Source organism: Drosophila subpulchrella, chromosome 3R (genome assembly GCF_014743375.2).
Source record: "Drosophila subpulchrella strain 33 F10 #4 breed RU33 chromosome 3R, RU_Dsub_v1.1 Primary Assembly, whole genome shotgun sequence".
NCBI classification, from domain to species: domain Eukaryota; kingdom Metazoa; phylum Arthropoda; class Insecta; order Diptera; family Drosophilidae; genus Drosophila; species Drosophila subpulchrella.
The window spans coordinates 13,135,328-13,273,790 of NC_050609.1; the positions used below are offsets into that span (position 1 = coordinate 13,135,328).

At 40.6% G+C, this 138,463-nt stretch overlaps 22 protein-coding genes and 1 long non-coding RNA gene across 23 annotated transcripts; 16 read left to right on the forward strand and 7 right to left on the reverse strand.

The window, feature by feature from the left end:
• Positions 1-5,833: 5,833 nt before the first annotated feature.
• LOC119563057 (dopamine receptor 2) lies at positions 5,834-37,972 on the reverse strand. The gene is given in 5 exon segments (XM_037876271.1): positions 5,834-8,537; positions 17,201-17,282; positions 17,694-19,321; positions 36,784-36,959; positions 37,706-37,972. Coding segments are annotated over 3 exon segments (2,394 nt in total). The 5' UTR covers positions 19,121-19,321; positions 36,784-36,959; positions 37,706-37,972; the 3' UTR covers positions 5,834-7,652.
• Positions 37,973-44,701: 6,729 nt separating this feature from the next.
• Positions 44,702-46,897, forward strand: LOC119553396 (pickpocket protein 19). The gene is made up of 7 exons (XM_037863765.1): positions 44,702-44,939; positions 45,095-45,629; positions 45,688-46,093; positions 46,177-46,230; positions 46,307-46,442; positions 46,521-46,633; positions 46,695-46,897. The coding sequence occupies exons 1-7, from the start codon at positions 44,722-44,724 to the stop codon at positions 46,895-46,897; spliced, it is 1,665 nt and encodes a 554-aa protein (XP_037719693.1). The 5' UTR covers positions 44,702-44,721.
• Positions 46,898-46,918: 21 nt separating this feature from the next.
• On the reverse strand, positions 46,919-49,134 carry LOC119562438 (pickpocket protein 19). The gene is made up of 7 exons (XM_037875626.1): positions 48,977-49,134; positions 48,148-48,802; positions 47,790-48,090; positions 47,603-47,650; positions 47,406-47,550; positions 47,240-47,346; positions 46,919-47,190 (listed from the first exon to the last, which is right to left on the reverse strand). The coding sequence occupies exons 1-7, from the start codon at positions 49,132-49,134 to the stop codon at positions 46,919-46,921; spliced, it is 1,686 nt and encodes a 561-aa protein (XP_037731554.1).
• Positions 49,135-49,398: 264 nt separating this feature from the next.
• Positions 49,399-51,306, forward strand: LOC119562766 (pickpocket protein 28). Its single transcript, XM_037875959.1, has 6 exons — positions 49,399-49,524; positions 49,703-50,279; positions 50,347-50,496; positions 50,560-50,761; positions 50,831-51,067; positions 51,122-51,306. Exons 1-6 carry the CDS (start codon positions 49,412-49,414, stop codon positions 51,226-51,228), a joined length of 1,386 nt encoding a protein of 461 aa, XP_037731887.1. The 5' UTR covers positions 49,399-49,411; the 3' UTR covers positions 51,229-51,306.
• A 651-nt stretch (positions 51,307-51,957) lies between these two features.
• Positions 51,958-52,660, forward strand: LOC119551340 (general odorant-binding protein 99a). The gene is made up of 2 exons (XM_037860649.1): positions 51,958-52,116; positions 52,199-52,660. The coding sequence occupies exons 1-2, from the start codon at positions 52,078-52,080 to the stop codon at positions 52,586-52,588; spliced, it is 429 nt and encodes a 142-aa protein (XP_037716577.1). The 5' UTR covers positions 51,958-52,077; the 3' UTR covers positions 52,589-52,660.
• Positions 52,661-52,912: 252 nt separating this feature from the next.
• LOC119563227 (pickpocket protein 19) lies at positions 52,913-54,746 on the forward strand. Its single transcript, XM_037876532.1, has 5 exons — positions 52,913-53,788; positions 53,843-53,995; positions 54,052-54,181; positions 54,243-54,432; positions 54,490-54,746. Exons 1-5 carry the CDS (start codon positions 52,973-52,975, stop codon positions 54,725-54,727), a joined length of 1,527 nt encoding a protein of 508 aa, XP_037732460.1. The 5' UTR covers positions 52,913-52,972; the 3' UTR covers positions 54,728-54,746.
• Positions 54,508-55,885, reverse strand: LOC119563228 (mitotic checkpoint protein BUB3). The gene is made up of 2 exons (XM_037876533.1): positions 55,602-55,885; positions 54,508-55,546 (listed from the first exon to the last, which is right to left on the reverse strand). Exons 1-2 carry the CDS (start codon positions 55,791-55,793, stop codon positions 54,758-54,760), a joined length of 981 nt encoding a protein of 326 aa, XP_037732461.1. The 5' UTR covers positions 55,794-55,885; the 3' UTR covers positions 54,508-54,757.
• Positions 55,886-56,212: 327 nt separating this feature from the next.
• LOC119562382 (condensin complex subunit 1) lies at positions 56,213-60,817 on the forward strand. The gene is made up of 6 exons (XM_037875555.1): positions 56,213-56,422; positions 56,501-56,972; positions 57,029-57,924; positions 57,986-58,127; positions 58,183-58,270; positions 58,327-60,817. Exons 1-6 carry the CDS (start codon positions 56,296-56,298, stop codon positions 60,733-60,735), a joined length of 4,134 nt encoding a protein of 1,377 aa, XP_037731483.1. The 5' UTR covers positions 56,213-56,295; the 3' UTR covers positions 60,736-60,817.
• Positions 60,818-60,864: 47 nt separating this feature from the next.
• Positions 60,865-63,218, reverse strand: LOC119554382 (lysoplasmalogenase-like protein TMEM86A). Its single transcript, XM_037865265.1, has 4 exons — positions 63,019-63,218; positions 61,744-61,913; positions 61,495-61,685; positions 60,865-61,432 (listed from the first exon to the last, which is right to left on the reverse strand). The coding sequence occupies exons 1-4, from the start codon at positions 63,037-63,039 to the stop codon at positions 61,107-61,109; spliced, it is 708 nt and encodes a 235-aa protein (XP_037721193.1). The 5' UTR covers positions 63,040-63,218; the 3' UTR covers positions 60,865-61,106.
• Positions 63,219-63,669: 451 nt separating this feature from the next.
• On the forward strand, positions 63,670-67,304 carry LOC119556806 (head-specific guanylate cyclase). The gene is made up of 5 exons (XM_037869261.1): positions 63,670-63,804; positions 64,719-64,982; positions 65,216-65,456; positions 65,519-66,864; positions 66,929-67,304. Exons 2-5 carry the CDS (start codon positions 64,747-64,749, stop codon positions 67,131-67,133), a joined length of 2,028 nt encoding a protein of 675 aa, XP_037725189.1. The 5' UTR covers positions 63,670-63,804; positions 64,719-64,746; the 3' UTR covers positions 67,134-67,304.
• Positions 67,289-68,566, reverse strand: LOC119556817 (general odorant-binding protein 99a). The gene is made up of 2 exons (XM_037869271.1): positions 68,411-68,566; positions 67,289-67,762 (listed from the first exon to the last, which is right to left on the reverse strand). Exons 1-2 carry the CDS (start codon positions 68,450-68,452, stop codon positions 67,346-67,348), a joined length of 459 nt encoding a protein of 152 aa, XP_037725199.1. The 5' UTR covers positions 68,453-68,566; the 3' UTR covers positions 67,289-67,345.
• Positions 68,567-75,036: 6,470 nt separating this feature from the next.
• LOC119558160 (doublesex- and mab-3-related transcription factor A2) lies at positions 75,037-79,983 on the forward strand. The gene is made up of 4 exons (XM_037871416.1): positions 75,037-75,379; positions 75,460-75,561; positions 75,957-76,365; positions 78,525-79,983. Exons 1-4 carry the CDS (start codon positions 75,233-75,235, stop codon positions 79,397-79,399), a joined length of 1,533 nt encoding a protein of 510 aa, XP_037727344.1. The 5' UTR covers positions 75,037-75,232; the 3' UTR covers positions 79,400-79,983.
• A 20,545-nt stretch (positions 79,984-100,528) lies between these two features.
• On the forward strand, positions 100,529-100,946 carry LOC119553411. The gene has a single exon (XM_037863791.1). It carries the CDS (start codon positions 100,533-100,535, stop codon positions 100,944-100,946), a length of 414 nt encoding a protein of 137 aa, XP_037719719.1. The 5' UTR covers positions 100,529-100,532.
• A 740-nt stretch (positions 100,947-101,686) lies between these two features.
• LOC119553111 (general odorant-binding protein 99b) lies at positions 101,687-102,282 on the forward strand. Its single transcript, XM_037863291.1, has one exon. It carries the CDS (start codon positions 101,733-101,735, stop codon positions 102,195-102,197), a length of 465 nt encoding a protein of 154 aa, XP_037719219.1. The 5' UTR covers positions 101,687-101,732; the 3' UTR covers positions 102,198-102,282.
• A 1,744-nt stretch (positions 102,283-104,026) lies between these two features.
• LOC119553357 (leucine-rich repeat extensin-like protein 5) lies at positions 104,027-108,009 on the forward strand. Its single transcript, XM_037863703.1, has 3 exons — positions 104,027-104,392; positions 106,744-107,016; positions 107,270-108,009. The coding sequence occupies exons 1-3, from the start codon at positions 104,378-104,380 to the stop codon at positions 107,858-107,860; spliced, it is 879 nt and encodes a 292-aa protein (XP_037719631.1). The 5' UTR covers positions 104,027-104,377; the 3' UTR covers positions 107,861-108,009.
• On the forward strand, positions 107,968-108,597 carry LOC119553365. The gene is made up of 2 exons (XM_037863714.1): positions 107,968-108,231; positions 108,297-108,597. The coding sequence occupies exons 1-2, from the start codon at positions 108,069-108,071 to the stop codon at positions 108,512-108,514; spliced, it is 381 nt and encodes a 126-aa protein (XP_037719642.1). The 5' UTR covers positions 107,968-108,068; the 3' UTR covers positions 108,515-108,597.
• Positions 108,598-109,220: 623 nt separating this feature from the next.
• On the forward strand, positions 109,221-110,571 carry LOC119552751 (pterin-4-alpha-carbinolamine dehydratase). Its single transcript, XM_037862542.1, has 3 exons — positions 109,221-109,392; positions 109,465-109,615; positions 110,202-110,571. Exons 1-3 carry the CDS (start codon positions 109,265-109,267, stop codon positions 110,499-110,501), a joined length of 579 nt encoding a protein of 192 aa, XP_037718470.1. The 5' UTR covers positions 109,221-109,264; the 3' UTR covers positions 110,502-110,571.
• Positions 110,513-111,278, reverse strand: LOC119552758 (N-alpha-acetyltransferase 40). The gene is made up of 2 exons (XM_037862555.1): positions 110,851-111,278; positions 110,513-110,794 (listed from the first exon to the last, which is right to left on the reverse strand). Exons 1-2 carry the CDS (start codon positions 111,219-111,221, stop codon positions 110,557-110,559), a joined length of 609 nt encoding a protein of 202 aa, XP_037718483.1. The 5' UTR covers positions 111,222-111,278; the 3' UTR covers positions 110,513-110,556.
• A 238-nt stretch (positions 111,279-111,516) lies between these two features.
• Positions 111,517-112,366, forward strand: LOC119557098. The gene is made up of 2 exons (XM_037869675.1): positions 111,517-111,748; positions 111,821-112,366. Exons 1-2 carry the CDS (start codon positions 111,590-111,592, stop codon positions 112,079-112,081), a joined length of 420 nt encoding a protein of 139 aa, XP_037725603.1. The 5' UTR covers positions 111,517-111,589; the 3' UTR covers positions 112,082-112,366.
• Positions 112,367-120,714: 8,348 nt separating this feature from the next.
• On the reverse strand, positions 120,715-122,359 carry LOC119559190 (lactosylceramide 4-alpha-galactosyltransferase). The gene has a single exon (XM_037872254.1). It carries the CDS (start codon positions 122,349-122,351, stop codon positions 121,125-121,127), a length of 1,227 nt encoding a protein of 408 aa, XP_037728182.1. The 5' UTR covers positions 122,352-122,359; the 3' UTR covers positions 120,715-121,124.
• Positions 122,360-122,822: 463 nt separating this feature from the next.
• On the forward strand, positions 122,823-123,131 carry LOC119560925 (accessory gland-specific peptide 57Da). Its single transcript, XM_037874659.1, has one exon. It carries the CDS (start codon positions 122,860-122,862, stop codon positions 123,058-123,060), a length of 201 nt encoding a protein of 66 aa, XP_037730587.1. The 5' UTR covers positions 122,823-122,859; the 3' UTR covers positions 123,061-123,131.
• A 2,511-nt stretch (positions 123,132-125,642) lies between these two features.
• Positions 125,643-125,807, forward strand: LOC119562976 (accessory gland-specific peptide 57Db). The gene has a single exon (XM_037876152.1). It carries the CDS (start codon positions 125,651-125,653, stop codon positions 125,753-125,755), a length of 105 nt encoding a protein of 34 aa, XP_037732080.1. The 5' UTR covers positions 125,643-125,650; the 3' UTR covers positions 125,756-125,807.
• A 3,053-nt stretch (positions 125,808-128,860) lies between these two features.
• LOC119563125 lies at positions 128,861-129,326 on the forward strand. Its single transcript, XR_005222104.1, has 2 exons — positions 128,861-128,965; positions 129,026-129,326. It is a non-coding gene; the product is annotated as an uncharacterized LOC119563125 (long non-coding RNA).
• Positions 129,327-138,463: the final 9,137 nt, after the last annotated feature.

A 138,463-nucleotide genomic window follows, 5' to 3' on the forward strand; every position in this document is an offset into this window, starting at 1 on the left:
TTTGTAGCTCGCGGATTTATTGAAGCATAAAATGTAAGACTTGTAATTTAGTGTGAAAGCGGAGAGTTTTACGACCCAGCGGGAAACGGAGGCGTGGCGGCGGGAAAAATCGACAACTACCAGTGTCAATGTCGATGTTAAGCTTGCGGCCCATCATCCCGGCCGTCCTTGTTGTCCTCGCTGTGTTTGCTGGCACAGGACATGCTCGGTACGTGTGAATGCCGCTGAAGGCCAACTGCACCAGCGGGGGGTTTCCACGGAGGCAGCGGCTGTGGATGAGCGGCCCAACGGTCCGCAAAGGCAAAAGCGCGCAACTCATGTTTTCCCGCTGCCAGGACACGCCCCCCCCCCCCCCCTATTCCCCCTCCGCTCTCCGATGTGCCAGCCTCCGCCTTTTGGCCAACTGAATGAGCCTGTAATTTGTACTTGCATTCATGAACAGCAGTCAGCTCTTCATCTCGCCTTTTTGTACACTTAAAAATAATATGTGGAGGCATTTCATATATATACATATATGTTGAATAAGAAATTATTTACTTTTCTTTAAAATAACCATTTATTAGGACTGGAAAGAGGGCAATAAGAAAAATAAAAAAGAAATTGTCTTTAGAGGGAATGTCACTTAATAATTTTAATTAAAACTCTTATTTAGAATATTATCACTTCTTTATTTGTATTTCAATATTACCCAGTGGTCTTTAATCTTTAAGAACTAATCCATATATAATCCTATTAACTAAAGAATATAAAGATCCTTCTTCATCTATATGCTAAACTTAAAAAAGATTTTAAGCCTTGAACAAGTTTAACATTGGCATGAGAAAACGGTTCTGGGGAACTACTATCTTAAAATTTGTCGTTCATTTTTATCTGACAGTTTTCAAAAGACTAGTTAGAAAAGATAAGGATAAATATAGGAAATTAAGAACAAAATGTAACCTCAAGGACAAACAAAATACACTCAAATATACATTGACAATTTTTGTATGAATATTTGTTCGAATAACTACAAATAAACTTAAGTTGTTTTCACGAAAGCGACATCTTGTAGCTTATAAGAAATGATGATAGATAATTAATTTTTTTTTTTAAATTTTAGTTATGTGAATTTAGTTATTTTTGCCAGTGCATGTCTGCGTGAGTGCGTGAAGTTATTTAACATATACTCTCGGAAAGAGCGGCGAAAGAATGTGCGAGGCCTTTGGAGGCAATGCGAAGGCCAAAGCACTGGAAGTCGCCATCGCCATCGCCGTCGCCTGTCAAGGTCACTCCAAGGATAACGCAAATTTACGTGCTGCCCTAAAACTTCGACACTTTAGAGGGGCGCCTGTTGTGATGTGTTGTGTTATTTTTTTTGTTTTCTGGCTCCTGCGATATTTCATCCTTTTGTTTCGCTCCACTCACACATGCACACACGAGTCCCGATGAGTCCTCGGTGTGTTTTATTCAATTTTTTATTCCGCACAAAGGGAAAAGGATATGAGGGGGACGGACTGGAGCAGGAAATTGCTTGGTTTATGCTGCTCCCGATGTCGGCGATAATCCACTGATGTCATTTGGCCTGCTTCAATGCATATCCTTCGTATCCTTGGGCTCCTTCTGCCAACTAAACTTCATATCTCTATCGACAGCTTGGAGTTTGAAGATATCATTTTTTTCGGGGCTCTGTTTGTTTGCCTTGGCTGGGGAAATTGCTCACGCATCCGGAATTGGGCAGGGCATATTCACGCTTCAATTGCAAATTCCCCTGTTTGGGCGCCATTAGATATTTAGAACAATGTGTTGCCATCACAGCCGTCAGGACACTGGGGCCAGCAAACTCACATGGCAATAACCCCAACGATTCAAAAAGGATCTTCCACGCCTTCCGAAAAGTGTGAACCTTTGGCATTGACACGTCGTCAGGGGTTATTACAGTTTTTTTTTGAAACGGTAGGAAGTCGTTATAAAGGATATTTTCAAGACACTGAAAAATATTTTGATTATCTTTGTAGTAATAATATTAGCTTTTATTTGATTTTACAACATTATATAATAAATATTTATGTTTAGTTATGGCTTAATTAATTTAGAAAATTCTTTAAATTTTAAACTATTTTACTGGCTTACAATGAAATCCAAATTAATATATTCCATTAAGTTTTATTATCTATAAATAATTATAATTTTAAGTATGCTTAAATCAAGTATGTTAATTTGTTCATAAAAACATTTCCAAGTAATATCTTCCCCTTATCGAATTCCGCCTGTAAATATATTTTTTCCCGTGGGATGCTCATTTTTTGGCTCACAAATAGCAACGACTTATGTCGAAGGACATTGTCATTGCTGCTCACACACATTTTTAAATGTTTAAATATAAACGCACAATGGCAAATTGGAAGAGGACGTGCCACTCCCACTCGCGGATCCTACGAAAATAGCTGGGGCATTGTGTAGAGATATGGAAAATCGAACCGAGAACATGGAGCACAATGAAGCTGCGCTTGAATTGCCACATCAGGTGGGCCTCTTTATATCCAGGGGAAGGAGAAAGTCCTCTGCTCAGTTCATTGGGTTTGACTTGCTGTTTGTTTTATTTCCAGACGCGCTTTAATGTCGCTTATATTTATACAATTTGGAGCCCCAGCCACGCCCCCCACTCGTAGACCTTGGCCAAGGCAAGTGCATGTGCCTATCGGTAGCCCAAAAAACCCGATGCCATATAAAACCTGCCCGAAAGTCGCCGGTTTCTGAATCGCAACACAATGAAAGGGTCGTCCGGTCGCCTTTTTACAACAGGAAGGGAATGGCGCCTTTTACGACAAAAGGCAGTCAGCCAGGCAGCCATCCATCTCGTCATCCTCGAGCCGTTTTTCCTTGAGTTTCCCATTCCCGACCCATCAATTTCCCTTCGCTTTTCCGGACTGCGCCTTGCCGCAGTTCATCAATTTATTTAGCATTTTTATGACGCTCTGCTCCAGCAGAAATGTTTAGAGGGGCTATATTGATTTCATTAGCGGCTTTTAAGGGCCAATAAAGACAAAGGCAGAACACTAATTTCAGCCTGCATATTCAAGAAGCCTTCTCCGATTCTCGCTTACCAAAGGATTCGCATTAATAATTCATGTTTTAAATGCACGGCGTACGACATATTTTTTATTAAAGCAACGATTTTTCCAGCCCAAAAAAAAATGGTAAAACACACATTCCAAAAAAATTGGAAAAAGCAAAAGTAATCACGGGGTCGGAGGCAACTTTTTACTGCTCTTGGCAAATTTGAACACAACATTGTGACTTTTTAGCCTTTGCGGTTTTCCGATGTGGTAGTAAGTGAGTTTTGATTTCATTATGGCGTTCATTTGTCGCCATGTTTTACATCGATTTTTATGATGGTATTTCGGCTTGTTTAATGAGGGTTTTTAGTTTCATTATGGAGTGTGCATAGGAGGAAATATATTTTCATAGCTAGCCCGGAAATTAAAACTAATTTAATTATAGAATTATTTGATTGAGTGGGTAGTGATATGGAGGTACTATGCGATACTAGAGTATGGATTATAAAACTAAAAGCTTTAATAAATCTGGACTTTTCCTGACCATAGTTTGGATTTAATTACCCACAGATTGATATCTATAGAAATCTATACCAGGCCAACATAATAATTAAAGAAGTAATTTTTATCTAAACAATAGAATTAAAGTTGCTGGCCAAAAGACTAGACAATATTATTCTTGTGTAATTAAAGGCATTATAGGTCGGCGAAGCGGAAATGCCAGACAGCGATTTTGTAATTGCGTGTGTGTGTGTGGGAGGCAGCCACATACAAAAGACACAACCATAAATAGAATCCGATTCCAGAACATAAGCTGCCAGCAATAATCCAAACAACCGAATAAAATTCCCCCTTTCCTTGCCGTTTCTCCGGAGACGCGAATTTGACTTTGCCCAGCAACAAAGTCATCAAAACAATGATTGCAATACATATTTGGGGCAACACAATTTCGCCACCCAACTGGCTAAAGGATGTGGCGGAAGGACGAAGTGGCAGGACCTGAATAGAGCAGCGAACTCCAGTCGAAATGCCACGAAATACAAACCCAAATCGTGGGAGACAAACACGCATTTCGGTTCATTAACCAAACCCAACAAAAGGAAGAAAAAGGACGAGATAGTCGAGGAATGGGTATGGGAAAAATACTAGTAGCTAACGGAAACCAAATTACCAGCGAGCAAATAAAATGTCGTCGAGGGTTTGACGCAGCCTTCAACTCCAGTGATAAGCTTAAAGGGGGTAGAAAGGGCGGTGCAAAGGGCGCTTTGGGGGGCAAGGACCTCCCCGAAGGATGATCTCCGTTCGGAGCTTATTGTGTGCAGCTTGCAACGTTTCCTCTTTTTATTAGTTCCGCGCTTATCCAGCATTTTGGCAGTCGTTACTCGGCTGATTACGGGCGAGGACATGCTGCATCCACAACTGCGGATGTGCTATATATTTACTACATAAAACATCTGGAGAATGGAGCAGTAGCTGTATCTGTAGCGTTGATGTCCTGTAACCATCTTTCTACATTTTTACAACGCTCGCACAACAAAGTTCTGCGGGCAATCGAAGGTGTGGAAGTCGCAGATTGCCAACTGAAAGTAAAATTTAGCACTGAAAAAAAAATGAGATGATACATTAATAATCACTTTATTATTTAAAACAAACAGAATTTCATGCTAAATAGTGATTAAAAATGAAAAAGAAAGGTGGTGTACAGATATATATTGCGGTTAAATTTAAAATTTTTTTAGGGTCTTACAAACTTTAAAAAAGTATGATATAAACATGATTTAATATAAATGCATTTCACTAGGTGCCCATGACTTTTTCAAATATTCATTAAATCAAAAACCAAGCCAGAGAAGGTTAGACCATAGAAGGTCAAATGGAATTTAGTTGTGTTATCTATCTTCGATATTTTTTATCCTTTAATAGATTTTTAAAACATGTTTCATAACTTGAAATACATATTTTATTTAATCTGTTCTGTGAGCTACCTAATTTTGTACTCATTCGTATTTTTAACTTTCAGGATACATTTTTTTCAGTGAGCTTAATGGTGTTGCATAGTGCTTTGCAGCTGTATCTCCATCTGTTAGTCCCTATCTCCATTTGTATCTCTGGGTTCAACTGTGGGTCATTAGTGCGTTGGAGCTGCGTAGTTTTGCTCCGGTTTGCTCCGCTAGTTTCTTGTTCATTTTCTCATTAGTGAGTCAATACACGCAGCACGTTTTGTCCCCACATTGTTACTTCGGACACTTTCGCCAGGGGATGATGAGGTTGCTATCCTTTTGGTGGCACGACCTAAGGATACAAGGTTCCAAGGAAAGATAGAAAAAAAGGAGAAAATCAGACACACATGCAGCTGCCCCTGGAGTGTTGTTTAAGATGCGTTGCATCGCACTTTCGCACTTTGCTGACTGCAACTCTTGCAGCTGTCTATCCATCTTGGCCATATCCTTTTTTTCCCACTGACTGACTGACTGACATACTTACCCTCCCGAACCTCCTGAAGGGGCAAAGGGGTGGATGGGTTGCAGGGTGGCAGGGCCATGATCCGAAAATGTAAAGTGTAAACTTTTTGCCAGTTGTTTGCTGAACTGCCACTGCACTTTGTCTTCTTGCTTGGCTGGCCATCAGCCATCAAGTGTGGCAACTCATGGCATTTTCAGTCCCTGAAAACCATCCCTAAAAACCCATTCCCCCCCCCCAACCTGAAAGACCGCAAATCCGCAAAGATTCCCTTACTGCCCGAGCTGAAATTTAAATAAGACCAAGTCATCGTCGAGAGTTCTTTCTTAGTTGTCGCTTTTTAATCTCCTTGCGTAGTTGTATATGGTAGTTACAGTTACAGTATAGTACACTCAATATATAAATCTAAGTTTTGCCGTTTGCAGCTTAGCCTAAGATGCGTGGCAATCAATTGAGTTTGTCTTTCGGTTCTTGTTCTTTTGCTTATTTTTGCTTTCTTGCCAATCCTGCTCGGGAGCTTAAATATAATGCTTAAGGATAATGCATTTACATGTACACTTAGGACTAGACATGCATGCACACCGATACACAGACACAACGAGGACTCTATGAGCTATGTATGTCACTTATGCGCTACCATATTCAATATTAATAATTGCCATTTGTTTGCTTTTCCCGCTGCCTTTGTTTTCCATCTCGACTTGCCTTTCCATCATTTTCCATTTCGCTTTGTTTGTTTTGAAAACAATGAGCAACATTTTTCCGTTCTCCCCACAGGACGCCCCATGATTTGTTCCTACTCATCCACTAAACTGACGTCTCGCCATTGTTATTAGTTTTTCTCAACAGTTTTTGCTCCACCCAAAATCTCATTCGTGTCCTCAATTTATTTCCTGCTTTTCAGGACCTTGTGGGCGGGGAAAATCAATTCTAATTGCACACATTAATTATTGCAAAATCGGAATCGGATGAGCTTAGCCATCGTAAGCATACATGTAATATTACAGAATGGGTCGAAACCCTTTGAAGGATTAATTCATTAAGCTGCCACAATCAATTCTGCAAGTTTTGGCTGTGTGTGAAGCACATTTAACATTCACTCTATGTGTATTGCTATAAAGTTCAAAGAACGCAATGAAGAATGGGCCAAGGGTAATTATCTAAACAATTTGCCAGTGCTCCTTCAGTGATTTTGTACTTGAATCTACTACGAACTGGTTTTGAAGCCTGTTTGCCTGATTGTTCGAGTCCTTACTGAGGCTATGTTTAGTTGGTATAAATTCATATTGCACCCGTAGAGTTAATTTCAGTTAATAACAAACAAGTATCGAGTAACAGAAAGCTAGTTTGAGCGAGATAGGAGTAGTCAAAGATAAGCTATATACAGTTTCGCAAATTTATTGGGTTCGAGAGAGATAGTCAGGTACTTGGACAGGTTGAAGACGTAGCTTTCAATTCAATTGCTAGACGTTTGAGACATTTACAGAGCGGAATACATCTACATAATGGAAGATCTAAGATATGACAGCTAACAGTAACACTAATTCCCACTATGCAACCACCGCCTCCGGCTGAAACTGAAACCCAGTACTAATTAGGGGGCGATAAAGAAGGGGTTCCTTGTTGCATAGTGTTCTATCACCGATCAATAAGCTAATGAGTGACTAGGCGAGACTAGATTGCTATGTACACACTTCGGATGGGTCGATTTACAGGGAGGCAAAATAATGGACACTCCTAAGCCATTTCGAGTGAAACTTAATATTGGTAAAGCGATAATATTAGATTTTATAATTTAACAAAATAATTAATAGTTAATTGTATAGGTAGGTCCAAAAAAATATTATTTTTACATTTTTAACAGCTTATTTTAACAATCTAGCAATAAAGATAAAGTATATAATTTAATAACAAGTAGTATTATGAGTATTTTAAATGATATTTTTCTTAGTATAGTACAAAAATGATCTTAGCTTGGTTCTGGATCCTTAATGAAACCTTAAGAAATGATTGAATATACAGCAAAAATGGCTTAGAAGGGTCCAAAACTTTTTCCTTTCCCAGTATTTTCTATCGACTTTTCCTGATAAACACACCTATATGTTTGAATCTTAACACTAATGTCTGGGATTTGTATCTGCGTTTCTGGGGCTGAGTTTACTTGACCGAGGAGCTGGAGGAACTGGACACCTCCACCGGCTGGCTCTCCAGCTGGGGCGTGGTCTCCACCAGGGCGAGTCCGATGCTCTCGCTCTCGCTGTCGCTCACCTCCTCGTCGTCCTCCACGTCGCCCAAGGTGGTTATCTGGCTCTGGACACTGTGGCACTGCTCCAGGATCCTGTGGTGATTCGTCCTCATCTGCACCTGATCCTCGCCGGCATCGATGAGCGATGGGGCCGAGGTGGTGTCCGCTCCGCCAACGGTGCTAATGATGCCATTTGGCGAGCCCAGGGAGGCATTGGAGCTGCGCAAACGTTTCATGCCCGTCATGGGCATGAAGGACACATGGTGACCCGATGAGTTCGAGGGTCCCGGGGTCAAGGCCTTCAGGCTGGGGGCCAGGGGAGAAGTAGCCCCACTCACCGACCCACCTGCCCCACTCAATGTGGGTGGCACCGAGGCGATTGTCAGGGTGGACACCGATGTGGGTCGTCCTCCGGCTCCCAAATGCAGCGAACTGGCCGAGGCAGCCGCCACCGGAGGAGCACTGATCGTCACTATTGTCTTGGCCAGCGCACTATTGACCGCCGTGGTGGAGTTGTAGTCGCCGCGCAACTGCATCCCCGAGCTGCGGCGCCGGGAGCGATGGTGGTGGCGATGGAAGCTCTGGCATCTGGTGCAGGATCGCTGCGAGGACGAGGGCGTGGCGGTGCCGGAGGAGTGGTGCTGGTGGTGGGCGGACCGGGATCCGCCGCAGTTGCTGCCACCGCTGCAGGTGCTGCAACTGCTCAGCTGTCGTCACATGAGAGTCCTGTCGATCTGGTTCACCGAGTGGTAGCCGAAGGAGGTGGAGGCGGCCACCATTGCAGCGGCCACGTGGCACTGTTAGAGGAAGAGATTGAAAAACAGAAGGAAAATTAAAAAAAAAAAACGAAGAAATGAAAAGTATTTATTTTTAAATGAATAACAATAAATAAAATATTATAAAAGAGAGATATAAAATATTTATAATGAAATATTATTCAGGAAAATGGTAAAAAAAAAAAGAAATAGTAGTAAGAAAAAGGGTATACAAATGTATACCAAATTTATTAAGGAAATATGAGTAAGGAATTAAATATTTTAAGATATAATAAAACACCAAATAAGAATGCAATGTGAAAACAATAATACAATATTTTTAAAATTATAAAAAAGAAGCAGAACAAAAGTAAAATAATTTTCGCATTCAGTAAAGAAATAAAAAAGTTATAAACATCAAATAAAGTAAGTTACCAAGTATTCGTTAAGAATAGAGTAAAGTACAAAATAAGGTTTTAAATTCATAGCAATTACAAAAGAAATAGTACAGGAAAAAGTAGCGAAAACAAGAGAAAGCAACAATTAAAATCACAAAACAAGTCAAAAGAAAGCAAGAGCAGAAAAGGGTTGAAAAGTAGAGAGGCGAGAGAAAAGCGTTTAATTAACATTTTGTTGTCTTATTTCGTTTCGAGTGTTTGCATACAATTTGCAGGCAGTGTTTCCGGATAAATTTGGGTGTTTTTATTTTCTTTTCTTTCATTTTTTTTTTTTTTTTGTGAGTGAGTGTGGCTGTAAACAAAATTGCCGTTTCAACGCAGCAGCCGCAGCAACAACAAAGTGAAACGACAACAACAACAATGAACAGCCAGAGCAACAATAACAACAACACCAGGTGTGGGCGGGAAAAACTGAGGGGGCGGTAGAGCAACAACAACAACAGCAATAACAAGAGAGACGGAAAGTGTTGCGGCTTTCGCTGGCAGATTTCCCCTTGATTTTCTTCCATTTCACCCAGTCTTATTTCTTTTTTTCCTGGGGTGCAGTAAAAGTCAAAGCAAAATGCATGATTGAAAACAACAAAACAATGAACGTGGGGAAAAACTAGGAAAAGAGCAACAACAATCAGCCATAACAACAACAAAAGAGCGTGAAAATAGGAAAAGAAAAGCGGTAGCTGAAATTCCAATTTCTGGTTTTCAGAGAATTTTCAGTTACCATTTTTTTTTATTTTTTTGAGTAGGGCAAAGAATAATAACAGTAGCAACAACATTAACCAAATTTTTGTGAGTGTGCGTATGTGTGTGTTATTTTGGGGGTGAAAATTCCAAGGGCTCATATGGACTTTTCCTTGTTTGTTGCAAGAGGCTTCTTCTAACCTGATTTTCATTTTCCAGCCCCTTGCACTCCCTAAAAAATCCCATCATCTTTGGTTTGGCCAATTCAATTACGGGCTTACAGACGCCTCCTTCAGGTCGTATAAAATTCTAAAATCCCTCACCCATTTGCGTACATTTTGCATTGCGTATACGCCGAGTGGTCTGCTGTCCTTCGGAGGGCGGCCGCAATTAGCTTAAATAATTGAAGAGCCAGACCGAATGGCCCGCTTAGCAGACACCCCGGGCGTTCTGGGAAATTTGCAATTTTTATAGCCCCCCGGCGATCCCAAAAAAATAACAGCAGGGTTGGGGAAAGTCGAGAGCTGGCCAAATAATCACTTCTGCCAATTTGGTTTTAGCCATTTTGATGGGCATGCCAATGTTTTAAATTAAGATAAAGCCGATTATAAATGAAGTGTCATTGAACCAGTGTTTCTATTTTCTACCAATTTCTTTACCGTGTCCCCTGTTATCTAGAGTGTTATCTAGAGTTATTAAATCTTAAAGTACTTTTTTCATAACGTTTTAGTGACTCATAAGTCTGCCCAGGGGCTTGTCACCCAAAAAGTAATGGGACTTTCGTGTGATTCCGCCGAGAGGTCAATGACACCGGGAATTTCCAAGTGGGCTGTTTCGCGCACGAACTTGTCGCGACCACGCCTCTTTTGGTAATTTATTGCCTGGCACTCAATAACCCTCTTTGAGGTCCTGCGACCCCGACTTGGGTGGACCTCAAAGTTTCGCCAAAGGCTAAGCTTCCAAGGGCACCCTATCTTGGCGGCTTAACCGGTGACCTTGCGGGATGACAGCCACCAAATGCCCGATTTGGAATCCTACAAAAGGACATTACAAGTTACATGGCTGCCTACAAGAATTCCCACGGACTGGAACTCGGACTTCCGCTCCAGCGGCTCTGTCACATAATTATAAACGTTAATTTCACGTTCACAGTCAATTAGGGATAATTGATGTTTGCGCAACATTTGTGGTAAATTACATTTTGATGTTGGTCCTGCCCGGGAAATTAGCCATTATCGACTCTATATATTAGCTAGGTATATATATATATAAGGGTCCCTGATTAGTGTTTCGTTTAGTTCGCTCCAGTTCGTTTCAGTGGAATGAAATCAGTTTGATTAATCGGTTAAACAATTTCGTTTTCGAATTCAATTTAGCTTTGCCTGGCATAAATAGCACAAGGACTCGTCCAATAATTGATGCAATTAGCAGCGATTATAGCAGCAGCATTTTAGCATTAGCAGCCACAAGGAGCGAAATAGTGTATATATAAAGGATTGATTAAAGTACATGCTATTTTCCTTGCAGTTTTCGCCTGCTTTCGAGCTACTCGAAGGCCCCGAATCGAAGCAGTTCCGATGTGTTTGTGGGAGTTGGCCTCCGGCTGGCCAGTGGTTTCCTCTGCAAACAGTCAAAATCACAAATTCCTGGTTTACAAGCTTACAAATTTATGCTAAGCAGTCTCAGCTGCGAGTGTGTGCGGTTGCAGGATTTGTGGGTGAGTGGGTGAGTGGGCTTGGTCCTGGCTAGCTGGCATTTTCAATCAAAACATCTTGTTGCATTCAGGTGCACAGGGGAAAATTGGGAAACTCTCCGTTCTCTTTTTATATTAATGACTTTATTATTATCTTTGAAAAAAAATTATTTATTCTGGCTTATAAAAAGTATTTGTCAGTTAAGTTTAGATACCTGGAACTCTTAAAAGATATTAAAAGAAGTATTTTAATAAAAACATTAAAATGTGATATCTCTATATATAAAGGAAAGCAGTAAACATGAAGGGTATCACAACCCGTAAGAACTAGAGCTAAGGAGAGGTACAATTTTAAACTTATTTTCATGTTCGGTTTTTCCATATTTCCAATAACTTACAGAATCGGAACCTAAAATAGCACTTCTACATTCCATAACTTGAGTTATTGGATCCCGATTTAGACGTGGGATACCTCTTTGAGTTTGTGGTGAAATTCTCTAGAGATCTACATTCAAATTGTTCTTTTAATCAAGGGTCAAAATTTTAACCCATTTTCATGTTCGGTTTTTCCGTATTCCCAATGGATTGCAGTATCAGAACCCAAAAACTGCACTTCTAGAGTCCATAACTTGAGTTATTGGATCCCGACTTAGACGTGGGGTACCTCTTTTTGAGTTTGTGGTGAAATTCTCTAATGATCTAAATCAAATTTGTTCTTTTAATCGAGGGTCAACATTTTAGCTCATTTTCATGTTCGGTTTTTCCGAATTTCCAATGGATTTTAGTATCAGACCCCTAAAACTGCATTTCAAGATTCCATAACTTGAGTCACTGTATCCCACTGTATCCCGATTAAGACGTGGGATACCACTATGAGTTTGTAAATAAATTTTCTAATAATCTGTATTAAAATACTTATTTAAGTCGAAGGTTAAAATTTTAACCCAATTTTATGATCGGTTTTTAGTTGGAATATTATTTATTATATTTGAGTTGTAATATTAACTAAAGAGAGGTGGTTGAAACGTGACTACTTATACGGTGGGTATACACAATATATCATGACATTTTTAAATGTCATAATGAAATGCCATAAATAGCATCATTTTCGATATGTAAAGTACTGAGTGATTGACCTTTTTCCCGATTTTTCCGCATGTGCACGCTCACTGAAGATGCCAGTCGAAATGGTATGCAAATTGGCCCTGACAGGCAGAATGCGTGTGTATGTTTGGGTGGCTTGGGGTGGGGATGGAATCCTTTACGGCTCATTAGGACACCGAGTGGGCGGTCACAGTGGGCCTAAATGTCAGGCGGGCCACAGACGACAGTGGGCGATTAATCAGCGTGTTGAGTGTGCATGTAAAAGTGTGTGTGTGTGTGTTTGAGGGCGAGTGTTTGATGGCATTAAAATTGAACGAAACTCCTGTGAAGTTAATTTTTAAGTGTCGAAAAGGGCAGTCGACGTCCCACTGGCACACAGACAGCTGCAACTTGCGGCTGACCGCAATGTGCTTGAGGTGGCACAAAGATGGCCAACAGAGGGCCAGACTTTCGAGGGCGGAAATCGAGTGCTTTGGGGCTGGGAGTTAACCACACGTCTGCAATATCCTCATTTGACCCAAGTCCATTTCCATTTGCGACCAGGCAAATTGCGGCTGCCGGAAGTCGCCTCATTTGTCGGCCAAAGGGCAGAGTAAGGGTCCTTCCTGAGCGAAGGATTTGCAATAAATTAGACAAATCGCAAACAGTGCGACTTCTAAGGCTGAGTTTCGAAAAGGTTAACTGTTATTACCATTAAAAAGTAATCTTAGGATAAATCTTAGGTCAAATTTAATTGAATGTATACCACTGAGTTTAATTATGTACATTTTATAAATTTACTTTGCTTCTTAATTGTATCTGTCCAACGAGTCGTATACGTTATTTGCATTTGTTTAACTTGATTTTCCTTTTTTATTCCGTCTGACCATTTTTCATAGCTCCCTTGTGAATCATAAAGTTATTTCTATTCTCTTTTATTTAAATTAGAGATTTTTGAATAAACTTTCTATTAAATTAAGTGCTTTCATGTTGATTTATATTGGCTAGAAAGTTGGCTGGCAAAATGCTTTGCGACTGACAATAAAACTTACAAAGTGCATAAACTTTATCCTTTGATAATCCATTTACCCTTGTAGTTGTTCTCAAAACCCCTGAGCTTTAAATCCTGTAATGTTTTATTAAAGAACTGAACAGGGCATTTTATTCAAGTCACCTTTTGAGTATTGAACCTGAATTAAGGAATACCCGAGTTTGAATGCTTCGAGTGTGGACTCAGTCGTGCTCGAAACTTCACATCCGCGTTCTGCGAATGCCGCTTTCAATTGGCTGTGGAAACACTTGGCAAATAAATTGGCATGCTCTTGGGTGTAATTGATATGATGACAGACACATATCGCAAAAGAAAACCCCAAAATCCTAAAGGAGCGGATACGGAAAAGGCACGAGAATACACTCACACTCGCATCCGCATCCGCATCCTTATACCCACACACACATACGCACAAGACCACCAAGGCCAGGCACATATTGACTGTTGATTGCTGTAAATAACATTTTCATCAATACAATTACATATGGTATGTGCGAATGTGCGGGCTGTGTACGCTTATCGGCGTGGCGAAAATTGAGTTGGAAATTTTTAAGTGCAGAAAATGTTTATGGTTCACTTGATAACATTTCTCAAGTATCGAATGTGCGTGACTTCTTTGTGGGGAGTTTTTCGGGCTGGCTTCGGTTGAGAACTAGGGGTCTCCGGAAAAAAACTGCCTCAGATGGCGCCAAGAAAGGGTCAAAAGGCCGGCAACGTATAATTTTAAAAATAATAAACACCGAACTAAAAAGAGGAAACCCTTTCCTTTTGATCATAAAACACACAAAGATAAGCCACTTAAACTTTACACACATTTTATGCCCAACTAAAAAAATATAAAAGGAATATTTCTAGTACGGACTTCAAGGTACGTATTTTTGAAAAATATATAAAATAGTTCCAAGAAATGTTATATATTTAATAATAGTTTTCACTGGTTTAACCAATCGGAAAAACTTCAAAGTTTTTTTTGGATGATTTTAAAAATAATAGTAGAATCATAAAAAATAATCTAAAATAATAGTTGTTTAGTAAAAAGTAATAACCTTTTGATATATTTTTGATAAATTGGTGTACTTTTAATTCTAAATAAGGGTGCCAAAATGGTTTAGAATTCCTGTCTTTAAGCATCCTTAACAATAACTTTCCAGCTTTGACACCCAAGTTTCCGTATCTATTAAAGCCAATGCAGCCTATATTTAGGCCCTTTCATCTGCTTTCCTGAATCATATATACCGTTTTTCCTCTGCCGAAAGCGAGTATAAAAAGATCAACAAACACTTTGTGAGAGAGCGGGGCTTGTGTTTCGGTTTTTCCTTGTTTCGTCATTGTGTACACTGGGAAAATCTTTTGTGAGAGGCGACGACAACAGTAACAACAACATCGACAACAGGAGCAAGAACATGGAGAGCAAAAACAGCAACGGAAACGGTGACAAAAACGATGAAAGGACATTGTGTCCTGCAAGTGTGCAAGTGTGTGTGTGTGAGTGTGTGAGCTCGGAGACTTTGTGGAAACTTTCGATTTTCTTTTTTCTTTGTTTGTGCTCTTTTTTCAATTTTTTATTCAGCTTGTCTGTCACAACATACAAAAAACAACATCATCAAACGGAGAAGGGCTCAGGTGTTGGTGCCCAGGGATTTTTTTTGCGTGGGTGGACATCTTAGTTAGTGTCCCAGTGTGTGTGTGTGTGTGTGCTCTTGGGGGTGTGTGTGTGTGTGTACAGGTGCAACACATTCAACAGGTGCTTGAATCAGAGTCTGTTTTCGCATCGTGTTCTTTTGCGGCAAAGTAAGCAAGCCAAGAAAACATACACAAGGGGATGTTCCGGAAATTTCTAGAGGGCTTAAAAGTTAAGATCTTGTTAGTCCTAGAAAAATGTGTTAATATGATATTTTTAAGAATCCTTTTTCCTTAATTCTTTTTATTTTTTATTTTTATTTTTTTTAAATCAATATTTAATACTAAAGCCAGAAAGTCTTTTCAATCATAGTGATCTTTTTAATTTAAATTAAGTAAGTGAATACCTACAAATTTAAGAAACACATTTTTCATTGCATACTTTTCAGCACCCAAAAGTAGTTTTAAACTCTCCGAAGATTTCCAGAACACCCCGGAAAGAAACGGAAATAAGGACACAAACAACAATGCCATGGCCGAGTCAACAAACAGGAGTGAGTGAGAGGATGCTGAATCCGAAGAACGGAGACGGGATGCTCGTGTTTTTTTTCCCCCAGTTCTTTATGTGGGTGCCTTTGAAAGGACAACAGGACACACATTACAGACAGAGAGTGAGAGAAAGTCAGAGGACACAGACACCGACACAGAGTCACAAGTCGCTTACCTTGCCATTGACTTGCGGACAAATGGAGGGCTCTGGGGGGGCGGGGCGGCGCCTTAATCATTGTCAACTAAATCTACGCTAAACTATATGTAAGTCTGCTCGCAGGAGTTGTGTCGCACGTGCTGAATGCCGTGCAGCGAGCAGGTCGAGTAGCAGCGCCGTGTCGCGAATCTCTGCAAAATCAAGAACGCCGCCGGAATCACAATCAGCCTCAGGTTCGCCAGACAAGGCGATACTATACTATATATAGGGAATATGGGGTGTGTGATGGAGGGCCAGGGGGTTAAAGGTGTACCATAATGACTTTCCGTGATGACAGGAGCTATTTTGGGACAGGCCTCTTTTCCCAATACTGACACTTTAAGTGTTTTTGATAGGTTGAAAAATTACATGCCCTACAGTCAACTTGGAAAACTTTCTAAACAAACCAGTTTACAGAGCTCAAAATACAAATTTAGTATATATGAAACTATGTATTATATAAAAAATAACCTTTTCTTGTAATAAAAATGAATTTATTTATGGCTTATAGGTTGAACTTTTATCTTACTGCTTATGGAATAACTTATCCCTTATATATGCACATACAAATTATAACTCATACGCCCTGTTACCTAAAAATAATGTACTCTAATATGTTAATTAACTGCTAAAAGATTTAATTTTTTTAAGTGAAAATGCTATATTACCCTAATTAAATTGTATCTTCTATCTCTTAGTTTCTACACAAATTCGACTGTAGTCGCGAAACCAAACACGTGACTTCGGGGTAATTACTTAGAGACCCCATTGACAGTAATTCCCCGGGGCGGACGACAATGGATCTCTCCATCAGCAAACTTCAGGTGCAATGCTCTTATTCCACCCAACCCCCTGCCAAAACCACTCAGGTGCAGTCAGAGTTGCCAAACATTAGAAAATGATTCATTAAAATCACACAGAGGGTCGAGGGTCGAGGGCGGACAGGTTGAGTGATGCGCCACCCAGATGATTTATGCAGGGATTCGTAAATGCGAGGATGTCAGTGGGTGAGGATGAATCCGCAGCGGATGTCAGGAAGTTTTCATGGTTGTGTGCCATGTGTGAAAGGGGAAGTTGGGGGCAAATGTCAGTTTTTTTGCATATTCATTAAATTTCTAAATTAATTTTGCCGTTCGTTGAGTTTCATTTTGGGAGCATACAAAAAGGGAAAACGGCCGGCAGCACGTAATTCATGAAGGCGATTTCCATCAACTGGTTTTTGTTTTGCCCGCCAGAAAAGAGTGGATGCAACAACAACTCAGGCGAGTGGAAAATGCGGAAAATTGCCCAGTTTTCCAGTCCGTAAAAACGAGAAAGAGAATCAAATCGAATCGCCTGGCGGAGATGTGTAATCCTTCGGGGAATGGGGACACTCACCTGCGACTTTGAACGCATCGTGGGCTGGTACTTGCGGCGAATCTTCCGAGGACAGCACATGCACAGCAGTCGCACAAAGGCCCTGGAAAAAAGAAGAAAAATGGGAAAAGAAGCCAGTTAAAGTCGAGGAAGGGGGCAGTAAGGGGTTAAGCTCGGCATTCAAAAGCCACAAATACGCAGAAGCAAACAAGTATACCACATAAAATGGGTACTTTTAGTGGTATTAAGGGTTTCTTCAAGAGTAAACGGAAAATAAATATACTCGGTAAACCTTAAAAATAAATCTCAAAGCAAAGTACAAAGATGAAAATAATGGGTTTAAAGCGCTTCGATAAAAATGTTTTCATATACCCAAGATTATATATAGTTCCTTGAGAATCATAAATCAAGGAAAAATATATAGGTACATACGTATTAAAGGACATAGCTAAATCAATTTTTTGTGGCCATAATTTCTTTGCCTTACAGGATCCCCCATCAAAACTCGACTCACCTGCGGAAGTCCCTGCTCCAGCAGGCGTAGATCACAGGATTCATGCAGGAGTTGATCCAACCGAGCCAGGTGACGATTGCCGAGACGATCTCCTCGTGCTCGATGCACTCGACGCAGAACCCGGACAGCAGGTTGACCACGAAGAAGGGCAGCCAGCAGATGATGAACACGCCCATCACGATGCCCAGCGTCTTGGCCGCCTTCTTCTCCTTGGCGAACTTGGCCAGTTTCCTGGACAGCGAGAAGTTCTTGCCCATGTGTCGATGGCGGGCCAATCCATTGTTGTGCAGAGCGGATAGGGGCTCATCATCGGGTTCCTCGGGCGTGGAGGTCGTGGTTCCACCTCCATGATTGTGATGATGGTGGTGCGAATGGGAGTGCGAGTGGCTCATGGATCCTCCACCACCACCGCTTCCACCACCACCACCTCCTCCTCCTCCAGAAACCTGATTCGCTTGATCCCTGGTGGTGCCACCACGATGTATACGCAATGTGAGCTGCAGTTCCCCAGAGGCCATCAGCACCTGTTTGGTCCCAATCTTCAAGGACCTCGTTTGTATGACAGCCGCCCTGTAAATCCTACAATAGGTAAAGACCATCACCAGCAGCGGCAGGTAGAAGGATATCGTTGAGGAGAAGACCAGGTAACCCAAGTGCTCGGTGAAGGTGCACTTATAGGCCGGCATTTCGCCATCCCTCGCCGCCCGCCACCAAACGATGGCCGGAAAACTGATGGCACTGGAGCAGATCCACACGGCGGCTATCAGACCGGCGGCCCTCTTAACCGTCATCCTCATGGGATAGCTAAAGGGATCCGTTATGGCCCAGTAACGATCCAGCGAGATCACGCAGAGATTCAGTATGGAGGCGGTGCTGAAAAGCACATCCAGGGATCGCCAGATATCGCACCAATCCGTGCCAAAGAACCAGGTGTTCTCCAGGACCTCATAGAGCGCTGAGAAGGGCATCACCACGAGACCCACCAGGCAGTCGGCCACTGCCAAGCTGGTGATGAAATAGTTGGTGGCCGTGTGCAAGTATCGCTCCCGGATGACGGCCAAGATGACCAGGGAGTTGCCAAAGACGGTGGCGAAGGAGAACAGGAAGAGGAAGGCCAGCAGACCCACACGATCGTTGGGCAGGGCCTCCAGGAACTCGGAGAGATCGGGTTCCGGCGTGGTGGTGCCACCACTTGTCCCCACACTCGACGGTGTGCTCAAGGTGGTGGCATTCAGGACGACCTCCGTGCTCGTGGGCAGGCCATTGAAGTAGAGGTAGACGTCCTCGGAGATGTTGTAGCTGCCAAAGAGCTGAGGCGACGTGGGTGAGCGGATCTGGGTCTGATTGAGCCCCTCCATCCGGAGGAGGGCCAAAAGGGGGGCGACTGCGCCTCCTTCCGCTTCCGACGACCCATTGTCCTCCACCATTGCAACTCAGTGCTCAGTGCTCAGTGCTGTGTCGCTGCAGCTGACTGTTCCTGTTCCTGTTCCAATTTCCCCGGCAGTTCCTGGTCCTGTTCCTCCAGCTGCAGCTTCGGCTGATTTCCCTCAGACAGTCCGCGGCTGCCAGCCAAATTAATGAAGCGCATTTTCATGTCCTTGGCCAGGACTCGCCGCCGGGCTGCCAAGCTGTCGACAAAAGAGACGGAGAGGCTGGTGAACACAATGTAATCAGGACAAACTTAAGATAAAGTTAGGTTGTAACTCGTTTTATAGGGATTCAACATGAAATACAGATTAAATAAATGGTTAAGTAAGTCCATTTAAATTTTCATTTAACCCAATTTGTAAGTATTTTAAGCAATTTGAAACCTTTTTTAGAAAATGTTTTAAGTCTGAAAGATTGCTGGCCTATCTTTTAACTTTTACCATTTATATAAAGTTCATAAAACCAAAGCAATTTTTTAAGACTTACTTAACTTAATTATGTGTGTCTAATAGTCATCTGCACCGTATATAATATTCATATTTTCCAGTTGGTATCTTTGCATCAAAATATAGCCAGAACAATTTTTAATTAACAACTTGATGATGATCTCAGAAAATTACCTTTAGCACAGCTTAATATTAAGGTATTATTTCCCAAGATATACTTTCGATATTAATACCTAATAAAGTTCAGACCAAGTATAAAGAGCTTCATTTCCTTTGACTAAAACTTTTCGCCAGTCTAATGAAGCTATTGTAATTGAATCGCTCTCAGCGCGGGCTATAAATTTCATTCAATTAAAATGTTGACTCTCGCATCCACAGGTAACCGAGTTAAGCAAATTTCCCGCGCACAAAAGCTAAACAAACACATTAATTAGAGGATTTTTTGGGCTGCCTCGCCTGAAATCGGGAGGAACTCCACCTGCTGCTTGTGGCACCCAAAAGGTGCGCAATTAATTGGCAAGCAGACACGCCAGATGGAGGATTCTGCCAGGAGATGGAGGAAGTGGAGGTCCTGGAGGAGGCGAGTGCCACACAAATAAACAAATTAAATTACATTTCGAGTGCCAGGGTTGGCAGGAAGTCAAGCGTGCGACCACTGCGAACTTGAACTCCGGTCGCAGGACGAAGGACGAGGGACGACGGATGACTAAGTGGATGCTGCCTTTGTCAACGGAATTTGACAGAGGAAGTCAACAACTGTGGAGCGCATTATTCAAGAGTCCTGGCTGCGAGGAGTTCTGTCGGCGCGAGTTGATTGCTAAGCTCCGTACTTAATGTAAACAGTCGGCGACTGTGTCTCCAGCTTGGATTGCACTGGCTACTTATTGCCAGATCCTGGCTGCATTAAGGTCCTTGGAGCCTTGCAGCACATCTGTCATTGGCACTCCTCGCCCCAAAAGGTCCCGTTCAGCAGAACGAATTTCGGGTCGGTTTAATCGAAGCGATGAAGATGGAAGCCGAACAACCATGGTCAGTGGATTGGGAATTAGGTACTGGTACCTGTTTCACTCTGAATGTGCACCAATCAGTGAAAGTTCAGGAAGGCATGGCTTCCAGATTGCATTTTGTTCTTCCAATTTGCAGCTACTCAGTTAGAAATTCGTAACGAAAATGCTTCAAAAGGGTTATTTAAGGCGAGGGCACTGAGAATTATTTTCAATAACTGCCCCTAACATCCTAGCAATTAGCTCATCTTAATTTTAATGCAAAAACATGACTTCGGAAAGCTGTTTAATTCGAGCATTATATCAAATATGTTTTCTCTTTTGATTGACAAGGAGTATAAGTAAAACTCCTTTCGATGATTTTGCGTATAATGTCTCATGAGTGTCCAATTAACTTACGTTGAAGTCTTTGAATCCCCAAAACTTCCTTCACCTGGTGACGATGCACAATTATGTGGCAATTTGTTTTCATATTTTTTGGCCTCCCCATCACGGTCTTAATTTGGTCTTTAAAAACAGGGCTTAATTTACAAATTAGTCCGCCTTTCATCCGGTCCATATCATTTGTAACTTAGTTAGGTTTGGGCTGTTGTTCTCGATTATCACCTGTCATCGTCAGGCGGGGAATAAGAACTGGATATGGTCTGTAGCCAATCGAGCGGAGGAGGACGAAGGACTCAGGACTCAGGACTCAGGACTCAGGACTCAGGACTCGTGCCTCCTGCCTGCTGCCTCCACATCCTGGTTGCTCATTTCCGGGTCGCGTATGCCATAAATTTAGCTGCCTGCTGTTGCTGGCTTATCTCGACCCCCAACTCCTGCCCCTCTATAAACTGGGTCCAGAACAGAACCGAACCGAGCTGAACACAGAACTTGAGCCCAACCTGACACGTTTATGGTTTATGTTTTCCTTAGCCACATTGCAGAAACGGCTGAAACAGCAGAAGCAGCGTCTTGCCTGCGTTTTTTGTTCAGCTGCTTAGCACAATTTCCTGGCACATTTCTCACTGGCCTCGGCTAAAAAAGCAAACATTTTTTTCACTTACTCGACCGCCTGATGAGGCTGTTGATGTGCAGTAAGTCAAAATGCGAGCACGGGGCTAGGGAGTTGGCATAAAAACAAGGCAACCAAATGAGAAACACGAAAAACATGTGTGCACTGGGAAAAAAAATACAACAAAATTATTTCGGATTAAAAAAATTACTTATGAAAAGATGAATTTCGTTTATTTTTAATCTTTAAAAACAGAAACTGACACCTAGTTTTTCTCATATGACCAATATTTTTCCTTAAGTCCTATAAATTTATGGAATGATTTCTCATCCTCATGTTAAACTCAAACGATAAATTCAATTCAATCTCTTTGTTTCAAATCTAGCTTTTGGGTAACATGGAGATCCGAAAACGGACATAGAGCTTAAACTAAAAGTATATATTAAGCTAAAATGTTCAATTCGATTTATAGCTTTAAGCCCGACTGTTGGTTTAACTTGAGGACGAGAAAAAGGAATTTGGTATAATAATATATGTTTGAAAAATAGTTAATAGTTAACATAAGAACAAACAAGGGCATGTATAATAACAAAACAAATATTAAGTTTAAATCAAAGCATTTAAAACAGTTTAATTTTCTCCGTGTAGAAGAAATTCATATGAACAAGTGGGCGGTGCCCTGCAGCTTTCAGGGGTTTTCTCTTTATTTTTTGTGTCTGGGCCGAGAAATTTAATTGAGGCAACCTTTAAGGTTGCTGCTAAAAGCTGGCCAAAGCTGGCCGAAAGCCAAGTCTGGGCTCTATGCAAAATGCTTTCGACCAGGCCAGCAATTTGTATATGTGTGAAAAACCTTTTGACCCTTTTCAGTTTTCAACCGGCTAACTGGTGTGCGTGCGTGGCTGCAAAAGGGCAGCGGGATGGAAATGGTTAAGTCATTGAATGGCCTCATGAAAGTTAAGCAAACGCCTGGCCCGCATTTATATGCGGGTATAGCCGGCGATAGATTTCCAGGAAAAGCGGTCGGGAAAATCGTGCCCAGCATGATTGCGAAAATTCAGTTAGTTGTTAATTTCCAACATGAATTTCATAAGCTCCCACAGTACAGAGTATTTCAATTGCGAGGACCCTAGGGTCCTCTGTCGCTGGCCCCAAAAATTAATTCCCTGCAATGGCGTATTGTCTACGCCACACAATTGAAATTGATTCGGAATGCAGCATAGAATCACACCAAAACACAACATAACATTTTAGATTCAGCCACAGAAAATTGTAGCTGGCTCTCATGGCCAAATGGCCTAATGTTTGGCATGTATCTCGGTTTCTGTTTCTATTGCTGTTTCTGTGACAGCTGCAATAACAGTCTTTGAATTTAAATTGAAGTCAAGAAAACCGAATAGGCAATTCCCCCGTTCGGCAGACATTCAATAAAGCCGCCGGCCATTTGTTGAATTTTTATGCGAACCGTAATTATATGAAGCGATTTTCAATGTCGCATTGTTGCCTATTGAATTATTAAAACTTGCGAGACGAGTCGATGTGTTTATTGAAATTGCCAGCCAACTGGCACCCAAAAAGCTTAGGGATATGGGAAAGTTCGGGGGCCAGCAACAACTACAGTCCAACTTCTCGACCTTGAACTTCTTCAAATTGAATTTTTTACGGAGCTCAGCAACTTTTTTGTTTCGCACCTACATATAATTCAATTTACTGGAAGAAGTTTCAGGATTTCTATATTTTTATAATGGTTTTGATATTATGTTCTTAACTTGCAATAAACTTTAACAAACTATACCAATTTAATTAAAATAAAAAATATAGGTATTACATTTCTTGGAACTGGAAAACACTTAAATATTCTTCATATCAATATATAAACCTGAAATTAATAAAAAAAATGTAGGTATTAAATTTTGCCGAACTGGAATACATTATTATTAAGTATTTAAATATTCCCTATCAAAATAATACTTTTTTTTTAACTCTTGGCTTATTAAACAGCTTATTTTCAAATTGGAATATACCTGATAGCAGACCACACAAAAGAAGTTTGCCTGTATTTCCGGTAGGTTCCTGTTGTTGCTAGAGCTGCCCCTCTAAGTAGGCAACACCATTTTTACGGCCCCATGAAGCACTCCCCTGATGTCAAGTGATATGCCCGACTTTGAGTGCCACGCCCCCCTCGGAAAAGAGGCCTAATGCCAGAATTTATTTGTGCCGCTGTCATTGTTGTATCATGTCGATAAGAGGAGGCCGTCGAGCAGTGACATGTGCATATAATGTAGGTGGCACTGAGACTGGTATTGGGATCCCAACATCCATTAATTCCCTGCACTATCGCTGAATTGGAATCGCATGGCGGATAGACGAGCAAAGCCCCGGTGACATTGAACAACCTTTTCTTTTTGCGGAGCCCTCGTATTCAAATTAACTCGATGGTGAGCTGGATAGACTGCTATCTCGGGTCCCAAAGTATCGGTGGCACCCACTCAGGAGCTGAGCGATAAATCGCCGCCTAAAATCTTCCAAATTGCTCCCCGAGCGTTTTTTGGCGTTTTCGGGGATTTTCGGTTTTTGTTTTCTTTTTCTTTTTTTGTCAGGTGGGTAAACCAAGCGAAACAAAGTGAACCGTTCGAGTGGCTCCCCACTGGCGTCCAAATCTTTGACAATCTTAATGCGAATCCAAGTCAAACACACGCACGGGGAAAATCGGTGGGGGAAAGCGCCGCTTTTCCGACTAACCCGAGCGAGGCGAGGCACTAAAACGACGGTAAATACGGCGAGTTAAGGACTAAGGATTCATTGAGTCAGTTGGGTTCCGTTTTGGTTGGGTCCACAAATGAAATTTAATCACGCGCGTGGCGAAAGCGCTCTGCCATTCAAAGCGCCGATGTTTGCTTTATTTTCGGCTTTGCAACTTGTGGGCCCCCGATTTGATAATGCCTTCTATATCTGGAGAGCCCTGAACCCAGAACCCAGAACCCAGAACCCGGTTCCCCTCGGTGCCTGGGCTGCTTAATTATGTCACAAATATTTACACCGGTGGCAGAGTGTCATGGCACGCAAGGAATCTAGTCGGGGCAAACAGAAATCAAACGAAAGACCGGGCTGGGGAGTCCATTGTTTCTCGGATACATAGAGTATACTATATATATACAGAGTTTTTTGTTCGCTATTCGAGGCAATCAAGGACGAATAAGGATGGCGGGTTGGTGGGCATGAAAGTGGATTCCGTGATAATGGCTGGCATTAATTTGCGGCTCGCACAGACAGCTCGTGAGACGGAATCGACAGCCCAAACTTTGGCCCTCAGGATTGGCACCCCGAGCTAAAAGCGCCGGCAGGGAAAACACGAAAATTATCCTTTTCATTCTGCACTGGAAAAATATAAATGACTTAAAAACCAATAAAAACGGGGCCATTTCATGAGAATTATACCCAACTACAGGATAACTATTATCCATCTGACTAAAGTTTAAAATATTATTGAGCTTTAATATTGAAATATCCCTGTAGCCATTTTTATTTACTTTAATTTTATTGTGTTAAATTCAAAATGTAGTTAGTAGTACCACTAGACGTATACGTATTACACAAAATACGGCTAATTAATCAGAATGCTTATAAGAATTTAACTCATCAATTTATTAGTACCACTTGATGTATTTGTAATTTACAAAAGAATGAAAATTAGGCAGGACTTTAATAAATTCACTAAACATTTTAGTGCTCAACGACCACGAAAAATGCCTACCAAACGAATTTCGATCGACTTTATTTTATCGCCCAGGCCCTGGAGATTCTTCGAGTGTGGGATCCTCTTCCTTTCTCGGCTGTTATTGTTGCGGAAATACCTTTGGCATGTTAAAAGTTATTGCCAACTCCGGCGCACTCACACATGCTCCGGGCCAGAGACACATTTAACGCGCTTGTCACGCAATGAATAATGATTGGACAGGACGACAAGCGGCAAGGACAAATACGACAACTACAGCGAACTCTTCGCCAAACAACAAGGTGAATGACAACGGCAACATTCAGGACATTCAGGATACATCGGCTGGAGGCAGCAATGTTACTTATGCCAACGTCTGCCTGCTGTCAGTGAGCCAATCGAGCATCGGGCATTACTTTAAGTGGCATATTGCTCATGCGACATGTGGTCCCCTCCGGTTCAGAGCCATCAGCATCCTGCCACCCTTTGCTCCCCAGTGTGTCGTGATTAATAATTAAATATTGTCACAAATTGGAAGTGGGTCAGGACCTGGGATCTGTGTGTGCACAGGGAAAAATCAGACGGCAAGTGTATTATTTATGCTACATTTTTTATTAAGAATTTAGAGATGTTTGCAATTCTCATTAAATATTTAGTAGAATACCCATGTAAAAAGGTAGCTTCAAAATGATATATCATTTATGTATATATCATATCTCCCTTTAAGTTCAAATGTCATGCTGAAATGCCAGTTATTTCGATTTGCGAAACAAGCCCCCCTGATGACCAATTTCGCTTGAAGTTTTCCCCCTGCGATTTCCGACTTCCGCCCTCGTCCTTCGTCCTTTTTTTCCAGACAAATCAAGTTACCCAGCGGACATGCGGCGAACACACGGAGTGTCCTGGCAGTCCTGACAACCATGTCAGCCGCGGAATGTAAAGCGAAATGTGAAGAATTCAGCTAAAAACCAACATGACGTCATCCGAGCAAAAAAAAAACGCCAACTAATCCAAATCTCGTGAGCTGAGCACACATGAGCGAATCATTTGACCAAATATTTGCATAATTCGAAATCAATACCTCGCCCATAAGGCCCACCCCGAACGACCTGAGTTTTCGGGTTCATCGCATACGGATTATGATTAATTTGTTGCAGTCGGCAGATGAAACGTTTACGGGCTTTCAGTGAGTTTTCCGCCGCTCTCGTATTCTGTTTGCCTTTCCGGTTTTTTTCCCCGGAAAAGCGGAAAACTAACGAACTCCAACTGGAAATAGGAACCCTCTCAACTTCTGCTCCAGTGACTGCCAGGATATAGGTTCACTTTCATTTCATCGTCTCAGGACGCACGCACGAACTCGTTTCATTGGGACCCAGAGGACATATTTAAAGTTAGTTTTTGATGAGTTGGCATGAGTTTTATTAGCGGCGCCCAAAGTTTCCCTTTGACGCAGCTCTTCACATGCCGAATGAGGCGGCTCGATAAGCATCGCTCTCCTAAAGGCCATGGGGCCATAAATTAAAAATGTATCACATCACATGAATGAATGGTGAACTGAGGGGAAATGGGGATGGGAATCCGGCGTTGGGATTATCCCTTCCGATTACCAAAACTTAATGGGTTTTGCATAATTTTCGGGGGCGATTCGCGCCGGCAATGAATTCCAGTCACATGACCGCAAGAGATATGTATGTGCCAGCGCTGCCTAATATGATAATAACATAAAGAACTCTGTCAGCGGATCCTCGAGCAAACATGAGCAAATTACAAATCGTCCGCACACGCCGACCGCATCCCCAATTTCCAGTTCCAATAATGAAACCGAATCCGCATCGGGGTTCCTAACAGTGTTGGTTGATAAGGCCCAAGTTAGACCCAAGTTCTTTAATGAAATGGGGAAAAAGCTAACAATACTTTAAAAGAGCCAACTAATAAAAGTATTTTCATATAATTCTTTTTATTATAATATCATATAATAATGACAATATTTTACCTATCATATCAATAAACATTAACCATATTAACCATCTATAATTCTAAAGTATTTCTGTAATGTTTTTAATTTTATTTTAAATCAAGAAAATATATCTTACGAAAGTCATACTTAAGATTTCTTAAAGAAGACTTTATAATAATATAATATCATTTTAACATTTAAGTACAATATTTCAGATTATTAAAAATCTATTGCTTAAATAGCTAATAAATTCCCAGAATTTTTTATATTCAATTTCTCCATTTATTATTGGCCGGAAAATATCCAAATTGGCTCCACAGCTCCCCACTGTCCCTCGAAAAACTCCCAAATGGCCTCGGCACGTGTGACTGTGAAACAATTTCAGTTGCAGCCCGGATAATTTCGATATAATAACAAGATGCCAAAAGTCACGTCGTTAGGGGGCGTGGCCAACGCCTCCAAGGATGAGTGAAAGGGAATTCATCAGCGGTCCTGTCAAAGACGAGCTGAAATATTGACTGCTGGAAAGCAGATAAGGACGAAGGCGAAAGCGACAAAGACAAAGGACACAAGGAGTTGCCTGGGGCAGATGAATATAGAAAGACAATGACTGCGACTACATTACTTTTCTTTCACTTTCTCTTTTCTTTTGCCCCTCCAATATCACCATTTATCGACTGCTCCTAATGGCCACGCAAAACGGCCACTTATAGTTTTATTAGGGGGCTCGTATCAATTTTGATTTGCTGGCTGTCGGGAAAAAACAATTTTCTACGAATAATTTGCCAGCCATATCAGCGAGGGCGAGTGCGTTGGTATATCAATTTACTATTTCAGGGTACTGAGAAAAAATATGGTCTGTAACTACAAATATTGTAACTCAAACTGCTGGATAAGATGAAAAAAATAATACCAAATACAAAAGTAAAAAATGAAAAACAAATACATTTCTTAAACCTTATTTCTTATACTTTTTTTCACATTTATAATCTAACAATGTTTACTTTTCTTCTTATTATTTAGCAATATTCAATAATAGTTATACAAACGAATTTAATGATGTTTAATACATGTTAATTAATTTTATAATAAATATTTTATGACCTAGAATTTTTATAGTACTTGCATTTACTATTTTCTTGTAAATAATTTAAAACACTATATTTATATTGTATTTTTAGTGTACTTTAACCAACATGATTTACACAATAAATGTCATGCTGGGGTTCTAGCTGCGGCCACTGAGCACGCAAGTCCTGTCGGCACATAATGCACTTGGTCGGATTTACCATATTTTACTATTTCACCAGACAGCCGGAGGCCTTGGCCATTTTGCTGGAAATCTCTTGGCCTGGTGGCTTATCGTGTTTGTGCCAGTTTCCAGTTTAATCGGGGCATCTTGGCCGAACAGCAGTGCATGTGGGCAACTCTGGAGTGACATTCTAATCAACTGCACATTAGCATGCTGGAATAGTACTTCAAAGTGGGTTAAGATCCGCTTGGCAGTCATGCAACACACATTTTCCTGCAGCTGATTAAGTTTCACCCGCTTCGTGAGGGCAGGGCACCGATTTTATGGCTAATTAAGTCGCAAAATTAACATTAAATGGCAATCTTGGCGGCACGGAAGTCGAGGAAGTTGGCGGATGGCACACACTATATATATACTGTATGGTGGATCTTGAGACTGCGCTTCGAAAAACTAATTTCGAGATAATTAGTTAGGGGAAGCGTCGAAGTCACCTGACCCCCGAAAAAACCCACCCTCCACGCTTTTCAGCATTTCTCATTTCGTTCGGCGGCGAAATAAAATGAAAATTGCTCATAGTCACCGGCAATATTCCTTAGCCATCTCTTTTTCTGCCAACTCAGGCAGTTTATTAAGGCGAAAATAATAAAAAAAAAAGGTAGAGCTGGCCCACAAAAAGTCTGGGCATTAAAATCCAACTGAGCTAACGCTGCACAAAAAACACAACACGATGAGAGAGCCGAAAACCAAACAAAAAGGTGAAAATTAGAAATATAAATAAGTATATATATTTATGGCGGTGCGGCCAAGAAAAACAAAACAAAAACCGGGATGGGGGGAATAAAATCTGCTTGGCTGAGCTATTTGCAATCATGAGAAATATTATTTTAATTTTGGTGTAATAATTTGCAAGAGAACATCATTTTCATAAGCCCCCTTGCGCGATTCCCCGCGTTTTCCCCGCTCTTCCACTTGGCCCCTTTTCGCGTAAAGAGGCCAAATGCGAGATGTCTATCCTTGGCATGAAATGAAAATGAATTTAAATACCTGAGCGTGGCTCGCGCCCACGAGGCCCAACTTTGCCAAGCTACCACCCAATCCCCCTGGTTTTCCACCTCGTAATGCTCCCAGGAAAACATGCGTCTACATTCATCCACACTCATCAGGCGCCGAGGAAAGGCCCAAGCCCGGGCCCAACTGGGGGACTGGATCTCATCCTATCATCCTACGGCTGCCACCGGCGAATTGTCATTCAAATCTGTCGCATCGCCCACGGCGCCTAATGGGCGGGGGAGGGGCGTGGCAGGGGGAGGGAGGCGTGTCAAGCACGCAGTTTACTGCAAATTTTATTTGTTGCTGTAATTTTGAGCGTTTTGCGCTTAGCGGCCGCCTGAATCTGAGTTTACACAGCGAGAAAAATATAAAATATATGTTAAAAATAAAAAGCCAATTTTGGTATGAACTATCCTAAGATACATTAGTAAGCCAAATCTTTACAGACTTATAGTATCTCAAATTTAACCTTTTAATATTGTAATATAAGAATATTTTGTTGTGAACTTCAATTTCGAAAATACGTCTTAAAAAGCCCTAAAAAATTTAAACAATAGAGTGATTTGAAAATATTATTATATTACTTTGAATTATTAAAAATATGATTATATTATAGGAATATTTTATTTTAATATTTAATTTTTAAAATACTTCCAAAGAACAATTGTTTGGTTTATCGTAAAGAAAACATATTTGGTACCATTAAAAAATTTGAGTTCAAATATTTTGGCTATTTACATTTTCTTCCAGTGTTTTTGCCACCCTGCCTCTGATCCTTTGTGTGTGTGCGTGCTGAATCTGTATATTTGGGACTGTGTATGTGTGCGTGCCATTCATTATTTTCAATTTTTCAATTCAGAAAGTTTCCATTGCCCGTCGCTGGCTGTTGTAAAGTGTTTCGTCCCTAGCGGAGCCAATTTTCGTAAATTTTTTGCAATTTATTACGATTTTCGTTTAATTTCGTTGTCGCCGAGCATCCCACCCTCGGGCAAAATCCACTGAATCACCCAAAAACCACCCAACCACCAGGAGCCTTTTTCCATGTGGCATTTCAAATTTGTGGCATAATTTCCAGGGCAAAGAAAAAAAAACCGCCGAATAGAGAGTGGGTGGATTGGATTGGCAAGAAACAGGCCACTCCATCGATTATTGCCCGTTAATTCTTCTGCTGTTGGGTGGGCGTCGAAAAGTTTCTGCGAGAGACGGCAAAAAGAAAAAGTCAATTAGACCAATTGAACTGACGCGCCTGAAAATTGCAGGGCTCCAGCAATTCGTGGAAAACCAAAAGTTTTTTGGGGGGCCACCGAAAATTGGAGAGAACGGCCAATTCTAAGTGACAGCACGTGTTGGGAATTAGTTAAGTAAATGACGGGGACTTGTAGATCTTCTCGTCGGCTGTACGGAATGAAAATGAACAGCAGAGTCCTTGGGGAGTTTGCCAATGAGGCGGCAAAATAATGGAAACCCATTTGATGGCTGAAAGAGCTCCGGTATTCCATTGAACTCAGGCTTGAAAGAAAACACACCAGCTAGCCTTCGTTCTTCATTAGCACACTGATATACGATTATTTGCCGGATCACATTCCCTTGTATCTCTTCGGAAAATGCCTGATTTTTGCCTGGCTTACTTTGAAGCCTCTACGGCCGACGTCCCATCAATTTCCCAGGCCTCAATCCTTTTTGGCCAAGTGCCCAAGTCGTCCAGCTGCTACATTAATCATCCCCCGGTTGGTCAGGCGACCACAACAACAACACCTCACACACACTCTTTTGGCCAGGTGAGCCTCGCCTCGGACCCCAACTGGTAGCCTGTCATAAGTTATTAACAAAACGACCCTTTAGCCCACATACGCCAAAGCAATTCGTAAAGTGCCATCACAGGCTTACTCACGTCCCCACACAGATACTCACATCGATACACACCATCCTAGGAGACGCACACACACACTCGTGTACCGACTGCAATCCAAGACAATACTTTAAGCACACACTCGAACAAAAGAGAAAATTACACTTTAAACTCATTCTGCCATGAAGATATTTCAAGATATTTACAAACATTCATTTTATCAATATATTTAGAAGAACGAATATAAATTAAGTGAAAAGTTATCATTCTTGGGACTCAAATATTTTATAGGTAATCTTAAATGTTTTCATAGAAAACATGTTTTTAATAGGGGAGTGATATTAAAAATTTAAAAATAATATATATAGAATTTTATGAACCTGGTTGCGTACTTTACATAAAAGTATTGATTTGAAAGACTGTTTTAAATTGACTTCGTATAATATAACAAGAGTACATACTTTAAATATAATATTTATAAAAAATTGAGAAATAACATACTCTGTTTCGAATTTAATATCCTATGTACATAATGCACCCAAAAATATTAACATTCACGACCTTTTTAATTTTTTTAAGAAAACATTGAAAGGACACACCCTTTCTCCCACTGTACTGATTGAACAAACAGGCGTCAGTAGCATTTTGTAGATTTTGTGTGGAATTTCAAGTTCGTTGCATTCTGTTACATTTTCTCCGGCCCAAAAAGGGGGCGGTCGTTTACGGGGCGTGGTGCATCTGAAATTATGACCACTCGGACCCAATTTACTGGCAGTGTGCCAAGGACATTGACGCTGACGTCGCTGTGCGGCGGCTGACAGCTCATTGGAATTTGGAATTTTCATTAGTGTTACAAGTGCGCCGCCATTGAGACGGGCGGCCAAGTCGCCAAGCCAACAAAGCGTACAAAAAAAGCGGTGACCTTTGCGAATCCAAATACTCACGCACGGGGCGGGGTCACCACCGGATGTGTGTGTATGCGCGTGTGTGCAAGTGAAATATCCAAACAAGCTCAAGATTAATGTGCTGCGGGCAGTGCAAAACTTTTCGAATGTTTGGCATTGCATGGTTTCAGGGGCGTTGCTAACAGCATTCATACATATGTGAGCCATGTAAGGGATTCCACATTCGGTTCAGAGGGACCTTAAAGCCACGCCTAATTGGGCCATTCACTTTAATAAAGTCCTTATGGGGAATTATCTATGATCAATGTTTGCATAAATAATTAACATACTTCATTGGTTAATATGACAGTTGATATATTCCAAATTTCAACACCTTTTAAGCCATCATCCCATTTTAGCTAACTTCATTTTCCATATTTAACCAATTCAACTAACTGATATCCGTTGAACATGAATGAAAGAAATTTCGATAGATACCAAACCAAATATAATTAAAGAAATTCCCATTTCAATGCAATTATTTGATTTCATTTATATATTTTAACGAGTTTCATTTTTAAAAGTTTAACGATCATTCAATGATTGTACAGAATCATCTTTAAATAAAATTCTAGCCGAACTTGTTGAGACTTGTTTGCTGGAATAGTGTTAGCAAATGGTTTAAACTAAAGAAATCGAGAACAATCGTAAAAGATATACAAAAATTTAGGCGAATTTAATTTTAAAAATCCTTTAAAAGTAAACCACGGCCTTGAAAATGGTTGCGTTGCCTCTATTTTGGTGGCCAGTCTACTTTGGAGTGCCGCTAATGTGTTAAACTATTTAAGTGCCCCCACCCCCAAACCACCCCCCTTAAAAACAATGTTGCAAATTGCCGCTTGCCGCTTGCGTTGTTGCTCTTGTGGTAATTGCACTTGCTGGTTTATTACCCACACAGCCATAAAATGTAATGCACATGATGTAAGTACTTAAATATGGCAAAGGATCCGCCGATGCGTAGCCCCAAAAATGTTGACTGCTGTCAATGTCAGTAAAGCGTAAATCTACATAAATGTAACACCCATTCCCCCATCCATATTTCCACCTTCCTCCGCAAATGCCAAATTATACCACCTGACATTCCGTCGACGTTTATCGGGGATTTTTGGTTTCGCCGACACTAAGCAAACAAAACTGAAAGCGGATTTGTCTGTGTTTGTGCCGTGTTTGTGTTGCTGAGTGTTGCGTTGTGTTGTGCTGTGCATACAATGTTGTCCTTTGTCCTTTGTCCTGTGTCATTGTTTGCATGTGTGGTGGTGGCCAAGTAAAAGCGAAACAATCAAGGAATGCGGCACAAATAAATCGCAATGCTTTTTGCATTTGACGCACCAAAAGTATCCACAGTGATTGAGGGGTATCACTTCAGGTGTTTCTTAATGCTACAGTGTAAATTCTATAACACGAATTTCCCTACAACTTAAGATAGAACTTCTAAAGGAAAGCACTTTTAAAAAATTGTATTTCCCTGAAATATATTGACAGTCTTAACTTTTTCAGCAAACCACTTTCTTCAAGTACGTTTATCGAAAAGTAAATAAGTAACCAAAGAAGTTTGCTCTTGAACACTCATTTTATTGTCTTAAATCAGCTTAAATTTGAGCTGCCCCTTTTTTGTAATAAATAAGACCACTAAGATAATTATTTAAGCTTTAAGCGCCAACCGAATTTCGGCCCCACACTGACCAAGTTAAAATTCAGCAAAATACTTTGTAAAACTTAAGGGCTTAACTCTATTTTCACTACATTTTAATTGCGTTACGGAGAATTCAATTAAGTTGCAGCTGGAGAAGTTCATCCATGTGCTCGTAAGGATATCAGAATTTACCAGACTTGGTAAGTTCAATACCGAGTGCTTGTGAGTGTGGGTAAACATTTCCGCTGTGGCAAATGGATTTCCCTTTGTGTTATCGAAAGCATTTTTAGCCTACAACACACATGCTCTCGCATAAATATCCAATTCACAAACTATTTCAATTACAAAGAGGAGAAAAGTCGACTGGAACTAGCGGAGGTACAAGTACCTGGGTGAGTGTTCTTGGGGAAAATGGGGAAAGAGGATTTTCCATTTCCCTCTGCCAACACACAAGTGCCCTTACATGCACGAAGGTTTCCACTGTAGCGGTACAGATTATAGAACTGCTTAAAAGTAAATGCTGAGATAAAAGATTACTTTTATTTTAAAATGTTAGCATTTTTTAATTTCACTAAGAATATAATTTTTAATTGGCTAAAATAAGTTCCTACCATTTCTTATCCACATCATAATGTTTATGAGTAAATATTTGTCAAATATAACTAAAATCATCTATAAAACCACCATAAATTTTCATGTATTTTAATTTTAAAGAATTATTAATTTGAAATATACAATTTTTTTTATAAATTTTATTAATACATTGACTTTTTAAGCTGGCGAGTACAAAATATCTGCGATTATTTCTCAAATAAGCCAATTTCAAATCCCCCTCCAATTGTGTGTTAGCAAATATTTGCCAAAAATAAAAATATCTACAAATCCATAGTGTTATTAATTTGAATATACCAAAATCTGAATTCATTTCACAAATATATTGGCTTTTTAAGCTGGCAAATACAATACATCTGTGATTTCAGCTCAAATAAAGAACAGTTTATTCAGTTGCTTATCCACCTCAAAATGTTAATGAGCAAATATTTGCGAAATAAATATATTGATCCATAAAACCATTATCAAATTGTCTTGCAGAATGCAATATGCCAACATTTAGCTGCAGATTGCTATTAATTTGACCGCAGCTGTGCACAAACAACTGTGTTTGGATCTGGTCTCCTGTGCTCCTCGCTGAAATATTTATATGCAAATAAATAGTTTAGCGAGCTATCAACTTCAACATGGCTAAATGCGTGTGTGTGTGTGTAGTGGGGGTGGCTGGGCGTTATTGTCATTATGCGTAATGTAGATACAGATATACCAGGGGGCGGTACTCGGCAGGGGGCGTGTCATAAACAACAGCACACACACAGTATAATGCCTCACAGATTGCCTGAGAAAGCGAATCCTTCGAGCTCGGCGTATTATTACCCGTTAATGGCGTGTGGCATTTAATTGCTAATCTATTAGTGTGAAGACAGGACCTTCAGGTGCTACGGCTAAGACCCCGGCTATGAGACAGGTCATGGGATATTGGGCTAGGTCGTCGTGGGACGGGAAAATTGTTTTAATTGCCTGGAATTCGTCTTAATTATAAAATCAATAGTAAAACAAAGGCCTGTGGAATTTGCACAAGAATGAGCCGCTTAATTAACCAGGATGTCTGCTTTAGTTCAGTGGAATTCACTTTTATGTCAGGATGTGCTCGACTTTTTGTGATGTGGCATTTGCGATACATGTGTTATGGTTTTGTTGCGCCTTAATCGACCGTAATGTAATTAAATGCCGGAGCTAAAAAAAAAGCCAATCGGCAGAAGGGCAATCAAAACAAACTCGAACTATGGCAAAACCCGAGAGCTGGGTATTAAATTACGCAAATAGTCGGGCGCATACAAAAAAATAGGGAAAAAAAAACAAAAGACTCTTCGGAATAGAATTTGCATCGGCCAAAAAAGAAGCGAATTCTGTTAAATATTTATGTACACAGCGACATAGTGACGCTGTTGACTTTCATTACCTTGCGCAAATAGAGGGAAAGTCATTAAAAATTTTAATGAAGAAAGTTTTTTCCTTTGTTTCCCGTTGTCACCATCATCAGCCGTCGTCTTTGGCGCCGGCTCAACTTGATATTTAAATTTTGTTTTGTCAGCACCTCTCCGCTTTATTGTTAACAACAAACGGGGCTACGGCGGCATTAGCATCCGCATCCTCATAAGCGGCATGATTTATTGGAGCGATAAAGCGATTAAATTAAAATTGATTTATATGGCAGGAGCAGCCAGGACAACTAGCACTCGGATGCCTCTTATATCCTGATTATTTTCCCTTGCTTTTGCTCTGGCTCCCCCAAGAAAATAAGAACACCAAAGTAAAAACTTACTAATTTATGCAAAGCAGGCGGACTGCTTGAGGCTCTGCTGCCTCGGGTAGACATGGCGTATGATTAACCTAAATGTTTGGCCCTGATTTCCCCCCTGCTTTACATTTAAATTACCAAACTAAAAAGAATATCGCTCGAGGCTGAAATTATTTCCCGCTGAGAAAAAGGTCCTGTTTTCATATCCTTGTGTGGGGCTGTGTGTTTTTGATATTGCGGCTTGTTTGTAATGTCCGAAAAAGGACAACTAATTTGTCCAGCACAAATAAAGAGAGAGAATAAAGGGAATATTTGAGGAAGTTTTTACCCCAACCTGCTTCGATTTAAGCCCAGTTTATTGGATTGCCAACCCAATGGGATTCGTCCTGCCGTTTAAACTCCTTTGGCTTTAGAGCTGCAACTCAGTTGCCAAGAATTTACAGTGATGATGGCCCAAACTCAACTCACCGACGGATGCAGTTCCTCCTGCCGCCTCCTCTGTATCCTCTGTATCGAAGCCACAATTTCTCCGCGCGAATGTCCTTCGAATTTTCCGGGGCTCTATTTTTTATTTCTTATATTTTGCTGTCGCCTGGACGGCTGTTGTGGCTCTTCACTGACGTTGCGGTCCAAATTGAATTTCACTTGGAAAATATACGAGCATGATTAATCACTTAACGAAGGCGGTATGGTCGCAAAACGGCACCAAGTATACAACCGCACAAGCCGTTCCTGAAATGGGGGACTGCATTCCGTTAACTCGTTTACTGCAGCTGATTCCATTTGACAGATTCCGGTCGGCCATTAGCTTTTAAATATCTTTCTTAAAAAGTGTTTCAATTTTTTGCTTTCAATATTTGTTTATCCCTCTTTAAGTACTGAAATTTAATATTAAATATTTATCTTTTATTTAATTTTTGGTTTATTGGTAAATGTTATTAAAATGTAGGGAATTACTTTTGATTTCACATAAGAACGGTGACTTTCAAGAAGAAAGTCGAGTAGTAGCTGCCAACTTTATTTAAAGATTTGAATATCTAACACCGAATTTTATTTTTTCTAATTACTTTATACTCAAATATGCTACTGAGCATTACAGCGAAAATAACATATATTTATTAGCCTTAAAATATTAAAAAATATTTAAAATACAATTTCCTGATAATTTTATTAAATATTGTCAAGTAGCTTATCCTTTGTGAAAATTAGCCCAAGCTCATAAATGTAGTGAGCTTTAAAAATGAAAGTCCAAAATTTTAAAAACAAAAATTTTTGACATTGAAAAGGGCTATTAAAAAAATTGCAAGTCTTTCAAATCCCAAAGCATATTTGTTTTCTAACACATTCTGATCACTCCAAAAATATTATAGATTTTTAAATTATTGTGTACCATTTTATTGTATTGAAGTAATTTTATTTTTCACTTTTTAATTTAATCACTCCGTAAACGCGTTCGACACCTTGTTCATTCATTCACTCGCTTAGTTCGCTCGCGAAATTCATTCACAAAAATGCCTCGATTTTTGGTAATTGGCGGACCAAAGAGCAGCGCGACCAGAACGCCACTGAAAGCGACTGAAGGCGGCCGAAATCGGAGGAAAACGCGCGGCCAGGACCTGCCACGAAGGCTCACAGCACGGGAGTGACGAGGACCCAGCTCGGGCCAGGACTTCGCTTCGGCCGCAGTGGAGTGACGAGCTGGCAGGATAACACACGAGGACGATGATGGCAGCTCTGCCTGCAAGAAGCTACCATTGACGGTTCGCTGGGAGGCAGCAGCAGCCGACCCACACACACAGATACTCACACACACACACACACGGACATTTGTTGCAACTGCCAGGACATCGTAGCACACTTTTGCGGGCCGCTCCTTCGGAAGAGCATTTCGGCCCTCGGAAAGGGGTCCAAAGCCCGGCATTTTGGCCAGCTGTTCGCTTGGCGCCAAAATTCTTGGCCACCTACGCGCAGACGCTGGAGTGTTATACGGTTTACGTCCTGTGTATGGTAGAACAGTTTTTACCAGGAGCGGTTCAGAAAATTTTAACAAAATACTGCTACTAATACTAATCACAATTAACCATATTTCATATAGATTCATTCAAAATAGTTCTTTATTCCATATTATATTTTATAATAAATAAAAAACTAGTCAAATTTATTAATTAGGATCTATTGACATCCTATAATGCAAAATAAATGTTTACTTAATTTTTAGCTCTTATTCAATTACGTTTTTTTTTTACAAAAACTCATCCTGGGAAAAATCCAAAGTATTCTTATAACTTATAAGTCAAAAGTTTTGATTAACCCTCTATATATTTTACATCCATAAGTAGTATAAGCAGAACTTCGTTTACCTTTTCCCCTAAAAATCTTTTATTTAATATTAACTTTCCTTCGTCAATCCAAATATTTGTGTGATCCTTGTTAGCGCTCCCCTTACGCATTTTGCCAACTAAAAAATGTTTGTCAAAAATGTGGCACATGAAATACTTGTCTACCAGTTTGGCACATTAGGTATTTAAAAAGTTGTTAAGCAAACTTTCAAATTAAATACTCAGAGCTTAAATTGTGCGAGCTCCCCTGGCACACGTACCTATATTTTATAGGGGCACACGAGGATATCCGGGGTGTCCTGGCAGCCCAGTATCCTGGCCGCCTGGCAGCCTGGCAGCCCGACCTTTGGTACTTGATGCCTGGCACAGTGCATTCTCCTCTCATTTATTGCATTTTGCATGTGTAAAGACCGTTTTTAATATTTCGCCCACGTTCAGGATGTGTGAAGAGCACCAAATTAAGGAATTCTGTCTGCGAGAAGTAATTAAAATTGTGAAGAAAGCCATAATGCGAGTGTTTACATTTGAGAACTGCCCAACTAAAGCCAGTTGAGCACCCGGCAAAGTGTTTTAATTGAGAGCTTAAGTGTTATCCTGTCCCCCAGCAAGTGTTCTAATATATGTTCATAAATTTTGTGCTGCGAACCGAAACGAAACAAAACGTAAAATAGGAAAATGCAAATGGCAGGCCGCCTGGAATGAGATTAAAAATGCATGACATCAATTATAAGAAGTTTTCTTAATTTTCTTCCGCCCATAACTCACATCGGGTTTTCTCACAGCAACTTTTTTCCGAATCCAGCAACAACAACTCGACAAGGGCAAACGCACATGCACACATTTTCACAGAGAGCACATTTGTTTATTCCTCGATTGCGTACAAACATTTGCATTTGCATAGACAAGTTAAAAGCATCTTCTCGCCTCCGCCTGCCCGCCAAATCCCTACGACACTGGGAAAAAATGATGGGTAGTGTTATGGCGAACTCCGATTTTAAAATAATACTTTAAAAAATTTAATTTAGAACAAGTAGAGGAGCATAACCGCACAATGATAAATACTTTCTAATATTAATATGCTCTTAAGAATAAAAAAGTACAAATTAATATTATTATATTAATACAACCTACTTCTTAACTTAATTTATTAAAATAGCCCATAAAATGTTGTTTTTAAAACTGCATTGTTCAACTTAAAAAAAAAAATGAAACAAGACAAAATCTGAACATATTAACATGATATTATGGCAAATACATATCTTTAAAATACTATTACTATTGATATGGTGTTAAAAATAAAATTGCTGAATAATATAAATATTTTATTACAATCTACCTTTAAACATCATTTAATTAAAGAACCAATAAAATGTTGTTTTTTTAATTTTTACCTCATTTTTTAATTACAATATTTTCGGAAACAATAGAAGAACTTATTGTTAAAATGTCTTGAATTAGTATTTTATATTTGTTATAAGATTTTATAACAATAGAGATATATTTGTGTTCTTGGTTAAAGAATAAAGAAATTTTCAAACGCAGGATTTAAAAATATTAGAAATGCCTTTTACAGCGTTAAAATGATTTTTTTTGTATTGGCCTGAAAAGCACTGATTAAAAAACTCTTTTATTGTTTTTCTTTATCTGCACCACCGAAGGACCGGAATCAGGAGCAGAACGAACTTCCTGCTGCCTGAATGCGTCTGAGTCAATGCAGCTGCCGCTGCAAATGTGTGGAAAAACTCCGGCCACCCCCTTTTCAGCATGCGAGATTGCAGATTTCATATGCAAATTTTGCACTTCTTCAGAAAATTATTCAAATTACTTGCGAGCGACAAGCGCTGCTCTCAGAACGACGAAGTCCTTGCCGGGATGCCTTTTATCCTGGCGTGGATATAAACAAAACACCTTTTCCGTTGGCCAAACAAGTCAACAGCCTTGGCCGTTTGACAGCCCCATCGATGGTAAATCTTTGCTCTATGGGGAAATGGCCAAATGACGAATAGGAGGGGTAAATGTTGGCCCATCAATCAGGCAAAATGGCAAATGGCGGTTCGGGCTCATGGCTTGTAATCCCTTAATATTATTAAATAACACCAGTTTACAAAAAAAAATTGATGAAATACGCACTTCAGGAAACCTTTGTTTTCCGGTAGGATACATCTCCCTGATTAAGAAAAGGGCATTTAAAATTTTTTCTATGGTACCAATTTTTTTTAAAGTGTAAAAAACGTTTTTCGCACTTTTTTATTTTCTAACTCGAGTTGTGACAAACCGAATTCGGTCATTAAAGACTCATTTTACAGGTAATGGAATGCCCTTTAACTTTCTTATACACATCATTGAGTTCCATTCATTAGTTTAGAAGCTACACTCCGTCAAAGTTGAAAAAGTTGGAAAAAATGCAAAAACGCTGGCATAAATTGCATCTTTAAAAATACACGCCTAAAAACCGAAATTAGTTTTATGTTGTTTTCTTAAAGGCTGAACTTTAACGGAGAATATAAGCCATTGATCACGACAATCCGTTGGTAAATCGATTTTTTACAGATTTTTAAACGTATATACCCAAGTTCAGTGCTCGGGAGCAGCGGCCGTTAAACATTATTTTAAATTTTCAGTGTTGAGGAACGTAAGATTTTGGTGCAAGTAGTTATGCATAACGTCAGTTTCTTTGCTATTAGTGCTTGGCAAGCTAAAAAGTATGCGATTGCAGTTACAAGGAAATCATTTTCATATATTTTTAGCAAGGAAATACCCAGGAAACTGACGTTATGCACTACAACTTGCACCAAATTCTTACGTTCCTCAACACTGAAAATTTAAAATAATGTTTAACGGCCGCTGCTCCCGAGCACTGAACTTGGGTATATACGTTTAAAAATCTGTAAAAAATCGATTTACCAACGGATTGTCGTGATCAATGGCTTATATTCTCCGTTAAAGTTCAGCCTTTAAGAAAACAACATAAAACTAATTTCGGTTTTTAGGCGTGTATTTTTAAAGATGCAATTTATGCCAGCGTTTTTGCATTTTTTCCAACTTTTTCAACTTTGACGAAGTGTAGCTTCTAAACTAATGAATGGAACTCAATGATGTGTATAAGAAAGTTAAAGGGCATTCCATTACCTGTAAAATGAGTCTTTAATGACCGAATTCGGTTTGTCACAACTCGAGTTAGAAAATAAAAAAGTGCGAAAAACGTTTTTTACACTTTAAAAAAAATTGGTACCATAGAAAAAATTTTAAATGCCCTTTTCTTAATCAGGGAGATGTATCCTACCGGAAAACAAAGGTTTCCTGAAGTGCGTATTTCATCAATTTTTTTTTGTAAACTGGTGTAATTAACACGCGTTACTGGGCATGTTTATGGCAGCTTAGCGACCGGAAGTGATGGGTCCCAGACTTTCGTCTTCTAGGATTTAGCCATCAAAAGATAAACGCAATTACGGAGCAGTTTTGAGCATTTTGGAGAAGGACAAAGGCAAAGACAAAAGCCCAGCCGCGAAACATGCAAATTAGCGTGGCAGCGAACGAGTTAAAGTTCGCTTTTAAAACGAATTTGCATATTTAAATGGCATTTTGCCAGACACTTGACAGTCTAACTGGCAGTTGGCAACATTCAGTGCTCGCTCCATCTCCTTTTCCTTTTCCACATCCTGCTCCTCATCCTGCTCCTTGATCCTGTCACTCCACGGCGACGGTGACAGTCGGTGCCTCGTCACGTTTCTGTTGGCTCATAAAAGTGAGATTGAATTTTGAACGGGGTGGCCTGTCCCACGAAACTCCTCTGATTCGGAATTGCCTTAACTTTTTGCCATCCTATCCAGGGTGTCTGTGCTTAATAGGCCACATGAACTTGAACCCTGCCAAGGGAACAAGATGATGATGATGATGACGACGATGATGTTGATGACGACGAGGATACAAAATTGTTGCACACGCGCAGGGACACAAAGTTAAAGTGAAAGTGTGGCTGAAAGTTTCTGGCGAAAGCGGAAGTCATTAACGTCTGGTCGGAGTCGATTTAGTGTGTCATGTGTGGGTGTGTTCTCGAATTTTATTTATAACTACTCATCAGGAGATTTGGGTTTGCCAGTGTTTCCTGAGCACTGTTTATAATGAAGTGCGATGGTGGTTTTATTTTACGACCCCAGGCGATTTAATCAGGCGAATCGAAAGAGTTTCAACTTACCTTTCAGAGTTCAAAGTCACGGAACCGGTGTTCAGTTTTAGACGGCTTGGCTTGGGGCGATGGAAAGTGAATGCCTGGAAATGAGGAGCTAAAATACAACAGCAGACTTTTTCAGAAGCAGATTGATTTAGAATGAAAAGAGCTTTTTAAGAAATAAATCAAGCTCACTTTACATCACAAATAAAATCAATGAACTAGTTATAAGCCAGACCAACCAAAATAGTGTGTTCCTAATTTGTGTGTCAAATCAGGCCACATAAATCAATCCCTCTAGGCCGACAGTGATATACCAGACTCAATGGTCATCAATCAATGTGAAAATTTTGAAATTTTGTCATTTCCCCCTAAGCGGTTTGGAAAACCACCTGAAACCCCCGAGCATCACCGAAAAATGGAGAACGAGCGCGCAAATCAATTGGCATTCAGAATCTCAGCAAAGAGACTCGATGTGTGATTGACACAACGCTAATTGGCGACCATTCGGGTTGTCCATAATGCCAGGATTAGCAGGCTTACACGTGTGTGCGAGTGCTTCTCCATGGGTCCTTGTGGGGGTAATCAGGAGCAGGAGCATAAAAGTGTTGCCATTTTGCCCTTTTTCCGGATAGGATTGAAAAGGTCCTTAAATATATTAAAGAAATATATAATATTTTAAATATTCAGTCCCATTTTTGCAAGTTCAATAAAATCAATTAGACAAAAGTATATTTAGGCTTAAGTCGTAGGTTAACTTAGATCAAATAATAAACAGAATATCAATGAGATTTTCCTGATTTCTCCTGTTGCAGAGCCAACTTAGAGCGAGACACCATCATCCGCTTTGCCCTAAGACGACTTTAATCCCTGGCGTTAGACACAAGACTCCAGAAAATCAAATCAGAAACTTGGGGCATAGTTTGTTGGCCAAATAAATCACGCAACCAAGCCATCGAGATCCCGGCAATCGAAGGAGACAGTTGACAAGGACGGGGAATGCACGCAATGATAAATCGAAAATATTTTCACTTGTTTACACAAAACAATTCGGGACGACAGACAAACGACTGAAAGCTTGACAAAAATGTCCGACATCTTCCCCAACTTTTCCTTTTGACCAGACCAGCACTCAATAAAAAGTATCACAGACTCCTCCAACTACCAGTCGTTGTCTCCTACACTGAGGAAAATAAGTCGAAGTGTTTGAATTAGAAATAGTATTGGATTGTTGTTCTGATTATGAAACAAAATGTGTGTATTATATTTAATATTTTAAAAATTCGTTTTTTATTATAAAATAATGATGTCTCTAACTTAAGATAATGCCAAAACAAAACTTATGATAAACACTTTAAGTAATATCTGAAATATGATTTTCAGTTCTATAACTTTACTATTGTGTTGTTTTAGTACCAGAAACTCCGATAGACTTATAAACATTTCAAGAAATATGTGAAAATTGTTTTTCAAATTTATGAAAAATAGTTTTTTTTTGAGTGTAGACGCAGCTCCGTTTAATGAACGAACAAACAGTGGAGCCAACGGAGGATTACGCTGCCAATGGACAGTGACTTGCGCCATTCCCCATCCCGATGTCCTGCCATCCTGAATCGAATTGAGTAAACAACTTGCGCGTCCTCGTCCACTTTGTGTCCTGCCACCCGCACTGCCCCCTTCAAGTGTTAATTGTGTGCGTGATTTAAGCTTCGCCGGGGCGGGAGAACCAGGAGAACCAGTTGGGATCCAGAGCCACCCTCTTGACCATTTCGAATAATTGCTTTTTGATTGAGTTCAATGCTGCGGAGGCTTCCTCCGCGCCTAACTTAAATTTGAATGTCCAATTTCTTGGCACCCGTCGAGCGAAGAGCATCTACATTCTTTCTTACTCTAAACGTAATGTTCTATCCTCTGGAACTTCCAAGGCCACGTAAGCCACTTTATAGGGATTTCGGGGGGAAATCAGGACTCATCCAGACCCAGCAGGATCCCAAGGTTAGAGGTCGGTTGGGGAGACTTTGGCGTTTCTTTCTGCCGTATCTCAAGGATTACGCAGAAGAATCCTCTGTACATGGCATACGCTATCTGGCTGATCCCAAGATGAAGAAATTCGAGAGGTGAGATTTAAATAATTGCTATCAAATATATTATAAAGAAACCTAAAATATAAGTGCTTTGATATACAAATTGTGGTTTTATACGAGTATTACTATGCATTATATTTTAAAATTTAAATCTTTATATCTTAAAACGTCCATTTTTGTGAGATCAGGCTTATATGGCTGCTGATTCTGATAACCACCAGCATTGGTGCCATTATGGTTTACGTGGACCTGAGCGATGTTTACCAATCGGTGCGTATACAGACCACCATTAAGAACACCATGCTACCTATTTTTCGAGTTCCGTTTCCCTCTATTGGCCTCTGTTCAAGAAACCGACTCAATTGGAAACTTCTTGAGAAAGGAGCAGTTGAGCATTTCCTGGGTGCCAATGTGTCTGCCGCCAAAAAGGACGTCTTTATTAAGTTCTTCACAGCAGCAGGCGATCCTCATTTGTCTCGGATGAACGAAATGTCTAGTTTCTTCACCAATGAAACTCTGACTAATAATCTACACATGTTAGATTCTGTTAACCTACGCGAAGTCTATAAGTACGTCCAGTATAAATGTCAAGATCTGTTTAAAATCTGCCGATGGCGGGGTAATCCAGTCAACTGCTGCGAAATATTTGAGCAGGAGTTCACGGAGTCTGGCCTTTGTTTCGTTTTCAACTCGGAAATTAGTCAAGTATCGCGAAAAAGAGCAGTAAGTTAAACAAAACTCTATTAACTTTAATACTTAATATTTGTATAACCATCTGAAGAAGGAGGACCAATACTATCCCCTTCGGATAGCGCAGTATGGCGAAGGATCCGGCCTGGATGTTTTCGTTAGGCTAAATAGGTCCCTCATCCGTCCTGGAAAAAGGGGCATAAATGTAATGATCAAACAGCCGCAGCAGTGGAGCGATGTCATACGCCATGTGCCACATGAGTCACATACCAGGGTCAGCATTACACCACGTTATACTGTCACCAATGAACGGGCCCGTTCCGTCCCCCCGGATGTTAGGAAATGTATCTTTGGTGATGAAACTGACAGTCCGCTCTACAAAAACCTGCGGGGATTCGAGTATTGGGGCGGTAACTGCCGAAGCAAGTGCCATCAGGAACATGTCCTTAAACTCTGCAATTGCACACCCTCGATATTTTTTCCCTTGAACGAAATTGGTGAGCTTAGGTCCCCATATTTTAAAGCTATCAATAAATAAATAAAATTATTTTTATAATAATCCTTAAAACTTATTTTCCAGATAACTTTACAGTCTGCAAACCTTCGGACTTCAAGTGTCTTTATGACAACAGACGTGAGTTTTTCTTTTAATCATGTTATTTTTATAATGTATAACTTATAATTTATTTCTATATTTTACATGTGTACAGTAACCTTTAGTATTGAACGCCATCCAGAGGAGAACGATTATGTAAAAAATCTTTTTAACGAAAGCATGATTTGTGACTGTTTTACCAGTTGCACTCAGCTTATTTTTGAGCGGGTTTATACCACTACCCCACTGGAGTAAGTAAGAATTAAAGATTAAATCTATATTAGACATTCATTCTAATATTCCCAACAAATTTTGAAACACCTATTTAGTAACAATGAGTCCGATACTCAGGCGGGTACAATGCGCATTGATATTTTCTATCAGTCTGGTTGGTTTGTTCAATATCAAACCGTCATGAGATTTACCTTCGTGGAACTGCTGGGTTAGTTACGAATTTTATCTCTTGTTGAAACTTATCCTAAAATGTATTTTTATACTTTCAGCTAGTTTTGGTGGTATAATTGGACTTTTTCTAGGCGCCTCTTTACTTAGCGCCGTTGAGTTGGCCTACTACTTCTCTATTGGTCTTTATATGTACATTCATGACAAGAAAAAAATTAAAAAACAGGTTCCCATTACAACTGTACCATTTGGCCAGAGAAAAATAACTCCAATTAAGTACATCCATCAAAATTTTAATAAATAATATCTGAATCATACAATCTGTTTACCAAACATTTTTTCTATGGTTAAAGGGATGCCTCAATTTACCTTCTCTATTGTCCTTTTGGGTTGCAGGAATCTCCGCTAAGGGATTGACATCGTTTTTTAGGTAGCTCTTAAATTTTTGCCACTTGAAGCGCAGTTGTTTATTCAAAACAACATAGTATCTGTTGTCATAAAGATGCATGGCAAGGCCCACAGTCAGATAGTAAATCAATTCGAAGGCACTGACCATAGAAGCACCCAGGCAAAGGCCAAAGATTCCACCCAGATTGGCTGCAAGCATAATATATTGATATATAAAATACCATTTGATATATCTCACCTATCAAATCAATAATGGAAAACTCCAAACTAGTGCGGTATAAGGGTATAGTTTCCACTTGATAGTGCACATCCACCTTGAAGAGCTTCTGTTGTGGGTCCTTGGGTCTGCAAATAATAGTTTCAGATGCCTCAAGAAATCAAGAAGAGGTTACATTTAACTCTACAGTTTATGGGCTGACAAAGGCAGTGTGGTCGTGGCCGTATAATAATCCAGCAGGTAACAGTTCACCAAACAGGAACACGTCATCCCGGGTTTTGTGGCACTGAAAAGGGCATCCTCGTCCCTCCGCTTATCGTAGCTGAAAATGTCTGCAGCGAAATGCTATAATTTTTCGAATTAATCTTTTCAAATCACTCTCACCATTGTGCCGAGCTAAGCAGCGCAGGCTGCCTGCAGTGCATTCTTTAACTGAAACAAAATTGGTAGTTAATATTATAAGTATGAGAAAAATAAAAAATTAAGTTACTTGAAGACTAAATCTATTAAAATATTTTAATCTAGCCCAAACTAAACGATAATAAATTCATTAAGTGGACTTAAAACTTACCCCTCTTGTTGTATAAGAAAAAAATGGGTAGAGAGCAGTTGCAGAGCTGAACCAAGTAGGATTCATGGCATCTATTTAGGCAGTTGGTGAGCTGAAAGGGTTTGCCATATTTCTTGGCCGCATCACGGGAATCCAACTCACTCTGCTCGTCCGCAAAAAGGCAGTTCCTCTGCTCCGGCGGAATACTTCTAGTGGTCTCATCCGTCCAAGTGAGTTCCGGACGTACGGTCACATAGGTCTCGGTGTTTTGGGTCATTGAATAAAGCACATTGTTCAATTGATCAGGCTTTTTAATCATTACCTGAGAATGGAATTATTGTAAATATTTATTTAACTAAATTTATATACTTATACTTACATAAACATTATCATTAGCCTGAGAATTGGGTCGCTTGAAGCTCTCGTTTAGAAGTAAATCAAAATTCAATCCCGTACTTTGACCCGCCTTGGCATTGTGCCTGGGATAAAAGTTAAATCCCTCCTTCTGTCTGATTGCCTTGGAACGTGGAGAAACCTCTGAATTGAAAACCAAACAAAATCCGAACTCCGTCTTCTCCATCACAAAGTAATCGCAACAATTGAAGGAGGAACTGCGCCACCGGCAGGAATCCGTGACTAGGATGTCCTCGCACTGGAGGGTCAGGAACATGGCCAATTCGGTTAGGTTAACAAAACCCACTTGCTCCAGATTGTCGTCCTCCAGTTGAGCCAAATTGGCCAGAAAACTGCCGAATCGAAGGGTTTCCATTCGGGAAACCAAACTGCTGAAGCTCTCCACAAGTTCCACGCTGGTATTTGCTGGGAGGAACTGCTTCTTGGCCGCCTCTAGTTTGCTCCAATTTACTCGATTATCCGTACAAATTCCCACGGCCGGAAATTGAACCAGAAAAACCGGGTACTGTGGATCATGGACAACTGTCTGAAGCTTTTGGGATACAAAACGCTCGGAGAGTAAAAGATAAAAGAAGCAGGAAAGGGCCACGCTGATGATGAGCAACACACACCAGATGAGTCTGCAGGTAGAGATTATAAAGACATTTTTATAAATATATATAAGAAAATATTGTAAAAATAGTATAATAGAAAAATGAAGAGAAAATACTAAGTATATATTTAAAAAAATCATAAAATGTCCATGATATCAATGTTACTCAATCCCTATTTCAGTTTTAGATGCCTAAACAGACCTCTCAACATTGTGCAACTGTGGATCGTACAGATAGCGAACACAGTGAATCGTTGACTTTTCGCAATAGCTCCGAAAATGGACCCTCAGCAAATCCCCGAGGCACTTGTCACTGCCACCGAAACCAGTTGCCTCCACCGATTTAGCTCCCTTGGCCATTCTGAAACCGAGTCACTCAATCACTGAGCTTTTCGCCGGAATTTGGGGAACCCTTTTATGGCCACAGTCCCAATGACCAGTTGACTTGTAATTGCAGCGGGCAAAGTTTTACCGGATAGGCCATCCATTATGGCTCACAAGCTTTGTAATTGAGTAGTTATGTTTCCTGCCACTGATAAGCCCGCTGACAGAAGTGGCAGACGAACTCATTGATTAGCGGGCAGAACTGCCAATTAGCTTCGACTTTCCCACAGTCACAGTTCAACTGTTGAGCGAAATGAGTGAAATTGATTGGAAGCCAGACCCTTCCTTAGAGGATAATGATGATGACCACCGGGCGTCGAAAAAGCAGAAAAAGAAGGCGGAAAGTAGATGTGTTTCGACTAGGAGGTGAGTGATTCTCATATTTACCTAAAATAGAACAGTTAAGTATGGAGCGAATGTACAAAAAATGATATAAAATAATATGCCTTTTAACTAAAGCGCAAAGATCTAGAAAAATATCATACAATTCTAGTCGTCACCAATCTTCCACTGCTATATCTTATAAATCCTCTTTCCTCTACAGGTACACTAGAGTCCCCTTCAAAATAATCGCTGCTTTAGCAACTGTCTACGTAAGCATTTTGTCTTCAGAGCGGTACTTCTATTACTGGGTGCAGACCTCCATAGAACGGACCGATATGCATGTGTCCGAGATCGATTTTCCAGCAGTGACCATTATCCCGATAAACTTTACCAGTGTAAATATTTCAAAGAAATCGCAACGGTTCTCCAAGGCCTATAACTTGATCCAGTCCGTGATCTGGCAGACTCCAATGTCAGCCCGTTTGATGGAGGAGAATTTCACGGAGTTTTCCGACTACGATAACTGGAACTTTCAGACCTGGGGAATCCTTGAGTCCTGGCAGTTTAATTGCAAGCACTTTTTCACCGAGTGCCAATGGCGTCGCAAGCCAATGAACTGCTGTGAGATTTTCCGGCCTGGAAGGACCTTCAATGGGTTTGCCTTTGAGTTCAATTCGAATCTCTCCTCGGGAAGGGACGAAACCTGGCCTTGGTCAGTGGCTGCCAGCGGCGCCTATAGCGGTTTAAATGTGAAGATTAAAAGGCAGTACACCCAGTTTACAATAAACACACTGGGGGTGAGTTCGGAGATCCATATAATAGAAACTAGTGCATAGGTAACTCTTTTTTCCCAACACCTACCAGGTTATAGTACACGAACCAACTCAGTATCTGGGCGTGAGTATTGACTATTCCTCGGAGGACCGTATCGTGATTCCCGTAGAACCACTTCGTTTTACCGCCGAAATAGATGTCCGGGCCCGTCCGGTTAATATGCGTCGCTGTTTTTTCGAGGTAACAATTAAGATAGGTATATCATTACAGCTGTGTTACACTTTTTAATCCCTTTCCCTTTAGAACGAAGTCATACTGTTAAATCAATCCCGTTCAGAATGCATCTACAAGTGCCACATTAACTATATCTTTATCAAGTGCAACTGCTCTTTAGAGTTACCAGAAGGTTACACGTTTAATAATGAAAATATTACCGATGCCAAGGGAAGCAGCGGTCGAAGGATTTGCGGTGTTAAGGATCTATACTGCTTTAATAAGCATAAACGTGAGACTTAACTTTGAATGAATATTACAAGTTTCTCAGTGTAATAAATTTTGTTTTCCTTTCTCTTAGTTTCCCTGTTTTCCATGAGCAACATCATCGAAGAGTCCCGGGATAATGTATTTACCACCGTTGATTGCGGATGTTTTCCCCAGTGTGATCATACCCAGTACCATACCTCAACTTATACCGAAAGATTAAGCACCCCCACCGCCCATGATGAGGAAATTGAGATAGATGTGTATTTTCAGGAGGAGACCCTGTTTTCCTATCGCTCTATGCTGCGTTTCACTCTCATCGATCTAATGGGTAATGGACTCGATTCCATTTATGATATAAAATAATCACCCCCATTATCCACAGTTTCCTATGGAGGAATAGCAGGTCTGATCATGGGCATATCGGTTCTGGGATTTTTCAATAACTTCTTGGATCACTTTGCCTGTTGCCGTCTACCCCATAACTCCTAACTTGAAACTATGATATCCCTACCTTTCGCAGCTGCGTTCTCACGTTTTCATACTTACCTGTAATCGAATCACACACAAACACACTATACACCTGGTTCTTGGGATACGCACATATATAAATAAAATGAGAACAAAAGCGCATTAGGAAAATCGTTTCGAGTTTAACTACCTGTGTAGGCAGTGGAAAATTTTCAATTGCGCCTTAACAAGACGAAATAAAACCCAGGGGTATCGAATGAGAACGTATACAACTCCAAAGATTTTGTTTACGTGCACTTGGAAAATACAAATATTTATTTAATATTCTATTTCATGTTTAAGATAGTTATAAAATGGCAGTGCTATCAAAGAAACAAAAAATATTATTATAAGATTTAACCAAACAGAAAGTTCAAAATAATAGATGATTTTTAGTACCGATCATTTTTTTCTAGTGCCTACATAGCATACATACGATTCTCAAATCTGCTGGCTTTGCTAAAAATTGTAATATTAATCTTTAAAAATAAACGTGCCAATTTGCGAGAGATTAAAGGGGAGCAGTCTTATCAGCTTCCCAGCCCATGGAGGTTATTAGACGGCATCCAGAAATTCTTTGTTGTCCACTTGTCACCACCACAAAAGCATTAAATGCCCAGCGTCACAAAAGAATCAAATTCCCTATGTTTGGAGCTGAGCATAAAAAAACTGAATTGAGAAGCATAATCTTGCCTTGGAGACCCCTCAGGTACCAAGTCCAATCGCGAACCCGAATCTGTTCCCTCGCAGGGGTATAAATAGCGGCTGTATGGCCCTATTTCTGAACAGTCTCCTCTTGATCGTCGAACAAACAAGTTAAAGAAAGCAAAAATGAAGGTTTTCGTTGCCATCTGTGTGCTCATTGGCCTGGTGAGTGTTTGTTCCTGATAACCCTGTGATCCAGATCCAGAGAATTCCAAATCTAATCAATTGCCTTTTCTCTGGGTTAAAGGCCTCTGCTGACTATGTAGTCAAGAACCGCCTCGACATGCTGACCTATCGGGAGGAGTGCGTGAAGGAACTGGCCGTTCCCGTCGATCTGGTGGAGAAATACCAGAAGTGGGAGTACCCCAACGACGAGAAAACCCAGTGCTACATCAAGTGCGTGTTCACCAAGTGGGGCCTGTTCGATGCCCAGTCCGGCTTCAATGTGGAGCACATCCACCAGCAGCTGGTGGGCAACCATGCCGATCACAACGAGGCCTTCCACGCCACCCTGGCCGCCTGTGTGGACAAGAATGAGCAGAAGTCCAGTGACTGCGAGTGGGCCTATCGTGGAGCAACCTGCCTGCTGAGGGAGAACGCTGCCCTGATCCAGAAGAGCCTGGCCCCCAAGGTTTAGGTCTTAATGGGACGACTGTACTGATAAGATTTAATTTTAGTTAATAAAGTAATGGCTTTCCAACAAACTTGAGATCTTGAGTTTTTAATACTCTGGGAGAAAGAGATTCTTCAAGATGATTGAATTTACTAATGTTTTTACAAATGCAATTTTTTTTCTCTCTCAAAAATTACCATCATAAAAATAATACTAGAAATATCGACCTAAAAATGGGTACCAACATATCTTATTTGAATAGAACTATAATATAATAAATATCGTACTACTATAATATCATCCAAGTAGCTATTAGATAGAACCCACACTTTTTCCTCAATTATTGTTTCGGCAGCTAATGAATCCAGTTCAGCTAACTATAACTTTAGCTAACTTTTTCCATTCGTCATGTTGCTGTACACCAGAGAACTTGTGTCTCCGCGGCCAAAACGCGGACTACTCCGATTCAGGAACAAGTCACCCGGGATATCGTACAAGGATCGGCTGCGCAGCGCCTTCGCGCACTCGTCCATCCATGGAATGCAGCACGTCTTCGGGGAGCGGCGTCTTTGGCAACGCTGCCTGTGGCTAATTATCGCCTTGGGAGCGGGTATCACGGGATGTAGTCTATACTCCGTGCTGAGACATCGCCATAGTGAGCAGATTCTGGTCAGCCTGATAGACACCACCCAGCTGCCAGTGTACCACATTGATTTTCCAGCCGTGGCCATTTGTCCATGGAGCCATGTCAACTGGCAGAGAGCTCCAGCTGCCTTACTCCGATTTATGCCAGGAAACCCGAATGCAGAGCTCCGGGAAACATTTCGCCAGCTTCTCATCGTCCTTGAGTTGGTTACATTTTCCAATTTTAACAGTGCAAAGAATCTGGCCAAAAGGAATCTGACGGCCATGGGGTTTCTGAGGATGGCGCAGCTGTTGAACTTCGTGGCCTATCGATGTGATGAGCTGTTTGTTGCCGATTCCTGCTTCTTCGATGAGACTCCTTATGATTGCTGCAAGCTTTTTGTGCCGGAGCAAACGGAGAAGGGTCACTGCTGGGTCTTTAACTCTCTAATATCGGAGCACTCCCGGAAAAAGCAAATAGCCAACAAGTTCTATCCGCACAAGTTGAGCACCGCTGGAGAGGAATCGGGCCTAAAGTTCACTATTAACGCAAGTTATCCTTACATGAAGGCCGACGTGGAAATGCCCTTTGGAATGAATGTAAATATAAAGTTAATAAATTTGCAAAATACGGATCATATTTGTTTTTAACAGCTAATGATCAAGGAACCACGACAGTGGTCGAATCAGATGACCTACCATCTCTATCCGGATACGGAGAACTTTGTGGCTGTACATCCAATGGTCACGGAAACCTCCCCAAGCACGTATAAAATGAGTCCCAGCAAGAGGCGTTGCTACTTTGATGTGAGTAAAGGTTCTTAACAAGTAGCGTCAACCGGTAACAAATCAATTCTCCGTAGAACGAAAAAAAAACAAACTTCCAGGACACTTTCTTGCCCTATAATCGGGAAAATTGTCTGGTTGTATGCCTTCACCAGGTCGTAATAAAAACCTGCAATTGTTCCACGCCAGCTTTTCTGCCGCCCATTAGTAGGAACAGAAAAATATGAGTTCTTCTACATATTACTCATTACTCAAGTTATTCTTTCAGAGGGTGTTCGTGAATGCGGAATTGTGGATGCAAAATGTCTGGGCCATAATGCCGATATTTTCAGCTATGTGAAAATGGGCGACCAGGATATGTACATTAACGACTCAAGACGGGGACATTTATGTGATTGCCCTGATAACTGCAATTCGCGGCAGTACAAAATGAAACTCAATGTGCGCAAATTGGATTAGTAAGTCTGAAGTACAACTCCTTAAACTAAACCTAACGAAATTTCCTTCTGTTAAAGCCCAAAAAACTCTACAGATACATTGATAAAAGCTCAGATTTATTATGCCCAGCGTGTGATGACGAAAATCATAACAAAATTGAAGCACACTAACCTAGATTTACTGGCCAACTTTGGTGGCATCATAAGTCTTTACATAGGGGCCTCTGTCATGAGTTTCATAGAACTTGCGATTGTGCTGGGAAAACTGATGTGGGTACTTATTAAAGAGTGGCTTACTTTGAAAAGTCGTGTATAATTAACGCCATAAACAAATAAATGAAAGCACTTATTTCTGCTTAGTTTCCTGATCCGTCGGGTAGCGTATATAAATCGTCGGATGTGGTACGGTGGCCGGTGTCTCTGTCAGTTGGTCCAAATAGGAGCAGCCGATGGCCAGTGCGCTGCCATCGGAGCTAAAGTTGAGCGTGGAGATGGAGGTATCGTATTCGTGGAACTGACAAAGGCGTTTCTTGTTGAAACCGTCCCAAATGTTGACAATGCCATCGGAGCCGCCGGTGGCGAACGTCTGGTAGACATTGTGGAAACTCAGGGCATTCACAGGGTAGATTTGCTCGATGTTCTGCTCCCGGTTCCGGTGGCACTTGAAGGCGAATTTACGGCGCTGCACTTCGGGATCATGATCCAGGTACTCCACGGCCACCCGGCCCTCGATGGAGGACATCACGTAGCCCTCCTTGTTGGGGAACAGGCGGATGCAGCGGGTCTGATACTTGAGCGAGGACTCCCGCTTCATGATGTAGCTGTCCATCCTGCGCAGGTCCCAGATAAGCACCTTGCGGTCGGAGGTGGCCACCACAATCTTCTCGTCGATCACGGACATGGAGTATACCTTTCCATTGTTCTGCTCGAAGTTGCCAACGCATTGCTTCTCTCGCATGTCCCACAGTTTCACGTTCTTGTCCCAGCTGCCCGTGAGGATGCCATTGACGTACTCGGCGTGCTCCACGCATCGGATGGGCTCGGCGTGGTTACCAACCACGCTTTCCGTCTGGGTATTCACATCAAAGAGACGGAGTTGGTTGTCCAGCGAGCCACTGACCACGTGCACAATGTCCTGCAGATCAAGGGGTTAGTGGGGTGGATCATAAATATGTATAGATAGACCTCACCATGAAGGCACAGTCCAGAATCGGCGCATCCTGCAGGAACTTTTGGCGCATCTGGTTCGCCGGCACATCGTAGAACCGGAGTGTACCGTCCCAAGAGGATGCCGCCATGTACTGATTCGATTTGGGGCCAAATTTCACGGCGGAGATGAGGTCCTCTGGCGGATTGTTGAGCTTGAACTCTGGCGGACGCATTTTGTCAATATTTTGGTGGGTTTTTATTTATTAAAAGCTATATAATTTTAAATTAAAACTGATTTAATGCAATGGCGCAGGAATTTGCTCGGCGTCTATGGTAGAGATGAACAACTTTCGATAGCACTATCGATACCTCACATATTTGCATTAGGGGGATTCCTTAGGAAAAGTAATATGCATTTCCCTTATTATTTAAACAACAGCTTAAATTAAATTTAAAAAATGTCTATCTAATTATTTATATATTTATTTTTTATATACATTTTAATGGTCTTAACTTTTTTTATCCTATATAATTAAATATATCCCATTATACTAGATTAACCCTATTGGTTAATGAGCATAGAAGTATTTTATGGTCACACTGTTGGAGTGCCATCACCGATAACCGATTCCATGCAACCGATTTGGCGGGGAATGCGTCCATCTCTATAGACGACGCCACTTTTTAGAAATATAATACGTTTTTATCTTGCAAATATATGAAAAAGTACTTGTGATGGAGGAAACGCACGATTTCCAGTTCGTCCTCCCCCTCAACTCCTCCGACCTCATAAACTCCAGTGGCGACCAGTACTACGTGAAGGAGATATTCGGCAGCGCCGATATTCCCGCAAAACTTCAAGGTTAGTGTCCGATTTTCGCGGTTGTTTTTTAAAATGCGTACCGTTGTGGAAAACTCAGCCTGATATCTTTCCCTACAGAATGCAAGCGCAAAGTGCACCAGGGCGATCCTTTCTATATATTCGAGCACTTCGACCTGTATTACTCGATCATCGAGGCTCGTGGCTCAGATGCCGCCTCCTCGCAGAATCTGATGAGGTCCTTCGACCTCCTGTACTTGACCGTGGACAAGCTGTTCCAGGATCTGCAGCCCCTGCTGACGGCCACCGAGCCCCTGTCCAACCAGCAGCGCAAAAGCTATTTGAACCTGACCAAAATGACGCTGTTCCTCCAAGTGAGCACCGTCAAGAAGATCAACAACAGTGTTCAGCAGGCTCTGCGGGATCAGCAGGTGAATGTCCAGAAAAAGCGGGCAAAACAAGCGGAAGGGCTGGAGCAGTTTCCCAACTGGGACGCCAAACGAGGCAAGTTCCTGGTGCAGCTCTTTAATGTGCTCCAGTGCCCACTGGAGAAGCTCTGGAGTCCGCCCGTCGCCGAGGAGGATTTCATAACGTACGTACTGACCCTAAAACGCGTTACTTTAAATATATAATGCCCTGCTCCCACAGTTTACTCTGCGACATCTGCTATCGCACACTCGAGATGCTACCACTCCGTCCGGACAACAGGCATGTCTTCGACACAATCTTCCAGATTCTGGGCACCTCGATTAAACGCTTCAACCAGGCCATGACTTTTCCCGTACGCATCCTGCAGATCCTGCGTGGCACTGAGCACGCAGCCGCTTCCGTGGCCACCGGAATTCTACTGCTGCATGAGGAATACGGAATCTCCTCAGTCTTCTCGATCCTCATTAAAAGCATTGTGGATGCCCTAAAGCTGGATAGCTCCGACTCAACGGTGTCCAAGCACTTCTCTAATTTCCTGGCCGAGTTTTCGACCATCGCGCCATCTCTGATCATTCCCCATCTGGAGAAGCTGGCAGATGACCTGTTGGACTGCCAATCACACACACTGCGCAATTGTGTGCTGCAGATCATCGGAGACACGGTGGTCAGTGAACTGACCTCGGAGGATCTCAGCGAGGAACTAAAGGAAGTGCGTAATGAGTTCCTCGAGCACCTGATGTCCCACATTTTGGATGTATCTGCGCACGTCCGCTCCAAAGTCCTAAGCATCTGGCACCATTTGAAAGTGCAGCATGCTATCCCACTGAACTTCCTGACCAGAGTGCTGGACGAGGCCATTGGAAGACTGGAGGACAAGAGTTCGCTGGTGCGGCGTGCCGCCATGCAGCTGATAAAATCCGCTCTTGAGAGCAATCCCTATTCCAGCAAACTATCCTTAGATGAGCTAAGAACCAAACATGAGCACGAGGTACAGGCGATGGAAAAACTAAACGAGGTGCTCGAGGAAGAGCGCAAGCAGGAGGAGAGGCTCAACGATGAGTTTAGCACTCTGGCACCCGAACTTTTGCCTTGCATAGAGGCCAACCTCAAGGAGTGTGAGTCCAAGTTAATAAAGTAGTTGAGTAGTATTTTGTAAAGCCGATTGTGTTCTTTCAGTTCCCGATATGCAGTTCGACAAAGACGAGACCGACGAGACTTTGCTGGAGAGGATCGTGCCGCTGATGCGCGAAAAGAACTACAAGGATGTCATTGTTCTGGTGCGGAAAGTGGATTATCTGGCTGGAAACCAGAGTATGAGGTAGGTCGCCCATTAAAGATAGTTAAATTTAAAAATAAATGTATTTACCTTTCAGCTCCTTGCTAAAGCACGATGAGCATTGCGTATATCTGCTGGCTTTGCTTAAGACATATCACTTGCTAGCTGCCGGATTTAAACAGAGTGTAGGTGTTTGCATAAATGTATACAGAATCTCTTCTAACTAAAACTTCAATTCCAGAGCGAGGAGATGCTGCAGCAGATCAAAACGGTGCAGTTCCTCAAGGACAGCATCGGCTTTGCAACGCTGATGACTTCCGCATTTCCCAAACTTCACGAGATGCTCATGTCCAAGACGAACACGGATGTTTTCGAGGCAGTGGACCTATTCACCACTGGTTACATGTTCGGAATCCACGGCACGGAATCGGGAATGCAGCGAATGCTGCAACTGGTCTGGTCCTCAGACAAGGAAAAGCGTGATGCCGTGTCCGATGCTTATAAGAGGGTTCTATTCTCCACGGATCAAACGGGCCGTGCTCACGCCATACGTGTGGTGCAGAACCTGTCAAAGTTTCTCTCAGAGATCGAGTACGGACACTATACGGCCCTGGAGTCGTTGATGGCCGAGTGGGTGGCTGGGGGCGATATTGACGCCGCCGTCATCACGGTGCTCTTTGAGCGCTTCACCCTAAAACTGGAGGGCACCACCGCCAACGAATCTCGCCTGTCGCTCCAGCTCCTGATCATGGCTTCGCAAACAAAAGCCAGCATTGTTTCGGCCAACACCACCATCATCGAAGACATTGCCGCCGGTGAACGAGTTCGTCGCGATCCGCGCATTTTCACCTCCTGCCTGCAGCTGCTGGTAAACTCCATCGATGCGAATAACAACGCCAAGTATTACAAACGCCACAACAGCGATGCGGAGTTCGTGGGAAAGATCACTCGGCTCTTCCTCGACTTCTTTTTTCACAAGAACTTGTCGGACTTTGATGGTCTGGCCATGAGTGTCTTTGAGTATTTCTACAGGATGTGCCAGGCGCCGGATGTGATTGCCCAGCAGCTGGTGGTGACTCTGCTCAAGCGATTCAACGAGAGCTGGCTGGTCAAGCAGGGAGCTGCACTGGTTCAGTCCCCAGAAGTGGCGGATAAGGAGAACATTCGGGAATCTCAGCCCTTGGAGATTCCCTACTCGCAAACCCTTAATCCCACCCAGACTCAAACTGATATCCTAACTCAGACACAGGGCAGTCTGATTCCCGTTTTTCTGGTCACACGTTTGGTCTTCTGCATCGGCTACATGACCATCAAGGAGATGATCTTCCTTGACATGGACATCTACAACAACATGAAGTATCGCGACGAACTGACAGCGCTGGAAGAGCGTAAGAATCGAAATCAACAGGCTGGAAGTTCGCAAAATGCGGCCAGGCGAACGCTTAATTTGTCAGCCATGGAGGTGCGCAAGAGGCTGTCGGGAGTGGCGGCGGAGCCGCAGCAGGAGCCGGACGATGATCTGGTGGGAGCCACTGCCGAGGACAACATTGCCGAGGAGATTCACGGCATCTGCGAGGATATGCTGCTGTACAACCCGGAAGCCCTGCTGTCAAGGCTTGCTCCATTTATCATAGAGATTTGCAAGCGTCCTGGAGAGTTTAAAGATCCCAAGCTGCAGCAGGCTGCCACCTTGGCACTGGCCCGTCTGATGACAGTGTCCTCCAGGTTCTGCGAATCCAACATGAGTTTCTTGATGAACATCCTCAACCTTACAAAGAACATCCGGATCAAGTGCAACACAGTGGTGGGCTTGTCGGATCTTACTTTCCGGTTCCCAAACATTATCGAGCCATGGACGGGACACTTCTACGCCCAGCTGCACGAAACAAACACCGAATTGAGACTGACTGCTGTCAAAATGCTCTCCCATTTAATCCTTAACGAGATGATACGCGTGAAGGGCCAAATCGCCGATATGGCGCTTTGCATTGTGGACGGAAACGAGGAGATTCGCAATATCACGAAGCAGTTCTTTAAGGAGATTGCCAACAAGTCGAACATTTTGTACAACGTTCTGCCGGACATCATCTCGCGATTGGGCGACATCAATCTTAACCTGGATGAGGACAAGTACCGCATTATCATGTCCTACATCTTGGGCCTCATCCAGAAGGACCGCCAGATCGAGACGCTGGTGGAGAAGCTGTGCCTGCGCTTCCCGGTGACGCGGGTGGAGCGTCAATGGCGCGATATTGCCTACTGCCTCGGCCTGCTCACCTACAACGAGAGAGCGGTGAAAAAGCTGATGGACAACTTGCAGCACTTCAAAGATAAGGTCCAGGTGGACGAGGTCTACCAATCCTTCAAGTTGATTATCAGCAACACCAATAAGCTGGCCAAACCGGAGCTCAAAGCTGTGGTCACCGAGTTCGAAAACCGACTGAACGAGTGCCTGCAGGTCAATCCGGACTCAGCGGCGCAACCCGGCGATCAAGTCAATCCCGAAGGCCAGGCCAATAGGGCAAGGTCGGCCAGAACAAAGAAAGGCGGTCGAAAGCCAGCAGCCACCAAGAAAACTCCTGCGCGGGGACGCGGAAGACGCGCTCGCCAGGACTCCACCTCAGAGGAAAGCTACAGCAGCGACGATTAGTTCGTCCTATGGCTTGGCATACAATCTTTAGATAGTTGCTGAAAATTCTGTTTAGGATAAGCCTTTTTAAATAACTTTTTAATGGTGTACAAACATTGGATTTAATAAAAATTATATACACAGAAGTTTATTTAAATAGATTTATTACTTTTGAAGTCAACAAACATCTAATAAACTCTACTAAGATCCGTTTCCACATCCACCAAAAAAACGGAATAAATATTTGGTTACACTATGCTACAGGGATGGGGAAACAAACACACGTAAATGGCATTACTCTCTAGATTCTAGACGGTTTGGAAGTACTAAATTTGGTGGTTGCGTTCATGTTGTCTATGGGTTTCCAATAGATGAGCATTGGGGCACTAACTTCACTTGATTTTCTTGTGAAGAGAGCACTGGAGCGCAGGACCGTCGTCGGCGGTACTCAGCGCAATGGCAAACTGGGCGGCATAGTAGGTGATCATGATTTGGAGGCGGGCGCAGGGCAAAGGCACGCCCACGAACATGGTGACAGCGATAAGGGCGTCGGAGATCACGAATAGAATGGCTCCGATGGCACAGAAAACGGCGAGAAAGTTCCTGGAATCCACTGCTCTGGCCAGGGATCTCCAGAGCATTGTGGTTATCAGGTAACAGTAGATCGGCACTCCGATGATGAGAATCTCGTCGAGATTCTTGTGAACAAAGTAAACAACTATAAAGAAAAGGTGAATTTACAAATACTTTGAGTTAAACAATATCTTAAAAAGAACTTACAAAGTGAGACGGCCACAAAGAGAACCGATCCAATAAGCCACTTTACGGGCTTCCACCCAAAGGCGCTAATATAAAACACATGCGCCACTCCAAACGAGATCATTCCAAATGGAAAGAGATTTATATTGAGCAGGGCATCGCCACCACAGGAGAAGACCAAGCCCAAAAGAATCCAAAGTGAGTGACGATACCTGTAAAAATAATATAGAAAATAAAATATAAAAGCCCATAAGCATTCTTAAATCGTACTCTTTTTTGAGCGAAATTCCTTTGGCCACCACATAGAACATCAGAGCCACAATTGGCAGACATTTGAGCACTGTGGTCCATAGCTCTCCTCGGGGATCCTTCCTGACCAGTGAGAAATACAGGACAAGGGTTGCCAAAAATGGCAACAACTTGGGGCTCTGGGCCTTGGCCTTAAACAAAATAAAGTAATATATAAATATATAAATAATAATAATATATAAAATATATATATAATATAATAAAGAAAGTCTTATAAAACAATGCAGCTTTTTAAATCCATAAACTCATTTTTGATATTAACCCTTATTACATGACTTGTTTATTTTAAGATTTCTACGTTTTTGACAGCTTTAATGTTTTGCAAACTAATTTTATACATGTGTTAATAAATATGGATTTTAACTAATCCCAATACTTTTATTAACGAGTGTTATATCTTGTATTTAAAATTAATTATTATAATCATTGTTTTATTAAAACATTCAAGCATTCAAGATTATACCCATTATATTATTTGCGTATAATAGGCTTTTTAAAATATCACAACAAATTAGTTTAAAATAGAGGCTTCACATGTTGCTTGGACCCAAAATAACCCAAGCGATTAACGCTAATCGTACCTTGGAGGTCCAAACTACAGCCAATCGATGTGATTAGGAAAATTGAATGGTTTCGGGGCTGATTAGATTAGAGCATTTATTCTTGGGGTTGGCTTGCCAGTCCCTCGTCAAACATTCAAGGGCTTTATGGAGATGTAAATTTGCATGGAATTATCTATTGTTTGGGTGGAGGGGTGTGAAAGGGCCTTCAAACTTTCACTTTCGGTGCAGGAGCTTTCAGAGTGCTCCAGAGAACCTGAGAGATGTGCAAGGTCAAGGACGAAGCTTTGTGTTCTTTTTATAGTTCCACTTTCTGCGGTTAGATAAAGCATCCGCAGTGCACGCACGCATATATGAAGACGAGAAGAAGACTAAAGCGAAGGCACCCCGGTGATCTCTGGACAAGAGGACGTCAGGTCTCTCGAGTCCTAAAGCAATGAAATTGTTCAATTATTGTAAATATTGTTAATCTCCTTTTCTGTTATGTTTCCATGTTAATTTTTTCCTCTTCGTAGACAACGTTTTATAGCCATTAAGTTGGCTGATCAACGTTAAATAAATAAATTTGTTATACTAAAAAAAAAAAAAAATGTATTATTTATGCTTATATAGCTGGAATTTGCATATCACTGAAACTTAAGACCCCGAGTTAGAAACCAGAACCTGAGTCACTTACGAACTGCCCGAAATCGTTCATCGCCGCCGTAATTAGTGCAAATTACAACTATTAGAGGCCGTAGAAAAAAGTCTAGCCAAGCTGCACTTTCACACGATGGGAGCGCGGAATCGAAAATAAACAAACTATACGGTGATAGCCCCCCCAGAAATGAAAACAATGGAAAAGAACACGTTGCGCACGGGCGGCCAACGTCAATAAACTGAGGCGTATCATATACATTTTCGATTCGCTGGACTTGGACGGGCGAACGCTGAAAAGTTTCCGATTTCTGGAGAGTGAAAAGTTTTCAGCCGGACATGTGGTGTGCAGCATATGCAGCATTCTGCAGATACTTGCCACCGCTACAGATACAGATACAGGAGGGCAGATTGATTATTTTTTACCTTTGTAATTGCGTTGAGAGCGGGAATTTTGGAGAGCGCTGCTCACGCAACAGGTTAATTGAGAAGTGACCGTTGGGAAAAGCTTTATAGACAGCATCAAATTGAATCCGAAAGATACTCATGCGCAATCGCTCTTACGCTCTCTTTGTATCTTCAAAACAATGCAACAATCTCTGCACACTTTCACTTGGGAAAGCTTTCTCCGGAAAGCTTGGCTGCCCTTAGACTTTTTCGCCACCTTATTTTGGCCAAAAGTTCATTCCGTTTCGAGTTGTGGCATTTTTCAGGCGTGCGAAAAAATTCCTCAGCTCTCCAAGAATTTTCACAACAATTTTCCACCTTAAACCAGTGAAAATATAGTAAAGGAGCCAGTGAGAAATATTTAAATATTATAATCCAAGTAAGTGTGTGCCCAAAAGTATGTTAAGTTCGAGTGTGCGAGTGCCACAAGCGTAAAATCCTTGTCAAAGTGCTGGAAAATTGTGTATCCATGGGGGCTTCGCGTCCTGTAAGCAAATACACACCGTCCTGTAAAGAAACGAGGAGGTGGTGAAAATTAAAGCTGACCAGTGTGACACACATCGGGCAAGAGCAGCTGACGGGGAATGGGATTGGGCCAGAAGGGAACCTCTTAAATTATGCAAAATAAAATTATGGTAATGCTGTTGGCCAGAAAGCAAGAGTGGGAGCCTTGCCAAGAAAGAAAGACTGGCACACACTTGACCTCCGAGGAAAGCCACTCGAGTTGGGCACACAAGACACTGCAGGGACATGGGCCTTTGTGGGCCACCAGTGGGTGGTGCACGTATCAGAGAACCACCCAACCACCCAGCCACCCCCTCACACAAGTGCACGTTGAACTTGAGAAAAGAGCAGAGGAAAGCCCAGGGCGGAAAATGCACGATACACAGCGAATCGCTACTTGAATCTCCAAGGAAAAACCCATCAAATTAGTCACATCTCAGTTAGAATTCTCATTTAGATTGATTGAAAGCTTTTAATGGGGTTTCACTGAACTAAAAAGCCACCTTAAAGGGTTTGCAATCATCATTTATTATATATCTATTGTTTGCATCTTAAATTATGCAACAAAATGACAAGCACTCTTTTATTTTTTATACTGTCAATTATTAATAAGCCTTTGAAAAACTTTAATGGGAACTTCATCCAATTGGAAGCTAACTTGAGGCGACAATTGATAAAAGCTTCTTGTTGGGAAATGGGCTTTAAAAATTCAATGATTGATTTGTGGCCAATAATTGAATTGTTGATACTGCCACTAATACCCTGCCTCCTGTTTACTCCCCGAAATAGATCGAATAGAGCTCAGCACACACGCGACATGGCGTGTCCTTTCTTCAGGCGTGCGGACTCGCTGACACGCCAGCCCTCGGTCATCGCCGAGCCCGGGGGCCACTGGGCCCTCGAGGACGAGGAGCTATCGGATGACGCCCTGACCCTCACGCACCTCCAAATGGCCATCCAGCTCCTGACGGCGCCTTCCAACGACGATCTCAACACGGCAGTCACCTCACTGGTGGCCAAGTACCGCCAGAACTGGCCCAATATTCACAAGCTGTGAGTAAGAACTATGATATATAAAATATATGTATATAAGGATCACTTAAAACATTCTTTTTGCTAAAAATATTTCTATATATTATATATCATATATACCTATATGATTTATCTATATACCTATATCATTTATTCCAATCTAAAATATTTGAGTATTTACTAAAACATACAAATGAGAACACAGATCCTAAAATATATCTTAAATAATTTATATGTATTGAAACCCCTGTTAGAAAACTGGATCCCCAGACCTTCAAGAGCTGCGCCAACTATGATTACTTGGCGGACATTCAGGAGCTGCTTTTGAAGATGGACGAGGCGAGTGCCAGCGAGATCCTGGTGCTTCTGGGCGAGGAGCTGATCACCTGCTGCTGCACGGGTATTATAGAAAGGGCCTTTCGCTGTCTGGGCACCGATCTTCAGGAGTTTTTGGGCTCGCTCGATGGGGTCTACGATGTGCTAAAGCTGCAGGAGGTAAACTATAATTAACTATAATAATATTATATCATATTATACTAAATCCTTTTGATAAACAGGAGGATGTGACCGATACTGGGTTTGTGTGTGCCGGCGAGGGAGAGCTGATCTTCACCTCGGAGCGTCCGGTGATTGCCTGGTTGCTCCTGGGCTCCCTAAAGGCCCTCACCCGCATGCTCTATAAGGTGGATGTGAACATCAAGATCGAGCCCGTGGAGGGAGATGCCCGACGGTATCGCTATCTTTTCTCGCTGGTCAAGGACAATTCCCAGACAATGTTGATGGGTCGTCCTACGATTCCCAAGACGATTCCGGAAACTGTGCAGCGTAGCAACTCTAGCAATGCCTCTGATCTGCAAATGAACTCATCTAGCTTTTGCAAGATGTTTCCGTGGCACTTCATCATGAACGAACAACTTGAGTTGGTGCAATTGGGCAGGGGATTCAGCAAGTTGTACAAGCCCTATATGGCGGACTTTGGCTGCCAGGCAACGACCTACTTTGATTTCAAGCGCCCCAAGGGATTGACCATGAAGTTCCGGGATATTGTAAGGCGCACATACACGCCCTTCCTGATTGGCCTGCAGAATCCACCGGGAGCCGTGGATTTCCCGGCCATCGGGTTGGAGATCAAGGGTCAGATGGTGCATTGCCCCGAATCGAATTCCCTGCTTTTCATTGGGTCACCCTTCCTCGATGGTCTAGATGGCCTGACCTGCAATGGTCTTTTTATCTCCGATATTCCACTGCACGATGCGACCAGGGAGGTGATCCTGGTGGGCGAACAGGCCAGGGCGCAGGATGGATTACGCCGGCGAATGGACAAGATCAAGAACAGCATCGAGGAGGCCAACTCGGCGGTGACCAAGGAGCGAAAGAAGAACGTCAGCCTGCTGCACCTCATCTTCCCCGCCGAGATCGCCGAGAAGCTCTGGCTGGGCTCCTCCATCGACGCCAAGACCTATCCGGATGTGACCATCCTGTTCAGCGACATCGTGGGCTTCACCAGCATCTGCTCCAGGGCCACTCCGTTCATGGTGATTAGCATGCTGGAGGGTCTGTACAAGGACTTTGATGAGTTCTGCGACTTCTTTGATGTATACAAGGTAGAGACCATTGGGGATGCCTACTGCGTGGCCAGTGGTCTCCATCGGGCCTCCATCTACGATGCCCACAAGGTGGCATGGATGGCCCTCAAGATGATCGATGCCTGCTCGAAGCACATCACCCACGATGGGGAGCAAATCAAAATGAGAATCGGCCTGCACACGGGAACGGTTCTGGCCGGAGTGGTGGGCAGAAAGATGCCCAGGTACTGCCTCTTCGGGCACAGCGTCACCATAGCCAATAAGTTCGAGTCTGGCAGCGAGGCGCTGAAGATCAATGTCAGCCCTACTACAAAGGAGTAAGTTGGGGATTTTATTATTTCTTTTATAATAGTATCTCATAACTTTTTGCCATTCTTTCAGTTGGCTCACCAAGCACGAGGGCTTTGAATTCGACCTGCAACCGCGGGATCCCTCCTTCCTGCCCAAGGAGTTCCCCAATCCCGGCGGCTCAGAGACCTGCTATTTCCTGGAGAGCTTCCGTAACCCAGCTTTGAACAGCGAGTTGCCGCTGGTGGAGCACATCAATGTGGCCATGAAGACCATATCGGATGGTGGCGATGCTTAAGGACCCCATCTACAGATCCAGAACCAGACCATTAAACCCAATCTTCCTGTAGACCCACACGCTCAGTAGTCGTATAGTCGTAGTTCGGTGCACTTGTATTGTGGTTTTGCCTGTTGCCCTGCTTAGCCTAAAACCAATAAACTATCTACCAAAGGTTGCATTCCAGCACAAGAGATGAACACACTTTATTGGGGCTATATATGATGGGAATCTTAGGCGGCGGCCTTCTTCTTGGCCTCCTCCTGCTTGGCCCTCACAAAGGCCCTGACCTTGTCGCCGATCTTGCTGGCCATCATGCACTGGTGTCCGCGGAAGGCCCACACGTCCGTGGGACTCTTCTGGGAGTTGTCATCGATGCAGCTCTCGGCGATCTTGAGGGCCTCCTCCTCGGTCAGGTCCATCTTGAACTGCTTGGCCAGGCGGTCGGCGTGGTAGCCCTGCTGGTCGCAGAAGATGCCCAGCTTGGTGGCCGTGCAGGTCAGGTACTGACGCACATCGGGCTCGTTGGGGAAGACCAGGTTCTTCAGCTGGGCAATCTGATCGTTACTCAGCGGAGTCTCCTTCAGGCACTCCACGCGGATGCCCCTGATCTCCTCGCCGGTCTTGGGCGTCCACTCATCGGCATGGGCCTTTATAAAGAAAAAAGAGAGTTGATATATAATTAATTGTTTTGATTTATTAAATGTTTTATTATTGTAAAAAGATAAGGCAAGATACCCTTATGATGTTAAAAACTTGTACTTGAGCTACACCCCATTTAAATAAATATTAAGATCCAATTTTAATTTAATAGACAATTGCATGTTGTGAAAGATATTTGGCACTTCCGATGTTTCATTAATTTAAAACTGTTTCGCCATTATCTTTTTACATTTCCCCTGAATTTCCCAACTGACTTTAAATAAACTTTAAATTATGCAAAAGCGTAGTTGCAAGATGTTTAGATAATGTAGAAATGCAAATAAACATTCTTGTTTATATTTGCATCATTATTATTGCATTTGAAGTAATATCTATAAAGAAATTAGACAACAATCTTTTATTTGTAGTATTGTAAACCATATACAAAGCTTTTAAATGTTGGATATGGGATTTAATTTTTACGTTTTCGATAATGTTGAAACTAAGAAAACGTTTGAATTTAGAGAAGAGTTATTAGTAACTTTTAAGTTTCACTTATTTAACATCTTATTATTAACATCTAGCTGATGCTAGAGAAGTTTCCCTTTATCACGTGTTTTTATATATACATTATATTACACATATATTATACACACCACAGCGCACAGGGCCAGAGCGATGATGAGATACTTGAGCATAGTGAAATATAGTTGCACGATCGCGGCGTAGTTGAAGTTCTGAACTGAAGCGCCGACGGGTAAGTGCCCAGCTTTATAGCTACCGCTAATCGGTAATCGCTGATCGCTCGATGTCTATATGTCTATGCTCTCCCCGGATTCTCTGTGCCAAGAGTTCACTCGCTTATCTCTCCAGTCCAGTTCCTAACTACACTGTTTAATTGCATTTCTCCCCACGGCTGATAAGTCTGGAAAGAAACCCAGACTTCGACTGGAATCGAACATTTGCTCAGCTCTATTTGCTATGCAAAACTCAATTCTTGATTAACTTGTTTATTGAATAGATTTTCAGATAGTTCATAGTTTTTCTATTTCCATCAGTGTGTTGAACCGAGTATTTACATTGCTAGCTGATAATGATTCACCTGCAACAACTTATCTGCTCTCGCCTAATCTTTCAAATGAAAATTATTTCCTGTTTTGAGAAAAATGAATTAATTTGCTCATTCCTAAGGGTTAGATGATGTAAGCTGTAATGAATCTCCAGCCAATTAATTAAGTTTAATCTACACTTAACTTTTTGGGTATAGTTTGAAAGGTACCAGATTAAATGTATTCAATTTAAAACATTTAACATCAGGATGGTAAGATCTCTCTGTATCAAAAAATCCGTCTTTCGGCTTGACATTGCACTTGACCCCTTATCAGTTTTATAAGACTATTCAATCCAAACCGAAATTCCCCAATATGTTGGTCTTCGTATATATACATATGCTGATAAAAGGAATCAACGGCGCTTTCACCAATTTTTAAGGCCGTGAGGAGCGATCCAAGTGGCCAACTGTCAATTCGACGGCCATTATGCAAGCCCATGCAATCGTATTTAATTAAATCAAATAAAATTCACAGCTGGCCGTCGAGTTCGAAATTAAATTCGGCCCCAGGCGACAGAGAGATGTCATTACTATGGGATGATTTCGAGCACTATTCGTAAACCCGATGGTTCGCTGGGAACCACGCGCCCTTCAACTAATAACAGTTGCCTCAAAGGGGCGTACTGCTCTCCACAACTATTATTATTATTCAAAGGAGGCGAGTCCTTAACTGAGGGTTAGATAGCAGGGTTAAAAAACAGGGCTCTCTGTTGGGAAGGTCGCAATCGGAAGCAGTATTTATGCGAAGTACCCCAAAACAATGGTCATGATTACCATCGCTATAGAGTTCTCAATTTCTCTCCCCCGGCATTCTGTTTTTGTTGTGTTATTAGGAAAATTATACAAACTATATGTATATATACAGGCTGTGTTGGGTGAAAATTATATTAACACCCTGAGTGCGTGTCAATGGCCAAAGTCAGGAACTGAATCTGTTGGATATCTCAAATTAATGGGTTCGAGAGTGGGAAATGGGATTGGGATGGGGATTTAGATTGGAAAACTACAGTTAACGATTACATAATCGGCCTGTTGGAGGTGTCAAATGCTTGGCTGCCGGAATTCGCAATATTGTATAAATTGTGAGCTCCTTGAGCCATTTATTGTTTGAAATTCGAGTTTCCGGCTGGGATACGAAAGGAAAATGTGATATGATGTCGGGTATTATTTCTATTTGGCGTGTGTCATATGAGAGGGCCTTGTAGGCCAAATCCTTTAAGGAAATATATGGTTCTAGGAATTCTTACTTTCATTGCTGTGATCATAGCAGTAGCTTAAAATTGTTCTTTACTTAAAAAATGTGAGTTCCTTATTAAATATTTAAATATCTAGTATTTTTAATGGATATTAAATATATTATTTACTACAATCAAAATGCTATTATTTTGCCCACAACTGTGTGCATCTGCATGTGACACAACACAATTCTAGCAACTTGCCAACAGAGATTTGAGTTAACAAAATGGCAGCCCAGCAGTCGCACACAAAGTTTCCTTGAACTTTTAACAAAATTTCACGTTTCCATGGGTTTCCGGTCGTCGGTGTTTGCTTCTTTTCATTTTCCGCAAGAGGAAGACTTCCGCCGCAAGAAAAGCAAAATGTAATTTCATGGCTCGCTGAACGAATCCGAATACATGAGAGTTCAAAGTTTCAGCTTTTGGTCCTGCCAAGGAGCGAAAGAGAGATGTGGAGAGTCTCTGTCACAGGATGCTGGCAGGACTTGAAAGCGCAGGAAGTTATTTAATGAGATTTTCTTTGCGTCAAAGATAAGTCGAAGGAGCCGTTCCGAAGCCTGCAATCTTGTAAAACAATATGCAAAACAGGCGGGCGGGGGCGGTGGTGTGCTTCTGTATCTGCGATTGTTATTCTCGAGTTGGCTGAGAGAGAGAGAGCTGAAAAGGATAAGCGCAGGACGAAGGACGAAGGACGAACGACAATTGTTGCACACACTCGAAATTAAATTAACTTTTTTCGACCCTGTCCATTTTGGAGTGCCGCCGTCGCCTGCATTGTTCAAAACCAACTGCCGCTGACAGTTCCAAGTTCCAAGGGGAAGTTGGGCCGCGATGGGCAGGGGCATTCCGACCTGGCTAACCCATGACAGACCCACTAGAGGCCTCACAGAACTAGAGACAATCGACTCCACCGATTGCTCAAATATTGGCTTGGGGTCGCGGCACCAAAAAGAAACCAATCCAAAAACCAAAAACCAAAACCCAAACACAAAGCAAACAAATCGCAATCGAAATGTATGAATGGGGCAATGACGCAAGGAAATCTCATTAGCCGCATGTCTTCAAGTTTCAGTTTTAATTTTGTACAATATCTCCATATGTGTGTTTGGGTGAAAAGATCTTTCTCTGTATACACTTTTTTTTCGGGGGGTCTTGATCAAATAATTTTGCGGCCACTGCATGTTAAATATTTGTCAACATTTTAAGGCACTTTTCCATTGTTCCCCCTCCAGATCCTCGTTTTATTTTTTTTTTTTTTACCCGTTTTTACCCACTGAATCAGAAGCAGTCGAGTTGGCCACTTGAGATGTCCATCCGTCGGAGCCATCAAAAGAGCACTGAGATGCCGAGATGGTAGTATGTGGCACACAGAGCGGTGGTCAAGTCAAGACCCGGGTTAAGTAAAGTAGCAATGATCCCGGAGTGATTTCAACTTTCCTCGTCGAGGGCCCAGCCAACGGCTACTTATTACACCGCTGCCAGCACATGCGTAACTTCAATTCATGCCCAAGATCAGCGTTTCCTTTACTCGATCAAACAATTTATAATTCCTATAGGCCTACCGATATTAAGTACCCTTCAGCGTATTTATTTACATTTAGTTTTAAAAACATTTTTTATTTTTCATAATTTAGTAATGGTGAAGCGGTTTCTAGTTGTTCTCAAATATTATGATTTGATTTAATCAAGCGGTATATTAATATACTTCAAGCAAGTATTATAAGAAAACAAAACATATTCTTTTTATTTCAAAGTATTTTCTAATATAAAAAAAATAAGAGGAATAATATATATTTTACGACATCTACATGTTCCATAAATGATCACAAATGTTCCGCATAAGATCTCCACAAGATAGATAGGTTGTTTGCTTATCCCTTTTTTTAGGATTACAATTTTGTTTCTTTATTTTCGGTCCGCTAAGTAGAGCATTTATAATTCCCCCAGATCTCATTTGATTGATTTCCATTTCTTGCTACGATTTTTGTTGATTTCATTTCCATTGTTGTTGCCATGCTGCGCATGTTGCCTTGGCTGTTGATTATTGTTGTGTGCCACTGTGTGCGCGCCTTATATTGTTTGTATTGGACCGCCGCCCGTTCACCCCCCTCTCTGTCTCCCTTACTCCTCCACCCAGCGTACCGCCAACCCCTCCCCCGCCCTTGCCGCCATCAGGGGGCCGCTCAAGCGTGAAGAGAGCCAGCCAAGCCGTCGACATAATGGACATGTTTCAGCTTTTGTTGTCGGCACTACACAGAAAACAAACGGTGGAAGTTGCTTACAATTTTTAAATAATTTACAAAATTAAACATTTATGGCATTTTAATTTTATTTATAAAACAAACCTTAGAATTTACTATACATTTAATAGATTTTCGAAACTTCAGAACATAATCCATAAGGTTTCACAAGCTTGCATTATCATATTATTTTCATATCGAATTGCTTACAATTTTTTTGTATTGCTAAAATAATATTTTTAAATATTTAAAGCCATATCTTTAATAATATTAAGACTAGGAAATATTTTTGATTTTTCAATTTTATCGTTAGTTTTAAGAAAAGTAGTATTAATCTTAGCTTCTTACAATTATTCTGTGCAATCTCTAAACAAAATGTGGAAATGTTTTTAAATCTTTTTCTCTGTGCAGCAACAACAACAAAGTAAGTTGTCATCTCCAGCGCTGCTCAACTAATTTGCATATTTGGTCGCAGTAAAAACACTTTATAAGTGGCCACCCAGGGCAGCTGTCTTCGTGTGTGTGCGTGTGTGTATATAGGCGTACTTTAAACAAAGTTAAAATGCGAGAAATTGGCCCTGCGCAAAACACCAGTAGCTCCACGGTAGCAGCAAAAGCAGCAACAGCAACAGCAGCAACAGCAACAGCAACAGCAGCAGCAGCAACATCCACGCACGGCAGCAACTTCTAGCCATTTACTGTTGCCAACAACTGTGACCGGGCCAAAAAGACGACGTCAGCGGAACTGGAACTGCCCCTATTTTATGTGTGTGTGTGTGTGTGGAGGTCCTTAGGCCACTCACACACACCCATGCAATCACAAACACAGACAGACTGGAAACTTGTTTCTTTTGGCCAACTTGTACAACATTGTTGCCGCTTTATGTTCTTCTATTTTTACAGTGTGTGTGTGAGAAACATAGCTCCTCCTTCTTTGTGGGCGGGGTCTCTGAAAGAGCGAATCTCGCAGAGAGAAGCCCAGAGAAACTGAGAAAAAGAGAAAGAGGCAGAGCATTTCCGGCGGATTCTGAAATTTCAGGCGCGCGCAATGTCGCTGCTTCGTTCGCACACGTGACCGTCTCGTTTGCTCGGCCCTCGTACTCGGTTTGTTTCAATTGCAATTATTTTGTAACATTCCAATAGGCCAGGGCAACCCACCTCCCTAAAAAAAACAAAAAATATAAACCCCTCATTCCAACGCAGCGGGATATAAACCACATTATATAAAGGACTCTATGTAAAAATAATTTGTTCTTTCACATATTTTTTCGAAATTCTTTAATGTAACAAGTTAATATCAAAATGTATTTACTCATATAATATTAATTTTTATATTCTAATAAGTAGCTCTATTTTATTATTGCTTTTTAGGACGCTTAAAAGCGATATACATATGCTTATTTTTAGTCAAATTCATTACCAACTTATTAAAAATACGTTTTTCCATTTGTCAGACTAAATTCGGAACACCTTTTTGTAATTTTAGGGAATACCAAATTTAGAAATCCTTAAAGTATTATTTTCTAAAGGAAAAAAACAAACAATTAACAATTAATTATGTATATGTTTAGGATAATAAAGATTCTTAATTTTATTTTGATTTTGGTGATACCTACTGTAGTTTTAATAACTAATGCTTCACAATGATCTATTTAATTGTTTCTCTAAAGTCTTAAAGTAAACCAAATTATCTCCTTTTTTAAAAACAGACTGAATTATAATATCAAGTATAATGAACGAAAATGCAATTATTCGTGTACCTGTACTTGGATTTTATTCATGGAGATTTTAGCACGCACTTCAGACATTTTTCAGCAGCGGCAGCTGGAAATGTGCCAAAAACCAAAGCGGAAACTTTAGTTTTGCCAAAGCGAGGAGGGGTACATAGAGCAGGGGTCTGGGAATACTAGGTAGTAGCCCCCGCTAACCGAAAAGCAACAACTTCACAGTGTCAGTTGAGTGTGTGCAGAAGTGTGTGTGCGTGTTGGCCATGCCAACCAGCGGCGAGGTCGCAACAACAACGCTTTTGGTTGGCTATTCCATTAGCCGAAAGCCCAAAGCGCTCTCACATACAGCGGGGCAAAAAAAAAAAAGAAGGAAATTGTGAAACAAAGGCAACAAAGAAAATGAAAGAAACCCCAAACAACCACCAGTGCACCACCACTGAGGCACTGAGGCACTGAAGCACCACCACCACCACCACCACAGCCACAGCCACCGCACCACCACCAACACAGAGCCAGCCAGTCCGGAGTGCTCTCCCTCCACATTACTCATACGCCGCGTCGCCGCCTCGAGTGCACAATTTTGTATACAGTACCAAATTAGATTTGAAACTTTTTTCTTAATTGCCAGCCCCTCTGCCGCCGTCGACGTCGACGTTTTCGGATGGGCAGAGAAGCCAACAGCGACGCCGACGCAGGCCGCTGCGCCACACAAAGGTGGTTGCAACACTCTCTGAATCCCTGAATCCAAATCCTCCAGATACGTGTGTGTACATATATATACGCATACACTCGGGCACTTTCAACCCTCGTTTGCCGAGCCGCTTTTGTATTGGTAAATGTTGCCGCTTGCCGCCATTGCTGAACGTCGCCGTCGATTTTGCCTGGGCTGCCGTGCGCTGTGGCGTTTTGGCCAAAAAGTTGAATCAGTTGCAATCGAGGGCTCAGTGTGTCATGTCGTCAGCGCGCGTGGTTCCCAAAACTATGTCTCATCTATAGGAAGAACGGAAATAAATTGTTTATAAAAAATAAACACAATCCAGAAAATAAATATAAAGAAAAACTAGAAACAAATAAAAACCATATCAAGTGAAGTGTGTGCTTGAAAGTGCTTTTAAATCTCTGAATAAAACCTGATTAAAAGGTTTCTTAGCCACAATCCGCAAATATGAGTCTGCCGTCGGGTGTGGACATGCAGAATCTGATGTCCCAGCATCCGGTCTTGGGAGCACTGCCACCTGCTTTCTTCCTCAGAGCCGCCTCCGAACGCTATCAAAGAACACCCAAATGCGCCCGCTGCAGGAACCATGGAGTGGTACGTTCTTAGAGGCTATACAATCTGGAATTTGGCGATTATTAACTCGATGGATTTTGCTTTCTTTCGAACCCTTGCAGGTCAGCGCCTTGAAGGGCCACAAACGCTATTGCCGCTGGCGGGATTGTGTCTGCGCCAAATGCACTCTAATTGCGGAACGCCAAAGAGTTATGGCTGCTCAGGTGGGTCTCACTAAGAATACTATATAAAAGGATTTACCTACAACCAATTGGAAAAATAAACATTCTTGCAAGATTTGATAGAAAATAATAATATCTACACACATTTAACTACATCCATGTTTAATAAAATTATTTTTAAAAAGTCTTATATCGAGGAACTTAAGGATTATAACTTTTCTTAAATCAATATTTAGTAAATTGTATTTTCTAAAATGATGGAACTATCAAAAAGCCTTTGTTTAATTTATTCCATTAAAGTACCCATTTAACTGGCTTCAAAATTGTATTGATGAAGTAGAGCATTGTGGAACAGACATTATACAATATTAACCGTGTTCCCTGTTACACTTAACTGATCAAAGATCCGTTTTCCGCCATTTCCCTCCCTGTTGCAGGTGGCCCTCCGACGCCAGCAGGCCCAGGAAGAAAACGAGGCCCGTGAACTGGGTCTTCTGTACACCTCTGTTCCTGGCCAGCAGAATGGCAGTGATAGTGCCACGCCCACTCCGCACAGCCCCAATCACAGTGGCAGTGGAGGATCGGCCAGCGGAGGATCCGGCCAGAACGGCGTCTTTCACGGCGGCATTCCCTCGCCACCGAGCGACGGCTTCGAGGCCAGCTCCACCCCCAATCACCACCAGCAGTCGCAGCAGCAACAGTCGCACCACCAGCAGCCACACAACCACCAGCATCCGGCATCCCAGCGGTTCAATGGCAATGAATCCGACACGGATGGACGCACCCGTTCCGAGCACCTCAGCGTGGGCTTCTCGCCCACGAGAACCGAGTTGGACGAGAGTCCCGGTAAGTTCAAGACATAATATTGCAAAGATTACACCGAAAAAATCCCAGGAAACAGAAAGAAGTTCGCTTACCGATTGTGAAAAAAAATTGTTATATAACTTACCATTTACATTTCTTTTTAAATGCCCCCAAGTTTCCGTCGGCATTACAAAGTCTATTTTTTTTAATTTTTTAATCAAAAAAAAAATTATACATTTAATTGACAATATTATATCTAAATCGTAAAAGAATATCATGTTATTGGATTTGTCTATATCATCAATTTAAATCGTTTTTAGTGCAGCCCCTTAAAATGCCGTTTACGCCTGGCCTCTTCGAAAAGAGTTGTTCAAAATCTTTGCACAGGGGGGCAAGTTAAAAGCGCGTTAAGAAAAATTTGTTTTCGATTGTTAAAAAAGCAGCGATGCATAAAGTGCCACACTCGCGGTTGCATGTGCATTTAGCTGCATACGTGCAAGTGGCGAAGTGGTGCTAGTGTGTGGGGCGTAGGTGTTGTTTTGACAAACATTTAGCCAGCCAAGCTGCAGTCCTGCACTTTGCCAAACAGCGCGTAAAAACGTCCTGGGGTTGCCATTAAGTTCACAGGGGTACCAGGACATTAAGGAGCTCAAATTGCAACAATTAAGTTAAAGTCCTCGTTACGGAGTCAGTACTTCATTTGGAACCCCATTTAAAAGGTGATTTTAAAGATTTAATGTGAGATTTTAAAAGAAAACGGTAGAAATTGCTGTTTAGGCAACTTTATCTAAAAAATATTAACATTTTAAGGGCTTAAACCTCATATTCAAGGTGACATTTTGTAATTCTTATTTTTAATATTATATGATGATATATATAGCTGAACATATAATAAAACACTTGCGTAATCGTAATACTTTCCCACCTAAATGGTTTATTAAAATGATTCGGCAGCATCAACTTCTCTTCTATTCTCAACCTTACAAAGAACCCTCTCAAGATCTCAAGAGCTGCACAACAAAGGTTATTGTAACATTATCCAATATTATTTGTTATTATCCGAACTAAGCCAATCAATTCTAACCAGATCATCCCAGCCAGATTGCCTTACCATCCCAACTCAAACCCCTGCCCCCATCAAACGCCAAACAGTTACAAAGTCTGTCGAGGATATCAAAGACCTTCGACCTCACCCACTCATTAGGACTATCTGCAGTCCTTGGGGGTAAGACAACCCCATGCTGAGGGTCCTGGCAGGGGAGTAACGTGAGATACTTCCCCCTTGTCTCACCTCACTTGTCTTTATTTGTTTGCCCATTTAAAGGACGTTGTTTTTTCGTGGCCCGAGAAAGAAAAACACAACAGGATTCTCACGCGAATCAATCGAGAAAACCTGTCTATTTAAGTACCAGACTCTTTATTTGCAATGAAATCCAAGACGATTTCACGCTTGAATTTTTATTTTCGGTTACAGAGAGTTCGGTATTGGGTATTGGTATCCACGCACCCTCGACTTAATTAAATTTTCACTGCGGCTTCGTCAACTGCAAAATCAAACAGACTGAAAAAAAACGGAGCTAGCTGAAAACAAAAAAATATCATATAGCTTGTTTCATTTGTGAAAAAAAAACAGCAGGTTGTCCCTTGTTGGCATGTCAACGCATCCTGATCTCCCCACACCATTCGCCGTTTTTGTTTGCGATTCCCCTGATTACATTTTTCCCATTTCTACATTTGATACTTTTATTTGCTCGGAAATTTCAAGTGGAAAACCGCACAGTTTTCACTTGCTACCTGACTCACTCGCTGAGGGGAAAACGATATCGGAATTGGGATAAATAATTACTTACTAGGAAAGGAACTTTAAAATAAAACAATGAAATTTATTAATAAAGTTATTAGAACTTTTGATCCTATTTTCTTTTAGTAATATCTTCATTGATATATAAAACAAATGTTTCTATATTTGTAATTGAAGACCATAATCAAATTGGGAACTGTATTGCGAACTGATATTTCTCATTGATTGTTAATATATTTCAAACAATCAATAATAGATTTACGATCTTTTTCAATTAATATGTTTAAAAAATAAATAAATACATTTTCCACATATAGAAAATATTATAAAATATGTATTACTTGTTCTTTGTTTAACTGATGACTTATCATAACACCTTTATTTTGATATTTTCTTGCAGTTTCCAAGCGTGGAGCTGCCTTGTCGAACGAAACCGACCAGGACACGGGCTCCGAGTCGGGATCACCGAGTAGTCCGCGGCCCAAGGTCGCAGGACTCTTCAATCTGACCGCCAGCTTGTCGCCCGCCCGCACAGGACCGCCCAGCTCGCCGGAATCCGACTTGGATGTGGATTCGGCGCCGGATGAGGCCACGCCGGAGAACCTCAGCCTGAAGAAGGAGGACAGCCAGTCGCCGCCCAATACGCCCGCCGAAAATCTACACTTGCTGCGATCCTTTAGCAGCAGTCATGCCCAGGGCTTCCTGCCATATCATCACACGCAGTTCCTGGCCGCCGCCGGCCTGCCCGCCCACCACCACCCACCGGCCCACTCGCCGCACCACCAGCAGCAGCAGCAACAACAACAGCAGCAGCAGAACCACCTACCACAGCACCACCAACAACAGCAGCAGCAGCAACAACAGCAACAGCAGAGATCTCCCATCGATGTCCTGATGAGAGTGTTTCCCAATCGCCGGCGCAGCGATGTGGAGCAACTGATGCAGAGATTCCGCGGTGATGTCCTTCAGGCCATGGAGTGCATGTTGGCTGGCGAGGATTTGGGTCAGACACCGCCCCAGGTACCGCCCTCACCGCCCTTTCCCATGAAGTCCGCCTTCTCGCCCCTGGTACCGCCCTCTGTTTTTGGATCCCCCACACATCGCTATCATCCCTTTATGCAGGCCCATGCCAAGAGATTCCTCACTGCTCCCTACGCCGGAACTGGCTATCTTCCCGGGGTTCTCAGTGCGGCGGACATAGAGCAATCGGAGTCCAATGGAGCGGGTGGCATAGGGTTGGATCGCACCAGCAACGCCGGGGATTCCCAGGATTGAGGCAGCGAGGTTGAGGCCAGCGGTTCCGCCGTCTTCAGGCCTTTCGAGTAAGATTCTCCCCACGCATCCTACACTGTGGAAAAAAAATCTCTGATAGTCAAGAATTAAAAAGAAATTGGCTAAAAATGTAATCTAAATGTTATATTTTTTTTATTACCATTTTTGCAATTGGTTTTCATTAAACAGCTACCATTTCAATAAAGTCTTATCCTAAATCTTATTATTATTAAAAAATAATATTCTTGATTTTACATCAACTGTTTTCCCCAGTGTAAGCCCCCAATTGGTCCTAGCCATGCCTAAAACTAAGTGTAAATTATATTTACCCTTGAACTTCTAGCACAAGTATTGTAACATAGAAACCGTAATAATAATATGTTTAATGAATTACAAATTAAGAAAAACCATACACTCGACCCCAGTTAAGAGCCATAAGATGTATTTGTTTAGCTGAAATTATTATAACACAGATGATGAGATTATTGTGTAAGGGATTGTTTGATTGCAACCAACTAATTGAGATATTCATGTGTACCATATAAATACGAGCGTATATATTATATATATTAAATATCATATTATGTCTTAGATAAAGTACATTTCAAACACTGTGTTAAAGTATTTAATAAATCTACAAAATAATTCAATAAAACTAAATGAAGAAAATAAATTGCTTTTGTTTTACTGGGAAATTCTCGGGTGAATATTTTAGATTGCAAAACAATATTATTAAACATAGAAAAAAAGAAATTTCAGTTCTAACCATTGTGTTATTATTGTTTAAAACGCTACATTTTTAATGCCTAAATACCTGATGCATAATTTGATTAGACAAATAATAGTTTAATTGTTTTGCAAAACGCATAATTCATCCCTTTTATTGTTCTCAATCGCTTAGAGCTTAAATTAAGCTATTTCAACCTACACTGAATGCCTGACTAATCAGATCAATTAATAAACATATTTAATTTAAAACTGCCATTGTTTGCCAATCGCCCAAAGCCTAAGGGATGGCTAAGTAAATATTTAATTTTCACAGCACGTAATTTATAATCGTGAGAAGTTGGCCGGAGAACAATGGACTATCCACAAACACCCCCAACAAATACAAAACTACTGCAATTACAGAGGCCACCCACGAATAGAAATGCCCAATTGGTCATCACAATGGACGATGGCCAAAATAATAATGCGAAGCGTTAATCCGTATCATCATTATCTATTTGCCACTATTTTGAGGGCAATGCCACACGACCCCCCGAAAAACACCAGGGAAAACTATTCCGCATGGCCGTGTGCGGAAAAGTGTGAAATCCTTTTACACACAAACGGGTCGAGCTGTTTTTGGTTTTGTTTTTGTTTTCCCCATTCAGACACACGACACGATAAACAAAATTATAATAAAACTAATGCCCACACACACATGACCAGCACGTTTGCAGCAATTTTACAATGGCCAAAGGACTCGACTCACACCCACGAAGGGACAATAATATCGGTTACACACATGCCGAGTGCAAATTACAAAACTATTTTCCAACATGCGACTGAATGGATAACAAAATTAAATTATTGGATATCAATTTGTCCATTGTGCGCCTTGCCAAACTCGAAAAGTCAACAGCAACAAGGATGGCCAGGATGTGTGGCCGGCAATATCAGCTATACCATACCCATGCCCATACCCACTAGCATTTCCATTTCCATTCGCAATCCCATTCCCCCCTGTATTTATGTGCCCAAACCGAACAATAGCCTCTATGTACCATTGTCAGGGGCCAACAATGCCGGTGGGTTAGGATAGCGCAGCCACAGGATCCTCAGCTCGAGTGGACAATGGCCGGCACAAAGGCAGAAAGGACGAGCAGGACGAACAGGGGAGTCCTGGACTCACTGGTGAGCCCGGCCAGTCAGTCAGCCGCTCGCTGGAGGACGAGCTGTCGATAATATCTTAGAGTAGCAGCGGCCCATGTAGTTATGGACGAACAATGAAGCTGGAGGAGAGCCAAGAGTAGTGATGCTAGTTCGGATCTTTTCTCGAAAGATGTACATCTATCTTCTTCTAAGCTTTTGAAAATATTATAAATTGTGCCCTCTTAATTATTAAGAATTTTCGTATTTGTTATAGCAGTTTCAGTATAATAGAAAGATGGTTAAGATTTGGTAAGGAGTTCTATACACTCAATCAATAAAAGTTCCTAAGTTTAGTTACGACCTATTAGATAGTTTTTAAGTTCTAAGGAATTGCTTTAAGATATATATCTCAATTTAAAAGCTTAAAAACTTAAACATTAACAATTTAGTAAGATAAGTGCCCTTTAAAAAATCATATATACGGAGCTCTTAAGAACACCCAATATAGGTGAGGTTTTTAAGTTTCATGTTATTATTCATTATCATATTTTATTTTGAGTTCTCAAAAACAGCCAAATCTCCGCTGAAAAGTGGGCATAGCTGGCTTATCCAGGAAACAGGAGCAAAACCAGCATCCCCAGGAACAGCAGGCAACATGCATATGCTCCTCGAGTGGCGGCACAAAATGCATACAATGTCAGGCATGGAAATTCTTGATAATAGACAATGAATTAATAGCAGGAGATTACCAGAGGGGGTGACACTGAGCCAACAAACAATCCAATCCGATGCTGGAAGCAGAAAATGGAAAACCGACCGGCAAATAGATAGATCGAACCTCAGATACAGCCCAGAGGCAATGGGAACAAAGTACAAAAAATAGAAGGAGTTATCCTGAAAAAAGGGGTTTCTCTTTCTGCTGGCAGATGGCACATGCCTCTTGCGGCCTCCAGAAGTGCCGTCAATTAAAAAGCAAAGAAACGCCCAAGAAGTGGCCCACCCCAAGGCCACTAAACGATTGCAGGCCAAAAGGGTTACTTAACAGCTTAAGATTAACCGGGGCATATGTTTTTCCTGGCTAATTCGAGGGTGGTCCGCCGCAGATTCCCCCCATGGGCATTAGTTTCACTTATTTGTTATTATTTGCTTTTCCACATCTCGGATGTGGAAGACGAAGACCCATGATCACAAGATGCAGCGACTCATTGGGTAATGTAACCCAACCTGCGGCTTGTCAAACGGAGGGTCAGAGGCCATATAGCAACAACTAATTTGGCAGCCCCCAAAAAAACCAACTTCCCCCCAAAAAAAAGGAAAAAAACGAAGCTGTTTTGTTTTTCCAACAGACAGCGCGGGGAAAAAGCCGAAGGATGAGTGAAAAAAAAACCTAGAAAAGAAAACAAATGCCATTTCAAGTAGCAAACGTGTAAAGTAGGTGGCCAGACCTTTTGCCGAAACTCAAAAACACAGTGGTATTTTTATAAGAATTTGTATAAGAAATGTTTTCTAAAACCATTTAAGAGAGGTTCCACTTTGATGTAGACCATCCTAGTATGGTACATTTTTAGGAACATTTTTTAGCATCTATTCTTTCAAACAAAATAAATTAAAATATTTCATATTTGAGAAAGCTAATATAATATTTTGGTTAGAGAAAGGCTTCAAAATATTATTTTAATTTTGATTTATAGTATTTCTGATTATTATGAGTAAAGAGAAATTATAATTTGCATAATTTCAAGGAATTAAACTTTTCAAAAAAGTACTGTATTGAGAATTGCTACAGAAATAATTTGTATATATTTAAAAGTCTAGGTATATTGTTTTTCGAAATAAGCTAAGAGAAAAATCCTGGAATATTAATTGGTTTCTAACCACTGTGCCTATTAAATTTTGGGGGGCTGGGGCATTTTGTCAGTCAGTCACAGTCACAGTCGGCTAATAAGCAGAGAGTCCATCAGAAATAGTGAAACCTGCGCGGTTTGTTGGGCAACCGCCGAAACGATGAGAAATCAATTTTTTGGATTCGTTTTCGGATCGCCTGGGTTTGTTTTGCTTTTGATTTTCGGGTTGTTAGTTGTGTTTGCCGCCCAAGCAGCCAACACATGATACGACCATTTGATTTCCATGTGCCCATCTGTGAGCTGTGAGTGCGGATGGGCATCGCATATGATTTAATACAGTAGCTGGGACGGATGCCTAATGTCTCACCCCGAAGACCTGTTCTTTGATGCACTCACTCCCCGATTTGTTTACACAAAATTCATAATTTACATATTGTGTGTGCGTGTGTTTTGGTAGGTGTTTTTTGTTCAGATGATTTTTTACATTTGTTCGGGCCTGCTCAATAGGAGCTGTTCGATTCTTTTATCCCAGCCGACATGTCAAAATGGGGCCCCTCTTTAGGGAAATATATGTCGCTGATGATGATGACGATGATGCTGATGCTGATGGCAACTGTACCTTAGGATATTTTTAATTTTTTTCGAAACTCACCCAAACTACAGGAGTTGAGGAGTGCTAAATGGATTTTAAATAGCGTGGGATGAAATCGGGGTTGTTGCACTCCATTGTTTGCATATCAACGATCCTCGTCAAAGGTTTTGATTTTGGTTTTTCAACTGCGTAAATGTCACGTGTAGTCTGCGGTTGACATCGACGTGTGATTCTGGGAGGGAAGTGGCGGTGGTTGGGTGGTGCAGTGGTTCAGTGGTTCAGGGATTCGGCGGTTGGGATTGGCCCGCCTGCGTTGGGGTTAACCGAGTTAAGAGTGCGATAAATATCTAAATGCCGTGATTTGCCTCATCAAGGGGCGTTGATGTTTATCCAACAGTGTATTTGTTTGCTAAATTGACAACGGATTGGGCTGTGAGTGTGTCGAGTCCTTTGTGCAGGACACGCGGAATCCTGTGGTCTGCTCTGGAACGATCTGACTTAGGATTGCGAATAATTGGCACGTGTGAACCAGATGATATGTATGCTGATATAATAAAGTTTGTTTGATGTTTTTATAAAAGATTAACTCTTTAAACAAATAACTAAAGAGGGAATTTTAAAAAATCATTTAATAATATTATTTGTATTGTGTTTCCAATATATCATATTGTTAAAATTTGTATTAATAAGAATTTAAAATAAATTGAAAGAAATATTTATTAATAATAATAAATATTTTCTAAATCGTTCACAAACATTTGGAAAATGTAGAAAAGAAGTGGTTTTTAATTTAGTCCCATTACAATTCTGTAAATCTTGCGCAACAATGGCGCCTAACCCCTCCAACACCTTAAAAAATAAATTGCAATACAACAGAAATGCCCGACACTAAAAAGCAATTCTCTCCACTATATCCCTGCACTTGAGCCACAAAAGCCGGATAAAAAACAAACCAAGTACGATATGCAAAATAAATGCTCAAATAATAAAGAGCCAGGACCAACCGGAGAGCACGGAGCACGAAAATGGCAACGTAACTCAAGAGCTACTCCAAAAAGCGAGTCCTGGAACAAAGGAGCAGCCCAAAAGCGAAAAGGACGAAACAATACAACTACAGACAGCTGACACACACGCATGCAAAAAGTGCAAAAAGCACTATTTAAAATAATATTTAAATAATGCGTCAGCGTGTCAGCCAGTGAAAATAGTCAAAGGAAAAGCCAAACAATTTACAAATTCGAAAGGGTGTAGAAAAAAAGGAATGCACCGCAAAAAGCGGGATATTTTTAGAATAACCCTTTCTTATTTTAAAATATATATAATATATACATAATATTTTTTAAAGAAGAAAATATATAAAGGATGATAAACAAAATTTATTAAATGTTAAGTCGAGGAATATATAGTTTAAAAAATATAAATATTTCATTAATAGTTTCATACCTCTTTTTATAAATTCCTCAGATAAGGATATTACCTTTCGAATCATATAATATTGGAAATTTAAGAAACTAAATTACTAAAACAGTTAAATTCCCTTTTTTAATAGTATCCTATTTTTTACTGTGTCAGGGAAAAGGGAAAAAGGGAGGATGGGGGCGTCAGTGAGGCGACAAACGGCCAGCGGACTAAATAAAAAATAATAATGGAAGTTATACATTTTATTTCACAGACGAATGGCAGCAGGACAGCCAAGGACTCTGGACTCCGGACTGCGAGTCCTGGCAGCCAACCCCTTTGGAATGTTGACAAGCAGCAGGAGCAACACAAAAAATAAAAATAATCAAATAAAACTGAAAAGGATTCGCTTTTGTGCGCTTTGTTGTTCGAGTAGTTTTCTGTTTCCCTCTGTGTGTGCGTGAGCTCAAAGGAAATAAATGTATTGTATTTGGAAGCGCAGCTACAAATAAAATTTTAATCAAAATGTAGTTGAGTGTTGAAGGGTTGTTCTGCGATTGTGTTCCAAGTTCTCGGTGTTCATATATATATGTATATATATAATTGTTCTCTTGTGTTTGTGCGGTTTGTTTCTGTCAATCAGCAGCTTCAGCTTCTTTTGTTGCTGCCGAAGGATACAACTGATATTGATTTCGAGTTTGCCGCAAGCACAAAGGACTCGGTGCCCAGAAACCAATGGCAGGCAGCCAATGGGAAAAGTTTCGAAGATATTCCATACAATGGCAGCCGGAAACGCTCACCAATACACGTGCGAGGGGCACTTTCAGCATAGTTTCATAATTGCGAACAGCAATGGCGCTGAAATGAAAGTCCGCAGTATCCTGACCACTGGGCATCACAACGCCCCCTTGGCCCAAAATACACACACTCCTATTTACTCATATAGGGAGGGCTTTATATATCCACAGTTGTGCTCGTAATTTCAGCTTACAATATCTATTGAATTCATTTTAATTACATCATTACTTTCTTTTTGAAATAGCTATGTTATAAAGTCCCTTTTCTTTTTACTGATTATGCAATAGATTTATATATGGTACTTTAAATCCAAGTTGATTATAATTAAGCTAAACGCAAGTGAATCCACTTGAATATTTCTATATTAACAATACACAATAATATCGAAATCAGATTTTTAATTTTGTATCTTAACAGGGTTAGAAAAATTTGTTAAGATAGGATTAGGATTTTGCAATTACTATTTACGAAAAATATTTTATAAAACACTTTGTTTCTATTATTTGTTGACCTTGAAGCTCCATCCGAAAGATTAAGATCGAATATCTCCCGTGAGCTTAAACATATTATTTAACCATTAAACAACTAAAATTTCGTCCTTATGTGTGGGAGCACACTCGTACATAGTTTGCGATGTTACTTCGTCCTGTGAGCGGCATGCGACATGTTTCTCTACCAGTGGCAGGATACCCAGGATATCCAGCTTCCAACTCTCCCAGCTGGTGGCAAATTTCATTTGAATGCCGTCCAAACGGCTTGTTGGCATTGCACACCAACGGGGGGTGAAAATGGGCTATATATGTACCCGATTTCGATCCTGCCTGGCTGAAACTCAATTAAAATGGCATTTAAATCATGCGAACTTCTTGTTCTGCCAGAGCCCAACACCCCGGTGGAAAATTCTTCGGCAAGTTGCCTCAATCGACTTGACTTTCGAGCTTTTGTTTGGCATTTTTCGGTCTGGAATTGTTAATAATTTGTAATGACACGCGCAGTTAACCGAAAGCCCCCTGCTAATGGTTATCGCCTCCCAAAGCGTAACCGATTTACTTCGAGTACAAAGAATGCACTCCCAGCAGCCCCTGCATCCTTTATCCTTTGTCTTCAACTCTTGCCCTGCAAATGGGCACATGTCTGCAATTTACGCAGATTTTTATTCAAATTTTGCTTAGTGTATAAATTGCTGTAGCAAAAAAGCGAAAAAATGCGGAGAAGAAACCCAAAAAAAAAAGAACGGTTGGGTACAGAAAAATATTTCGTATTGAAATTCAATGCCGTCTGAGTGAGAATTGTTTGATTAAATCAAGTGAAGACTTTGAAATGCACTTAAAACATAATTAAAATAAATATAATTTCTATATTTGAGAACAAGATATACTTGTAAAAGTAATAATGATTAATATTGAAGTTTAACACTTTTATGACTTGAACTAATAATAACTTACAAGACTATAATCAAAAAATGCATGTGTCTTTTCAAATAAATGTATGGCCTAACATTTATCAGACACACATTCACAAAGTCCCTCGAATTAAGAAATAAAAAAGGATATCAAGGACATTAACGACTCTTCATATAGCGACCGCAACTATGCCAAATGGCAGAATGGAAAAGCGGCAAGACAAGGAAAAAACACATTTGCATATTTATCTTTTTTCGGTTATAACTGCTTGCTGGTAGCTGCTATAACATTAGCATTTCTGAAAAGGATAATGTGCCACCGAGGGCCCCACCTCCATTCCAGTCAAAGTCGTTTGGCATTTTTCCGCTGGCATCTCCATCTCCACGTACTCCACGCTCCATTCTCGAATCTCCATAAGGGGGACTTCTTATAAGGGGTAAAGTCGAGTGACAAGCATTTGTTTTTGGGAACGGGAACAGGCGTGTGCATGTGCTTAAGGGCCTCGTTAACAAAGTTATTTTGTCTTTTATCGCCCGCTGCTCAGTTCTCGGTTCTCGGCAATGTCAAAACATAATTCGCCATGTGCGGCATTAACTTCTTGGCATTATCAGGCATTTCGATTTGACGTCATGCGTGTGACATAGTACAATTTATATCCTGGCTCGTGTTGGCATCCCAGGCGTATGAGCAACGTGAATGCTAGCTGCCTTTGCCTTGTCATTCTGTTGCAGCTGGTTCCCATTATATATAATACTTATATAGAACACATTTAGTAAATAAAGGAACAATTCCTCGTATGGCCTCGCCCACACGCACAATTAATCTTTTGTCGAAGCACTTAATTGAATTGCCCCGTCAGCCCTACAAATATCAATTACCACCACAATTAGAGGCACAAAGGCCGGAGAGTAGGAAGTACTCCGAATTTAATTGAATTACAATTTCATAAAAATCCCCAAGAGATAGATTCTCTGGAAATCTAAGCGATTGGGTGCAGGATGCGACCAAAACGAGGGGAAATTTAAGATGCCGCGCCTGCGCAGAAAACTCAAGACCCCAATTGCAATTGGCATCGGTTTCGGCTCGTTTCGGCTTGGTATCGCTATCGCTATTGGTATCGAATAATGAACAATGCTTACAACTTTTTAACACATTGCACAAAGGGGCGAACAAAGGATCGATCTCACATACCACACAATAAATACATACATTTAGCGCAGTTCTTTGTGGGCACTCGCGTGTTCATTGTGATTCCGATTATTGAAATGCGCACATAATGCCAACAAAACGAAGTTATGTGTAAAGTATACATGTACAATACCCAAGTTTATACGTTCAAGTGATTCGCGCCGGTCCTCCATTGTGCTGGCTCCTCGAAACTTGAATCGCCGAATCGCCCCGGAACGCAGGCGCAGCCCTCGCATTATGGCCGCCGATCCCAAGTTAAACATCACTGAGGAAAAAACACCCTATACGTCATATCAAATATATACGAAATTAAATCGTATTTTACAAATTTTACTTACTTTTTTTACATTTACTTTAAGCATAAGTTCAAATTGGTTTCAAATAAAATGTAAGTTCCTGGGAATGCATTGTAAACAAAAAATTCTACAATTATAAAAACACCACATTTGTTTGGATAATGATACCAGAAAACATATATTTTAAGATCAGTAGTATTTCTTATGAAATTAAAATCGCGATACTTGGCTTTCTAATTGCAGGAATTCCTTTCTGAATTTATACCAGTTTAATTTCAGTGCAGAATTAACGGCCTGGGTTAGCGGGGGCTGGCAGTTGAAGTCGGAGAAGCTGAGGAAGCTCCGGGAAGTACACTCAATTCCAGGAAATTTAATCCTTAAATGCTGCATATAATATACATTAAAATCGTTTTTGTGCTCGAGTCGCGTCCACTTCAGATGTGACTTGAAATTCAGGCAGATGGAAAGACGTTTTATGTAGCTAAATGAGAAACGAAATTAAGGCGAATAAGACCCTTACTTTAAATACGTTAAACAGTTTAGCTTGAATTTTAATTGAATTCTTTTCTGAATAATTGTGCACATATTTATATAGAGAGAAATACCCCTTGTGAGTTGTACACCAAACATCTCGAAAAGTAATTATTCCAATATATTGTACAACCATCAATTATCTTTAGGAATATTACTTTATTTTCATAATGAGATAACTTGGAGGTAAATTCCCCATTAATTCATTGTGTTTAACGCCCAAAGAGTCCCTTCTCCCCCGTTTTATCCTTCACATTTCAGCACTGTCACAATCTATATTCAATAAATATAAGATAAATTTCAATTTCCAATGATACGCCACCAGCCGCATTTTCCACCGCCCCCATCGCCTGTTTTCCTCAATACAATAGCACTCGAGCATAATTCAAAATGCCAGTAAAACATATTTCCAAGTTCGAATTCAGTGGGGAGACAAGGCATTTGTGCAAAAGTATTTCAAGCGAAAAATCACACTTTGACATTGTCTGCCCGCCCTGTGGAATGGAGCTGCTCGGAATTGGGGTCGCACGAGGGGTTGGCAACTGGTAACTTAACTGGGTGTTTGATCTGCCGGTGTTGTCGGTCAGACGTCGACGGCAGCCCGCCATAATTATTGCCAATAAACGTCGACCCGCTCCCACGACTTTTCCCCATCCTCCTCAGACATTTTCCCGGCCAAATAGAACGCCCCTTTTGTGGGACGCGATGCCACGGGCGCAAAAACACTTTGTTATATTTAGGCCGGGAGGAGAGGTGGATGCCACTCGATTCTGGGCTAGATGCACTGCAAAATCTTTGGGTTTCAAATAAAAAATAATTTTAAGGTTTGTTTTTTAAATTAAAAAAAATCAATTTCTTAAATATTTTTAAAACCAAGTGTATATTTCCGAATTGTAAAGCTCTTTTAAATAAAACCTAAGACTTCAGTAATGGTTAAATTTTTGCGTAGATGTTCATGTACTTGTTTCCTTTTTATAGTATAACTTGTTCAGTAAGCTCACTTATAAATAAGTTAAGTATAAACAAAAATGATTATATTATTTTCATACAGCTTTATCTGTATAAGATTTATACAGATTTACTTAGGGATTATCAGTCTAACACATAATGTTGTATCATATATTAAAGGTATCCAAATTTAAGGTTTAGTTTGCATCTTGGTTTTAATTATCAAATGTTAATTCATATTATATCTAATTTCTTAGTTGCCATTTTATTGCCAATAATATTATTAATTTCTTATCCCCAGTGTGGGTGTTCGTGTCAAAAGGCAAAAGCCAACAATGATTGGTGGGGTGTTTGTGGGTGTCTGGCATATTTCTGGTGGTGGATGGATGCCCGGATGTTCGGATGTTGGGATGCTCGGCATCGTCGTCTGTGGGTGACATTCCCGAATTTCATTTGCCAACTCAGCTCAACCGCAAGCGCCCATCAAATTTCGTCACGGAAAGTGTGTAAATAAGTTCATTACACACATTTGATTGAGAGAGAGGCAGGGCTCCCCAGTTCCATTTCCCAGGTACCCAATCTGTGGCCAGGTGTCTGCCTGCCAATTGGTAATTAAAAATCAAGAATGTATCTCGACTGGCAACACAATCATTTAATTCAATTTGCCCGCCACGCTCAACTGACTTTCCCTCAAAATACGAGCTGGAAAAACGTTTGAAAAGGTTTAAGGACCGAGGATGGGTTTGCGGTGGATTGGGCATTGTGTGCTCGTGCCCGATGGCCAAGGATAACTGTCTGTCTGAGGATGGCAAGACAAATGGGGGTGCAAATCGCCAACTCACTCACTCATCACTGACCCGAATCGCAGCCCAAAGCAGTTGCGGATGCATTTAATTTATTATTAGAATTATTTATGGCAATCGCTCGGGGAGGGGTGATAAAAAGCGGTTATTGTTAAGTTTATTAGAGACGGCCGACCGGCGATCCGGAAAAGGGGTGCGACCTCACCAGAACTCTTGCACAGTGGTTGCCATTTCGCTTGCAGATGGTCATTGGGAAATCCGAGGGCTCTTTAAAGTTATTCAACGGGAGATGGGCGAATGAGAATCGGAAAATCAATAATAAATAATGATAATTTTATGTTTTAAGTTTTAGATCAAAGATTGGGCGTGTGTTCAAATTTATGTTTGGTACCAATTTATATATTCCTAAAAAAGTAAATAAGAAATAAATTTAGATGAATCCCTTTTTTAAGTTTAAGTGTCTTTTAACATCTTTAAGACTATACCAATATTTTGATTAATTGCCCACTGTACACCAGTAAACGTTTCTCATTTTTAGCATTCCATTTTTGGGGTAAAAATTATGGTTCGGTCGCAAAAAATGATCAAAAACAGCCAAAACGCATAATTCATGCATCAGATACATGCTACTTCAGATAAATGGCAGGACCAACGAAATAACGAGCCAAACTGACCACCGACCGCAACAACAACAATGACTTGACGCACACTTGAGCCTTTCAAAGGATAACAATTTATCAAAAAAAAGGAAAATAGAAAATGTGTGCCTACACACAAACACATACATTTTTTGTATCTAGCAGCGGGTTGAATTTGTTTTCGATTTGTGAAAGTGAAATATGTTTTGGTGACATTAAGCTGACGGAATCAGGATTAGATGCAGCATCCTGCGAGGACAATGGGACATCGCCGGTCTTTATGTGCGGCACGTGCTCATCTTTCCACTCTCAATAAGTAGCGAATTTTTTAAACATTTGAAAATGTTGTTATCCCCTCCGCTGGAGAGTTATTTAAAATTTAATTTGGCAGTTGATTCTCTGGTGTTGGCATATGCCAGCATTTCGGCGTGTAAAGGATTAGCGCCCTTCACCTTTCCTTTCCCGGCAGGATCGCAGGAAAAACCGGAAAACCATCACGATGCCAACTGGCAAATATCTTTCCTTTCGGCTACAAGGATGTGCAAGGAAACGCGACAAGTCAAGACATTTTTATGCAAATTTATCTCATTACGTCGCTTGGCTGGCACTTGCTCTGTTGCCGCTTGCAAAGTTATTTTCAGAGTGAATTTAATTAAATAAAATTAAATATTCAACACATGGCAGCAGAGCAAGGCAAACTTTTTCACTTGCCTTCTTCTTGGCATTGACTTCAGCTGAAGTGCTGGCTTCCCTGCTCGTTAATTAATATTTATATTCAATATTTATGCATAATAACTACGTATCTAGAAGAGATTAGGCAGTTCGAGCACGTATATGGTCCCTTGGATGTCAAGTAATTAAAGTAAGATGAACCCATATATTAAAACAATATTTAATGAAGCAAATAAGAAATCACTTGAAAAATGGATATTAGATAATTCAACCACAAACTCAAAGAGCTATCCCACATCAAAATGGGGGTTCGATATCTCAAGTTATGCAATCTAGAAGTGCAGTATATGGGTTCCGTTTCCAAAAGCCGGAAAAGCGGAAAAACCGTACATAAAAATGGACTAATATGTAGACCCTCGCTTAAAACATAACTTTTAATGTAGATCATTAGAGAATTCAAACACGAACCTTTAGAGGGGTCTACCTTGTAAATCGAGATCCAATAACTGAAGTTATGGAATCTAGAAGGTCCGTTTTGGGGCCTGATACTAAAAGCCATTGGAAATACGGAAAAACCAAACATGAAAATGGGGTAAAAATTTTACCTCCGTTTAAAAGAAAACTTTTAATGTAGAATATTAGAGAATCTCCACACAAAATCTTAGAGGTATCCCACGTCAAAATCGGCATCCAATAACTGAAGTTATGGAATCTAGAAGGTCAGTTTAGGGGCCTGATACTGAAAGCCATTTGAAATACGGAAAATCTGAACATGAAAATGGGTTAACATTTTCACTATCGACAAAGAAAGCAACTTTAATGTAGATCTTTAGAGAGTTTCACTACAAACTCATAGAGGTATCCCACGTCTAAATCGGCATAAAATAACTGAAGTTATGGAATCTAGAAGGTCCGTTTTGGGGCCTGATAGTGATATCCATTGGAAATACGGAAAAACTGAACATGAAAATGGGTTAAAATTTTGACTCTTGATTAAAAGAACAACTTTAATGTAGATTATTAGAGAATTTTACTACAAACTCATAGAGGTATCCCACGTCTAAATCGGCATCCAATAACTGAAGTTATGGAATCTAGAAGGTCAGTTTTGGCGGTAATACTGATCCATTGGAAATACGATAAATCTACCATGAAAGTGTTTAAAAATATGATTCTCGAACACTTAATGGTTACAGCTCAGTTTTAAGATGTCTTGATGTGGAAAACTTTGCGTATTGGTTAAACCGCGATTAGAGCACCTAGCTCAAGTGGCAGCTGCCGCTGCCGTTTCCGCAGGACCTCTCGGGACCCCGGGATCCTTTCTGCCCCCGAGAATCGAGACAAAAGCCCGCGGCGGAGCAAGGCCAGCAATTATTTGTGGCATTCGCTCAAAGCGATTGTTTGGCTTTTGCTATATCTTTTAAATACAATTTATAAAGCACGCGCCGCTGCACAGAGCTCGCCATGGGAGGGAGTGAGAGGGAGAGGCGCTGCACAATGGGCCAGATAAGAAGGCGGCCATTTTGTTTATGCGCCGCGCACAAAGAAATCTGAAATAACAGGAAAGTCAAGAGGCGGGCAAAAGGGGCAGGGGGAAGGGGGCGTGGCGCCTCTTTCGCTTTTTAGTGCGAAAATAATTGTAAAATCTGCAAATGCAAAAGGTTTCCAGTGTTATTTCCTTTTAGCCATGGCCACACAAAGGTGGCACAATGGAGGCCGGCTCTTCAGGAAAAACTGGCGAGGAAAACTGACGCCTTTGTGAGGAATCTCGGCCGCAGACGCTGTGTGTGTGGTAAAATTGCAATTTAATTGCAGTTAAATTGCTCGCAATTTGCTCAAAAACCTGGCAGTTTTCCCATATTTTTATTGTAAAAGAAATCAGCAAGGTAAACAAGCAAATAAAAATATGAGCGGGGGAGAAGAACTAGCAGGAGGAACTCGAGTGGTTTTTCATTTCGCAGGCGATTCAGTCGAGTGGAAAAAAGGTTCCACTGCATGGAGAAATGTATCTAAAGGATACACAGGGATCTCCTTTTCTCCGGCTTTGTGTGGGAAGGTTGCACTTGAGACCCCGCCAGTTGATATCATTATTTGTTTGCCATTTGAACAGGGACATGCGAACATGTGTGGAAATGTCCCCGCAGCGTTTATTTTGATTTTCTGCCGGGATAAACGCAAATAAACAAATTGGATATCAAAACGATGGACTCCAGAGAATAGATACGATTTTTTTCCCAGGCCATTGTTGAGTTATGATCCGCAGATAAGTATCTATTAGTTGTTGTTGAGTACGCTAATTGCAGCTCCTGCTCCGTACTTTAACCCCTTCAAAAAGGTATCGTCCTGCCTGCAGGCAGCAGATTTATGGGCCCGGCTGCATCACCTTGGTTATTTAATTTGGTTATTGTATTCATTGACACAAAAGCCAAACCAGCCAGCCGCCTGCTGCGAGTTTTTTGGTGCCTTGCCAACTGCCAGCAGCAAATAAGGCCCGGGAAACAAAACATCCACTCATTCCCCAATGCACTAAGCCAAAAAAATAAATAAAATTAGGCTTGAATTAATATCAGGTAATTGATTACTAAATTAGTACTGTTAGATCCTTTAGATCCTAACCCCTTCTGGAACCTATAATACAAATCAGTCCGTCAGTTGTAGGAAAATATAATATTTTATCTATAAATCATTAACGGAATATTTTCATGCTCTTAGTTATATTTCTTACTTAAAGAATTTTAAACTTTAGTTTGTTATATAGTTTAGAATATAGTTTGATGTATTTTATCTTCTATAATTTTTTACCAGTGCACCCATCCTCACTATCTCGAACACCACACAAAATCCCGGACTTAGCCAAAGCCTGCAATGTGTTCTAGTTCAGTTTATGAATAAAATTACACAGTACGCACGGAGGTCAAAGGTTGGGGGTTTGGGGTGGCGTGCTTACATCAACGCTATTCAACAATGGATATTAAGCGTATCCACTTAATGGTTGCCAAGGTGCCGATGTGGAGCAGGCGGTGGGATTAATAGCATTGTGGATCTGCGAGTGCCAAACCCGCGGTCAAATGCCAGGGAACAATGCCAAATTGTGGGTGGTGATGGTGGTGTGGTGGTTTTCGGTGGGTGTGAGTACGTGTGTGCCAACAATCCTTTGGCCGTAATCAAGCGGAAAATAGCACAATGACTATCTACAATATATCTGGGACAATGGAAGACACACTCTGCAGGCAGGAGGAAAACTGGCGATTGTCAGTTGAAAAACAAAAGGATTTTACACTCACACTTGGGTTAATCAGTGCAAAAAGGGCTGGCGATTATTACTGGCGGAAGGGGGCGTGGCATTGCGTACAAGCAAAACAGATCAAACTGTTACAAGAAGGCAGACAGTGGGGGAGTGAGAAATAAAATTAAAATATAGCTACTTTCCAGTTGATTTATTAACAATTAAAATGTTATTAAATATTGGTTTGGTTGGGAGAAAATGGTGTTAAAAAAAGAAATTTTGATCATTCTTATTATATGTTATTATTATCTTTTGAATTTGGAAATGAAATGCTATTGCTTACCCTCTCAGTGTGGAAAATATCAATAAGTTGCAGACAAATTGTAGCTATCTCACTCGCCCTTTCCAAAAGCACCGCCACTTGTCTCCGATTTGCCATTCACATTGCGCATACGCCACGTAGGTCTTTGAACAAATGTATGTATATTGCAACCACATAAGTGTGTTTGCTTCTGACTGCAATTGTTGCCTTTGATTTGAAATGCAGGCATTCAAAAGTCAATTATGCGGGTGTATAATTGATATGTGATTAGGAAATAATTGGACTTTTATGCTGGAATAACTCTTCTCCAAGATTGTTTGGTATTGATTTTCCTTTAACTGTTTCAAGATTTTAAGGGAGCTTTACATAACATCTACTTATACAGAAAATATACAGAAAATATTACTTTATATTAATAGTAATTAATTATATGTTTAGAAGGAGCTCTTTATTTGCAAATAATATTTTTGATTAAAAGTAATTAAAAATGCTAGAGACGAGATAAAATGTGAAGTTCTCGGAAAAAGGGCTGCATTCTTGGAAAGATATTCCCGGAATTGCATTTCGCTGCCAAGTTCTGCTAATTGCTCGCCCGCTAATGACTCTAAGCTGAAAATACTGGCCGCTAACTACCGGCCACGCCCACCCAGGATCAGAACCAGGACCAGGACCGGGTTATTTGCCAACTGCCATTTGCGGCAACTAAGCGCAATTAATTAACAACCCAGGCGATTGAATTAAAACGGGACAAGGAATAGAAAAAAATTATACAAAATGTTGGTACTTCATAATGGAGAGCGTCCACGACTGCCGCTGGTGGTCATGTCCCCGCCCACGATCACGGAGAGTTGGCCAAAGAAAATGCAGCTTAATGCTGAATTAATTCCAATTACCACATTGCCCCCGTCCTCCATACTCCATCCTACATCCCGGCCCATCTCGACCAGTGGACGAGCACACTCAGCGGACTGGCCAGTAATTTAGCCGCTAATGCGCGGAGTGCGGCCAACAAAGGCCACCGCACGCGCTGACCTCCAGCTCAGTCCGTGTCCAGCTTACCCGACACACTGCCGGAAAAGTCCTACCCAAAACTAAAAAAAATGGTTGTTCAAAAGTAATTAAATACGTTTAAAATGTACCCCTTTTAAAATGTTGGTACTCTTCATTTGACTTCACTTTTAATTACCAATTTAAAAAGACTTACTAATTCTATGAAACTTACATTTATAGTTATAGTTATCATGATTAAATAACTTAGTAAAGGAGTATTTGAAGATTCCTATTAGCAGTTTCTTAAACTAAAACATTAATTAAAATTAAAAAATTCAGTTTATAATCTTCATTTGATTTACCTTATTATCAAATTTAAATATTTAAAGTGAAATTTTAGTCACACAATAAAATTTAAAAATATTTTCCATCTTTTTTGTTTCAAAATGTCTTCTTTACAAGACATATTTATCGTTTATCCCTTGATTCTTTTTGACAATTTTCTTTCAGTGCACTCCCTCCCACTCGCCACTCTGCATTGCCATGGCCTTTTATGCGAGGTTTTAACATGAATTTATTTTATATAAAAATTTTCTTTTTTGCGCCAGTCATCAGCCACTTGTTTGGCTTTCAGAAGATTCACTAATTAATTATTAATTAAGTTGGAAAAATTGCCAAACACCCCGCTGCCCCCTACTTCTCAGCGAACTGAAAGATGCCTTTGCATTCAGTTTGAAACTTTTGAAAGTATTCCAATTTTCTAGCATTTTTCTCGTCCGCTTTGCGCAGAACTTTGTGGGCGGAAAACTTTCGAGCGAGCTGGGAAAACTTTTGGCTCAATGTGTCGCCTACCCGAGGACCATACCTCCTCCATTTTCCCCAGAGCCAAAAGTTTTTACTGTCGCATTTCTCCGACTCCAGATGCAAGTCGGCACTAAAATGCAGGCCTTGAGTGAGAAAGAAAACCCCATCGTTAGCAGGTCCTTGGAGGGGATATAAAAAAGGAAAAGGCCTGACTTAAACAAAAAGCACGTGTCCTGTGAAGCGCCTTTCATCAGGCGAGCCATGGAACTCAACTGACCTTCAGCTGGCCATGTGCAAATTGTTAACTGCAAAAACATACTACATGTTCAACAAAAAAAACCAGAAAAGGACGCAGTTCAGAAAAGCGCAAACATTTATATTTAATTGGTGGCTTATGGCCGAGAAGTGGCCGCCCCCTTGTGGCCTTGTGTCTACCCAATTGAGTTTCAAAGTTGCAATTAGAGCAGCCTGAATGGGTGACTGACCATTTCCCCGGCGATATGTGGGTGGTGGTCAGGTGGCTGCATTCAATGGAAACAGTTGAGATCGGGGCAGTCCTGAAGTGGGAAATGTGGAGTAGTAAGGGCACCCCGGCGGAGAAACAATGCACAGTCAAAAGAAACAAGTCGCAGACCATTAAACCCGAAAAGCATTTTGCAATGTAGAACGTTGAGTGTTTTTATGGTCAGTGGACCTCATTTGAATGGATACTGAAGTATGTTAAAATAAAGGATAAGGGAAAAACGTAAAGGGCGGAACATGCAACCTATTAATAGAAGCTTTGAAGCTAAACTTGTTTCAAAAAGCTTAAAATTATTGAAATTTTATAATTGTTATTTAAATATATCTTTTTATCAAAATGAAAATAGAAAAAATATTAGTTTATTTCATTATTGTTCATTACATTGTCAGTTTATAAAATTAAATTTGAAGTATTCAATTTTAGTTTAGTTCACAGTCAAATCAGCTTTAAATATTTCTTATATCATTCTAGTATTTATACCTTCCTAACAATCCTTTTCAATCCAGAAAACAATCACCGGAAATTCAAAGGTATTCAGTTTTACCACATCCATTTATTTGAATTCACTCTTTTTTGATTCTTGGAAACTCTTTGAAACTAAGTACTTAATTCTGCCCGGCAAACTAACGCAATCTCGGCACCAGCAAAGCTAAATGGAAATGAAAAACCAAATTGAATTTACCTTACCTTTGACTATGTCGACACTCGTGCAATGCCACGCCCCCTTTTGTGGATCAGGCAAATGTGCCAAGTGTTTATGGGTGCACTTGGAAAAACATATTAAAAGTAAGGCAAAAAAGGTATAAAAATTATTAAATGATAATAATTATAGGGTTTTAGATATTCTTAAATCAAAGATAATTTAAATATTTTTTAAGGGCTTAAATTGGTTACATTTTTAAGAAAGTTGGAATAGAAAATGTCATTTAATAAAGTCTAAAGAGCAAAATAAAATTAAATTACTATTTTTATTACTAATTTTTCCCCAGTAAAAGTTATATAATTGATAGGCAATATTTAAGTTTCTCTCCGTTAGCTGGTTGATGGTTTTTCCTACGTTCAATGAGGAATCCGACTCGATGACGACTTCTTTACACGACATTTAATTGAGAAATAATTGAATAGGTCGTGTCAAGTGTTTGTTTGGCGTTTGGCTGGCTGAGGTCTGGGATGCGGAATATGGAATATGGAATATGGGCGGTACTGGGACCGGGGGATTGGGTTCCCAGAGGGGTCTGGCTTTCGGTGCGAAATTAGCTTTGTCAAATGCGGCTGACATGGGCACGGGTTGAGTGGTGCGGAAAGGTTAGTGCAGCGTGAAAACGCCACTGCGAGTTGTTTAATGAAGTAGTCACAGTCGGCGGAGAAAGTCGAAGGCCCTTCGATTTCCGATTCCCGATTTCCCACCACTTGAAACAAAGCCCAGTGGCGCAGTCAAAGGAAAGGTGGAAAAAACACACGTCCATAAAAAGGAATTCACGTGTGATTGGAATGTTTAGCAATCGTCCTTCAATCGGGTGGAGAGTGGGCGGGTTCTGGGAAATTGTCGCCCGGTGCAGTCAGCCGCGCACTTATAATTGCAGTTGCAGTTTAACCGATTGCATTGTGGATTGAGAACTTGGGGAATTAAAAGGTTCTCTCTTGCATCATGTATATAAGTTATTATAAATTAATGTTCGCCATCTTATGGATATTTTTAGTTTTATAAGCATTTCACATCTATATCCAAAATTCCTTGAGTCAACAAGTCTCTAAGTTATTGATGATAGTCTTTTTTTGTACAACTGCTATAGTAAAAAACTTTCTTGAGCCAAAGTTTTTTCTTATCGATTACTTAAGTATTTTAATATTCCTTAAATAAAGCAAGAAAATGATTTTAGTTATGATTAGTTTTTCAATACAAAGATTTAAATATACTATTATTGACTTGTAAATTTCTTTTGTCTCTCATTGTTGTATACCCTCCACTGAAAACAATAGGAAAAACACCTGTCATTAAACGCATTAAATATGAAACGTGACTCTTGATCTTAATTGCCCAATATGAACTTGAGTTTGCCTCCCAGTACAGATGTATAGAGTGGAACATTTTATTTAGTGTTTTTTGAAGACTCTGATTACGTCAGCAACAGATGATCCCGCGTTGACAATAATTACACCGGCCGGCAGACCCATTTTCCATGAATTCTAGGTTAATGCCAATGTCGCTTCTAGAACAGGTTTTCTCCGACGGATTGTTCTATAAAAGAGCTGTGTTTATCAGAGCAGGCTCCATTTACAAACTTTAAACTGTCGAATACGCAATGACTCATTTAAGTCTGAAGATTATCTGCTGGAGCTGTCTGCTCATTATAATAGCTTCAAAAGCGGAAGCAGTTTCGATTTGGAAATTACCAACGTCGGAACAAGTGTACCAGGATCTGGAAATCTGTCGCCAAGAAAGTCAAGAAGATGCAGCCACCCTGAGGTGTTTGGTCAAAAGACTGGGACTTTGGACAGATGAAAGTGGCTACAATGCCAAGCGGATAGCAAAGATCTTCGCTGGACACAACCAAATGGAGGAACTGATGCTGGTGGTGGATTACTGCAACCGGAAGGAGCGGAAGGTATCGCAATTGGATGACTGGGCTCTTCAGGCCTACAGGTGCGCCACTTCCGGCCAGCTTGGCCATTGGGTCAAGGATTTCATGACCCAAAAGGAAAGGCAACAATATTAAAAAAGCAATAAGTCTGTTTTAGCATAAAATTAAGATTGGACATTTTGTATAATTATTATAACAACTATAAGTATCATATCACTGAAAATAAAAAAAATATATTATACCTTACAAATAAAAAAAGTTAGTCATACCAGAAACAACGAGTACAATCTAACTTTAAGATCTATAATACGTGTATTTTAGCACTCATAACTTGTTAAGATTGGATTTACAGGAAACCTTTTTAGAAATATTAAAATTATTTAAGGATTTTGCATGGCAAACATGTTAATTTGGGGCTGGGGGTAAATAAGTTAAGTTGCCAACAGAAATAAAATTGAAAGCAACTTGCCTTACGATACACTGGCGCCATCTGTTGACAAGTAGAGCCGAATATCAGTTTTCACTGTCTAAAGCTGATAGCTATCAACCTAAACGAAATGTTTTCGCCGCCTACAGACAGGTGGCGCCAGTGCTAAGGCAAAGAAATCAATTTGAAAAGTTTAATACATTTGGAATTTGCCGAAAATCACGTCATTTTTGTGATAAGCCATGAATCAGACTTGTTGACAACGGGGCATTCGGAACCGAGCATCTGGAATCTGGCACCTGCAGCTATCTGTCGTTGCCTGGCGACCTTTGCCCTTTGATAAGGGTAATCGTTGAGCCAGTCAATCACCCGCAAATCGGTTCAATAGCAGGTTAATTCTCGATTGCCCAGAATCAGGCTTCGGCTATAAATACAGTTGCTGAGCTAGGCACAAAATGCAGTTGCAGTTGTGACAGAGTAAAAAAGACATCGCCATGAAGGTCCTCGTAGTTCTCCTTTTGGGTCTCACCTTGGCCCTAGCCGAACACGATCACAGCCACCACCACCACCACCACGAATCCTATGTGGTGAAGACCCACGACGACCTGGTGACCTACCGCTCCTACTGTGCCGAGAAGGTCCACGCCAGCGAGGAGCTCGTGGAGAAGTACACGAAGTGGCAGTATCCCGACGACGCGGTGACCCACTGCTATCTGGAGTGCGTCTTCCAGAAGTTCGGCTTCTACGATGCGGAGCACGGCTTCGATGTCCACAAGATCCATGTTCAGCTGGCCGGAGCCGGAGCTGAGGTGAATCACTCGGATGAGACGCACCAGAAGATCGCCAACTGCGCCGAAACTCACTCCAAGGAGGGCAACTCCTGCGCAAAGGCCTACCACGCCGGCATGTGCTTCATGAACGCCAACCTCCAGTTGGTCCAGCACAGTGTCAAGGTCTAGAAGAACCCATCCAGACCCATCTGATCGCATCGTTGCAGCTTAAAACATAAAAAAAAACAAATAATAAAAATACAAATCGACCAAATTATTTAGTTATTTATTGGGTTAGTTGGTTAACTTAAATGGTGGGTGACCAAACAACTCTTTATGTACGAAAAAAGTGGGAGAATAAGGGTTTATTTAAATCAATTATCTAGATTAAAATATCTATAGGTATCATTTTCATGGTTTAAATATTATAGACCATAATCGTTTTGTAGACCAATTAAACCTAATTCAAATTATTTATTCCTTTAGACTTCTAAAGTTATAAAGAAATACTTACAGCAAACATCATATAAAAGCTCGACTGGGTCACCGGAGTTCGTAGACTCATTATGCCAATCAAAACAGAAAAAGGGAAAGCGAAAGTTTAGCCGAATTTCAAGAGGCAGGAGTTTCCGCCCACCTCAGTGGTCTATCAAACAGTCCCAGCAGATCTTCAAGTTGTTGGATTGACCCCGCAACACTAAGAAAACCCCAAAACTTACAGAGTGTGGGTGGGGACCGGATCGGATCACTCTTATCACCTCTGACAGTGAACGTGACTGCGGCAAATAAAAACAAACTATCATGCAGCAGATGGGGATGTACACTAGAAAAAATAAAACTTTCAATAAGGGTCCTAAGTCTTATCGAAAATCTATATATTATTTAAAAATTATAGAGGTTTTTTATTATAATAATTAATGTGTAAAAATATATATAAGGTTATAAACAGTACATACATAAGTACATAAGTTTTTGTATCTTTTGATTCAATAGATTTTTATTTTTCTCCCAGTATCTAAGCATTAATAAACAATCTGGTTAACAACAAAGAGTTGAGGGCTTGACAGCTAGTTAAGAGTGACTAAAGCCGCCGCCATGGAGCAAATTCACAGTCGTTCTGAACTCGGCTTCGCAACGAAAGTGAAACCCGGTAAGCCCATTTGTTATGGCCGAGAATAAAGACTTGTTTTGACCGAAGCTGACAATTGCATTTCCAGAGTGTCGAGAGCTGAACAAATTCCTAGCCCAGTTGTGTTTTTCACTACGCCTCTATTCTACACTTTCGCCCGGTTTATTGCATTCATTTAATGCCGCCGAGCAATTAAGTCGAAGCCAATGAAAATGCCTCCTCCAATGGGAAAGCATTTGGATTTGTTTGGATTGTGGATCGGTTTTATCTCATTCGAAGTGGGAGTACCCTAGGAAAATAATTGCATTCAAAGTTGAATTAACTAATTTTAGCTTAGATGTTGCTATTAGATTAAATTATAATCCATTTTTGTGCACTCTAAGAAACTTAATGCAACGCCTCTAAAAAATATGTGTATCAAGGAAAGATATAACTAGAAAAGATACAAATCTTGTATAATTTGATCTATGATTATAACAAGCAAGCATTTAATAAATAGTTTTGACTTAGTGTTTTAAATGCACCAACAATTTTAAATGATTTAATTGTAGGTAAGTAAGGAGTTAGGAGTATTATAATAGATATCCATTTTTGTTATTTTAGTAATCTATAAAAAAGTTATTATACCAAAGCAAGGCTAAATGAAACTAGGCCAACTCCAAGAAGTTCCTGTCTGTCTGTAGTAGGCCCATAAAAACCCCAAAGCCACCACAGATGTTTATTCGCAAGCCTTTTGGCCAGCTTTTCATTGCCACCACTATGGCCACTATAACCTCTATGGCTATAACCACTGACTCCATACCCACTGGCTCCACAACCACCGAAGGTATAAAAGGTTGCCCGTGGAGCGCGCCCAGCGTTCGCTTAAAGTCCCCAGAAAAGCAGCAGAAAGCCAAGAAACGCGCGTGCGCAGCCGCAAAAAGAGTCAGTCGATCGTCGGCAGTCTCCGCGTAGAGTCAACTCAAATCGTGATCCGATCCGTGTTCTCCAGAGTGCACTGCATTTCCATATCTCCATACACAATATCATTTGCAGCAACTTGTTTTCAAAGTCATTACGTGTCGGCCAGTCGCTAAACAAATTGTGCATTTTTAAAGACAATCGCACGGAGCAAGTGCAAGTCAGACAATTTATGCCATATTTTTGTGGGTTTTCTGGAGCTTCCTGACACAAAGTGCCATCACCTGCATACGAAATCCAAGGAAATATAAAAAGGGAAACAAAAATACACACGGTCAATATGCAAATGGAAAAGGTAAGCGGTGTCTGTCTTAAGTTATCAATTAATTGATGCATTAAAATAAAGATATATCGAGTGATGGGATCAATCAGAGCCCACCCTTTTCGTGAAACTTTCACTTTCGTTCGCCAGACTCACAATTAGATTCAGTTTAAGATTGCAGACTCAGGTTTAAGGTTAGGCCACTGCCATCTATTGCCTTTGAACTGGTCTTAGCCATGAATCCAACTCGAATGGCGGCTGAGTCAGCCTCCAACGAGCCAAACTGGCAATGCAGGCCACTAAAACCAAAGCGAATGGGATGAAGAGTGGGTCGGGGCCAGAACTTTGCTGGCTGGAATATCTATCTATATCTAAGAATAACGCGAAAATAAAGTAAGATTCAGAAGTGCAGCTTTAAATACCTTGCAACTATTTTTATCAAGCAGAGGAAGCTACTTCATGGAATTTATAGATTGGGGAAGAAAATGTTTCTTCAAGGAAATGTTGAAAAGAAATTATTGTTAGTTTTATTCTATTAGCATAAAAACAATAAATCACAAGCATAAAAAAAATCAAAAAAATTGTTTTATATAATTATACAATAGATTACATAGATGTCATAAGTAAACAGGGAAGTTAATCAATAGGGGTCTATTTAAATAGTGATATATATATTTATTGTTACTTTATTTACGTGATTTTCTTTCTTATCTGTCTAAGTTACATAGTATTTATACATTGCACTAGCCCAACTGAACTACAGCACTTAAAATACAAATAACAATAATAAAGCAATTACAAATCTGTACAAAGATCGAGGGGTCAGTCCCAGGAACTTTAGATTTGTAATCTGTTAGTTAAGGCAAACAGAATAGGTATCTGAAAAAAGCAATATTAAAACCAGCCCACTAATAATGATCCTCAACACGCTTAACAACTTTAGATGTCATAAATTAGTTTGAGTACAAAATGATCAAGTGCGTTTTTGAGAAACACTGCAGGTCAATCCCCTTGCCAAGCCGAATTCCATTGACACCTTTGAGTGACCACCCACCCCGATTTTTCGGAAAGCCAGCCTATGGAAACACCCATGGCCAAGCCAAGAGTGCGAGTGATCCATTGAACCATTTTGAACTATCACTTTTAACGCGGCCATTACAATGGCACTCGAGGTGGCCCAATTTCTTGGAGTGGAGTGCACTTGATCTACGATTATTGTCTGCTGATTCGACTCAATTCACTCCAATTCGATTCGTTTAATTTCACTGTTGCCAGATGCCGATGAAATCGAAAACGAAATCACAGCTAGAAGTGAAAAGGAAAAGCGTCGAAAATTGCTCCCTCGAAAGCAAGATCATGGCGATCGAGAGTGGGTGAGCCCGCCGAGGAAAGTCAAAGTGAAATGCTTGGAAAGCAAGGCAAATTGCCAGTCAGTCAGTAAGTCAGTCAAAGAGGGCGGCCCAGCCCGGCTTAAGTGTCTGGGTAATCCGAGAGCGGCAATTAGAGTGCAGCCCCCGGGGATCGGGTGATCGGGGATCAAGATCAGAAACGCGGTCACAGTTCCGCAGATCGCTCCAGTGCATTTCCATGCTCCATAACCAAAGCCACGTCAATGGGCAACTCGTCTAACCGGACCTAGACTCCATCTCTCTGAGGAAAAGGCCTTTTGACGCAGCTCCATCTGAGCCCAAGCACTGGGAGATTAGGTCTTATATCTTATACATATATAATAAAGGAAAATGTCTTAGAACTGAAAAGTTTTAAGAATAAAGATTCATACTGCTCTAATCCATCTAATTATAAATAATAGGATATGATTAAATTAAATGGGAGCTAAGTAAATGTATTATTACATAACTTAAGGATAAATTTGTAATTAGTATAGCATATAACAAACACAGCCTATAACAAACACAGAAAAGAAAGAACTCAATTCTTTATAGATTTTTCCTTAGTGTGAGCTGGTGCCCCCGTCCGGTTCGATCGGCTTCTCCGTAATCCAATTAAAGGAACAATCTACATTTCAATTCAAAGCTAATGAAGTGTAGAGAATTCGCAACAAAGGCTGACATGTGTTGATTGTTTCGGCGACTGCAGTGCTGGTATTTGAAAGTCGTGGTTTCTTCGGAGCCATTGCTAACAAGCTTCCCTGTAGAGTAGCTCCAGCTCCAGCTCGCCAACTTCCGTCAAACACAAACACAATTGTGCGTAGTCTAAACAATTCATTGATTGATTGTCGATATGGCGATCAATTAAACAGATTATTGTTTTTCATTGATTTCTATCGCAGTAGTGACAAAATACCAGGGACAGCTGTCAATGAAAATAAGATACTTGTGGTACTTCTACATATAACTCCATATTTCGATTTCTATTCCCGGTAGCACACACTTCTGATTCTTGTTCTACTGGCACTAATCTTGTGGACGGGTTCTTCGGAAGCAGCCCGTCGTTTGAGAAAGAAGCCGAAGGTCTACAATGCCCTAATCACCACCGATGACAATCTGACTTCCAGCCGGGCCTATCCGGTCATCCAGCCCACTATCCACGAGCCAGGATACGCCCCATTTGGACCCTATAATCCCTATGGCTTCTACAGTCCTCCGATCGTGCGCTTTGGTCAGCCAATTGTCCCTGGTCTAACGCCCAATGAAAGGGTGAGTCTATGTAAAGTTTTAATATTTATATAATAATATTATCTATAGGTCAAAAGGTCTAATCTAAGTTTGCAGTATGCAATTTACTATCATATTCATTTGCAAACACTTATTTTTAACAACTCTTTAACTCTTGCTGGTAATTTAAAATAATAAATTATTTCCATATTTGTTACCTTAAAAATTTGTTCAATATTATTTAATATATATTTAAATCCCTAATGGTTTAATGGATATTCATTATACTTTTCAGCTCCCCTACCCCCTGCCAGCTCCTGCCCAGTATCCAAGTGGCTTTGCTCCATATGAGCCCCAACAGCCGGTGGAATCTCCCGTGGAGCAGCAGCCCCAGCCAGAGTCGCCTCCAGGATCCGTGGAGCCGCAGGAGATGCCCAAGGAGCAAGCCCCACTGCCACTCAACCAGCAAGGACTGCCGCCCGTACTCATCCCCCTGCCCTCCCAGTTTAGGGGACAACCCATGCACCTGCCCCCATATCCTTATAGCCAGTACCCAGTGATCTACGACCAAGCGGGTTACATAAGGCAGAACTACCTGCCGCCTTATGATTACTACCCCAGCCAGGGCTATCCCATTCGCGGGGCTACATCTCCTACAACTTCTCCTCGACAGGAGGAGGAACAACCTCAGGCCCTTAATCCTCCCCAGAGTCCGCCACAAATACAGCCACTACCACTGGATAATCTGGAACCCGCGCAGCCCAGTTTCGAGGACATTCGCAACGGATCGGAGAGCAAAAACAGTGCGGTTCCGGATGTTCCACCTCCGCCAATACCCTCTGGACCCAAACGTCCGCGACCTGCGGAACCCGAACCGGAAAACTGAATGCCAGCCGCATAATTCCGGTTGCACAGATTCCATACACGTATTTATTACCATTTCGCTTAGGCATAATATGATTCGATTGTACAATGTCGCTTAACCCGTAAGCTAAAGTAAGAGTTCATTCAGAGATAACGAATAAATAATATAAAATCGCCACTGCGGTGAATGAACTTGGAGGGGTGACCAGTTCCCTTGAGGGAACTACGGGATGATTTCGCTTTCTTCGGGGAATTGGGATTTGTTTATCTCAGCTTGGAGGGGACTATATAAGAATCGAAGTTGGTGTAAAAAGTTACAGTCTGCATTTAATGAGGAGCACAGAATGAAGCTGACCCTGCTGTTGATCGTTTGCTTTTGCCTTTATGGGCTGGGTAAGTAGGCTTTTAGATTTATAAGGTCTATAAATTTCCAGTAAACAATATTAACTATATTACAGCCCTGGGCAATTCAATTGTGGTAACAAAGCCACCATTCATTCGCAGTCGCTATAGTTTGCGCTGGCGAAAGACAACCACCGTGGTTCCGGAGGCACCCACTGGATCCTCAATCAATATCGTCACCACCACTGGTCATCCCAGTTTGGCCTCCTCCACCGCCAATGTGGACTACGATTATTACGGCAATGGAGAGGTCGAAAATGTGGTGCACAAGTAAACAAGATATAACACAAAATTTAAATAAAAGTGTCAATTAAATCATTAATTAATCGCCGCAGCATAGAAATTGTAACAATGTAAGGGGACACTAAAATCGAAATAAATAGAATTCCCATTTATGATATTTCTTATGTAAAGAATACAATATATATACGTTTTTTTCTAAGTTTAATTCCTCTTAATTTACGTTTCGACTTACAAGCGAGCTTTACGAAGTGCGTTTTTCCACGGGTAAGTGCATTTTTAATATACTTGAATAAGATAAGATAAAAAGACCTCGAGCAGCTGACAAACAAATATCTATAGCTGCAAATCCTCTGTTTAGTTGTACGTTGGAAATTTACATAATCGGTTGTAAATTTGGCGCTGTACAGTTAAAAATATAAATGAGTTGTAAATAACCGTTTAAGGTATAGGATCAATCAGGACAGTATATAAATGCCAATAAATTATAAGCCCGCATCTAAATCAACTCTAGAAACATGTCTATTTTCTCTAAACAAAATAACCTTTGCAAAATTCACAGTAAACCAATATTTAGGTACGCATTATTTAAATTTAAACATAACGGTATTTATGACTGTTATCACGAAAAGGTTTTTTTTAAAACAAGGTGGCATCCCAGAAATTAAAATCAATACGTCCAATGTTAACTCGATGTTAAGTTAACATGAAACACCAATCAGCTGTTCCCCGCCGGAACAACAACAATAACAACGGCAAGCAGCAAACGAGTTTTAAAACAAAAATGTTATTAACAATTAAATGCGCTCAGAATGTGATTAAGCCGAACTTTCTGAAAGTGGCCAATCTGCTCGCCAGTCGCTGTAAATCTGGTTTATCCCACGGCATTGCAACAACAGCAACGAGAGGCAGGTGGGTGGAAAAGGGGGCCCAAGGGGGGCAAAAATACCAAACTCAAAAACTGAGCTTTGCTTTTTCGCGCAGCGGTTGGCCAATCTCAGTTCTGTATTCGCCAGCAGCGAGAGAAGCAGCAAAAGCAGCAACTGGTGGCAGTGCAAATCTCCGGAGACTCTACGGCACCCAAAACTCTGAGGCCCCAGCGACCAAAACCACAGCGAAAAAGCGCAAAATGGTGGTAAGTACTAAGGAAAAGTGATTTACAGATCAAGGGCAATCGAATCTTAGCGAAATCGAGAGGTTTTCTTATCGCCTCGAAACAGAAACGAGCCCCCAAGGGCGACTTTTTGACTTAAGCAAGTGTTTTATACCCTAAGCATAAGGGGTACTGCTAATATGGAAAGGAATTAACCTCTCTGTAACATAAATTTTGTTAACTCTCATCTTATACCAGTCTTTTCTTATTGGTAGTTTAACTAAATCAGCCAAAAAAGCAAATACTTTTACAAAGTTCCCTAAAACATAGTCACCTTTAAGTATAACCAGTTTTACGGGAATTCAGAATACAATTTCCATAAAATTTTCTTTCAGTTCTTAGATAAACTGAAGTTAAAGATATAAAAGTGATAATCCCTACGTACCCATTGGCTACCTTTCAGGATTAATAAACTTTAAGACTATAAATAGGTTTCTAAATTCTTTTTTGGTATATAGAACCGACCAGTTAAGAAGAAGTTGCCATGGTGCAAATCCCTTAGAAGGGATATATATACCAACTATCATATAAATCATAGCTCCACTTACAACTTGTTTCTTGTCCCCAGGTGCGACTAAACGAGCAGGAGCGTGCTGAGAAGCTGCAACCTCTCCTGGAAGCCGGCTGGACTCTGGTAGAAGGCCGCGATGCCATCTTCAAGCAGTTCATCCTGAAGGACTTCAACCAGGCCTTCAGCTTCATGACGGGCGTGGCCCTGCTGGCCGAGAAGATCAACCACCATCCCGAGTGGTTCAACTGCTACAACAAGGTGGATGTTACCCTGTCGACGCACGATGTGGGTGGCCTTAGTTCGCAGGACATTCGCATGGCCAATCACCTGGAGACCACGGCCAGCTTGTTGAAATAAACGCATTGTTATACTAGTTGCTAGTTATCTATAATCTCTGGAGTCCAATAAACACTCAGCTCAGCATCGATTTGCTAAGGATTTGATAGTCTGCCTGTTCCAGGACATCCGGGGAGATCTCGTCCTTGACGTAGCCCAGTTGCTTGAAGAAGGAAATGGACGTTTCGTTGTTGTTCAGGACGGTCAGCATGATCTTCTCCAGATGCCAGAGACGGGCGCAGTCCTCTAAAATGCTCATGATGAACTTTCCCAGGCCTTTTCTTCGGTGCTCCGCTGTCACCTGCATTTCGTAGCTGTAAGGAGAGTCTAGGTAATAACTAACTTTGGGATAACCTTATGGAATACCTACCAATAGAGAACACAATCCCCATGATCCATGTCAAAGCGAAACATGGCGTAGGCTACATTCTCCTTCTTCTCGTTTTGGGCCACCAAATAACGAGCCCAGTTCTTGTTCAATTCGGCTTGCTTAATCTTTGGCTGCCAGCCCATCTTCAGTTGTTTGTAGTAGGGTCCCACGTTGGTTTCGGCCAGTTTATAGGCCCATTTCAGCAATTTTGAATCCGCATCCGTCTTCGTTCGGCATATCAGTTTGAATTCCTCTCCGCTGGGCGCCTTGTAGCTCTGGTAGCTGAGAGATTCCAGTGGATTCTTGGCCCTGGCAGCAGTCTCCACGAATTTCTGCTTGGCTCCTTGACTAAGTTCGTCCTGGTTCGGCATAATTTGGTTAAATTTCTAAAGGAAATAAAAAGTGCTAGCAAAATAGCGCGCAAATTAGAGATGACAAAATGGGGTAAACAAACCAGATGAAATCGATATTTGACAACTTAAGCTTGCGCCTAACAGCCCGCTGTAGGAGACTAACAGCACGGTTAAATCGTGAACAGTGCGCAGAAACCTAAAAAATACTAAAAATATACCCCAAATAACGAGTGGCTCCGCTAAGTTAGCGAATACACGAACCGAAATCTGCCGCCAGATAATAATGCAGCCCTGGTTTTACAGTTATTACCGCGATCATTTTTTTATTCAGAATTTCACTTTTGCAAGAAGTTTACTGACTTTTTCGCTCTTTAAAATTACGCAACATGTCGGAGAAAGAAGAAGAATCAATTGAATACCTGGTGGAAAAGGGTATTTTCCCCCGACTTCTGGAGATTTTGAAGCAATTGGTGGAAATAGACCCACTGCCAGCCGATCCTCTGATGTACATTTTGCATTTGCTGGGCTGTCCGCTGATTCCACAGGTTTGAATTCTTGGTATTTTCCATAAATTATATAGAAAATAATATATGTTTGTGGATATTTTCGATTTGTAGGCCCAAATGAAGGCCCTGGAGCGAAAAGTGTCGCGTGCCCACGATGAATTGCGCTATTTGCGCCGTTTGATCATCGATTTGGATGGCGACGATCAGCTTTACGACAGCGAAAGCGATGTGGGTGAATATGTGGGCGATGTGGAGGACACCAGCTCATCGGCCAACGAGATTTCCCAGGTGGAAAGCATTGAATCGCAGGAGGACTCCTCGCCACCCGACTTCGCAGTCCTCTCATCCAAGGATTCGGATTCTTCCAACTAATAGAACGATCACTCAATATCGCATCACATCACATTCGCCGTTGAGACCATATTATGTTATGAGAACATATCTTTGGCAACTGCATGTGAGTCCTGGTTTGTTTGCCCCTATATTACATTTTGTTAATTCAATGCATTGTGAGACCTATTACGACTTTTATCAAATAACCTTGTTACATTGCAACTTGTAGAGGAGTCATCCCTTCCATCAATTCATTAAAAATTGTTATTCAGCATGAACCATAAAGTAAAGATGTATTAATAAAAGAAAGTATTTTGTTTAAAATCACCATTAGATTTTATTTGTATATGTATCTTGATAAATATTTTTAGAACCGTAGAATTTTGATACCTTATATCAGCAATGATTTATATATATAAATGGTAGTAGGATTGAATTAGTAACATAGTTACTGATATGCTAGTTTAAGCATGTTCTAGTTTTATGTTTGGCCAAATTCATGATGCTAGAAGTGCGATCCACTATTTCAATCTCCCATTTAGGCAGTTGATTAAAACATGGGCTGAGCTTCCGATTCCTGCTTTCACCCATTTCGAGTTGATTGCCATTAAACCTCGCTACCTGTGGGAAATCAATAACTAATATAGGGTACATGTTTGCTGGCAATATCTAGGGCCAAACAAAACAACAATTCAATTAATTTCAACATGGCGAGATGTGTAGCTACAGTTTGGCTGCAAAACGGGGAAAATTTCATTTGCTACTAACACCATAGATTGTGAAGCAAAGGTGGGGTTTTTGGGTCGTGGGTTAATTCATCATTATCGAGCTGTGGATAAGCTGTAGCTAATTAAGTCGGGGCGCCAGTAAAATGCATTGAATTCCGTTTTGAATTTGACAGCCGAGGTGTGCTGAAATACATTTAAAATAACAAAAATTACACAGAATAAATTACCCAGAATGCGGCGCATTCAATTAGTAGAAGCACAAGGCTTTAGATATAATTAGGTTAAGCGATAACTGAGTTGATGGGAAAGTGATGTGTAATAATTATCTTGCACCTACATATAAAAATGTAAAGCTATTTATAAAACATAAAATTGGGACAAGAAAATATGTTTGCTATATATGGAAGACTTAGTTTTAAATTCAATACATATTGTTGTTCCTATTCCATCTCTTCACATTAGTTTTAAAGGTCGAACCACTTTTGTGTCATGATCGTTTCATTCATTTTAGATACTTGTTGTAAGCCAGTTCTTATTTGTGAAAGTCAGTTTTCATATGTGCCTTACAATTTTCTGACTGAGCCAATTAGTCTCAATGTTTTTTGGTCAGTCCCATATTTAAGCCACCTTTTCTTGCATTTAATTTAACACGTATGTTGCACAGATGCCTGAAAAAGCAGCCGGCCAAATGATTTACACCGTATATTTGTCACAGTGCGATAAATCCATCTAATCCCCCGACATCTGCATGTCCGGCTTGACAAATAAACTGCAGCAGTGCTTACATAAATATTTCTCTCCCAAAAAGAAAACATATTTGGCCACATAAAATAAACATGAACTTTAAAAGGGGGCGGTCAGCGGAAATGGGGAGTGGCCAGGCAGCAGCTGCTTTTAATTGCTTTTGCTGGTTTCTCGATCGTTTTTGCAACTTTTTAGTTGACATTGAATAATCGCTGCGGAAATTGTCGCTTAACGGGAAATTGTGGTAAAAGCGAAGTGGACTCAACTTGATAATTGATTGGAGCTCTTTAAAATTGTTTGTTTGACCGCTGCTGCAGGCCATTCTAGTTTTTTATTTGCCCGTTTAATCTGTGCACGCGTGCCGACTGCAAAGTGGCCAACGGCCTGCTCTCCTTTGCTTTTTTTGGGCCAAATCTGCTTTGCATGTCAGTTGGCCCCGGGAACGTACAACTTTGACCACGTAAAATCCGAGAACCCTGGGGCGCTCGGCCACAGGCCAAACCGACGGAAAACAAACAGGAGACGGAACCAAATAAAGTGCAGTCGGCCTCCGAAGGATATCCACGAATTGGAAATGAGCTATGATCAGTCGAAATGGGTGACATATAAATAGAAATAGTCATTGAAATTATTATATTATAATTATTATTATTATGAAATATTTCAATAATACTTTAAAGAAAACCCAGAACTGAAGCTAAGCACATCCGGTTTTGGGTTTTATAAAGATTATAGTTGAATAACACCCTGATGTTATATCAAAGATATGTACTTTAGGATTTTATTCTTAAAGGATCATGGTTAAATCTTTTTGTATATAGAATTTGCCTTGTTGTGAGCTGGACTTACCTTGCTATATTTATTTAATATTTAAAAAATCTCAAACGAAAATTTCACATTTTTGGCTCTTCTAGTAAAAGGAACAAGCTGTCCAGAATACTTATACCTTCCTTGGATAACCAACAGTATAAAATAATCTTGCATTAAAACAGCTTTGCATATCATCAGGAAATTAATTTAACATCCCCTTACCCTCACTTTCATCACAAATTAATTGTTCAGAAATATGCGTACAACCTGAATACCTCTTTATATGTATTCCGCGAAAATATAAATATTTATTAATGCTTCTGCTCTGATATTTCAGTGGGGACTGACTGCATTTGCAATCGGATTGAATGGATCCGCCAAAAATGAATGGGGAAAATGAAAAATGGGAAAGGGTGGCAAGGAGCAGCTCTTCTGTGCCGCTTGAATTTCATGTCGAGTAAATTTTAATTTACTGCTCTTTTGTGACCGCATGGGAGCCAACAAAACTTTGGGTTACTCAGTTCGTTTTTTTATTTTACCCCCATTTTTTTATTTGGTTTTTGGCTGGACTTGTGTGTGAGTTTTGTTTGGCTTGTTGGTCAAATGATATATCTGGTCGGTCGGTCCATTCGGCCCGAGGGCAAGTGTGGAATTTTTAAAGCCAGCGAACCGACGAGCTGCCATTAGTTTTAATGACCGCAAAAGGCAACCGAAAAAAAAGGAAAGTGCTCGAAAAACAAAACAGAGGGCGAAATACAAATTTCAGCCATTGCTGGCAGGCTAATTGAAGTCTGTCTGAGTGGGCGGTGGGCTGCGTGGGGGCGTGGCAAATCTCAAAACTATGCTTCATTAGCCAAGCTGCAAACTCTATTTGCCTAATGGGGCACAGCCCACCAGAAAATGAAAACGAAATTAAGAAATTTCAGCCATAAAACGTGCCTGGCTTAGAGAATGAACCTGCCCCCAAAATATACAAAAAAAATGTATATCCTTGAAAAGCATTGAAAATTCAAAACACAACAATTAAAAAGCAATTAACTATGTAAATTTCAGCGCTGTTAATGAGCCGGAAAGTGAACGCACACACATATATCTTTTAGGGGGTTTTCCCTATTTTAGATACACAACATCCGACCTAAATACATCAATGTCTGCGAAATGTTTTGGCCAAATGCTTCACTCACACACTCTCACGTCCGAAAACATTTTATCATTTCCTGTCATTTTTCATGCCACGCAAAAAAAGGGTTAAACAATTTTTATGTGTCAACAAGAATAATTTCTGTCACTAACACGAGTACAAAGCGAGGCGACTTGGCTCAAATTCCAAGAGTGGAAAGTCGCTGGAAATGTGGGGCTGTGGGGGCTGGCAGACAAAAGGCAGTTGGAGTATTAATAATGAAAACAGGAAGACGAAAAACCTAGAGAGAACTGGCAGCAATACAAACTGGGACAAACAAGACGACAAAGTGACACAGTGTCAGCAAAAAGTGCTGCAAGGGAATCAACAAGCAGCTTGGAAATTAATACTTTCCACCTGCAAACATAGGTGTGAAATAGCAAAACGCACAGGTTCTACGTGCAACTATTTGTTACTTTGGCCATAAAGTGCTGAGATATGTGAGCTTACACTTGCCAAGACGGATGCCAAAAGGATGTTTGGCACGAAGTTATGAAGGACAGCAAGTTTGTTTGATGCGGATTATATTTATGTCTAACCTTATAAGAATGTACTTGGTTTGGTCCAGAGCCCAATGAAATTTAATTTTCAAATTGAATGATGAATGATATGAAATCCCATATAAATGAAAAATCAAGTTTCATATTTTGTGTTTAATTACTCGATTACTTAAACTTTATACTTTGTGAATTACTGGACTATTTGATTACTTTATTCCTAACTACTCGAACCCGTTACAATCCAATACAATTGTATTTCGACATGTAGGTACTTAATCCCCCTCTTCCTACAGCATTTCAAGTTTAGCAAATAAATAAGCAAATTTGCTTACAAAGGAGCTGAATGAAAGCACTTCCAAGTAAAACAATGAGAGCAGGAAAATAATATGGGGGAAGGACTACAATGGAGCCCTCGCCTTCATTGTGCTAAGTTCCTGCGATATAAATATGCTGTGAGCTATAAAATTGCAACGTTTATCAAGGCATTTGCACTGCTGAGCATGCCGATGGCAGAACTAAACTACTTAGCTATGACCTTCACAGATGCTCTGCCACCAACAGCCCGTAGTGCACTGAGAAAAAAGGGGAAACACATTTAAAAAGAACGTGCTTTACAATAGTTGGGAATAATAAATTGGAGAGCAACAAAGGTTTTATATCTCTGCAGAAAATGCATTCTTAAAAATTGGTGTACAAATATATTTTTCCTTAAACATGTGTATAAGTCTAGATGTATTGTAAATAAATATATGGCTTTCGAATTGGTAAACGCCAACTACTATTTCCTAGTAGTATGATATCATTTCTAAAATTTAATTACATATGTTAAATATGTTTCGAGGATTATAATCTACTTGTATTCTACCGTCAGTGCTGTAAGTCAGAGCTTACTATCTGAAATATATTTAAAAAAAAATCTAATTTTATGTATTTAAATTATTTTCTTCAAGTGTAGGCTCCTTCCCCGTCTTCCCACAACCACCCTCCCCTTTTTCTAGCGGGTCGCACGGCAACAGCTTGGCCCTTGGTCCAATATTAATACCAATTAAATGGGCTTAGGTCCGCGCTGTGTGCCCAATCATTCAATGCTTATTACGCATACGCCGCGTGGTCGCGCGGAGCTTGGAAATTTATTGCGTAACCATGACAAAGACGAAACTTTTTAATTGAAAAAAGTGAGGGAGGAAATATCGGCTGGCGACTGACTAGATAGAGCAAATCCTCTAATTATTCGGCATAACGCTTCATTAGAAAACCGCGTTAAGAAAATGGCCTCTTAGTCCGTCGCCGCCGCCTGATGAATGACTTAATCACCCAGAAAAGCGCCACACAAATCAAGGGGCCCAACAGGATCCCACTTTTGCTGTCACAGAACTTTTGCCGGCGAAAAGAACTCAGCTCGGCTCAAAATTAATGGGCCAAATCAAACGAGCAGAAAGCAGACACCAGTTCGCCCGCAAAGTCCAGTCTGGGCCTGGATTCGAAGCAAGGGCCTTTAATAATCACAAGATTTGTGCGGGCTGCATACAAAATTAGCAGGAAGTCGTAGTCTTCGCATCGTATCGCTATAAACTTTAAGTTCCATGGTCAGAGCTCATTTATTTTCCTCTGGACGAACATTTCATGGCTTTCCCGGGCCCTAGTTCCCGTTTTTACTACTTTGTTTCCACCTTATACCCTGTCAGGGGATGTAAACGATAAGTAAGAAAATTAACCTATATTCGTAAAAATGTAAAATTAATTATTTTTAATTTCAATGAAATTAAAGTGCTGCATTAAAATTAATAACCAACAAAAATATTTTAGCTTCATATACTAGAGTATTTCATAGTTCATATATTTGGTACTACTTTTAAATTAAAGCCTAGCGAAATTGCAAAAATATTAACTTCCTGTGCAGCCAGCAAACAAACAGCCGAGAAGTCGGGTCATCAAGATTTTAAAACTTCATTTTTGTGGCATACTCGGCGGCGTCGTTTCAAAATTATGGCTTCCATTTTTGGCTCAGGTCGGTGGCTTTAATTAAGCCAAGGCAAACTTGAGTTTCCAGCACTTTTCCTTGGGCTTTCAGAGTTCAGAAATGCACATGGAAAATTCGCTGAATTGGCATAAAATGTAATAATAATTTCGCAGCATCTTCTTGGGTTTTGGGTGGGTTGTCTGTGTAAAGGGAAACAGCTGTTTCCGGCGGGAAAACCGGATGGGGTTAGTCTGGGCTGGGGCTTTTCCCCCAGAGGAGAGGGGGAACATTTTCGGAAAAGCCTTTGTGGCATTGCGCGAATAAGCGTGTGCCGCAATTTGCTATTCATTTGAATTTTCAGCTGGCTGACTGTTTCCCACTGCCGACCATAAAATGCAAGAGATTATGAAAAGTGCGCTTTTGGCCACTTCCTTGTGCTGCCACAAAAATATTTGGCTTTATATTTTTCCGCCACCCGGCTTTCTTATTCTGTTATTGTTGCGAGTGCGGCCACTGCCACAATAATAATCATAATGCAAATACGTGCTGCATTCCGGGGCGCTCATTCGTGAAATTTCAATGTGCCACAGCATTCATTTCGCTGTGCAATCATTGTTGAAATTTAATCAAGTCGTTTGTGAGTTTCATTTAAATTTTAGATTGTGTTCTGCGTTGCACAAATTTCAGGTGAGGGTGAAGTGAATTTTGAATTTGGCTAAAATAGTTTAAAAATTTATTTAGGATTAGTGTATTTAAAGAATATAGAAATTGGATAATATTTAGATGTCGAAAAATAAATAAATGTATAATATTTTATATTTATTTTTCAAGAAGACTAGGTCGATCTCCTACTTAATTCCATTTAAAGATACCTAAAGTATAAAAATGAGATAAAATGTAGTTGAATTAATGTACGACAAACATAAAATATTTGCTACGTTAAAAATGTATTACCTTTTATTTATAAGAAGATTTGTAATTTCATTCTTGTTATCCTCAGCTTTATTCCACTTAAAGTCACGGATTTCTTGTTTCAGGCCGTTGCATTGTGACCAAGAAGTCTCGGACGTTTATTTTATCCTATTTCCAGAGCTTAGGTAAAGCCAAAGGATTTTAGACCAGAGAGCTTTTCTTGGGTATTTATATGCTGCTCGCTGCCAAGTACAACCAAAAGCTGAAAACTATTACAATAATTTTTATATTTATTTATGAGCTGGAGCAACGAGAGACCTAAGTCCTGAGATGTTGTAGCTTGTGCGCTTATTTTGAAAATACATTTCTATGCCTGCATTCCAGCATTTTCAGCTTAGTAAGCATTACTTGAACTTCACTCGGCATTAGTTTTTGTTTCGACCCAGGGAGAAATTCCGGTCACGTGGCTGTCATTGGATATCGAAAACTACGCATTTCCCAATGGGAATTCCGAAAGACTAACGAGCGTGACAAATGCAAATGAAAGTAACGGATCCGAAGCTCATGTTGACCCTGTGGACATGGCACAGGCGAAAGGTTAAGAGACCGTGTCTAAGAGCCAAAAATCTAATCAAGTTATTTGATTGAATCAGTAATTGTTATGAATGCTAGTGAAGACATGAGATTTCCTGGGAGACAGACATTTACAAGGTAAAGGCAGTTGTGCATGGGTTCCTCAAAACAGATTTAAGCACGTGTTGAAATATTTTTTAAACTTTCTTCGTTTTCTTTAATTTGATTAAATAAAACATAAATATGTTTGTGCATCTAACTTATATTTTATTCAAAAATATAAATTGGAAAATAATTATTATCATTATTTGGTCAGAAACACATTGCTGTTTAAGCTAAATAGTAATCATTTCGATTTTATTTCCAGCGAAAACCAATTTAAATAAATTGGATAGGTTCTTATCATGGCAAAACAAATTCATAACTATTTCTCTACTGGGATTCGGACACTAGAATTCAATGCATTTAAATGTTTGAATCACGTCAACCTAACAAAAAACTCATATAGATTTCATACAAATGAGAAAACCATTAAAATGTTTAAATTCCCCAAATATGTTAATATGAAAACAACATATCAAAAACCCAATGGAACATTAAATTCAGCAAACTTAAACAAACAGACTTTAAACTCAGAAAGATATGCGATTTCCCTAGTCAACGAGTTATAAATGAATTTTGTTCTTTTGCATTTTACGAAATTTTTGCAATTTTTTTTCGTCTGACTGTCGTGTGGCCCGGCCCCAAGGGTCCGCTGCAGTTGCAAATGGTTGAAATTACATTTTTCGCATTAATAAAAATGAAATAAAAATAAAAACCCAGCTCCTCCTGTGCACGAAATATGCAAATGTGCCGCGTGCAGCGCAGCAGATAAAACTGAGCAGGATACCCATATGTGAGTTCAGGTTGTTTTCCCTCTATTTTTGCTGGGTGGACTTGGACTGGAGTTTTTGGCTGACACTCGTAATGTGGAACAGCTGTTGCAGGCAGTGCCAAAAGTCACAATAAATTCGGGCATTAGTTCCTACCACTCCCCCTTTGCGGAATCCAACATCCACTGGCCCCTGAAATGTTTTGAATATAAATAAATAAGGTATAAATAAATTGAGAAATTGCGTTTGGCATAAATAAAGCACAGTATGGCTTAAATTTAATGATGCGAAAATATTTATTCAAAACTTGAAAGCGCCGCGAGATATTCCCCCGAATGCTAATAATGCCCAGGCTTAAAATGCCAGTGGCTATTTACTTTTGTTTTATTTGGTAACAATTAATTAGTTCTTCGTGGCGCTATGACAACAAAGATAGGGGGATGGATCTGAATGGCCCTCGGAATTTATTATGAATATTTCAACAGACAATTAGTTCTCCCCGTCATGAATCAAGAATATAATGCTCGGTTTATTACATTTTAAGCAGATTGCTTTAGATGGAATTCTGATCTGCTTTTCTCTTTGAATGTATGTTAATAACTGAGAAGCAATTTAAATAGGCTTTCTGCAATTTTAGGTCTTTAATGATTGTAACATTATGATTATTATATAAGTACTACCATTTTATATAATTAATGATGAGTAGGAAAAATTCTACAATATAGGTGTTCATTAAAATTTAAAACAATTATTTGTATCTAACTTCTAACTTATTAAGTACTAATTCCTAACTAACATTGACCTCAAAAAAATTTTCCAGCTGCTGCAAATGTTTTGGGGCAGTGTGACTTAGCCACTTTGGTGTAGGCACAGTTATCCTTGGTCTTCAGCTTCCATCCCCGTGAGAACTTGTTCCAAACATGGATCACCGAGGATTTGGATATTCTTTTCATGGTTATATTGATTCTGTTGGGCTGAAAGAAATCCTTCCACTGCAGCCAGTGAATTGCGTAGAAGGCTTTCGGATCGTAGACCTTGAATCCCTTGCATCGTTTAGGATTGGTAATCATTTTATGGATGCTGTCGGTGCTGCACTGCTTTTTGGCCACTCGGGTGATGACGCCGGGTCCATTGCTTCCCCATATATTGGCATCGTAGTTGGCCTGCAGATCCTGCAGACACTGGGAGGCCAACTTGTGGCCCAAACCGGTGGAGGACATTTTCATGACCCCGCAGGCCAGGGATCTGTTGCTCTCGGCGCCCGTGAAATTCGGAGGCATTTTCTCTAGGTTTTTCAATACCACCACATCAAGATCGAGATAAAAGCCACCGTATTTATATAATGTTATATATCGCAGCAGATCGGAGACATGTGGAAAAAGAAATTTCGATTTGAAAAGCTTTCCCCCCTTTAGCCATTTTTCGATGGGAGTGCCAGCTGCATAATTCCAAACGTTGAGATGTCTCAATCTTATGTTCTTATATTGGCTCAAGGCCTTGATTAGGGAATCTCCACTTGAAATTCGATGGGTGGCACCTGCGAAAAGCACAAATACAGTAAGGCGTGGATTATGAAGGGCAGCCGATTCAATGGCACATGCCTCCCGAGGCGTCAATTGGATCAGCTGGATCTTCTCGTCCCTTCGGAAATTCGTCGTTTCATGGAAGAATACACTTTGACCAGGCCTGGGTTGATTTTTGGCTTTCAATACATCTAAGAGAGGAATTGCTGGAATTCTTTTTAGCTTTTTCGTCTTGAATTTTAGTTGATGGGGCACTGGTTTAGCTCGTCTTTTGATAATGTGTTTTTTCACCGGCTTTTTGGGCTTATTGGTCTTCTTTTGGGTGGGTTTTTCAGGAAGAGGAGGTTCTTTCTTCGTTGTGTTCTTCGGTTCGGTATGTTCTTTGGTTATATCACTGGTCTTCACTGAGACGATCTTTTGATTTGATGTCATCCACTTGTAGGTGAATACGATGCTTAGAATGAGGGCCAGTGAACCTACAGCGGTTAGCGATCGTGAAACTTTCATTACGAGAATATTTTACTGCACTCCCACCACGTGATTCGTGTTAACTAAGAGCTGCATTCGTTTCACTTGACATATAAAATTGTAATTATACTCGGATAATAAAATCTTGTCACAAAACAAAATATTCCCTAAAAAAATTTCTTTTTGACGAAGTCTTGACTATTATATTGTAAAATTTCATAAAGTATACTGACCCAATTAATAAATAACATTAAAATATATACGTTTATTTAATCAAATCTTTGTCCATATACCAAAAAATCAACTCAATCGGTAGATTTAAAAAAATATATTTATGCATTGATAAGTTGTTCATAAACGTTATTTCTACGCCTAATTATCATCGTTAAGGCTTTTTATCATCGTTAAGGCTTTTAGTTTGAAAACGCCACATGCCAAATGTCAACCGTGACCAAGTCGAAAATATGTCTATCTTGGCCAGCACCTTTTCCATATAAAGGGGCTTGAGTTGCCACATTGCTTTCAATTCGAGTTTCCACTGGCAAATATGAAGATACTGGCTCTTTTCGTTACCATTCTGGTTGTTGTGGCCGTGGTCCATGGTCAAGGGGAAGGAAAGTCCCAAAACCTGAATCACAATGTGATCGTTATTGGACCCAACAAAGGTGCTCCTGCTCCTGCTGCTGCTCCTGCAGCTGAAGCTGCGCCTCCTTCTTCCGCAAATGCCCAATACCCTTATGCCTTATAAAGCGATCGCCTTTAAGATGTCCAGGCCAATTTATTTCTAATAAAACGAAGCCCTTATAACATTATACATATGAAAACGTTCTTTAATATAATATCGAATTCAACTGCACTTCAAACAATATTACTTGGGGGAAATCTACAGATATTCACTAAGATTGTTTAAACAATAATATTTAAGATCAAAGATACTTGCAGATTAGGAGTTCAGTAAAATCGCTTACAAATATCAAAGTAAACTAAGGAAGGAAACTTAAACGAAACCATAAAACTCTCTTGAATTTTGTAAGAAAAATGTTTATTTCGAACCGAGAAATAAAACTTTAGAAACTCTGGGCAGCTTTCCTCCGAAGCAAGGAAAATATATTTTGGTATCTCTGGTTTGTCACGTTAATTATACCCGTTACTCGTGGAGCAAAAGGGTATACTAGATTCGTCGGAAAGTATGTAACATAAAGTATATATGTATATTCTTAATCAGGATCACTAGCCGAATCGATCTAACCATGTCCGTCTGTCCGTCTGTCTGTCCGGATGAACGCTGAGATCTCGGAAACTATGAGCTAGGCTATTGAGATTTGGCGTGCAGATTCCTGAGCTTCTTACGCAGCGCAAGTTTGTTTCAGTAGAGTGCCACGCCCACTCTAACGCCCACAAACCGCCCAAAACTGTGGCTCCTACAGTTTTGATGCTAGAGTAAAAACTGAAATTAAACTGAAATGTATTGTTCTTATCAATACCTATCGATTGACATAAAAAAAGTTTGCCACGCCCACTTTAACGCCCACAAACTTCAAAAAATCGTAAGTATGAACGCGGATATCTCGGAACCTATCAAAGATAGTGAATTGGGATTTAAGATTCAGATTCCGTAGCCTTGTACGCAGCGCAAGTTTGTTGTTCGAATATGCCACGCCCACTCTAACGCCCACAAACCGCCCAAGCCTGTGGCGCCCACAATTTTCATGCTAGATAAAAAATTTTTACTGAAATGTATTGGTCTCGTCAATACCTATCGATTGATCCAAAAAAAATGTTGCCACGCCCACTCTAACGCCCATAACGCTTAACTCTGTCTACAGCCGGTAGGTGGCGCATTTCAATCTCGCCTTGCTGCTTGCATATCTCCATTTCCCTTTGGTCCCTTTAGCTGAGTAACGGGTATCTGATAGTCGAGGTACTCGACTATAGCGTTCTTCCTTGTTTTTATTGTAATCAGTCTATAATGTCAGCGAGGTCATTGAATTAGTTTCAACTTTTCTTGTTTTATCATGGTCTAGTTTTTCTAATAATTGGCTTAGTATCGCTTACGCAACACTTAGCTTATAAGGAATGAACTCATCAGATATGGAACCATTTCCAATCTCTACCGGTAGACATGAAGTTCCTAACTGGCTTTTTCGTGCTGTTCGTAGCAGTGGCTTTGGTCAAAGGTCAAAAGGATCAGAACCAAAACCACAATCATATCCAAATTAGCAATGACGCTCGCGCCGCAGGTTAAGTTTGCACAGACTGGGCATTCAATAAAAACTATATAAATATTTGCAGTAATGTTATTGTCATTTATATTTTAATAAATAGTTACAATATACAACTATATTGAGTTAATTGAATAAGTCGACCACAGAAATGTAATTTTGGTTTGAACCAGAATAGTAAACTTGGTTTTTTTAAATTTACAAATCTTGCTTAACACGGACTCTTTTAGCACGAACTCGGTCTTACACGGTTACAAATTTGCTCCCATACCCCTTTTTAAATTCAGATCCGGTCATCAAACGACGACATAAGTTCAAGAGAAAGTTGGAAAAAATACTTTTGCCTTATAAGGAGTGCTATAAAGAAGCTTTAAAAGCCACCAAACTATAAAGTCACCAAATGCATTTCAAATTAGATATGAATAAAAACATTTGATCTCCTTACTTTCTAACATTTTTAAGTTTCTATAAAGTTTGACCTGTTAATTAATTATATGAAGCAACCTTATTAATTAAAACCAACTTTTAATTTTGAAAATATGAATGTTATGCATTTATTAAAGACATATACATAATAACTCTTGGTTAATTTTGAACAAATGTATGAAACTTTTATAAAGACAGACAAAATTTAAACAATACAAAATAATTTTGGCTGCCAATTTTGAATTTTGAGAACATAACCTCTTATTTTGTACTGTATCCATGTTTCGCTTAACACGAGGATTTCTAGGAACGTTACCCCCATGGGGTAAGCGAGGGCCAAGTGTATTTCCAAAAATGACTAATTATTATTTTAATCAGTGACAATACAAAAAAAGTAATTCTTCGTCATCAAGTTTGAGATTTTAAATATTATTTACTTGGCAAAAGCGTCAATAAGGACAAATACATTTATCTTTGTATTTATTATACAGTGGTCTTGGTGAAATTATGATATGATTATGAATCAATTGGAAAATTATCTAGAACTATAAACTTCGCCTAGTTACAGAAAGGTTACAAATGCTCTAAGATTTTGCGAATCGAAACGATTTTGTTTGCTTATGCAACATCTTCCTTATAAATAGTTTCAGCAACGGGTTCGGAATTTATTTGAAAACTTGGCTGGTAGACATGAAGTACTTCACGGCTCTTATTTCCCTGTTCATCGCTGTATCTCTGGCCTTGGCCCAAGAAAGCGATGCCAATGAAAACAAGAATGTAATACACATTAACTAGAACGCCTAAATTGCGATAAAATAAAAATATAGTCTTGGGGCGATAAACTAAATGTAATAATTTTTGAGAAGGATTGTTTAGTAATTCAGTATTGAATAGAAGGCGCGTAAAAAATGCGCCGCATAACACGCTATAAAGCTATACCTCTTTTTTTGTCAGCAGTAAAGATTCAGAAAAGCTTTTGCTCTGTGGAATACTTTTTCTGTCAGTTGGTATGAAATATTTACTCTTCCGAATTGTGAATTATAACATAAAGAAAAAACCTGACAGCAATGGGGTCTCTCGTACCTCGCACTTATTTTGTGATATATCAATTATTATGAATAATACGACAATCACAAGTTAAGTCATCATGCCTTTGATGTTTTGCCACTAAATTAAGGAAGCTAAGTTCGTATCTTATTTCTCGAATTTAGTTTTTTTTATGGTTGCATAGGGAGTTGTCCACATATACGAGCATCTAGCCTTTTCTGTTTTCAACAAACTTTTTATTGTTGTTTCAAGTGGCATTGTTGTTCCAGTTGCTGCCACAGATAACTACGTGCTAAGAAATGTATAGCGAACTGCACAGGCACAATATATACTATATATTGTAGATATTTTCCTGGAGAGGGCGATAGAGATTCATGGAGAAGGCAGCCAGACAATGGCCGGCGCCCACGTCTCCATGGACGCATTCTAATAAAAAGCAAGCGCAGAGAGTGCCATTCTGTGTGTAGCCGTTTTTAGCACTGGCTAGGATACTTCCACAGTTTCTTCATCTTTCTGCCATAGTTTGTTCGTATTCCCTACGATAGAGATGGGAAAGGCATTCGTAGCTGTTTGTTATTTATAAGCTTTAGTCTTTATTATATTACATATACTGTGAAATATAATTGTAATATTGAAAGAGATGCATATAATAAATATATATATTTAGGGGCTTTGATAAGTTCTGAGAAAGCATATCTAAGCTTCTGTTTAGATATATCATATAGTGACCTGAAATAAATTTTTAAACAGAGTAAATAATTCCCTGCTCATCACTAATTCTTCGCCACAGTTGAACTCCTGCTGCTGCTCTCGAGTTTTTAGGCTTTTTGTTACTTGGGCAGCATTTGAGTTATAAATGCCGCACTACTTGAATGAATCTCCTGGGCGTAATAGTTTTCAAATGGCTTTCCGTATATGACTGTCTTCTTCCCTTCGTTCAGAGATTCGTTTTCTGTCTTTGTTGCTAACGTATCGCACACAAGTGGCTCGCTGTCTTTGGGCCAAAAGCGCTTGCCAATGCAAAAATGGCTCTATGAATCTGTGGATTTGGCCAGAGTGAGCTGTTGGTGGGCAGCAAATTTGGCATTTTGTGCCATTGAGTGGCCGAGACTCCTACAGACCCATAAATAATTAAAGTTACCCTTATTTCCGATTAAATGCCAGCCAAAATGGGAAATTCTAGTTGATTGGACTTGGGCTTGTTAAGCGTTTGCTGGCTAAGCAAATGACAACATTTTATGGTCTATGGCCAATAACTGATTTAAGTTTTGTTGGCCACGCCTCTAACATTTCCTATCCAAGGGCCTTACAAAAAAATCTTTTTAGCATAGGTAACGTAACAATTTAACCCAATTTCAAATAAAGCATAAAATAAGTATCTTAAACAACGAATATTGCCAAAGAGATATTATTAAAAGCTTAAAAATTCAAAATTATTTGATTGTTGTGATAAATGCAGTAATATTTAGTACTTTTTCTACAAATTAGTTACCGACCTTCCCAAAAACCGTTTAACTTGGATTAATGTTTGGCCTAATTTATAAATTGGCTGGCTTACGGAAATCGCCTTTCGCCAATCAATCGCCATTGATTATGTGCCCGGCTTTTATCACAATAATGAGTCCGTGACGGCCTTGAGCCAAGGCAAATAAATCAATTTTTCTCGTTTCCGGTCAATTAGTGGCGTCCGAATGGTTTGCCAAAGGTTGAGGAGTAGAACTAATCGCCTGATTCCATGGCGAAGGCAAAGCAAACAGAGGGCAAGCGAAATGTTTACTCTTCTCCTCCGGTTCATTTGGTATTTATTCTTTCGCTTTCAACTTGTTGCAGTTTACTTTTGCCTTGCAGAGAGTCAAGTTTCTCAGCTGGCCATTTCCCTTTGAAGACACTCGGGCGTATTAGCAATGTTAATAATGCTCCTGGCCCTGTGTCCCATATTAAATGCTAATTCGCATACGGCACACGATCCCAAATGGCGAACTCTACTCCCCAGTTTTACTCGCATTTTTTTTTGATAGGGGACCATGGCTACGCTACATGACATTTACAACTTATTATTATGCAAAGGACACGCTGTGGAGTCTCTTTTCCGTTTGCACCGCCCCCCCATCCAACAAGCGCTTTTCTTTCTCATATGTTGCAAAATCTGCTGCGGCGTTGGGAAATTTGCATTTATTCATGGCATAAATAAAGCATCCGCAGCATAGAGGGGATGCCGAAAAAGGGATATATTTAATCTGGTCACCCCGCACTGGCGAAGAGCTTGTGTGGCGTTCAGCAAAATCATGACGGCACTTCGTGGGATGTGGGATGTGCATGGGGCTTGGGATCTGGATGTCGATGTGTTTTATTTATAATTTATTTGCCGGAAAGTGCAGCTCACGGGGCGACGAAAACACCTGCCGCTGACGGCCGCAGGTGCAGCCGCAAAAGTGACGCAGATTTTGTTTGCCCAACGCTCTTCTATATAACAATTACATGCATTTAAAATCTGGTTTCGGTTTAGAGATTCGCGGTCTGATACTACTCACGCATGCCCCGCCATTCTCCACAGGTCAATCAGGGATGCAGTCCTTGGTTTCAAAAAAAAAAAAAAATGTGCTAAACATTAAGAAATCGTAAAATTCCTAAAAGTTCTGAAAGATATACATTTTTTTTCGCAAATATTTCAAATATCAGATTAGTTTTTAACATAAACTATTTATATTCTATATACACCTTTTTACATCTTATGAAAAATTAAACCATTTAAGCACATTTATTACTTTGGTAATTTTAAGTGTCATAAGTGAAACAAATCAATTTTTTATGTAAGCCAATAAATTAAATAAATGTCACATAAAAAACAAACGACGGGTTATATTTAAGCAGTTGATCAAATTTTCTGTTTGCCAGAGATGCTTTGCAAATTGGCTTTTCTCCTTTTTCTGTTTAGTGGAAGACTGGCACAATCAACTGGTAAGAAATAAATATGTAAAAAGGGCAAATAAATATAAAACCTAAAAAAAATATTCTTAGACGATAATGATAAAAACATGCACAACCTGTTGGTTTGTATCAGACAAATGGAGCCAAATTCGAAGGACACCATTTTGAAATTGCCGAATAGATGTGAAGACTTGATGAGCAAGGTCGTCGATCACTGGAAGTTAAGAGAATTCGCTAAACAAGATCAGAAAGTTTTTTACAAAAGAGGAGCAAAGGTATCATCAAAAATGAGAACTTGGCAACCCTGGACATAAAGCTTAAGAACAGTATACAAAATCTGTTTTTAAACAAAATTTCCGCTCAATATAAAAAGTAGAGGTTGAAATATAAATATAGTTTTTAAATTTTAATTAAAAATTTAAAAATTCAGCTTATAATTTAATTTAATGACGTTACGCATCCCTGGAAAAATCAGCATGTTGTGCAGTTTATACTGCGGCTACAACATCGCTGATTTGCATGTGCAATGCCAAAATCCCAGATTGAATTGCTGATAGCAGCGAGTTGCGAACTACGTTCCAATTTGTTAATGGGTCTAATCAACGTGTATTGTTGACAACAGCCCCGTGTCTAATGGAAGCCCCCATTATTGGGCTGGAAAATCATTATCAAGAAAATAGGGTCACAGCACAGCGTATATTTTATTTGCCCACAAACCTCAAAATACACGTGGGCAGCAGCTGCTTCCTTGCAAAGCTCAACCCCAAAACCGGAACATAATATAATAATCTCATAATGTGGAATTAGAGGAGCGTAAAATTAGCCCCAAACCGATGTGGGTGTTCCACCTCCTTATGCGTGCATAATAGAGTAGGAAAGTGGGGAGAAATAAACTTAAGTTGAAGCAGACTCCATTGAAAATTGACTATAAGGTTACAGAAAGGGTAGACCTTAATATTCAAAGTTCAATTTAATTTATTAACTTTAATAAAAGTGCTCAATATTCATATTAGTATTTGCTCAGGTGTTCCAATTTTTACCAACCTGATTTTCAGAGGACGTCTGATGGTCATTAATCTGTTGTACTTTCCCGCCCAATATTCATTTGCCTTTTCACCCTTCAAGCTTTGCTTTTCGCTCATTACGCTTTTCCGTATTCCTGTTTGCGCCTCCTTTGAGCCGGTTTATTTTCCCGGGAAAGCGTCATCTTTTGTACGGGCACCGATTCCTTTTCCATTAGCACTTTAATATTTAATGACTTCTGTTTATCGCACATAATTGAATTCTGCTGTGGTCTCGGGGCCTTCGAAGCTTTTTCTGCAGATGGCCTTTATTATTTGCCTTTGGCTTATTGCTCATTATATTATTATCTTTTGTTTGTAATATCCGCAATATTGCTTGAGCCCCGGCATTTTTATGGGGCTTCATTATTTGGTTTTTATTCTTATAAATAATGCAGGCAGGGGAAAATCTCTTCTCTCTTCGGGTTCTCTGGCATAATTCTCAATCAGCATTCAGACACACATGGCCCAGAATGATTTTCTTTATAGGTCTCTCTCGTCTTTCTCCTCTTTTCCCCTGAGATGATTACCGCCTCCAGTTCGTTAGCGAAAGTTACAGTGCCTTTTTCAGTTTCCTCTTGGCCGTCGGAGGGCATTACCCAAAATTTAATTAATGTATTTTCTTCGTGTTTTCGCATATTCATGCCTCAAAAATTGGGTGTGCATGTGTGGCACGTTTTGCTCATTAGCCATTTAGGTGGTATAAATATGCATTAAACCATCTCGCCGAATCCTTCCTATCCCGAGACGTTAGTTACGATTTATGGCCAAGACATGAATTGTACAAAAAAAAAACACAGTCTCACCCGTGGAAAGAAACTTTGGCGAAAATTCAAGTGCAAGGCAAACTTAAGGATGCCGAGAAGGGGCCAAGGACACTGGCCTTTTGTCCTAATGAAAAGACAACAAAATGCGAGGGATACATGAGTGGGGGAAAAGCTTCCACCGTGCCATGCCTTTTCCTTTCCATTCAAAGCTTGGCCGAAAAGCTTTGGACCGCAATTGTCGAAATATACATTTGACAGGCCCATAATTGCCCCTAAACATGGGCTCGGTTCTGGGGAAAAAATTTGCAAATTTAACCTGCATAAATTAAACTGCAAAACCATGGTATCCAAAGGGAAAAAATACATCCACAGTTATTTATTATGCGGTGACCCACAAGAAAATATAAAAATAAAGCAAAAGAGTTCTGTTGAAAGCTAAAAACGGAAAACGGAAAAGGTATAAGCCGCCCACAGCCATAATTCAAATTTGTATATAAATTTTTGCGTTTTTCTAGAGCGCAGTGAAAGCCACAAAATGGCCAGCGACACGCCGCCCCAGTTAACTTTGCCTTCAAACATCATTTGTCAAGGCGAACGGCACACACAAGGCTGAAGGGAAAATGGCCTGCAGGGAAATAACTAGCCAAGCAAATGCGAATTTTCACGGCTCTTTAAGCGGCCAGACTTCGATACAAAAATGTGTTTTGCTTATTAGATGAGCCAGGCAACCCTGGCCATCCATCAGGCGTGCAGCAACACTGACGCACGCCTGACGTTGATTGCCCACCCAACGCTCCTCTCCTCACATAAGTAAATGATCACACCAGAGCAATCTAATCCGGTGCCGGGCAAATTGTCCCATGCTTTTTGTGTTGTGTCTTGCGGTTGACAGGCGGGCGAACATTTTGACAGCCCCCAAAAACCCGGGGGGAAAAATTGGAAAAGGGGCACTAACCAGAGATGCAATGCGGTTCGGTTCGGTTAGGTAATTCTTGAAATACTGCAACCACCCAGAGGTTTTTTATTGCCAATTAAAACGTTTTTGGTTCAGTTAAGTTCATTTATTATACTTTTCTGAAATATTTTCTTAAATTTTATTTTTTATTTTTATATTTCAAATGGCATCAACCATGTTTCTAGAACCATCTTTCTAGAAATAAATATTTTGTTTAGTTTTAATTTCATAATTAAATTAAATTGGCATCACTTGGCATCACTGCAGAGAATTGTGGTGCTGCCAGCGCACTCCGAAATGTATGCTATGCTTTTTGCTATATTTTCAGTATATTTCCCAGCTAATCAAATGCAAGTGTGGACGCCGTGAGGAAGTTGTGCCAAAACCCCATAAAATGCACACGTGTTGTGGATGATGAGGAGTAGCAAGTGCCACGCCCCGCCAGTTCAAAAGGAAGCCTTGACATGTTTAGCATAAATTTTGCTGATGACCTCAATTCCGGCTTAAAGGCAAAAAGCGAGAGAATATATTCTGCTTACCCGTCCAGAAGCTCAGAGCAATTAACGGCGAGCATTTGCTTGTGCATTTTAATAAAATGATTAAGACTTGTTTGCCAGCTGACAGCTCAATTTGTGACCTCTGCTCGAAGGCATTTTCCATGAGGCTGACCTTTTTGACCCTCTGACCCCCCTGAGCTCTTAATTTGTCCCTCGGGCGGATGGCTGGCGGCGATGGCAGCAACAGTCGGTGCCATAAATAAGCCAAAGACCCATGCAATTATGCGCTTGAGCTGTCACTGCAGTGGCCCTGCTCGTTGGTGTGAAAATTGCATATTGGCATAAATTAATCAGCAGCGACAACGGCTGCGATTGCGAGGCCATCAGGCATGAGGCATCGGCCATCAGCTATCAGCTGGCCATGATTGCAGTTGGCCAGCAGACCAACGGCCAAGTGTCCAATTGGCCAACTGGATCGCTGGATGCCTGCAGGCTTTAATTTACGTACTGGTAACTGCGGAATTTGGATAAGAAATTTTCATTCGAATTGGCGACAGATTGAGTTGTGTTTGATTTGAATCAATCAATGAATTAATCACGACCACAGCCCCGGATTTGACGGATATTACACAAACTGAATATTTGATTGACACAGTTAAGTTTGCCCGTGGTTATGCGGTTTTTCATATTGTCTCAATGATAAATCTATTGACTTTGATTTTATAATTAATTATTTAAAATTATTTACACTTCTTTTCTTCAACCTTAGTCTTATATCTATGAATATTAATATATGAAAATAATACAATTTATATTTTTGCGCTCGAATTAATTTAAATTAATTTTGGTTTGGTGGTTTTTCGCGCCGTTTTTCACATATTTTAAACAAGCCACATAAATGTTTTTTTGTCTGAATAAATGTTTATTAAATGTGTGGTAATTAGATTAATCATTTCATATTTTTTTGTTATAACTGTTTACAATTCACTGTTGATTAATATGCACTCCATATATTTTATTTTGGTCTCGGAAAACCAAAATTTAAATCAATCGATCAAAAATAATGTTTATCCTACATGTCCCTAACGAATTTCACCCAATCGACTTTTATTTTTATTATAAAACCTAATCTCATAACCGTCACAACCAACGCTATATTTGGGTTAAATTGGGGTACCTAAACCGATAATCCGATTAAAATCGTTTATTCCATAGGTCAAATGATGGTTTTACATATGGGAAAGTTCTGCAAGTTTGTTGGAATTTGAAAAAGGTTTAAAGTTTGTTTATTCTTCTGTTGTTTAATATATGGTATTTTTACTTGCAATCCTGCCAATATCAACGTTTTTCCCAGATTGCCTACGTATGATATATGCCTTCTGAAATTTCAATTTCCCCATCGACGACAGTTACACTCCGGCAGCTTTTCTCTCTTCAATTTGTGGTTGGCTCAGCTTAATTGATTTGCTTTAAGGCTGGGACAAAAAACTAGTTGCAGTAGGCAAAAAGCAAAACTTTGCCCCGACCGAAAGAAAACGGCAGACAATTAAGCCAGGGGCTTGTGTGAAAAAAGGGTGGGATTTTCCGATGGTGGTGGGGGAAAAGCCGGGGAAATTGAGAACTGCAGCAATTACTTACTCGAAATCTGTTGGGCGAATGGGTCCCGGGGTCTAGAGTCTCGACTCTTGTGGCTGCGGCGTGAAAGTGAAATACTTTGCCAAGGACTTTGCCATTGTTGCGGTTTGGCTGCTGCATCTGTTGTTTGTGCGAAAAGATTGTGCCATCTTCCCCAGGCACCGTCACCCGCAGCCATCATTTATCGTGAACTGTGTCAAGCATTTGGTTTCGTTTTGATTTGCGATTTTAATGGATACTTTTACTCCTTTTTTGGCGTCAGTAAAGTGCAAATTGCGTAAGGTTCTTCCGGAGCTTCCGGTGGTTGTGGCCTTAATTTATAATTACAACAATGCCACCGAAAGTGGCCTGCACTTAAAACCCTTTTAACCCCCTGGCAAAAACCCCAGTTTGAAATACACATCGAATTAACAATTTTAAAACGAGGCGTGGAAATTCCATTGGTTAAGTACACAAAAAAGTCCATAACAGACAGCTACAAAAAAAAGGGAAAAATCACTTACAAATGTGTGAGAAATTAATTGCAATTGCAACCCGAATTGGATAACCACAGACAAAAGCGCGGAATGGTCCATTTTATTGTGTGGTAAGAAGCGAAAAAATAACAATTGGCAGGGAAAAAATTCAACTCGACCAATTGAAATTATTTGGGACAGTTTGATTGCAGTTATATTGTTGATATCGAGCTTACAAGAGTAATGGTCAGAGTTGGTTATAACTGAAATTAAAACAAAACGGCCATATTGATAACGGAAATCAAGGGGTTTTTATATTTTACAAACACTGAAAGCTGTTCAAAAAAATACATGGAGTCAATTTATACCAAAAGATGTTTTTTGGCAGCATTGAATTTATGAGATTGTCACTTGAGGTGACAAATTGGCTTAGCTTTACCTTAAGAGATTCCCCCTCCTAAAAGATTTACCAGCGTTTCAACATTGTTTATTTATGGTATCAGTGGAGCAACGGAAGTAATTTGAGTTAAGCAAACATCCAGCCCACGCTTATGCAAACGATTTCGAATCAATTTGGCCGCAGATGTTTTTAAATGGCTCGATGCCATTAGATGGCTGCCATACCATCGACCTTTGGGTCCCTTGGCATTCCGCCAAGGAGTGGCTGTCGAGTCAAGTTCCTGTCTTTTAAGCGCCTGCCGTGCAATCACTCAAAGTTGTCCGCATTTGCATAAACACTTCTAATCCTAATGCCATGCAGGCTGCAGCAGCCCGGACCCTCAGACCTGAGTCCCGAGTCCTTTGCCGGTTCAACATCCGGTGGGTGCTCCTCCAACAGGTCCTGCTCCCGGCTACTTACAGTCAATTGCCCCGGCCCCCCTCCTTCGAAGTTGAAGTGACATCGCTAAACTGACAGACAGCCAACCGACCAACCAACCAAGTGGTGTGGTTCCTGCTCCTGCTGTTCATCAACGGAATTGGTCTGCGGTGGGACCAATGCTGCGTGCCAGAACACCATTCCATGTCCCTTTTCCTTTGGCCTCGCCACTCGGCTGCGATTTCGTCAAACAAACGTTGAGTGGGCTGAATGGATCACGCACACAACAGACTTGCATGTCATTCATTCTCAGCCGGACGAATAGCTTTAGCCGGACTCAAGGCACACAGAGAAAAAATAATAAAAGATTTATTTGTATAATTCTTTATTTTATAAAATGTTCTTCAGACAAAGACCCCTTTTTCTCTACGTTGCGATGACTTTTTAAATTTAATTCCAGAGAGTAAGTCAAAAATCAAGCAGGCGCCATAAGACCTATCCTATTTTATTAGCCCTATAAAATATCTTTACCAGATTATCTAAGTAAAAAGTCTATTGTAATGGATATAATAGATATTGTCTAGTTTAGGGAAAATTAATGTTATTGCTATAATTATTTAAATGGTCAGGTGTTTTTATAACATTACAACACTGCAAATATTTAGTTTATCCCATCAGAACTGAGAGCAATCGAATTAGTATTAATACAACTATCCCATTTTACTACAAAGTCAATAATAGTATACGAGTATCTAAATAACTAACTAATTTATTATTTGACCATAAAATTTGTCACGTTTTGCATACTTTTTTTTCTCAGTGCGAGGAGCAGGAGCAGGGGCAGGATATCCTGGCCAAGGAGCAATTGAAGCTGGGAGCTGGTAGCTGGTAGCTGGGAGCTGTGGAAGCGCTTAGGCTGTCAGTCAGCGTGTCAGTTGTGCGGCATTTCATTGGTTTTGGCTCCCACACGATGGCCTCGGCCGAAAGTTGCGTACAATTGACAGCTGGGCAGGACCCCTTCAGAAAGTGTCCTTTTTGGCTCTCTCTTTAATTTCGACCCTTCTGCCAGGTCCCGTCTTAAAGTACCAAACTAGCCCGCTTTTTGCCCATTAGCTGGCCTTCAGTTGCAGCTGCTGTGCTGTTGCAGCTATTTGTTGGCTGCTTATTAAAAAGTTTGGAGCAGCTAAAAAAATTTGATTAAGTCTGGCGAACTGCGGTGAATTTCGCATGGCTATACCCTTTCTAAAACTTTAAGTGAAAGTAAGAGTTGTAGTGTATAAGGTTAGAAACAAATCAAATTTATGGGAATTATCATATACTTAAAGTCCAAAAAATCAAAAAGGAAAGTTTTATTAGTCTTTACTTAAGCAATAACAATTTTTGTATGCCATTTTCTTGACAAGTATGTATTATAATATCTGAAAATGTAATATATCAGTGGGTTGCATATACATATAGAGCATATAGACTTTGCCTTTCCGTTGAGCCTAATTTTTGTGTGAAAAACTTTTTCAAATAATTCCAGTTAGGGCTCGGAATTCGCTCTCGACTGTCGAGCTCGCACTGAAATTACAATGCATTCGAAGTGCCCTGGGTGGGCGGAAGAGCTCAGAGGTCGCAGTGGAGTTGGGCTCCCATCGGCAGTTGGAGGACTTGTCCCCTAAACTGGCGCACTTTGCATAAATTTCAACTTGAAGCATTGCACTTACTTGACACATTTCGTTTACACAGAACCCACCCATTTCAACCTTTCGACCCCCCCGCTCACCTCATTCAACTTTGTTGTACTTCATTCGGAAAATAAAAAAAAACGAGAAAAAGATTTGTCTTTTGGTCTCTGGGCTCTAGCAACAATTTACCGTTAAAAGCTCAACATTGTTACACTGGTTTTTCACTTTTCACTAAGTACCGGGTTTGTGTTACCCATAAAAAAAGGTGCATGAGCAGAATACAGCCGCGGGTGGAATGGGAACTGCAATATACATCCACCCAAGTGCGTTGAGTAATCTGCTCAAGTTTTGCCGGCGTCTTTTGTGCAACGTGCGAAGTTTGTCACTCCGTCAGTGAAAATGGCACAGGCAACCCAGCAACACTTTGTCCGTGCTCAGTGCATCTTCCATGCCATCCACCCAGCAACCCATCGCCCCACCTCCGTTTTCCGTAATCCACTTTCCTGGGGAGACATCAGCATATAGTACACCTGGCGAAGGATCTCCGGATGGACCGAGGGCGGGGCAGTTGTCGTGTCAACACAAGTTTTGCATTTGGCGATGTGTTTTTCCTCGGTGTGTCCCTTTTTTTTCTAGTTGTTCGTTGCTCCCTGCAAGTTGTTAAATGAGTTTTCATAGTTTTTCGTGGGTGGTTATGGCACACCCTTTTGCTGTCTCTGTTTGCGGAAAATTAATATTTTCCCTTAGCCCATTTCACTCTTTATAAAGTTCAGCATTGCCACTGGGGTGCATTTGCTTAGCTTCAAAGTTTTCTTTTATAGCGGATTTTTATTAAAACCCCGCGAAGAAGTAACGTTTGCTAAGCGAAAGTTTTTCAAACATATTGGAATTTTTACTTACCAGAGGGACCGGCAATTTATTAGCTAGGGATAACATGTGTTAAAAATTGTATGCACATGGGGATGGATATAAAGTTAAATTCATTTTGATGAAACTAAGTTTGTGTTTATAGCTCTTAATCAACTACTTAAATGGTTTCAAAATTGAATAAGTTTTTCCATTAAATGGTTCATTTATAACTCTTGTAGCGCATTACAAATTCAGCAAAAGTAAATTCATTTCCATAAACTAATCATTGTTTTGATTCGGCAGAGATCAAGCAGTAATAAATCAACATATTCATAACCTTTAATCAAGCTAATAGCCACTACCAGATGAACATTGGCAATAATTAATCAGTGGCTATATAATAACCGTCATTAAACTAAACAAACACATTGCGCCATTCAGAGTTCGCCGATCGCATAAATTTCAATACGCAACCAGGTACAGAACACTTAACCCATGATACCCCCAAAAACCGCCCCATCAGAATACATTTCCAATTAACTGGGGGGCGCCCATTTCCCCACTTCCCCAAACTTCCCAACTTCCCCTGGCGGAGGGGTACCCAATTCGGTAAATAATAATACCCGGGCAAATGTTTAATGATATGAAATTAATGCGCAAATATCAGAGGCTTCTTTGCCATTAAAGCGAATAGTAAATGGAATACAATTTCCCGGATGGAACCGTTCGAGAATTTTCACAGCTGCGGTGGCGCCGCCAGGTGAAAATGTAAATGATATGCGATGATATCGGAGGCCTAAAGCGGAGCGGAATAAATTGACT

Excerpts from the sequence above, each read along its gene's own strand:
- LOC119557098 (XM_037869675.1), top strand. The coding sequence starts at position 111,590 with ATGTCGGAGAAAGAAGAAGAATCAATTGAATACCTGGTGGAAAAGGGT. Across the intron at positions 111,749-111,820 it reads GCTGTCCGCTGATTCCACAG|GCCCAAATGAAGGCCCTGGA; the intron begins GTTTGAATTCTT and ends TTCGATTTGTAG.
- LOC119553396 (XM_037863765.1), top strand. The coding sequence starts at position 44,722 with ATGTTCTATCCTCTGGAACTTCCAAGGCCACGTAAGCCACTTTATAGG. Across the intron at positions 44,940-45,094 it reads AAGATGAAGAAATTCGAGAG|GCTTATATGGCTGCTGATTC; the intron begins GTGAGATTTAAA and ends TTGTGAGATCAG. Across the intron at positions 45,630-45,687 it reads AAGTATCGCGAAAAAGAGCA|AAGGAGGACCAATACTATCC; the intron begins GTAAGTTAAACA and ends AACCATCTGAAG.
- LOC119556817 (XM_037869271.1), bottom strand. The coding sequence starts at position 68,452 with ATGCTCAAGTATCTCATCATCGCTCTGGCCCTGTGCGCTGTG. Across the intron at positions 67,763-68,410 it reads CTCTGGCCCTGTGCGCTGTG|GCCCATGCCGATGAGTGGAC; the intron begins GTGTGTATAATA and ends TTCTTTATAAAG.
- LOC119552751 (XM_037862542.1), top strand. The coding sequence starts at position 109,265 with ATGTTATTAACAATTAAATGCGCTCAGAATGTGATTAAGCCGAACTTT. Across the intron at positions 109,393-109,464 it reads ACAACAGCAACGAGAGGCAG|CGGTTGGCCAATCTCAGTTC; the intron begins GTGGGTGGAAAA and ends TTTTTCGCGCAG. Across the intron at positions 109,616-110,201 it reads CGAAAAAGCGCAAAATGGTG|GTGCGACTAAACGAGCAGGA; the intron begins GTAAGTACTAAG and ends TCTTGTCCCCAG.
- LOC119553111 (XM_037863291.1), top strand. The coding sequence starts at position 101,733 with ATGAAGGTCCTCGTAGTTCTCCTTTTGGGTCTCACCTTGGCCCTAGCC.
- LOC119562976 (XM_037876152.1), top strand. The coding sequence starts at position 125,651 with ATGAAGTACTTCACGGCTCTTATTTCCCTGTTCATCGCTGTATCTCTG.
- LOC119563228 (XM_037876533.1), bottom strand. The coding sequence starts at position 55,793 with ATGCGTCCGCCAGAGTTCAAGCTCAACAATCCGCCAGAGGACCTCATC. Across the intron at positions 55,547-55,601 it reads TTCTGGACTGTGCCTTCATG|GACATTGTGCACGTGGTCAG; the intron begins GTGAGGTCTATC and ends CTTGATCTGCAG.
- LOC119551340 (XM_037860649.1), top strand. The coding sequence starts at position 52,078 with ATGAAGGTTTTCGTTGCCATCTGTGTGCTCATTGGCCTG. Across the intron at positions 52,117-52,198 it reads TCTGTGTGCTCATTGGCCTG|GCCTCTGCTGACTATGTAGT; the intron begins GTGAGTGTTTGT and ends TCTGGGTTAAAG.
- LOC119558160 (XM_037871416.1), top strand. The coding sequence starts at position 75,233 with ATGAGTCTGCCGTCGGGTGTGGACATGCAGAATCTGATGTCCCAGCAT. Across the intron at positions 75,562-75,956 it reads AAAGAGTTATGGCTGCTCAG|GTGGCCCTCCGACGCCAGCA; the intron begins GTGGGTCTCACT and ends TCCCTGTTGCAG. Across the intron at positions 76,366-78,524 it reads CGAGTTGGACGAGAGTCCCG|TTTCCAAGCGTGGAGCTGCC; the intron begins GTAAGTTCAAGA and ends ATTTTCTTGCAG.
- LOC119562766 (XM_037875959.1), top strand. The coding sequence starts at position 49,412 with ATGAGTGAAATTGATTGGAAGCCAGACCCTTCCTTAGAGGATAATGAT. Across the intron at positions 50,280-50,346 it reads TTACAATAAACACACTGGGG|GTTATAGTACACGAACCAAC; the intron begins GTGAGTTCGGAG and ends AACACCTACCAG. Across the intron at positions 50,497-50,559 it reads TGCGTCGCTGTTTTTTCGAG|AACGAAGTCATACTGTTAAA; the intron begins GTAACAATTAAG and ends CTTTCCCTTTAG.
- LOC119562382 (XM_037875555.1), top strand. The coding sequence starts at position 56,296 with ATGGAGGAAACGCACGATTTCCAGTTCGTCCTCCCCCTCAACTCCTCC. Across the intron at positions 56,973-57,028 it reads GCCGAGGAGGATTTCATAAC|TTTACTCTGCGACATCTGCT; the intron begins GTACGTACTGAC and ends CTGCTCCCACAG. Across the intron at positions 57,925-57,985 it reads AGAGGCCAACCTCAAGGAGT|TTCCCGATATGCAGTTCGAC; the intron begins GTGAGTCCAAGT and ends GTGTTCTTTCAG.
- LOC119562438 (XM_037875626.1), bottom strand. The coding sequence starts at position 49,134 with ATGGCCAAGGGAGCTAAATCGGTGGAGGCAACTGGTTTCGGTGGCAGT. Across the intron at positions 48,803-48,976 it reads CAGTTGCACAATGTTGAGAG|ACTCATCTGGTGTGTGTTGC; the intron begins GTCTGTTTAGGC and ends CTCTACCTGCAG. Across the intron at positions 47,651-47,789 it reads TTTCTTATACAACAAGAGGG|TTAAAGAATGCACTGCAGGC; the intron begins GTAAGTTTTAAG and ends ATTTTGTTTCAG.
- LOC119553411 (XM_037863791.1), top strand. The coding sequence starts at position 100,533 with ATGACTCATTTAAGTCTGAAGATTATCTGCTGGAGCTGTCTGCTCATT.
- LOC119552758 (XM_037862555.1), bottom strand. The coding sequence starts at position 111,221 with ATGCCGAACCAGGACGAACTTAGTCAAGGAGCCAAGCAGAAATTCGTG. Across the intron at positions 110,795-110,850 it reads GGGGATTGTGTTCTCTATTG|CTACGAAATGCAGGTGACAG; the intron begins GTAGGTATTCCA and ends CTCTCCTTACAG.
- LOC119556806 (XM_037869261.1), top strand. The coding sequence starts at position 64,747 with ATGGCGTGTCCTTTCTTCAGGCGTGCGGACTCGCTGACACGCCAGCCC. Across the intron at positions 64,983-65,215 it reads TGGCCCAATATTCACAAGCT|AAAACTGGATCCCCAGACCT; the intron begins GTGAGTAAGAAC and ends AACCCCTGTTAG. Across the intron at positions 66,865-66,928 it reads GTCAGCCCTACTACAAAGGA|TTGGCTCACCAAGCACGAGG; the intron begins GTAAGTTGGGGA and ends CCATTCTTTCAG.
- LOC119559190 (XM_037872254.1), bottom strand. The coding sequence starts at position 122,351 with ATGAAAGTTTCACGATCGCTAACCGCTGTAGGTTCACTGGCCCTCATT.
- LOC119554382 (XM_037865265.1), bottom strand. The coding sequence starts at position 63,039 with ATGAACGATTTCGGGCAGTTC. Across the intron at positions 61,914-63,018 it reads TGAACGATTTCGGGCAGTTC|GCCAAGGCCCAGAGCCCCAA; the intron begins GTAAGTGACTCA and ends ATTTTGTTTAAG. Across the intron at positions 61,686-61,743 it reads GGAATTTCGCTCAAAAAAGA|GTATCGTCACTCACTTTGGA; the intron begins GTACGATTTAAG and ends TTATTTTTACAG.
- LOC119553365 (XM_037863714.1), top strand. The coding sequence starts at position 108,069 with ATGATTTCGCTTTCTTCGGGGAATTGGGATTTGTTTATCTCAGCTTGG. Across the intron at positions 108,232-108,296 it reads CTTTTGCCTTTATGGGCTGG|CCCTGGGCAATTCAATTGTG; the intron begins GTAAGTAGGCTT and ends ACTATATTACAG.
- LOC119563227 (XM_037876532.1), top strand. The coding sequence starts at position 52,973 with ATGTTGCTGTACACCAGAGAACTTGTGTCTCCGCGGCCAAAACGCGGA. Across the intron at positions 53,996-54,051 it reads AGAGGCGTTGCTACTTTGAT|AACGAAAAAAAAACAAACTT; the intron begins GTGAGTAAAGGT and ends AATTCTCCGTAG. Across the intron at positions 54,182-54,242 it reads AGCTTTTCTGCCGCCCATTA|AGGGTGTTCGTGAATGCGGA; the intron begins GTAGGAACAGAA and ends TTATTCTTTCAG.
- LOC119553357 (XM_037863703.1), top strand. Across the intron at positions 107,017-107,269 it reads GTCTAACGCCCAATGAAAGG|CTCCCCTACCCCCTGCCAGC; the intron begins GTGAGTCTATGT and ends TATACTTTTCAG.
- LOC119560925 (XM_037874659.1), top strand. The coding sequence starts at position 122,860 with ATGAAGATACTGGCTCTTTTCGTTACCATTCTGGTTGTTGTGGCCGTG.